The sequence below is a fragment of the Epinephelus moara genome, chromosome 7 (genome assembly GCF_006386435.1).
Source record: "Epinephelus moara isolate mb chromosome 7, YSFRI_EMoa_1.0, whole genome shotgun sequence".
NCBI classification, from domain to species: domain Eukaryota; kingdom Metazoa; phylum Chordata; class Actinopteri; order Perciformes; family Serranidae; genus Epinephelus; species Epinephelus moara.
Genome location: NC_065512.1, coordinates 8,255,759 through 8,399,937, shown reverse-complemented (window position 1 = coordinate 8,399,937; position 144,179 = coordinate 8,255,759). Strand labels below are relative to the sequence as shown.

Genomic DNA, 144,179 nt, shown 5'->3' with positions numbered 1-144,179 from the left:
CCTAAAGTCTACATTATATTTACTGTTGTCGATCATTTCTACTTTAATTGTTTATTTGGGTTGTTGTTTTTTTGTTTGTGTGTTTGGTTTTGAATTTGTTTGAGTTTCTTTTCCTTTTCTACATATTTTGTTTTGTAGATGCAATACTGGAAGATGGTTATGTAATGATGGTGTCTTGTAATTCCATGTGGGATAAATGAATAAATAAATGAATGTAGCCAGAATATAATCTTGAATACATTAAAAAATAGCTGGCATTCACTAGCAGATTCCAGTGATTGTTTGGCTTTAACAAAGCCTCAAAAGCTTCAACATACTTCAGTTGGGCTAAATATGTAGCCTAAACAACTAATGAGATAAAAAAAAGTTTCGGACACAGAGCTGCCTTTTAAGAGAAAAACAAAATTTGTTGGGTTACACATGAGCGAAGCAAGCTGAGGCCTTTATTCACTTGGCTGACTTCTGCCTTCAGAGCTGCTCTAAATGTTAGTAATAACTAAAACTAAAGTTTGGGCCGTAGCTCAAATGATGACATTTCATTTTTTCCCAAAAAGCGAATTGGACACATGATTTAAAGTCAAACTTCTCAACATGTGTAATTGGAAACAAAGAAAAAACTAGCAGAGTAACAGAGGAATATGAACATCATAATATAAGCAGTCGTGGTAACAGTGAAGGGATGAAAATGCTCACCAACCCTGACTGTCTCACACACAAAGCTGCAGAGGTATTGTTTGTGTAGCTACTGGTTCAAACCCATTAACACCTGCTGCAGAGGGCAGCACCACAAAACCTGACCCCCAACACAAGCAGCGATTGCACAGAAGACAAATAAAAGAATAAATAAATAAATACAGAAAGAAAGAAAGAAATGTTGAAATAAATATGAAGATAAATAGATAAATGAGAAAATAAAGAAATAGACAAATGCTGGTCATTAAAAAGGACATAAATAAATGAATATCTTAAATGNACAAATAAAAGAATAAATAAATAAATACAGAAAGAAAGAAAGAAAGAAATGTTGAAATAAATATGAAGATAAATAGATAAATGAGTAAATAAAGAAATAGACAAATGCTGGTCATTAAAAAGGACATAAATAAATGAATATCTTAAATGTATTTCTACATATGTATGACAACATTTATTTATTTATTTATGTATTTCTGTGCCTGTATGCTCATGAGTTAGGTGGTCCTAACCTCTCTTATTTTTATTGTATACTTTAATTTTGTATTTATTTTAGCATTCATTTATTTATTCATTTCAAAGTTAATTAAGTTATACATATATTTACATATCCATTTATTAACATTCTGGTTATTTTTTCATGATCTATGCCAAGCAATTATTACAAATAATATGGGGTCACCAATTACTACTAGTCCTGTGTGAATAGAGCTATAAGTGCAAAAAAATAAATAGGAATAGAAAATATTCCTCTATTTCACAACAAAATAATTAGAAATATATAACATTATAAAATATAATATATGCCTGTTGTCAACAAACGTCACAGAATTTGTGCGTACTGCTTTCTTTATCATTTATTATTTCATACTTTAACATTAAACCTTAAAATAAGTTGCGCAATATATTATATGCACATACATTATCATACAAACGTTTTTGAAGGAAAAGTTTTTCTTTTATTTCAAGCAAACTAAGCAAATGTGCTAATTAAGCTGAGCTCCAGTGAATGCATTACTATGTTTATATCTCTAAACATGATACTCCTCCTTACACTGTCTTTGGAGAGACAACCTCAGCTGTGTTAAAGGGATGCATGTACAGTGGCAGCCACTAGGGGGGAGGTGTGAGTCTTCTTCTGCACTCCTGCAGCAGAAGCAGGAGAGCCTGATGTATTTGACTCAGGATGAGGGAGGAAGTGTGTCCCGTTAAAGGTTTGGGGCCAGAATGAGAAACTACAAATTCTGTGTTGTTTCAGAGCAGAGTCTACACAGCTCCCAGTGTTCCCAGGCCTGGGTGCACTAGTAAGGGTTTCCACCTCTGCTGGTAATAGCAACCCCAGCTAATTAACCACAGGCATTTAATTTGAGCCAGAGGAGACCTGAGCCTCGCTCCTAAATGTCCCTGGAGGAAACAGGGATGAGGGGAAAGGCAGGAGGACCAATAAAAACCAGCAGGATTTCAGTTCGGGGGGCCGGGGCAGAGGTTTTGGGCTCGAGCACCTGTCACCCACAGCCTGGGAGCAATGAATGCTATTGATGAGCTGGGCAAGGTCAGGCCCGACCGCACCGGGGCCTCCACACGGCCTCTTCGGATCTCCGGTGCAAAGCCAGGGGGATTGTTGGACACCTGTCAATCAGACAGGGGAGGGAAACAATCTGGACTTGGCTACTGTGCCTCAGCTGTAAGACGGTTAAGCCGGCCCAAGGCGAGCTCAGGACATTCTCACGGAAACCCCTGTAACAAGATAATGATCTTACAATACTACAGCGACATTTTGCGCACTAGCACATTATGCAGGGTGAGATGAGTAACATACTCCCCAGCACTAAACAGACTTTTGATTGTTTGTGGGGCGTTTGTGAGAAACATGAGCCAGCCTGCCAACAGTGTGTGTGAGCGTGTGATGTGATCAATACAGATGATACGAGTATCATATCTATGGATCTTCAAACCACACTGAATAAAATGAATATCAATGGAGTGAGAATGAGAGCACTTATATCCAACGTGGTCCCTGGTGCTTCGTCCTTTTGGTTTGTGACAACTTGATAATGACTTATTCAGAAACTCTCACTTCTGTTGCTGCCTGCGTGTCCGCAGATGTCTGTATCAAAGAGCAGCATGAAAGTCAAGAGCGTCACTCTGCAGCAAAGTCTGGGGACCAAACATAACAGGTGTAACCACAACCAACCACAACAGCTGTAATCATTATTGTAATATTATTACTTTAATTAAAATTGTTTTAAGCTATCATCATTTCTGTCTGTCCTGCATCTCTCTCTCTGTCTCATTGTGTCATACGGATTACTGTTAATTTATTATGTTGATCTGTTCTGTACGACATCTATTGCACGTCTGTCCGTCCTGGAAGAGGGATCCCTCCTCAGTTGCTCTTCCTGAGGTTTCTACCATTTTTACCCAGTTAAAGGGGTTTTGTGGGGGAGTTTTTCCTTATCCACTGTGAGGGTTCAAAGGACAGAGGGATGTTGTATGCTGTAAAGCCCTCTGAGGCAAATTGTGATTTGTGATATTGGGCTTTATAAATAAAATTGATTGATTGACTGATTGATTGATTGATTGATTGATTGATTGAAATCTAAAGAAACAAAAAACGACTGTTCAACACTCTCTACGCCGGACGTGCAGCACTCAGTGCAGAATAGACATTCAGTGTTTCGTCACACTGCTGCTGTTTGTAGCAGAGTGTAAATACACTGCACTCTCACTGCAGAGAATAAACAGAATATCCTGGCCCTTTTCTTCTCAATGAGTCAAAGCTGAGCTGTCGCTGCAGCTGCACTTGTTACCTTTGTCCACCTCTTGTGATTGTTTCATGCTAGTAGGGATTCTTTTCCTTCCTTTGGCATTTAACAGAAAACTAGAACACTTGTAGGTGTATATGATGCCCTGTCAGGTCTGGAAGAATTACATCCCCATGATCTACGGTACTGGAGAAAAACAAGTCCTGTCATGTTTTTAGAATACTGGCATTGACCCGGTACCAAAGCAGCGATTCTTGTGACATCCCTAGCAGGTATAATCAAAGAGACAAAGTGGCCCGACACTGGTGTTTCCACTGACTGTGTCTGGTCAGACATTTCATGAGGACTGTGTGAAGACAGTGATTGATAGACATCTCTCCCACCCTCCTATCAGTTTTGTTGCACCTGTTAGTTTGGGAGAATTTACACTTAAATAGACATCTCACAACCACATGATGTTTGGTGACTTAATTTAATTCAGCATCAGCCAATTTCTACCTGAGCTGAAGTCTAATGAGTGTGGTTGTGCAGCGTCTTTAATGGTAACGTCTTGTTTTCTTTCTTGTTTCTCTGCCTTGTGAAAGAAAAGGTTAAATTCCTGCACACTGACACTGAGTTTGGAAGAGCCGTAATGTTTTGGTCACGGACCTTCACCTTCACAGCTTGACAGATGACTAACTGTGCTTTTAGACTCAAACAAGAAGACACAGATGTTCTGTCAACTGTTTTACTGTTCTAAAGTTTGGTGTGGTTGTCATCAGCTGACCAACTCATATTGTTTTTTTGTTGTTTTTTTAAAGAAAATCTGCAATTAATCACATTATTGCACCACAATCCAAGTGACACTCAATAAATACAAGACCTAACGATCCGGAGCCGTTAAGTCCTGAAAGTTGTCTTTCTTAGTGATGACTGATTATTGTTGCAGTTGTGGGAGAAATGTATGATGTATCTGATTTGAAGCAGAGCGGCTGACACCAACTGGAGTTGATATAAAGACAACAGGCCGATACTGCTGCTTTCATTTAAGATGCACAAACCTTCATCATAGATTTCTGGTTTATTTGGTTCAGTTTTTTAAGAATATAACTTATAACAGATCTACAATAAAGACAGAATGCTGATCTCTGTGTGTGAGTGTGTGTGCACAGGTGTTAGTATGTGTGTATGATGTGACCACATTCACACAGGGGAGGTCTCAGAGTTCTTCTCTAGCTGCTGGCTAAGCTCCCCGAAGGAAATGGCATTAGTTCAGGGAAAAGATGGGACGTCGTGTGAAACCAGGGTGATCCCATGTGGGACTGACCCCTGACCTCTCGTCTGAGAGGATGAGGGAGGCAGTGGGTTTGTGTTGAGAGGGGATAAGAGAGCGAGAAGGACACCGAGATGATTGAATTTTGTTTTTAGGTTCAAGGAGGGGGTTTGAGGATTTAGTGAGAAATCAAAAACCCCTCCTCTCCCTTCTCTTCTTCCCTCCGTCGTCCGCAGGACCTTGCAGCTGTCCCTTTTCCCTCTAATTTTTCTCTGTCAGATTTCAGCCTATAATTAGCAGAAAGACCTCAGTGACTCTCCGCACACATGTGAGTGTGTGCCTGGGCAGCCCAGAACTAATGGTCTAAATCCACCCCCATACACACACCCCTCCACCCCGCCAAGCCTCCAGATTGCAAGAGTGACAGGTTCACATGTAGCAACTTCAAGCTGAACTTCGTTCTCACTAGCCGTGCAGCCTTAAAGGGCAAACCCCGCAGAGGTCTCCACCACGGTGCCAAGGGGCATCTATAAGCCCCCGCAGAGTCCTTCCCCTTGCCCCGAATTCCTGTCGTGGCATGAAGCCCCCACCTGCTGCCCGCGTCGCGTTTAAAGACCCGTTTTATAGAAGCGGCTAAGATTCAGGGTCTGTGAAGTTACAGCGGGAAAGCAGAGGCCGCAGAGTGCGCCGTGCCTTCACTGGGAACAGGGTGGCAGGAAACACTGAGAACTTTTCCATGACATGAGCCCGTCCATGTCGACTCGTGGTTGTATAATCAAAGAGCAAGGTCGTGTTGTTACAGGTCAGCAGTTTGTCCATGTTGAGGTGCTCATCACGCTGGTGTGACTGACTGGGCAGTGCAGTCGGTCCCTGGGCCTTCCCAGAAATACACCCACGTCACTGTGATTTAACCACCTGTTGCTATTCTGCCTCCTCAAGCCAGAGACCACATCAAGACAAAAAAACAGTGGACATTACCTCTGCTGCAACTTACTCTAAATAACTGATTATGATTGTTAGTCACTGTGAGCTACCTTTGAGTTCTTCTTCACCAAATTCAACCTTTTTCTTTTTATAAAGATCTGCTTATCTAAGTCTTCAAAGTCATCTTAGCATTTACAGTGACGAACCTAGGACATTCAGCATGCTGGCCAAGCCTCCCCCCGCCCAGAAAGTATTATTAATATATTAATTACAATAAAGAACAAGAGTGTGCAAAGTTTGTCCTTTTTTTTTTGTACTCCCATCAATGCTCTAGCACGTTCTGACTGTGTTGTCAATGGGAAGATGCTCAGTATTAAAATTCTTACCTTATAATTTTAAGTGTAATTTTTGCAGAATGACCACTTCTAGTGTATTTATATTATGGAGCCCCCAAAGTCCCAAAAGCTTTAAAAAAAATAAATAAATAAATCTCAATTAAATGTAAATGTACTTTTTTTTATACTGCAGATCACTAAATACCACAAAGAAAAAAAACAAGAAAATCCGACATGAGGTTTTTTTTCTCTCTTACAAAGCACTTACATATCAAACTTTAAAAAATTATCTATTTTTGCGTACTGTAATGCTAAACATGTTCAGCTAACTATCTATGTATTGTTAGGTAGTTTGATATGTAACATTTAGAGCTGCACGATATGAAAAAAAAAATCACACGAATATTTTGACAAATATTGCGACTGTTATGAGTCACAATTTTAGTGGGAATGTTAATTTTTTCATTTAATTTTCACTGAAAAAATATAAAGATGATGATGATGTGATTTTTGCTGGGGTCCCTTACATCTGGAATATGATTTGTAGTTTAGTTTAATTTATTTGATTTATAAGAGGACAGTGTTTAATGACATTAATCATTCACAATAAATAAAAACATGGTTGCACCGGATTTAGCAAAACACTAATCTCCATCTGTAGTCCTACACATAACAAGTAGACGCAATAAATGAAAATAAAATTCAAGGTGCAGTGCAGACTACAGTAAATCCGTGTGCCTAACATAATAAAAAACAGTGAGTACACACGGCACGGTACAAAATACAATATGAAAGGCACAGGTGGAGGCATCTCTGTAGCACCACAATGCTTCATTTAAAATGGTATGTTGTGACACACTTTACCTCTGACTTGAATACTGCACTTGGCTACATAGCGATTTTGATAATATTTAGATTAATTGTGCAGCCCTTGTGACAAAACATGATATTCTAAAAGATTATTATATGTTGGTTTGTAAAAATAACCTTAATTAAGGTAACTACAATTGTTGGATTAATGTAGTTAAATAAAAAAGTTCAATTTTTGCTTATAAAATGTAGTGAAGGAGAAATGAATGCTGTCATTAAGTATAAATATACAATTTAAGTTCAAGTAATTGAAAGTAATACTGAAGTAGAGTGCTTTTTTGCCGCAAGATATGAATCAAAGTGTCTATGGCAATAATTTCTGAAATATCATCACGGTGAAAAATGCTTTGAGCTGGGACTGTCTCAAATAAAACCAGTGACTGCTCCTCAGAAATCCTCCCTTGCCAATAAACACATACAATGAGAGCGCAGTATATTTTTAATAGAGGTGGAAGAAGGCCAGTGCAATAGCGCAACAGCTTGAAATCCAAGCATAACTATTTCCAGTGTAATACCAAAGCGTAAGTCAGCGTGCAAAATGAGACAAATGCCGCCCCACATTTCGGACGTGGCAATATTTCCGAGGAAACACGACACTCATCCTAGAGTAAACCGTGTCGTTAAAGGTATTACAAAGTCATTCTTTTCCCCCTTTTTCTCACACTTCATTTGGGCATTACTCTAGTTTACAGAGGCTTTCTGTGGTTATGGTGGATTTGTGTGGTTTATCAAGTTTTCCTGGCTTTTCTCCCCTTAAACCCACAACACTAAATCACACATTTGTCTAAACAGATGTGGTTTTTACCCACCATGACGTACAACTTGTACAGAGCACCTTTTCAGTTTTTGTTACACGACTCAGCGCTGGGACACCATTTACCAGCACCCATGGGAAACACACAACTGTAATCTGTCCTCATATTTTAGACCAAAGCTATTATTCATTTAGAAACTCTAAATGCCGCCGGCCTTTGGTCTCCAGGACATTAAGTTCTTCCTCCTCGCTTTGACTCCCTCAGCTCTGACTCACAGCCATGTTTTAATGAGAGCAGAGGCATCTAAAGTTAGCAGAGGAAAGCTGTAAACAGATAAACACTGCTGACCCGATGAGGCGAACCACAATGTGGGAATGAACAAAAATTCAAATGAGGTTAGTAAGACAAGTGAGGGGGAAAAAACAAAACAATAAAAACATTAAGGCGCTGCAGCTTGATTGACAAGTTCATGTGGGGATGTCTTTACCATAGCAACATAACTTTGGTTGCTAGGAATAACATAAGCAGATGGATGGAGTGTCTGATTTTCCGCACTGACCAACACTAAGAGATGGCATCTGCTAGTGTGTGCTTACATTTGTGTGTACGCGGGTGTCTATCTATACGAGCGTGTGTATGTGTGGGGATCGTGATTCTCCGTGCCCGCGGTTTTGGCACGGGGAAAAAGTATTAGATTCACGGGGACAAATAATTAACTGACATCAGCTGGTGAGGTCCGGCAAAAGGTTGCTACTACAAATATAGACGCTTTTTTTCCCAATAAATCGTTGCCAGCGTAGGCAGAGGCCTCGGGATTGACAGAAAACACTGCCTGGCATTCACTGCAGCCCTGATTAATGTGACAAGAGAGGTCTTTCAAGTGTGTGCTGAAATAGAACATCAAACGGTTTGGACAACAGCAAAACAACGTTGTCTAAACCTGCCGGCCTGCCTGATACAACAGCAGAATACGTCTGCTAAAGGAGTGCACAACATTTGGTTTCTCATGCTGAAATTAAATGTTTTAAACAGTATTATCTTTTATTATATACCATACTAAAAAGAGATTCCTCCCTGATTCTGATCAGCTTAAAAACTGTGTGTAAAATAAAAGATTTTTTTCTTTCGGCATTTTAATTCATTGCTTAATAATATTTGGGGAACATAAATGTGTCATTTAATGATATTTATGTATCCCAGAATTACTGCGCAGCACTCGCAAGGACAGAATTTCATTAGCCTGATTTTAGTGTCCCCTGGTGCTGCAGTGCTGGTTTTAGATTCCTCCTTCACAACAACACGATACTGAATAATGGAAGAAGGAAGCACTGCTCAGCTCTGACGGCTGGTCTGACAGGTGCTCTTTGGTGAGCCAGGTAAAAGCACGAAAAAAAGAATTCAGGATTAAATTGCCTCTGCTCAAAAAATAAAAATATGAGATTATTTCACTTGAAGACCTAGTGCCTTTTTTCCCCATGGTTGTCTGCATTAATTTGAGACTTGCTGGATTTCATTTTGTACATTATGTTTCTTTATTTATTTATTTATTCATCTATTCATTTATTTATTTATTGGCTCTTTCATTATTTTTGGAATGAAAATAAATGTTAAATATGGGCTCAAAGAATGTCAAAATATCTGAAGTTTAAGGTCAAGATGAAATGAAAAATTACAAATCACATCCCCATATTGTGCACCCATTTAACAATATATGCCAGAAAAACTATATCAAAATCCAATCTTCTTTTTCTTACCGTTATAAAAAATGACGTGTGCTTACATAAGCTAGTACCAACTGATTTCAACCAATGACATCATGACATCCACCCATCAATCAATCAAATTTAAGCATGGCCCTCTGGCTAAAATTGATTCACTTTGAGGATACTGGTTATTGTGAAATCTTCAGATTGTGCTTCAGCTTCAGCTACTAATGTTACATGGAGCATACAATGGGCTACTGTATGTCTCTCTTTCGCTGTCAGATATTATCCCATCACAGAATATAGGCCTTCTTGCGTTACACCGTCAAAGTCTTACTGTTATGATACGCCCACTTTTCAAGTCAAATTCCTCCCAACATAATATCCCGCCTGCCTATCCTGTTTTGCTTGGAAGTACATCACAATACTGAAGCTAGATACTCTCAAAATGCCGTTTCATCCAAACCTTGTGTTAAAGAAGAGTCTGGTAATGTTCTGTTCTTACTACACAGCGTAAATTAGAATTTCTACACAAAATTCTTTGTTTTGTGAGGCCCTCAAAAACTTTAGCGCCAATGGCTTTGGTCATTTTCAATGTAGAGCTTGTCGAGTACTTTATAAATCAAGTAACATTTCTTTAACAGCAGTTGAGTGATTTGCAGTCATGTCATCACTTTTGATGTCATCACTGTAGGGATGAAAGCGTTACTGGTTTCACGATAAACCATGATAAAATTCCCCGCAATAGTATTACTGTTTCGAATTTTGATTATCATTAAAATTGTGTTTGATTACCCCAACACACGGTAAATACTGACCAGCGAAAATTTGCAATCAACTCCCAGATGTATGGCCATATGGTGCCATCCTTAATGTTAATGCATATTTGTGGTTTTCAATATAAAACTTGGAGAAATTGTTTTCAGTGTATGTATGAGAACTTTTTGGTAATTTTCAGCACATTTTAACAGTAAGGTAATAATAGCGATACCTGTAATCATTTTGGTCACTAAAATCGTGACATGAAATTATTCTTCAGCCTTCCTGGTATTACAGGAAACTAGAACAAGTTGGGTGTGTACACGTTGGAAGATTATCAGTAGTAAAACTAAGTGAGTGCTCATACTAAGAGTGCTGCTAGATTGGGCTGCTACAGCGGTGTGACCTACTGTAATACACGTGTGAAGACTGTCAGTAAACACCTCAGTGCATTAGGGTGTTGAGAGACAGTACTGAGGTGGGCAGTCAGTAACAGGGTGATATGTGGGAAGCTGCTGATACAGGCACCCACGCCAGCATCACTGACACCTGACTCACTACGAGCTGAGAAGAGACAAACACACGGTTTTCACATCAGGTGTGTTGGCGCTGAACTGTTGAGCATATCTGCAGGTTGGAGCGTTCCAGTGTTATAAAATTAGCACCTTTCTTGAAAGGCCGGCAATGATGATGACGGGGGATATTCTGACAGCTGCCAGGGCTGTGGTCATTGACAAAGCTGGTGATATTTCTGCTTTTATTGACCTGTCAGTTCTTATCAGAGACTTTCTGTGTAAACATGGCAGGGTCAAGTCCCTGGAAGGATGAGCAGGCCTGTGGTGATGACAGTGTCTAACAATAGGTGGGAAAAAAGCCATTTCACCTCTGGAAAGGAAAAAACAAACTGTTGCTGTAATACAATTTTCAATGCTATAACTATGAGTTAAAGTCTGGACCAAACTAAAAGATTTTTCATGTCTTAACCAATGTTGACATAATGACATTTTCTATAGTATGGAGAGCAATGATTGGCCAACAGATTCCATTCACAAACAATCAAATTCCTGACTCTTAAAAATGGAAATCTCGCACAATCAAATGTGACTTTATAACTAGAATTACTACACTCCCCTTCTGTTCCTGAGCTATGACGCTGAGTAAGGGCCAGAAAAGTGTTAATGTAGAGCATTATGATGTCAGAATGAAGTTGACTTTTGACCTTTTGAATATGAAATACCATCACTTCATCATTATGTCCTATGACACTTTTGAGTGAAATTTTGTAATAATTGGCATACAAATTCTTGAGTTTAGGCCACAAACACATTTGTGAGGTCACAGTGACCTTGACCTTTGACATTCAACCACCAAATTCTAATCAGTTCATTGGTGAGTCCAAGTGGACATTTGGGCCAAATTTGAAGAAATTCCCTTGAAGTGTTCTTAAGATATCGCTTTCACGAAAATGAGATGGATGCAAGGTCACACTGACCTTTGACCACCAAAATCAAATCAGCTCATCATTGAGGTCACATTAATGTTTGTGCCAAATTTGAAGAAATTCTCTCAAGGTGTTCTTGAGATATCACACTCTTAAGAATTAGACCGATGCAAAGTTACAGTGACCTTGACCTTTGACCATCAAAATCTAATCCGTTAAGTTTTGAGTCCAAGTTCATGTTTGTGCCAAATTTAAAAAAAACAAACAAAAAAAAAAACAATCCTCAGTATGTTCTTCAAATATCAGGTTCACAAGAATGAGACAGACAAAGACATAGTGACTTTGGCCTTTGACCACCAAGATCTAATCAGTTCGTCGTTGAGTCAAAGTGGACATACGTGCCATTCTTGAGATATAGTTGGGGAGATTTATTTATTTTTTTTTTTTTTTAACAGGAAATTAACGAGGAAATTATTTTTAAATATGGATGTAGTTCAGGCTGGCGGTGGTCTTGTGGGTTTCCCCACACAACAGGATATTGAATCGTCAATATATTAACATGTTTAATACATGCGATTTGAAATCTGTGCAGGCAGGATGGACTTTCAAGCAGATCAGGAGATTTAAAAAACACTCTTGGTGTTTCTCACACCACATTAAAATCTAACAATCGGGCTTTGCTGACCACCATTGTCAGCAGGGGAGGAATCAGGCCCACAATCAGCCTGATTCTCACATAGTGAGTGCCCAGCTTAAATCAGCCTGAATAAATTTGGATCACAGTTAGATGTTTCAGTCGACTATTGGCTACTTCTGCTGGCTAAATATACTCAACTACTGAATTACTCCTAGTAAGCATTCTGTAATCGTATCAACTTGAGGCCTTTTCTGTTCTGCTTCAGAAATACATCCATCATTCAGCCAGCGTCCTGCCAGACTCAGGCTTGTTTTTTCTTAAAACTGAAAAAACTCCTAATGTTCTCATAAAAAAAAATCTCCTTTACAATTTATAAAATACAATTTCTACTCGCACGTCTAAATGCTGACACACACAAGCCAGCTACACACACACAGATAAGTTCACAAACGGGTTATGCTCTGTAAACAAGGTACAAATCCTGACAACTTTGCACACAAAGTTGAGCTCAATTTTAGCCTCCAAAGTAAACTCTGATTCCTGGGCCAGCACTTGGCCTTCACAAAGGCCCACTGTAGTTATCACCTAAAGTGTGAACGGACTGCTCTCTCTGCTTTTTATAAACAATGTGCACGGCCAAGAAAAACATCATAATTCCATTTATTTACTTTGAAAAAGATGTAATCTCTGGCGCTGGATATCTCTGAGTGTATCTTTGGCCAAAACAGGGTGAACCTTGGTGCTGCACATTTATACACACCTCCTCCCACAACCCAGACCTCTCTGATTCCTCAGCACTTTTATTTGACTTTCACATTCCTCTGCTGTGGCTCGCTGAGACTAAAGAGTCAGGGCAGTGGTGGGAGCCTAAAGGTTAGAGAGGCAGGCTTGTGACCAGAGGGCCAACAGTTCAGATCCCAAGAGATGTTGATGGGTAACAGCAGGATGGGGAACATGAATGACCCTGCAGTGGCTTAGAGGCTAACAGAGGATGACTGTGGATCTCAGGTGTGCATGTGTTCAATTATGTCAATGTAATGTGTGAATTTAAATACCCCAAAATACCATATTAACAATCTTTTTTTAATCCTTAAACTCATATTTACCAAGCAAAGTTTGTGGCGTTCGATATCAATGGAAAGCAAAGAGAGACTACAGATCTACAGATCAGTCAGTCACTCCTAGGGCTGGGCGATATGACCAAAATCTCATATCCCGATAGAGGTCATTTCATATCCCGATAACGATACCTATCCCGATATAGCACATTTTAATCCAATGAATAAAAAGAAAAATGTAAGTATTGCTGTCAGCCGCACTTTGCTGCTGCTTGGTGTGTTTTCGGCGTAGAAGCCCGACACACCAAAACTAACATCAAAGAACTTGTGGCAATAAAGGTCATCAGCTGCATCACCTCATGTTGCCTGTGTCTCAGCCAAAAAGTTGCACTTGAACACACCACAAAACTATAGCCAACGGCCAACCCATAAGTATGTTCTGTGCCAATGGTGTGCCAACTAGTGCCAATGGCGCAGGACACACTGCAAAAACTTACCGACAACCGCTAGTCGGCCTGATGTGTCAGGGCCCTTAAAGAAATTTGCTCATTTGATTTTTTGGGAAATTATGTGCTGATTATGTTATAAACTCTAACAAACATGTACAAGTTTTTTTTCTACTCGCTTATCAACCAACTTGTCATCCATCTATGTCAACTGAAGCAGGATTTGTGGGCTGGACTGGACCTGAAGCAGGGTCACATGTTGGCTGGTACTAACGGATGCTAACGTCGATTCATGTCAGTTGAACACTGATTAAAACAGCATGCCAAAGGAGAAGAGTTTCGAATTGAGATAGCAACATGATAACTGTTAACAGACATGATGGTAGATTAAAATGGACTGAGAGAATGCTTGCAGTCAGTCGATTAAGACAGAAGCAGGAAAGAGAGAGCTGATGGGAAGTTCCTATTTCTTGCAGGACTAATTCATAATATAAACCGAGGGAACAGGTGTATTTGTATTGACAATATTTGTTTAGTGCAACTTTAAGATGACGGAAAAAGCACAGCACTGTAAGGTCTGTATCTGTAATCTGGAAGGTGTACATTTCACCTCAAAATCACTGTATCTGAAGTATCACATACTGCTCACAGAAATTCTTTTGAGCATGACTGTACTGTGTCCACTTGTTCCTCGATCAGACCCACACATCAGACACTGTTCCCCTCCTGCTGTTGTACACTGCACCATATGTGGGAGCACACACTGGCACTCTGTGTCACAGTGCGTTGTCCTGGTGAGAGATTGATGTGTGCGTTGAGGAATCTTCATGTGATGTGACGATATCTGGAACATGAAGCGGCTGCCCACCCGCATGCCGGGGCTCCCTGTCCTGCTTTTAGATTTCCACTGGCCTGTAATGTGAAAAGCCCACCCTGCTGTAATTTGCGCTCCGCTAAAACCGAGAAGTGACTCAATGACGGGAAAGGTTGCAGTGACCCTGTGAAAAGGCCCCGGCAGCGCTGTATTAAAATGCAACTGACTGCGAATGTAGTAACATAAACTTTATTGCGACCGCAAGCGCTCCCATCCAGGGATACGCCAAAGTCAGGACAGTTAATCTTTCATCAGACTGCATGTTACTTCCCTGGAAAGTGTTATAGAAATATACAAAGATTACAACATTAACATTGTTTTGTTATAGATATTAAATTTAAAGGAGGAAAATGGCTGAAATTCAATGGACTGCTCACATCTGAAAAAGACAGTTGATTTAAAAAAAATGTATTTGTATACTTGTGCATATGAATCACATCTTTACACTAAAATTTCCAGTGAGTAATAGCATCATAAAGCCAATACCTGATGATGGTGCAAAGTTTATTTATTGTATATAAATAAAAAAAAAATCATATAACTAAAGTTAATTTTCATTTCAACTGCAGGCTGTATTACTATGCAGGCTTTCTATTTATATGGTGTGTATTGTACATATGCCCTGTACCTTGTAGTCTATCTATATCTCCATCTGGCTGAACAGGTGCAACCTTAAACGCAGCCGAAGCGTTCTGGAAATGTATCCCCATAAATCAATTAAAGATATAATTACAGACAACACTATTCATCAGTCAGCAAGGGTTCATATCATGTCTTCTGAAATGATTAGCATAGCGAGCTATTTTCACTGATGGAGTGATCAAATCATGAACCACTTTGGTCTTCTTCTCTTTTATCTGCGTTCAAACATGCATCAACGCTCAGCCCACTTTTCATTCACATCTAGAATTATTATTAGCTTGATAACTATGTGTTAATACATATGGCCCATTGTTTACAGCAAAGTACTGACACACGTGTGTGATGTTGAGGCTAGCAGGATTACAAATAAGATCCACTAATGTTGAAATAAATGCTTTAATTTGCTGCCATATTAAAGATGAAGATAAAGCGAGTCCAACAAGTGGCTTATGATATCACATATGATGGTTAAAATAAAAGTAACCACAGATTTACTTTAACACAGCATCCTGTCTAAATAATGTGAAAAGAAAAAGTGCTAGATACTGCTAAAACGTTAGCTTCAACACACAGGTACTGGCAGGTACATAATAATTAATACACTTAATTATTATGTACATGATGATTTGTACACTTATTTAATACTTTCATAAACTCCAAATATAAAATAGCTTTGATATGTCACGGTTTAATTTATTTTTCCTATTAGTGAAATGGTGTGGAGCTGATTTAGAATCAGTCTGATGCTCTCTGCGTTTCCTGTAGCTTCCAAAATAAAGTCTGGCCCATAGCCGAAGCCCACTGCAGTCAATTTTTAAACCCGTGGATCTATTCTGAACTGCGGCAGAAACCTTAAACACAGATTTTTACAGGCTGCACGCCACAATCATGAAACCGAAAATACCACAGTTTGCCCTTGAGGTGTTTGTGTATTATTTGTTTTTAGGTTTTGGTTCTTCACATTAAATAGTTCACATTTATTAATGACACAAGCTTATAAAATAAACATATACTGACTGCTGATTCGGCCAGACATCAAGAGGATGTGTTAAAGCAAGACCTGATATAATGCAACATGCATAGCCTATTAAAAGTATTATTTTATGGCGGGAATTGAAATTAAAGATTTATTTATATATTGTGTTTTAAAATCAATGCTTAAAAAACATTTACCACGCCAGGAATATCAAGCACAAGAACTACACTAAACAACTGAACAATAGAGTTTGTTCTACAGTGACACACGAGACAGAAATGCAGTACTGCATATACAATGTATAGGTAAAAAAATACAAAAGTGTTAATCACAGCGTAATAGCAAAGGTTAACTACAGTAAAAAGATAGCCCAATCAAAGATGTTGCAGCAGCAGGAACAGAGAGAGTAGCACTGAAGTACAGCCAACCACATTAGGCTGCTGCCCAAATGAGCAAAGATTGATCACATGCTGTTTAGTTGACAATCATGAAACTGCTGGTCCAGCTCCACGGTGCTGATGGATTGAACTTGTGTGACATGTGGAATCAGGGAAAGTGCTGATTAATTAGAAGCCAGCTAATTGGTGGCCGTCTGAAATAAACATAACGACCTGGTGACACACAGTATGAGCGGTGTAAACGATCAGGCACATGGCACCCTGACAGAGGGGTGGGGGTGGGGAGAGGGGGTAAAGTGTATAATATTACATTATATGCACAGATGACTAGTTTAACAGCACCAACAGGCACAAGGTCCGCTATCGATGGGGGAGATATGTCCTGAAATGTGAGGGGGTGTTGCTGCAGTTTGAGTTTAAGCTGAGCACAACATGGCGCACAGGCTGAGCTAGCTGACATGCTAATAATGTCTGAGCTTCTTCCCATAAACTAGTTAAAGGTATTGAGCCTGTTCAGACCTGGTACTGACACTCTTCTTGAGTGATCCGACCACAGGTGGACAGCTGTCTGTCAGTTCACACCTGGCATCAGAATGCGTCTTCACATGCGTCTCGAGTAACCAATTGCGATCTGATCTCTCTGCCCTGCTCCATATGCAAATAAACACCTAGGACATTTCCGTTCACAAGAACCAAATATGTTGTTTTTAACTGGCGGAGATCTGACTGTGCTATACACACAGTCACAGCCATTATATTTAAAATGGGTAACATCTTATTTCATTGTTGAGCAGTGTGCAGTGCACTGATTCGCTCAGGCCCTTCTTCTCACCTGGGAGAGTTGGTGAGAATCCACCCACACACACACACAGTGATAAGGCTAACTGTTAGCATCACGTGGCTAATGTTAAGTTAGTGGTTATGAACAAGTCCAGCCATTTCAGTGCTGGTGGGACTTTGTTGCGACCGTTTAACAGCTGCTGCTGTGTTAATTTGCACTAACTGGGCAGGCGTTGAATTGAACGTTCACCGACAACGACATCAGTTGAGTAAGCAGTCCTTCAGTGTGGTCCAGGACACATCAGTGTAAAAACTGCTTGGGAAAAAAATGGCAATATGCAGCCTACACCACCTCCAAATGTGGTCTGAGCGACTGGCTCTCAAGACTCATTGAGGACACATCAGGTGCATTCACACCCATAATTAGAGCTGTCCACATGTGATCCGATTGCCAAAGACACACATTAATAACAGGTGTAAACAGGGCCATTGTCTCGGTCACCACATTCTTGATTTGATCATTTGCTCCAACACTTAAAGGGCCTATATTTGTGTTTCCTACATCTTGTGGATGTGTGAATCATGACTGTTCTCTGAAAGGAGCAAAGAAGTAGCCTGATGTTGTTTAAACACAACAAAATCTCTTTGGCTTGGGTCAGTGAAGCATGTGACATTGATACAGGAAATGGCAGTTTGCGTCACATCTTCAGCAAACTGTTAATGTTGGTTTCTTTTATCAGTGACCACAATCTTTCCCTGACCTTACCACAACTACAGTCTGAGTAAAGGGAGTTGAACCCACTGAACATTACCACCTAACTTTGCTACTGCTTTCAACTCTGTAGACTATTTTAGTATCTTTCAGCATATTGTTTTGGTCTTTACATCCTGAAACTCAAACTGTTCACTTGGATAAACCCACCGTACACCACCTGCCACTACAGACAAAGTTAGCGACTAGCTGGTGAACATAGTGGAGCATTTTGCAGCTACATATTTCCTTCAAAAGATGGAAGACACCAAAACAGAGCTAACAGAAGAGTGGATATTATATTTACATTTGTAAGGTGGTTACAAAATCACTCCAGAGGATGTTTCTATGTCTGTAGTAAGTGTAAAGGCAACTGTTTGCTGACACATATCAACATAAGAAGGTGATAAAATGTCTGTGTTGTGTTAACATCTTGTTCGGTTGCTTCAATGTGGCCAAAGAAATGAGAACAGCTAATATTAAGGTAACAAATGAGGTGGCAGAGAAGGAAACAGTGACATGAAGAATTCTGTGATGTTTTTTAAAGGCAGTGACGAGCAATGTTGTCCTGATGATGGGGGTGCCAATCAAACAGAAAGCTCACGAGTATTGACACCATGTTGTATAGTTTGGTGGCTTTGCTAAACAAATATTGTCTTAGTTTCAAAACCTCACCAGGAGCTAAATTTACCAGAAAGGACTGTTAAAATCTGAAGTAAGTCTCTAAAAAGTGCAGTCAGTGCCAACTGATCCTAACATGCTCTGACCCTGTGAAACCTTGCTTGGCCCAATGATGGAAAAGTAATTCTGGGGTCCGCTCTCCCTCTCTTTCTGTAACTCTATATCTGCAGCTCAGCCATCGCTGAGGTGATTAAAGCAGATCTGAGCCAACCGAGTGAAATGCAGTCTGCAGGAATGTTCCACTTGACCATCCAGGGCATACCAAGTGAGAACGAGAGGTGGTGTTTGGGAGGAGGTTTAGGTTTCACTAGACCTTCTTATGTTGTAGCAGTCAACCAAACATTTAAGCCAATAAAAAAGTTAGATGGGCGGTGCGTCGGCCAAGATCGTCAGTTGATGTGTGAAGTGTTGTTGCAATATTAATGGAACCCTGCTGGCATTAAAGCGTAAACATTCAATACCTTGAAATTAGCTTTATTTGTTTTTAATATCACACTAGATATATAATGAACGGGCTTCTGTGTTGATGCTAGTGGTCTAGATTAAGTAGACGAGGAATTATCAACATATTTTGATAAAATAGACACATTTGGTCATTTCTTCTACAAAAATTATTTTGTGCTTAAACGTATTTTTCCACATTGATCAACATTTTTTAACGTATCTCAAAAGAGTACCACTAAAAAGATAGATGCTTCTGATCTACTCAGAGTTTTCCATAAGCGCCCGTTGTCAGCTGGAGAGCTGGACATTAAAACATTTCCAGCTGTCTACTTTCTTATTGTTTCAAGTGACATCCATTTTTAGATCTTGGTTGTTATTAACAATATCTTTTAAACTGATGAAGGATTTTAGTCACTGGACATCTGGATATTAAGTTATCTGAAGAAAAGCTGAGTTAACATGAGCAGCAGCTCAGCTCGCATTCCCCCCGACACCCCCTCTACGCTCTGTTTCAGCTGACAAGCGTCAAAGAGACACTGATATTTCATGTGAAACTGCTTTGTTCAGTGTTTTTACCAGTTTGAATTACCTGGTCCATTTATTTTAGAGAGGAAGACCCTTTGGCTTCCTGTAAAGACCACATGAACACTGAAGGAAATCCTAACCTAAAAACAAGCCGAGCTAACGTTAGCAGCAGGTCAGCTAGCAGCACCTCCAGATATCTGCCTACCAAAGAACGTTGGAGAAACACTGAGTTTTAATGTGAAAAATACTTTATTCGTTGTTTTTACCTGTTTTAAGGAGGAAGAAACCTCCTCCAAACAGAGGATTACTGGAAATAAAACCAAAGAAAAGTGATCCATACTGGTCATTGGCTCCCGTGTTTATAAATGCAACACTTCAGCCAGATAGACCTAATCAGTCATTAACTACTTTACTACTCTTAGATTTATTAGCAGAGACCCTCTGTTTTATGCGACATATTCAGAGTAGTTTCTTCATCATCCAACTAAACAGCAGCTGGCTACTATTTTCAGCCAGCTAGATGTTGTATGTCCTTGTAAAAAACACTGTGCTACATCAGTTTACTGAACCCTGCATGGGGACACACCTATTGCTGCAAAGGTAAACCAAGGTCTAACAGAGCCGGATGATTATCAGCTTCATCCACGATCACTAATGTCAGGCTCAGCCAAATGAGTGAATCATAGCCTGACTAAGCTAAATGTGGTCTATGACACACGCCCCTGCTCCCCAGATTATTCAAAGCAAGCCAGAACTATAAAACACATAACGTCCTGTGCACAAGAAGGAACAACAATGCACCACGTTCATAAAACTCCTATGTATGTAAGTATGTAAGTATATATGACTTATGTTTAACAGCTGATCATCTAAGATGTCCTTTGATACTCCTTTCAATGACATTTAGCTGTGACATCCTTCTGCTAAAAACCTGTAGATTTAACAGTTGTTACAACTGTCACCAACTATATATTATTCTCATCACCGCAACCTGTGATGAGCTTCCAAACTGCAGACAGTAGTGATATCAGCGACGTAATGCAATGTCATCAGGCCTCTGACATTACTATTCTCACCTAATATGGTGAAGTCTCAACACTACATAAAGGAACTGCCTCTAAACAGATACGACTTAACTGTCTGTCATTATTGTTATCAATAACAGAGCACCTGCTCCTGTACACACATGAACTGACACACACACAAACACACTCACCTTCATCCCGGGGTCACTGTCACATACTTTAGACAGAGACAAATTGCTTGTCACACAGGTGTTCTTCCCTCCCCCTGCCTGCCCACACACACACACACACACACACACACACACACACACACGCCATAACATTGCATACATACGTAACTGTCCTCCTGCCCTCCTTGCATCTCTTCTGTCTGTTTGCTCAGTATGCTCCAAATAGGAATTATTTCACTAAGATACAGATAAAAACACAACGTCCATGTCATGCTATCACCCTCTGTAAAGCTCAAGGAAAACTGATTCTTAAAGGGCTAGTTTGAGATATTCAAAGTGGGGTCGTATGAGGTTCTTATGTATAGTCAGTGTATTACCTTCCGTAGATGACTGCTGGTGTGCCCCAGGTTTGGAGTAGCAGGCAGGAGTCTCACCAGGGAAGCTCAGCAATATATTGCTGTGGACTGAGTTTGATATCAAGACGTATTTCAGCCACCATCCGTCTAGGTGGACACTATATCGAGGATTTTTTAACCGCTTTACCACAATGTCCATCAGCCCTTTTCTTTGGCACTACATTTTCTCAACCGTAAAACTTCCATATTACTGCACCACCGCTGCCACACACTGTACTACTCTGCAGCTCAGCTGTTTGGGTCAGAAAGTGCTGTTGTGAGATCAGACATAAAATAAACTTTACTTTTGTAAATACCAGTACTTCAAACATGGTGTATGTTTGGCTTATTGGCAACAAAGAAAAGTCCCGCTCACCACATGCATTTCATCAATATTGATCTTCACAGCTAGTTGCACTCAATGTGGACATCAACTCACCTCTCTCCATTATTCCACCTTAGTTTGCCTCTACAAACAGCTAACACTGATACATTGATAAGTTAGACATAGTCGATGAAAATTTGGTCGTCATTATACAACAACATGTCCTGAGAGCCGCAAATTTACTTTGAGGACAACTTGTCATTAGGCCCTCCTGGTGTGGGATGATTTTTCCTATTTAAAAGGTCCACAATTCAGTAGGGCTGGGAACTCTGGACGGTTGGTGATGCAGACTGTACCTGAAGCGCTGGCCTCCTCTGACTCAGAAAGATCTCCAAGTTGTGTTGCAACCAAGTCCTACTCATGGCAGCCGTAGCTCTCTGGGTCCATCGGCATCATTTACAGTTCACACATCAGCACCACTAGGTAACTTGTGCTCTTTCTTGGCCTCCAGGTTCCACAGAGGTCGCTCCTCTTTCTGTTTGTCCCGTTCAATCTCCTTCTCCAACAGTTCTTCTTCTGTATACTCTGGTTCATAAAGGTATCCTTGTCGCCACAGTGAACAGAGTTTTGTCGTAGTCACTCATTTTGACTTTGACTCTGCAGAGAAATACAGTGCACAGCAGTGGAAGCACAGTAATACAAAAGTTTCATGGTTGATAAAATGTAGTGCCAAAGAAAGGTGCTGTCTGAAGGTGAGGTAAAGCAGTGAAAAAATCCTCCATATAGTGTCCACTTAGACTGATAGTGATTGTTTCAATTGGGCCTCTTTTAAGGTGGCTAAAATTGTTCTGATGTCAACCCCCGTCCACAGCAATATAATGCTGAGTTTCCCTGGTGGTACTTCTGCCTGCTATTCCAAACTGAGGGTGCGCTGGCCACGATCTAACGAAGATAATACACTGACTATATTCTAAGTACCTCATATGACCCCACTTCAAAAAATCCCAAACTAACCCTTTAGGTATTTAATAGTCAAATTAGTGATGTCAATGGTTAACGGTTAATCGTTTAACTGCCGCAAACATTTTTGACCGGTTACGCATGTCTATAGGTTAATAATGCTACTCTTCAGTTTAGCAGTAGTACTACTACAAGCACTACACCGTACCACAACAAAGCTAATGATATTTTCTTGCTACACTGGTAAGCCAGCCACCGCTGATTTGTATTGCACACCACCTGGGCCAGGTGTGAGGTGGCTAGCAACACTTATTTGGTGATTACCACTGTTAACGCCGTCCAGACCCATGGTGGCGCTGCTGTGGAAACAATGTGCCCACCCTGAGGTCTCTCAAGAAGCCAAACCCTTTTAGCATTTCAAACTATGTTATCCCATTTAAGCTTTGTTAGCACCATTAGTGGCATCAGCGTGGCTAGCGGTTCTAGCATACTTAATGATAAAGAGGTTTTGCGGTTTAAAATTAAGCTGCTTACTCACAACCTGGAAGACTGAAGGGCAGCCACCATGTTTCCGCAACAACATCGTCCCACCACTATGGGTCGGAATGGCAGTACCAGCAGTAAGCACCAATTGAGCAGCACCGCAACCTAGCTCCTGCCTGGCCAGTGTGCAGCGCTAGCTAACCAGTGGAGACCAGAAGGTGGGCAGAGGACACCATGTTTTTGTTTGTTAACCCAACTAGCCAGCTGTCTGTCAGCGAAACCAACAGAAAACAAAATGAAACCCAAGACATTTACGGCAAAAATAAATAAATAAATGTTACCACCTTTAAATGCATAATGCTTTGTAATGCAGCACTGATGCTCATTGAGTCAGTGAAGAGCCAGACCAACAAGAAAGCTCCCCTTGCATTTCATGTCATTTTGCATTTTTTTAATCTTAAAAATTAACCACTTAGTTATCAGTAAATGGTTGTTAAACAACTGAAAGCAAAATTAACTGTAAGTGACATCCCTAACTCAAATGGTTCACAGTGTATTATCACTCTAACTGTGCCTAGAGACAGTCTAATTTTTCTCAGCAATTAAATAATTTCTTTGGTATGCTTATTATAGTGTAAGTATTTTTATCAACTCTGATGCACTTAGCAGGTCTTAATGATAAGAAACAGATCATACATTGATACATCTGTCCTAACCATTCTAACAATCCTAAAACTTCCCCTCAGCCAAAGTCCTCTCTGCTCCTGCCCCACCCGCCAGAAGAGTTAATTAGCAAAGGAGACATCTCCAACCAAGACATCATGCTCCAGAGGCACCCCTTGGTGTGAAGAATCAAGGTGTTAAAACAGGGAACTGATTTATTAAGTTCTAATTGTTGGTGTGGATGTCTCTGCGTCAGACAGGGGCTGAGGTTACTGACAGACTCCGCTGAGTGCTAACTTTTGTCAGCTGGCAGATTCATAGCCAACTGGAAACCTCCTGCTGGGGAAAGAATATTTTTGAAAAGTCGCAAAGTTGTTGCCACCACTCGAAAATTGCCCCTTGTGTCCTAGAGGGGGTACTGTTTGTTTTTTTCACCTCCAGCAAGGGGATGATTAATGACGAGTGGACGGGGGGCAGAGGAGGGTGAGACGTAGCACAAACAGGGAGAAACAGGAGAAAGAGAGAGGAGGACAGACAGAGAGAGAGAGAAGGGGGTTGTGAGCCTAAAATATCCTGGCGTGGGGGGTGGGCTAGTGCAGCAACAGGGGTCGCCGTGCTCGCCCGCGTTGCCGTCCGCAGACCAGCACACGTAACGCATGACTTGCTGTAGATAGCAGGAGATTGCAGAGGCTCAAAAAAGTGAGGCTTGTCTGGCTGGGCTATTTGTGGAGCAGAAATTCAGCTATGGACACATACTGTCATCCGATGATGGATCAGTGGGAGAGGAGCAGATCAGAAGGGGGAGAGGAGGAGGGGAGGACAGGGCATCTTGTTGCAACACAGAGGTTTTGAGGAAAACAAACGTCAGCAGCCAAGCCATGTGCCCGGCCATCAAGCCTTAGACAATCCCAAACTTCTGCTGGTGTCTGATCACAGCTCCAGTTTGTTTTCTTTGGTCTGAATCATAGATAGAGGCTTACTCTGTATATTTGGTTCCACATGTAGCTTGTTATAGTTAACTGGCACACTGCCAGGTTACAGATTGGAAACAAATCTGACTTCAGACCTGTAACTTTATCTACTTGGGATGGCCTTGTCTGCACACTCTTCCATAGTTGACCATCTCTGGTGTTCATACAATATGTGCACTAAAAACTGCATTACGTCAGTTTCTACCTCAACAACCATCTGTTAAAGGAAAAACTTCATCCCCAAATGATCTTTGTACATCATTCACCCCACGTTACATTGAATTTGAGAAGAAAACTGTGTTTTTCTGGCATGCCTCCACAGTGAACGAAAAAGAATCAAAAAAGGTGAACATTCTTGCCCCTGACTAAGAATTTTTCCTAGTCGACCAATAGTCATCATTTAGGGCCATTAGTCGACTAGTAGCCTGCATGTTTACGATATTAATTTAATTATCAGTGCGGGTCGGTGCGGCTTCTGCAGTGATGCGGGCGTCGTGGTGAAGAGGGAGCAGAGCCAGAAAGCAAAGCTTTCAATTTACTGGTCCATCTACGTCCCAACCCTCACCTATGGTCATGAACTCTGGGTAGTGACCGAAAGAATGAGATTGCGGATACAAGCGGTGGAAATGAGTTTCCTCCATGGAGTGGCTGGGCTCAGCCTTAGAGATAGGTTGAGGAGCTCGGACATCCGGAGGGAGCTTGGAGTAGAGCCGCTGCTCCTTCGCGTCGAAAGGGGTCAGTTGAGGTGGCTTGGGCACGTCCCATTGGTAGGAGGCCCCGGGGCAGACCCAGAACACGCTGGAGGAATTACATATCTCGTCTAGCCTGGGAAAGCCTTGGGGTCCCCCAGGAGGAGCTGGAAAGTGTTGCCGGGGAGAGGGATGTCTGGGGTGCTTTGCTTGGCCTGTTGCCCCCACGACCCGGCCCCGGATAAGCGGATGAAAATGGACGGATGGATTTAATGATTAAATGATATATTTTGGTGGTTTGAGTTGAAGGTGTGAGAAAGAATAGTATCAGTAACATTGTTAACACTGTGCTACATTACAGAGAAATACAAAACCGTACTAATGAACCTTCATTAATATAGGCCTATATTTTATCTACAAGTGCACGTCACACACTGAGCGAGCCGCCTGTTAATGACGCTGTGGGCTAATGGGCATGTAGCTACTTCCATGTTTCAGATGATACGTCATGTTTGTAGTCGACCAATGAAGATGAGTTTACATATCACCTTGGGTTCGTCCTTCACCTTCTCAAAATGATCCCACACTTTGGATTTCCTGCCCGACATGTTTTCCATGTTTATCAACCTGAATATTTTCAGAAGACAGTAAAGATATCTGTTGGCTGTGATTGGTTTGTAACGTGACTCCTGTTTGGTCAACTATTAGAGGGCAGCCCTTATTCTTGATGAAATGAAGTCATAGGGGTCCACGTTTAACAACAGCAAATTACATCAAAACAACTGTTATTAAACTCTCACACAACTCATGCAGTATACATCAAGTCTCATTTCTTCAGTAGTATGCTCAGTACTTCCCAAACACATGCATTTTCACTAAACCGGTTAATATAATTAAATTAAATAATATTTAAAATACCTCCACATAAACAGCTTCACACACAGACAAGCTGTGCGCCTGCGATCTGACCCAAGAATCCTGAAATAAAATTAAGACAAATACCACACACAAATAAACTTTTTTGCAGGTACCCAACCAGATGACCGCCCCCTCTGTACAGTGACCTCCTCCTCTCCCCCACCCTCCATGTCTTCCCATCAGCAGTTGAAGAGCTCGACTGGGTTTGGAATAGCACCAGTGACCCTTGGGGCAAAAGTCTGCAGGTCATGCCCCCCCAGAGCTGTGCCCTCTGTGATTTATATATCTGCTCTGAATTTACAGCTTGTGAAATTCTCTGCGTTAACAGCAGGACGAGAGAGAATGGAGAACCAGGGTGGTGTGAGCTGGAGGGACAATAGGCCTGTCCACTGGGACACAGACTGGTGCACTGTCTGTGAATATTATTTATACATGCACAGAGAAGGTATATTTGAGGTTGTACATGTGTACAATTATGTGGATTCAATACTATATACGCAAAATGTGTGTGTGTGCGTGAGTGCCAGGGGGTCTTTGTGTAACATGTAGATATGTCAGAGGCTGTACATACATTTTTAAATGTGTGGATTCATGTGAATGACATATGTCTGCACTGTGAGTGTATATCTGCATGTGTGTGTGTGCATTCCCCAGTCAGCAGTGCACCTGGTGCGGAGGAGAGCTTATAAATTCCCATGATAAGGAGAGGGGAAGTGTCACATAGCTGGGTGTCATTTTTTTAAGATGTGAGGAAATGCCGCCCAGCTTGATCTCCTTTTGAAATACAGAAACGCTGAAGATAACGATCAGTTTCCCATGCTGCGTAAAGTTTTACTGGTGTAGCAGAAATGGTGGCATCAGCAAAATCAAATCCTGACTTCCTTGTTTCCCTACCAACCTGTTTCAAAAAATTAAAATAAATAAATAAAAGTTGATTCAACTTTGGGGCAGCGTACATTAGAGTACAGTATCATCACCCTTTTTGGTTGCAAGGAGTGTTTGCAAACAACTGCCAAATTTCATACCCAGAAGACGCAGAGCAACAGTGGCATTTATTTGGAGTTGTGTTTCTGTCTACCTGATGAGTGTAGCTCGCTATATTCACTGTAATAGTGTTTTCAAGATACCAAAATTTTGACTTTGACAACAATAACAAGTTTAGCAGTACAATACTGATTTAATACTCGATACCTAATAGATCAAATGCAGAATATCCACAAGTTTGATCTCATTTTGTTGCAAAACCATGAGATCCACACAGTGTACAAATTACATTTACATTTATTAAAATCTTAATCTGTCGTATATCAATGTAAGTTGCTGATATATGGTTATTGCAAAGATCAAACTGAAAATCAACCTTATGATTGAACATAACGCTAGACAAGGAGAAACTGTATAGTCTCTGAACCCAGCCTTGACTTTGTATCGTGAAACCAACAATTTCACAGTTATTTCTCAAATGCTGCTTCCTAAAATAACCCCCACCCTCCCCCCTGGTGATGTGTCTGGGTGCATCCTGTAAAACTGCCTCCCCACATAACTGCACTGTCACACAGCCCTCCTGGTATTGATGACACTCTCCTATTAAAAGAGATGTTCCACACATAATCTCCTCATTAATTTGTTGTCAGGCAAGATATTTTGTCATTTCATTCCCTGGTCAACTGACACATTGCTCTAAGTGTAATCTCTAAATCAGTCTGATCATCAAGAGGAGGTTTCTATGTAAATGATAGGTTTAGATAATCTCTGTTAATTGGGAAATCCGGGTGGGGGTTCAGTGGATGAGAGAGCTTTGGAGCCACTGAAAAAGGAAACTTTGCTCATCACAGGATAAGGGATCCCAGGGATATTGCTCATGTTGGATGATGCTGCACCTTAAGAGTTACTTCTAATGCTCTTATAAGGGCTGGGCGATGTGGCTTAAAAATAATATCGCAATATTTTTAGACTACATTGCGATACACTATACTACTATATATCATGCTGTGATGCTATTTGAAATCCAATTCTCCAAAGTGCTGTAAACTACTAAAATGCAAATTATTAAATGAACTACAGTTACGATAAAGTTACATAAAGTAGTTGCTGTCATAAAAAGCTAAATAAAGGACTGTTATGATTAAATAAATCGAAGCAAAACCACTGGTGCTTTTATTCTGAAGCAACCAGCTCGTCTCAGGCAGGAAGTCAACAGTCAGATATTAGCAGTTAGCACAAATTTAAACTGTTGCTGCGCCTTAAAACGAGAAGTTTTTTTTTCTGTGAGCTGGGAAAACACAAACAGCTCCCCAGTTCATACAGTAATAGTATTTGCAAGTTCCAATGGTGCTCCGTGGTCTCAAAATGTGACTAAATAGTCATAATCTGGAGCGCTACAGGTCAGGTACAAAGACACGCTTTCTCTGCTCACAATATCGTTATCTCATAAAGTTAAACTTGCCACACTTTTTTTTTTTACTGTAAGCTGGAAACCAACTAGCAGCTCTCCAGTCCATGCATTAATAACATTAGCAAGTCATAGTGGTGCTCCATGGTTGCAAAATGCAACTAAATAACAGCATTCTGGAGCCCTGCAAATGAGAAACACAACTCTCCTGCTACAGTTCAAGAGAGAGTGATCTGGATGATCGGAGTGTGTGTGTGACGTATCATATTTGTAAGTCTTTCTTCTCTCGCTCACACAAATGTGTCTGTCAGAGCGAGAGAACCGAAACCTCGAAGCAAGTCTCATGCCCTAGCCCTTATGTTGCATGACAATGAGATAAGAGCGTAGAGGTTGGGGTGGTGGTGTAGCATGTGTGCTTTTCATGCAGGACACAGGAGTTTGCATTTCAGTCACAGATCTGCAATTAATATCTGCCATATATGTAAACACAACCATTCTCCCATTCTAATTCTCTAAGTCTAACTGAGAGTTTTTGTTTCCTGACTAACAACAAACTTAATTTCTTATAAACACAAACTGTGTGCCTACATATTCTGTACATACTATTCGCAGGTATCAAAGAAACTGGGGCTGTACCTGTTCAGTCAGTGTCATTCAGCTGGGCCCAAACTGTAAAATATCAAAGCAACATCAACCCACAGATGCTATGTAGGCACCGTTAAGCTGTTGGTATGGAAACAGCTGGTGGTGATGTGAAGCAGAACCAGGCTTCATGCTGATTTTACTCTTACTTCAAATGTAGGTTTTTGTTTTTTCATTTCCTTATATAGCAACAAATTTATTTTCACTTAGTGCAGGCATGAAGCAGAGGTGCTATTCAAAAAGGTATTTCTTCTCCAGAGAATGCAGCAGGACAGACATTTGTATATAGTGTGTAGATACAAAGTCATATTGAGGTTAATCTAAATAGACCTTTAATTATTCAAAATAGATATATATATATATATATACATCTCAAATCTTTCTGAGTTCAGCCTGCTTTAAAAATCTAACCTGTCAGACCACAGGTCCACACCTGACCAAAGGCTGGATGGGATATGAGAGAGGTTTCTAGTGGTTGGACTGCGATGGTGAGGAAATTTTCCCAATGGTTAAAAAAACTTGTGACAACACTGTGTTACCAATTATGCCGGACATTTTACAAGAAAAGATATTCGTCAATGATGCTTGATCTCTGGAGAGCATTTACTTTGATCTTTAATGCTAGATTTTTAGATCTTCCCATCTTCCCTTTACTTTGAACAAAGTGGAACAGAAACACTTGGTGTGGCTGTGGCAGCGCATGCTTTTCTTTTTATTGAGCTTGCTTAATTTTTTCTTTTTTGGATAGGGGCTGCAGCTCAGGCTCACTGGCAGCTACCTCCTCCTCCTCATATCCTTCTTCTTTCATGGGGTGACCACTTTTGCCTCTATCTTCTTAGTCTCTTCAACATTCGGATTGTAGTCACCCCAGTAGCATGTCTATAAATGTTGCATTGCGCATGAGGTCCCCGCTTGCTTCTGTCTGAGCTCACCGCGGTCACCCATCAACCGCAGCCATAGCTCTGTGCTGAGACTCGCTGCTGCTGCGTAAAGCAGACACTTTTAGTTGATAAGTCTATCGTCTGTAATCCAATTAATATTGATAACCCACTTCGTATTTTACAAATGAGAGTTTTTTATTTGATGAACATGGGCACTGACATGGAAATTGGTCTAAATGGGTCTTATTTCTATTTAAAAAAAAACCTAACTGGACTGGTGTTTCTGCTGTTCTTCACCCAGCTCATGTCCATACACTTAACAGCCAAAGTATGATATCACTCTCACAAGCTATAAAACACCTGTTTAATATACCTATTGTTTCATAATCACAAGGAAGTCAGCAGCAGCTGCTCAGGGCAGACATGCTGGTTGCTGGGACAAACAACTTGAGGTGGTGAATCTAAAAATAAGTGTGAGTGGAGTCATTTCACTATGAGAGCAACAACAATCTAAACAAAGTTTACCAAAATGACTACACTAAAAATTATTTTATTTAAGTGTAATGAATCATTTTAGCATGCATTCCCAACAAAGCAACAGCACAGCTAGATGTGGCGTGGGTGTTGTAGCATGGTGCATGTATGCGTGGGTGGGAAAATCGATCCTTTGTGGTGAAAGTAAGAGGTAAACAAACAAACAGTTTTGCCGAATGTCATCGTCTCCCCGCTGGGCGTTTCTCGGTGGGGGTCAAAGGGGTAGGAGGGAAAACAGGAGTGGAAATGTCATAAATCAGAAGGATTTTAGAATCTGATGACAAACCTAATTCCTGTCTGAAAAGAGCCGAGCCGTCCCCCCCTGACTGTCATCGAAGCTGGCCTATAAACATCGCAGCTGTCACCCAAGCTCGCCCGGACCGCGAAGGACATGCCATCGTGCCTCTCACATGCTCTTTCCGTGGGCCAATTCTGGACTGGAGTGGCCGGCGAATTCCACTTTGCATTTTGTCACATTCGACCGCAGTGGGGGCTGGTCCAGGACCCCGACTGTAAACCACAACCATCACCGCCTCCACCCACCATTCCCTCTCATGTCTGACCATCTGTTGAAGGGCATTTACTCCTGCAAAATCACTTTATCCGTCTACCACTCCAAAAACAGGTTGTGAAGCCTTAAGAAAGGGAAACGTGGATAAGGGGGGAGATGGGTACGAAGCATAGGGTGGCGAGTGGGTGAGGGAGGGGTGTTTGGGGTCTGCACACTGTGCTAAATGTTGTCACTGCGAAAGGTGAGTAGAGGAGTTTAGAGGCCATTTTCCACTCAACAAACGCTCCGCCTGCCCCTCCCCACCCCACACACACTCACACACACACACACACACACACACACACACACAGGCAGTGGTAACTAGATAGCTCTCAGCGTGCTTGCTCTGTAACCTATACAACTAAAGCTGGCAACTCACTCACTAGAGATAAAAAAAAGAAATATAGAATTACACTGGGACATCCAGGCATCTGAGGAGCATGTCTCACTGTTCCAAAACTGTTGCATTAACTTTAACCTAAAGCAAGATGAGACCCTTCACTGCTTTATACCACAGGGACGTGCACAATGTATTGGCACCCATGAAGTCTTTGCTGAGTCCTGCTGACATAAATGTACAAATAAAAATGTAAAACCAATTGAATGAATTTCTCCTGATTTTGTGCCAGTGGTTTTAGCTAAGACCTAATGTACCACTCTAGGCACAGACAGACAAAGGCCGGACTTCATTGGGCATATTTATAATCCTCTAAAAGTATATAATCATTTAAGTATTAACGCCTAATTCAGGATTTCTATGCAGCATATCAGCAGCTGTTGGCTAATATTTTTACTACTGTAAGTACATATAAACTAGTTTGCAGCTGTTTCTGGAAAACAAATGCCTCAATGAGCCATATGTTGAGTAGAGTACCTGTCCAGAAGCACAAGCTGAGTGAGTATTGGACTTGATTGGCCATAAAGATGACTCCAAGGGGATGATAAAATGGCTCTGTGTCTGCTTCAGTATATAGACAACTGTTTACAACATGTTTGCTTTCTTTACATTGGAAATCTCCAGTTTGCCAGATGTCTGTAATTTATTACACCAACCAAATTAATCTAGTTGTCAGAAACTCCAGTCTGTAGTGTACTTGCATACAGTTCACTTCTCCTTCTGCCTGTAAGCACCATCCCTCTGTGGAGTCTGTGAGTCCCTCAGCAGGACCAATGGACTCCCTGTAGTTAGTATTCATAGGCCCAACGATAGACAGCAGGTTGTCATCCTAAAACATGCCTAGATACAGCCATCATCGAGGTGAAGCTCCTGGACCAACTGGTGGGACTCCCCGTGATCCACCCTCTTTTATAGGGTCTCATGTACCCACACAGATCTCTGCTTCCCTGTGCCCAACAAACTATTTGCTGACAGCCTCTCACCCTCAACCAGCGCTACAGACAGCACCCTCTGCCTCAACATCTGAGGGACTAGATACTAATTACTATGAAATAAATAAAAATAAGTAAATGGTAGATTGATCGCACAGGAAGGTTAGGGTAAGGAGGTGATGGGGCTTTTCTTTTGTTACTAGGGGCATTCAATTTAAAGAAAAAAAGAAGTGTGGTGCGTCTTGTGTTTTGCAACCTGTAAAATGCTTTCTGTGTGATCAGGGCCTTTACCTCCATTTTAAATCAGTGCACACACCCTACCGTGCTGTGATTGGCTAGTACTCATCGCGTCAGTGTGTCAAGGTCAGACACACCAATCATAGCACAATAAGGTGGAACTTGGCGAAACACAGGTAAAATGGTAGGTAACCATAGCAACAGCCATTGTTATAAATGCTACCTTACCAATGCTGTAAACTCTGACTAACAAAGTGAAAAGAAAAACCTTTACGAAGTTAGATGATGATCTAAACAAAGCCTCTTTAAAGGTAAAGGAACAGTAATGCACCCCAGGGTGTCCTAATCAGACAGTAAGTTATTTTCTTATGAGACGACACCTCTGCATTATTGCTTGCTCATGAATTTGTTAATTCTAAGTGCCTTTGTTTTTGTTTTGATAGTTAGCCTTTACAGTAATGAAGTGTTTTCCCGACACAAGTGGTTTGAATTCCTGACTAACTGCTGCCCTGGGTTTCCCCCTCTCGGTTGGTTTAGACGTAAACGGCCGCAACACATCGTAAATAAGGAGAAGAATGTCACAGGGCCTACTTCCTGTGTAATTAAATCAATGTGTAATACTGTATGCGATGCTAGAGAATGCCTGTGTGTGTGCTCACCATATGTATGATGACACACAAACACTCTGTCTTTGTCTGTCTACTGTACTTCACACACGCACGTACTTGAATGTGTCACATGAGCGACCATAAAACAGTTTCCGTATCTCTTAATAAAGACCGCTGGAGGTCCACGCTCAGCTGCTGGATTTATTGACCCCCATTAGTAATTCTGGGAAGAGCATCTGCGGCTGGTTTTTAGATTACAAAAAAACAAAACACATTATTCAACAGTGACAAAGTCGAATGCAATAGCTGAATATTGTTACTTTTAAAACAGTAGTGGAGTTTTTACATACACATATACTGGTTTGGCTTGGCTCAGTTTGACTCAGAGTGTCTGCCCAGTGCAGCAAGGACTTGGGTCTCCAAACACAAGGACTACCTGCTTGAAGGTGTGTCTTTAACTGATCACGCACGCACTTATGCTTGTGAACCAAAGGTCAATAACTTTCTTGTACTGTTGTCTGAGTTTTTTAAATTTTCTCTTAGCACTGCATGAACGTACACTGGATGCCCATCTCCTCCAGCTAGCTTGCAATGTCTCAGAAGCACAGGTGTAGTGCTGGCGGAGCGCACCGGAACAATGCTCCGCCAATTTTTCCTCCAAGGGAGGAAATAGAGCAGTCGCAGTTCGCATTTTGTGGTTGAAATTCATATACATATTTAAGCAACTGATCCATTGATCACTGCAACATACTGTATGTCATAAAGGTCCAGGTGGGGAAAAAAACAACTCAATCATTTAGGATTTTGCTAAACAAAGGAAATCACCTGTTGATTTATTGTTGTTTATTGTTGATTTTTTTTTTTTTTTTTTTCCTCCCGTTAAAGGGTTTTTTGGGGGGAGTTTTTCCTTATCCGCTGTGAGGGTTCAAAGGACAGAGGGATGTCGTATGCTGTAAAGCCCTGTGAGGCAAATTGTGATTTGTGATATTGGGCTTTATAAATAAAACTGAATTGAATTGAATAGATCACAGGGGACAGTTTTTGTATTTAGGTGCTGTTTAAATGTGTAATTTGTGGTAGATTTTATTTAGTTGAACTATTAATATTGTAACAGAATCTGAATCTCACTCTGAGTTACTGTTGTTGTTCACAAACTAAAGAAATGAGAGATCATTTTAGTTTTTACTGAATATCTGAAGGAAAACTGAAAAACTGTCCCTTATTTTGTTGCAATTCTGTGTCCTTAAACTAATTAATAAATATTTTGTTTTACAAATTTTGTCTTATCAATATTGTTATCAAATACCCTGAAATATACACCCTATTAAACAAAACAATAAATTAAAAAGATCTTAAATATTTTACATCTTCAAACTGTTTTCATCCAAACACAAGTAATGCAAAAGAAAAAGGTCTTACAATTACTGTGGCTCAGCAGGTAAAGTGGTATCATTGCTTTCCTCACAACAGTTAAGCTGCAGCCTTCTGCTCTGTTAATAAATGTGTGAATGAGAGGCAAACTGTAAAACACTCTGGATAAAAAAGCTAAGTAAATACAGTCCATTACCATTGTGGTCCATTATAATCTTTTATATTCGGGCTAATACATCCATGTCTCTTGTGATACGTCCATCCCATGTTCAGAACATTTAATCTTCATGGTGCCTATCCTGTAGCTCACTAAAATGTTTATGGCTGCATAGTATAGCACGTGAGATATGATGAAACTAAAATTTAGACAAATAGCGAGAGTCCCACTGATATCTACCTTAACAGAAAATGGCAGTCTATGCTTTGTTTCATTAAGCAGTGCTTCAGTCAGGAGGATGTTACCCTGTGACAGCAGCTTAACACAAACCCAACACTTTCTGACTCTTGTTTAAATTTAATTAAAGCGTCAAAGTGTGGCAGGCATTCATCTATCTAACCATCTGCCCTTTGACCTCAAAGCAGCCCCACAAAACTCTTTCTAAATCTCATTTAACCAAAGTAGGAACTCATCCGTCCACACCTTTTGCCTCTCTGTAGCCACAACAGTGATTTTATCAATCAGCGCTGCTGCAACTAATTGAGATAACAGCAGCGTGGGAGGGAAAGAATGAAGCACAGAGCTCCTACAGAGAGGCAGAGCTTGGGGAGTGTCCTGCTCTCTGGCTCCCTCCACCACAGCCTCCATTGTCATTGTCGGGAAGGTGATCACAGTAATGGTGTTGTAATTGGCTTTAAGTGGATTAAGTGCCAGGCAGGGCAGAGCAGCTCTGGCAACCTGTTGCCCATGCTGTGGTTGAGCGTGAGGTCTCAATCTGGACAACAGACATGGCTGCTCACAGCAGACCACAAAACTGTTCATTTACTCGTAAGAGCACTGGTGTGTCACATAGCAACCACTTTGTTTAGTTCATGTCTAGTAACCCATGGATAAACAGAGAGATAACAAGGATTTTTTTTTAAATCTTGAACATTCACAGTGTTACCAGTAAATAATAATATATAAATCAACAGATGATCTTCTTTTAACAAAATCCTAAATGATTGAGTTGGTTTTTTTCCCACCTGGACCTTTATGCTCTGCCATTTCTCCTCTAATCATCACGCTGTAGCCTGTGACAAGCTGTTATTATACCACAACTATCACACATTCACATATATGGAGTTTTTGTTGTGTATTTTGTGATTTATACTGACTCTTAATGTTAGAGGTTACATCAGTAATGACTAAGACATTAAAGCTGGCCTCAGTAGCAAACAACAAAATCAAATGTTGAGTACTTGCTCTATTATAATACAGCAAGTGTGTCCCTATTTTGCCTGTTATGTTATCCCAACAGTTTTTCCCTTTTGCAGAAGTTGCAAAACACTGCACACTTTCTTTGGCAGAGTTTAACTGAAATACTAACTCCAATAAACATCAATGTGGGTGGCAGCCGAAATCTCTGAGACTTACATCTCAAACCTCGGTGTGTAAAACCAAAACTATCGGTATGGCTGCAGATCAATAAGGCTCACATAAGTCTTCTTGACGTTTGGGTGAACTAATCCTTTAAATTATCATAAAGTAGTCTGCTGGCTTCTCAGTTAAGTAATAAATATTAGCAAACAGTGTGTACAATACAAATGCAAGTATAGTATAGAAGATTTGTTTGACCTTCTTGTTGAATTTCTGTAATAGAATATAAAAGAGAAGTGAAAAGGTTAGAGCTGCAGGACATTTATTTATTCTCAGACTTCATAATGATTTACAGCTCTTTTCGATCTAGCTCCTGAGACTAAGACCTGATTTAAAAGTAACTGCAATAAACTTAACATACAATTGTGTTATATGCCACACAGAGCCATCCTCAATTAAAATCTCCTTTCCACTGGGTCTTTACTTGCGGTAGTAAATTTAACTTGGCATTCCTTTATGGAGCAGGTGTGAGGGATTAGACTGTGGGGGGGGTGAGGGGGGGGGGGGGTTCATAAACTGTACATGTGCCATCTGAACTTGAACTCTTTCACATACAGATTGATTCACACACTCGTGTGTGTGTGAGAGCGGCAGAAGAGGCTATACATACATTACATTACACACTGTAAATGCAGACATTCAAAGACTTTAAAGAAATTGACAACTGGGCAGCACAATGACGACACCTGCCATCATGACTGAGAGGACAAGTGCTGCTGGTGAAGAGCTTCTGCCTGATGAAACCTTTACAGTTTCCTTTAAAAGTCACCATAAAGGGAAAGCTGCAGGTGGATGCTGGGTGTCCACCTGTCTGACCATGTGTGTGTCTTTGTAATGCCAGCTTTAACTTCTCGTGCTTTCGTAGTTATGACATTAGTTTGTTTGTCGCTTTAGCACTATCCATCGCATGTTTACGATATTAATTTAATGATTAAATGATATATTTTGGTGGTTTGAGTTGAAGGTGTGAGAAAGAATAGTATCAGTAACATTGTTAACACTGTGCTACATTACAGAGAAATACAAAACCGTACTAATGAACCTTCATTAATATAGGCCTATATTTTATCTACAAGTGCACGTCACACACTGAGCGAGCCGCCTGTTAATGACGCTGTGGGCTAATGGGCATGTAGCTACTTCCATGTTTCAGATGATACGTCATGTTTGTAGTCGACCAATGAAGATGAGTTTACATATCACCTTGGGTTCGTCCTTCACCTTCTCAAAATGATCCCACACTTTGGATTTCCTGCCCGACATGTTATTAACTAGCCTGTGGAATAACCGCAGGTACCAGCCCTGGAAATTAACCTGACTCCTGTCTGACTGCTGAGCGTGGACACTTCCTGTGTCTGTCCCTTCAAATTAAATTCCCACATGGTCCAGTCATATAGGTTTGGATTTATTTTGACAAGGTGCAGCTCCTAATAGAGTTTCACTTTTGTTTTTTTTTGTTTTTTTTGTTGTTGTTGTTTTCTGTGACTAAGCAACCAATGAACTCTTGCCGACTAATGACCTTTCTGATCAAGTAACGTTTGGTCAACTATTAAGGGGGCAGCCCTTGACTCTAGTAAGTCAAAGTGGCGTGGGAATCCATGGGAGAGCCAGCATATTTTAGAAAAATATCAATATTTGACGCCAGTGCACTGATAACGTATCACAAGAGAAAGTACTACAGTATATTCCCATATCAATACTCCTAGTCTTAATACCTTTTGTTTTAAAATAATTATGTAGGAGCATAATGCTTGATTACCTATCCAATCTATGAAACGTAGATGAAGCCAACTAGCAAACAAATGGATTTCAAATATAGTTAGGCAAAATTAGTTCAGGCAAATAAAGTGTAAATAATGCTGACCCTCATGAAACACACACAAGCTATGCATTTTAATAAAGTAAGTTAAGAGACCGTCCTTGATTTATACAATGACACACAAATACAACTCCTTTTGTTACCAAACACTGAAAATATTCACACAAAGCACACACATCTACAGCTATGTCCTCCAGCTGTGCATTTCAGGGACTTAAAAGAGGGTTTGGCAGAGTTCAAGCATTTAGTCAGTGTGTGTTTTTGACACACGGGTTTCAGGAGCTCACTGATCATCTGCAGTCACTCCTAATTCCACCAGGGGAAAGAGAGGATCCCGGCTTCCTGTTTTCCCCTCTCAGCACACGTCGCAATGCGATCCCAGCCAAGCTGCTGGGCAGCACAATGAGCACGGGTGTGATTCAGCTTTCAACAGGCCTGTTACCGGGGATTACCCAAGCGTTGTTTAATACTGTTATCCGGACCACAATAGAATGTTGTTTTATCAGAGTAATAAGTCACACACTTTGCTCACTGACGGCTTCAGAAATGTCACCGTGAAATTTCTGCGAATCTGTCCCTGGCGTCTGCCCAGCCAGTGCAGGTGAGGTCCATGAGAGAGTGCAGCTGCCACTCTCAAACTTGCATTCAGACACGCACCAGTGGGCATGTATGGCCCCCATAGATAGATTGATGGTGGCGGGGGGAAAGCGAGGGCTGCATGGCTGTCCTGAAATCAGGCCAGTTTTAACACAGTGGACACGCTCTCAAGCCCACAGTCGTAGTAACATTTTATGTGACAAGCATTATAAAGGTGATTTATAGAACGCATGTGTGTTGGGCTGAATATTTTCCAGAATATTTAGCCGGGGGTATTAGGTCTGCATTTTCAAATCTGCCTGGTTGTTCGCATCGTCCCTACTTTGACCGTTAAACAAACTTCCTGTGAAAATAATGAGCGTGGCGAATGGAAAACTCTGAATGCCCTCTCTGAAGGCCTGACAAGGACAAGGGAGGTACGCTGCTGCAAGCACACACTTATAAGCATTGTTGTTTTTATGGGATGGCCTTATATGTATGGCGCTGACCTCTGGCTTGTTCTGCTTTGTACTCTTTCATTCAGGGCAGACCTGGGCCACAGTGCCTATAATGCCTGCAAATGGTTTAGCTTTGATGTGAAATGTTGGCAGAGGCAGAGGGAGCTCAGAGGGAACAGGTTGGACAGCTTGGGTTGTCAGTCACACAAGTAGAAATTACTTGTGTCAGCCTGTGAATAAACTACACTTCCCTGGGAGTAGCTCCAAGTCCATCACATCAGTTTTCCATCGTTAAAGTTCAGCTTTTTAGTTTCTTTTTAAGGACACCTGATTGGATTGTGTGACCCACCATTTTTTGGGTTAAAGGCTGCAGAGCATCCCAGTCAAAAACTCTTAAGAACATACTAATTATAAGACTGTTTAAAATCAGTAGCTTATTATAAAGGTGAGAACCTGCACTATTGAGAGAGCATCTTTTTTTTTTTTACAACCTTTCATACCCATGTTTTATGGCAGAGCGGTACCAAAACTGTTGCTTCTCAATTTCGTTGCACATTTAAGATGTGATATAAAGCCCTTTTCCAGTGGACAAACATTAAAAATGCTAACACCCACAAATATCCGGTTTTTGTTTTAATGGAAAAGGTTACAATCTGCATTCATTCCCAGGACCAACGACTGCAGTAGTCACAGGTATTTATCAGCTCCAGCTCCAATCAGCTTTCATCAGCAGAAATAAAAACATGACACAAGGTGAACCCACTAACTTTTGCCCCTTTTCCGGTGTGAAACAATGTCACTCTACTACAAATTCAGTCCTTCTCTGTCCAAGCAGTGCACAAACATTGTTCCAAATTAGCCGGCACAAAGTTTGAAAGACAGATAAATAAATGACAGTTTATCCAAACAATTGATGAATCAAAACAAATAAAAATGAAACAGCATATCATATATGTCGTGTTGAAAAAGTGGGAAATCAAGAACTCTCATATTTTATTGGCACAAGTCAACAGAGTCAGATAATGTGAGAGGGGAGAAAACGAGCCGCCTGTTCCAAATTTTCATTTCTCCTGCTTGAGTCCTGGGGACACCTGTTTCACTGTATCTGGACCCACAACTCCCTACAACCTCCCCTCTTCATCTCACCACAGCCAATCACTCACCCAACCAGCATCTGTGTGCCGTTCCACAACACCTAACACTCCATTCACTGCCACCACACACCCCTCCTCTTTATGTTAGACTGAGTCCCAACATCAGGCCTCTTGACACTCATATGCAGGCTCCCTCAAAGTCAGACACACTTACAAACTGAATGGTAGTCGAAGTAAATGTGTACATTGCAATGAATGTATTTGCTATGGTATAACATAACACAACACAGTATAGTTTCAGTAACTGTTGTGTTGTCGGGGAGCAAAGGGGGAGCTTAACTAGTCTTAGCACGTGCTACACATTTTGTCCTGAAAAACAAATGACTTAATGTGTACGTGTGTTTTTACTATATTACACTTTTTAGTGCTATAAAATGAGGGTCTGGTGTTTTTCTTTTGAGGTCCAAATCAAACCAGCATGACGTGTTTCAGCGAGCTTAAGACAGTATTTTTGCCTCTCTGTTATGAGACTGTACAAACATTACTGCAACACCAACAGCAGATCCAACAACACTCCACAGCCCAACACGATTATGGATATCACTTTTTTATGCAGTCAGAAGCCACACAAAACATTTTCAATGCATTTTGAAACACAAAAATGATACGGCTCACAACATTAACACCATCATCAATTCTTTGTGCTATAAAAATGAACTCAGGCATCATAGTGGGGGGAAAGTGGGGCTGATTAATCAAAGCCTAAGTAATTGATGCCATTACAAGTTACAAGTTAACGCTCCACCTCAAAAGTTGCCAGCAGTCAGCCCTGTCAGCTGCTGTGAAAAGCAGCAAAACATCCTTTCATTAAACCATTATAGTTTACTAATATATGTAAGACTTACAATGGTATGAACAGTGGTTACATGAGCCTCAAAACCAGCCACAACTCAGCCCTGAGCAGAGTGACCATCTTCTACTGACCAATCAACCGACTGCAGTCTTCACAGCTCCACCTTTTAGTACCAGGTCTGTGTGTTAGGTACCCCAACAGAGGGGGGACCAAACATGGGGACAGTTAGGAACTCTTGCAATGGTACCATCCACAACTTTTCAGTGTTAACAGAAAAAACGCGTACTGAAATGCACTGAACTGAACCATGGACTTTGTAGTGAAAAAGAGACATGGATCAAAAGAGGAAGAGTGGAAGGCCCACAGACTGCTTATACATAGGCCCCATAATTTGGAGCTGCACCCCTGAATGCACTAGTACCACTTTCACAATACAACCATCACTACCAACAGAATCACTGTCACCACTGACTATAAGGCACATATAACTGCGACACTGCGTCACACTGAACCAACCGACCACTTTAAACTATCAACAATCAGACAACATAGAGGATGAGCCCTGACACACACATTAACAATGACGCAATACACAATACTATAGTTCTTAACTGGCAGCTAAAAGTCGGTTTAAAGAAATATGTACTCACCGGTAACACAAAAGAGACTGGATCACTTAATTGGCCTAAAAGGTTCTGCACTGAGCTGGTTTAAATCTTATTTATCTNTACTATAGTTCTTAACTGGCAGCTAAAAGTCGGTTTAAAGAAATATGTACTCACCGGTAACACAAAACAAACGGTCAGTCACAGCCTCAGCGTCCACTTCTTTATCTCTCATGGCGCTAAAGGTCAGCAGAGCCAGGTAGCTCCATATAGCCGCTCCTCCTCAAGTGTGTCTCTTGCCAACATAAAAAACAAAAAGCTCCATTCACAGACAACCGAGTAAATGTCAAAAAGACACACACAACTTGAATAAGTCCGGGAAAACGTCCTCATATTGTCGAAATACCTCCAGTGACAGTAACGGTAATCCCGTTCCTACTTTCCTGTCAATATTATATGGCGCGTTGCTAGCATAGACTGTATATTAGGTTGCTAGGCGAAGCTCAGCTCACAGTTTATCGTCACTTACTCGGCAATGTTGCGATATTTTTCTGTTTCACAGTCAACTTCCGGCCTCTCGCATTTTAACGGCACAACAAATGTTCCAATAACCGCTCAAAAAAGTTTTTTTTTTCGTGTTTGTTTGTTTACTCTTTGCTAACGTGTAAGTTAGCTAGCTAACTAGTCAAGCTTCCTTCCGAATGTCACAACCAAACTCTCTGTCACGTGACATGTGAGCAGCCAATCAAAAGACCAGGACACCGAGGATCGAGATATATATATTTTTTTATTATTATTATTTATTTATTATTTACATGAAACAACTAAACTTATTTATGGATTGATATGAACAACATACACACGTTTGGTTTAAACAAAAATAAATTTAAAAAAGAAGAACATTTTCAGGAAGTGATGGGGCGTTTTTGAGCGGGAGCTCGAGCGCCCCCTGCCGCTGCCTCTGTGTGTAGACAGCCAGGTTGATTGTAGTTGCAACTGACGATTTTTTTCATTACCCAGTAATCTATCCATCATTTTGTGTCTGATTTTGGTTGTATTTGTCAATGTTTGTGACTATTTTGTGTCTTTAAGATAAATGTCTGTGTTTCGAGGGTTTTGTGGGTCTTTTTGGTCATTTTAATGTCTTTGTCATCATTTTTTTTGTCTCTTTTTTTGTTGTTTTCCTCCTTTTTGTAGTTATTTTGTGTCTTTTTTAAGTCAATTTTTCTTTTTCTTTGTCATTTTGTGTCCCTTTGTTGCTGTTTTGCCCCCTTGTAGTTATTTTGTGTTTCTTTGCAGTTCCTTTGCATCTCTCTGTGGTCTTTTTGTGTCTCTTCCTGGTGTTAATTTGAGTGGTATTTTGCAGGTGGAGGCCAGGGGACCCCTAACTCTTTGGGGCCCCTGGGCCTGTGCCCAATAGACCCACTCAGTAATCCATCCATGAATGTGTCCATTACTTTTTTTTTCCCAGTAAGATTTTATAACAATGCATACAGTAGATGATTACGGGGCATCAAGGTTTAAACTAAGATAATTTTAGCTAAAGGCTGAACGCCTTTTAGGGGTCAAAGTCACATGATAACAAGGAATGCAATGACTATATTTCTTTGTGTATTTAGGACCTGCGTCATATGAAAATATAGTGACTTAAAACGTTCAGACAACTGTTATATTTAACCCTGACACCTAAAAAAGCATTCACTTTTAAACTAAATTTAGTCCTCTGACCTGCTAATCACTAGTTAATGCTTCCTGGGGTGTTCGTCACAGTTTCCCACATCCCAAAGTGTGGTTTTCAAATTGCTTTGTGTTTCCCATTCAACAAAATCTGTTTTCAATTATGTAAAACAAAGAAAAGCAGTCAGCAGTCACACTTACAGAGCCAGGAATAAGGACAACTTGGTATTTTTGCTTCCTAAATAACTGGATTTTTGAGTGATTGATCGACATTGTTGCTGTTTCATTTTCTGCTAGTCGACTAATAGATTAATCAGATATGTTTCAACTCCACTTATCTTACCTTCACTACTACTGTGCACAGCCATCTCACACTCCACCACTCCAGTTCTCACACTCTAACATCAACCCTCCACAGGGGTTTCAGTATCCGGGTCACCTGCCCGGTCAGTCACACTATCCGCTGGATCTCCAAGGACCTGACTGCAAACCTCCACACAGCACCGGACCTCTCTCATTTAGACACGGGGACTTCCCAGTGGGGCGTCTTTGTACTCAGCAGGCGTGGCACCATGGGACAGCCTGGGCCGGGGGTTTTATCAGAACCACCTGCCCGTGCAGGTCGAGCATATCTCAGACATCTCTTTTCCCTCCTGAGGAAGAAGAAAAATCATTTAGGCTGTTTCCTGTTGACCTGCATGCCATTGCTGAGGCCTTTTTTTCTGAGAGTGTGAGAATATGTGTATTTCTCCCTAACGTGTGTGTGTGTGTCTGACTGAGCATCTAAAGTGATGGAAAGTGCAGCCATTCCTCTGTTCTTGAATCTGTTTTGGTTTGGTCTTGATTCAACTATGGATTAAGGTTAGTTTATAGTTTGAGTATAGGATCAAGATTAGATTAGGGGTTGTCTTTAAAAGAGGATACAGATTGAGGTTTGGCATGTATGTGGGTAGAATTATGGTTAAATGTAAGGTCACGCTTATAACTTGAAAATCCCTCTTTATTAGCTTCTGCCAAACACACTGGTGGTTCCATCATTACAAAGACGTTACGAGGACTATTTTGAATTTTAGTCAACATATTAAAGTTTCTAAATCAATAAATCAGTGTTTTCTTCTCAACTGGGGAAAATGTGCAAAACATGAAATCCAGAGTATTTACATTTAAGGTCATGTTGCAGTCATGGGAAACCACGAGAAACACTTTGTATTTTAGGTTTGAATAATTTTCAGTATTTTTCAGCCTGGACCCCATTTTCCCATGTTTTTGTGTCCAATAGGAACTTTTAAACTTGGTCCAGTATTGAGCGACAGGGTTGCAGCCTGTAGTGGCGAAACAGGCTGCAAAGAACTCACCCGGGGCAACTATGCACAGTCAATTTACCTCCATTAAAAGTGCTTGTTTTTGCCACTGACAGGCTCAGATTGTTATTCTAAGTGTCTGACAGATCAGAGATAGACCTTTCTGTTAAAGAGTAAGATCCAACTCTGGCTGGTTTGGACACCTGCCCTGTTTGGTTCGGTTTTATCAAACTCCAGTTCATTTGCCGCCTCAGTGTGGTTCGTTTGGGCAGGTGTGAACACAGCAATCACACTCAGGTGTGCACCAAAACAACCAGACCAAGACCTTCTTGAAGAGGTGGTCTCAGTCCGGTTACAAACAAACTCTGGAGTGGTTGGTTTGTGGTGAGAACGTGTTCCGACCTGGATGTGAAGCAACTGCAGTCACATGACACATTGTTTGGGTTAAACATGAGCATGTTACAGTCCTGGAGGATTATTAATGTGCACCTCCTCCTGTACTGCCTTAATATGCACATTCAGCACATCCAATGCATCAAAACATTGTTTTCTAGTTGGAGCCGCGCCTCGTTTTCAAACTGTATGGTTTGACTAAAATGAACAATGACAGCAATATAGTCCACGATGAGCAGCGCTAAAATCAACCTGCGTAGTTGTCCCTCCATTGTGACATTAGAAAGTGTCACATTTATCTTGCAAGTGTACTCTTCTTCAACGTTTGCTTTACTTCCTGGATTTTTCCCACATGGAAATTCTGACCAATCAAGAGCAGCTTTCTCACACAAGGCATTTGATCTGGTCCGCTTGTAAATGCTGCTGTGAGAACATGAACCAACTCTAGGCAATTATACAACTTTGGAACAAAATTAGTCCCTGATTCAGACCAAAGGAGACGACTCTAGGTCTGAAAGCAGCCTTACTTTTTAACAAAAAGATCTGTCTCTGTAGGGATCCTTTCCATAATGGTGTCAGACTGAATCTGAGCCTGTAAGTGGCAAAAACAACAACTTTTAATGGATGTAAATTGACCAGCCATAAGTACCCACACATCATTAATTATTGCCACAAAAGAAAATATATTTATATAAGTATTTTCTCTCTTTTGACCTAAGAATTCTGTATCTATGTCTGTCTTGCAGGAAGCTGTAAATCTTTCCCCAAATCTCATTTTCTAATCTTGAACTCGTCTCTCTATTTCAAATCTGTTATAAATTTACTTTTCCTCAACTGTCCATCTTTCTTTGAGAGTAGAAAAGAACAAAAGTTTTACAGTTGGCCAAACATTTTGTCTACAATGAAATTTTCTTTTTTTGTCAGTCCACATGTGAATCAAGTCTGCTTTGTGGTTCAGTCCAAAGTGAAAACAATCAGCAGTGACGAGATGAGCCAAGAGGAAACCAGAACAAGTGTTGTTTTATGATGTCTTTACACATTAATTTGTCTGTGATCTTGACCCTAAACACTTTTCTGGTGCTCATGCAGAAATGATTATAATTACCTTGTGATTTCATCGTCACTCAAACTGTCGTCCTGTGGTCCTTTAATATAAACATGTATCTGACACTCAGAAGAAGATATACTTTGCTAATCCCCGAAGAGAAATTTGATTTTTCACTCTGTTGTCATGTGCACACAGGTCCACAGCGAGGGGGCTGCCGATGGAAAGGTGCATCAGGCAGTTGGGGGTCCGGTGCCTTGCTCAAGGGTACTACAGCAGTACTCAGGAGATGAATTGGCACCTCTCCATCTACCAGTCCACACTATATTTGGTCCAGACGGGGACTTGAGCCAGCGACCCAGGTCCCTATGGGCTGAGCTTGAATACAGCAGAATGTGAGACAGTTGACCCCTGGGCACAGATATGCAAAGGGCCCCACCACCTCTCTGTGATGGTTTTACAAATCTTTGTCTTCTTTATGCATCTTTTTGTAGTTTTGTGTCTCTTCCCTAGTGGCAACAGTAGTCAGTAAGACGTCAGAATGATGTTGGACTCTTACATTAGACAGATGTTAAATTTTGGTAGGAATAAAAATGTTGCAGGTGTGGTTAGAACCCAGATGTAGCACCACAGACAAGAAGGACAGTTTTTAACGGCCCCCGAGGGCTCTCCGCCAAGAGGGAGAGCCGAGCCTCGGGGGTATGTGCGGGGCCGTGAGGGAGGGATGGAGAGGGCTGCTGCGTGGTGAGGGAGAGCCGAGGCTCCCAGAGAGGGAGAAATAGAACCAAGTAGGATAAAATACTTGCGTGCTCGTCTGGTAGGAGGGGCTCAGGGCGGAGACGAATGAAACCTAACTCAGATGAGACTCAAAAATCAACCGTTTTCAGGCTTTCTACCTGCTGGAGCTTTAACAACACAACATAAAACCAACAAACATCAACGTCATCTATCATCAGCTTTCTACATCAGAATAACGTTGCCATTAGCCACTGTCTTGGCACTGAATTTTGGTCTTGTGACATCACAGTCTAAATTCAACCAAATCAATGTCTAACAACGTTGGTGGTCAGCTGGGTTTGTGGTCATTTTGTCAAGTAAAGTCAACTTTATCTATAAAGCACATTTCATACGACAAGGGTAAACTCAGTGTGCTTAAGATACATCATACATGACAAACATAAAATATCATATAAGATAATAAAGTATTACATATATAAAAACAAGCAGGACGTGATAAAAACAAACAAAATAAGAGGGTAGTAAAACATTTAAAAACAATAAGAAGTATTTTAAACTCAATTCTTTGATTTATTAGGAGCCAGTGAAGAGAAGATAGATACCTTTTAATTTTTGTTAAAACTCTGGCTGCTGCATGTGTCTCCCTTGTGTCTATTTGGAGTTGCTTTGGTCTCTATGAGGCAACTTTGTATCTTAATGAGGTAATTTTCTGTCTCTGTTTTGATTGTTTTGTCTCCTAGTAGTCATTTTGTGCCTCATTGTGATTATTTTACCTGTTTTTTTAATTATTATTTTGTGACTCTTTACAATTCTGTTACATCTTTGTGTTCATTTTGAGTCTCTTCCTGGTCGGTTTGTGTTCATTTAAGTGACATTTTGAAGGTAAAGGCCAGGGTGGCCCCTGACACTTTGGGCCTGTTCCAGTTTAGTAATCTATCCATGCTAACACTGTAATTCTGTTTATTCCCTCTCATTGTTTGAACTGTCTTATGTAAAGATCACAAGCTGAGGGTTATGCTGAGGTTGACTATTCTCAAACCAGATTTCATTTTATTAACAACATTAAAGTCATAATTAAGAGTAACAATATGCACGGATGTGTGGCACATGCAGCACATCAGATAGGGTCATTAAAACCCTCACAGTCCATGTCCTGTCTTACTCTCTGAGTCGCCACGCTTCAGAAACTACACAACTCACCGTCAGAGATCTGTACTCCTGTGACTGTAAAAACATTGGCCACATCACCAGAGTCTGTATGTTTCCTTTTTTTTTCAGCTTGACATCTGTATCATGACTTTATCAATCCTAAAATAGTTTCAAGATGTTCCCTGAAGGAGAGAGAAAAAACAGCGTAAGGCGGCTGAAGGTATGTGAGAGCCCTTTGTGAAAGAAGAGTGATTTAGTGCTTCAATACACATGTCAAGCGCACTGTAACACCTCAGAAAAGTAGGTCTGCGTCTCCTGTCAGCAATAATTTACTGTGAAGATGAGTCAAGTCCTGAATCTCGAGCATGAGAGAGGAATAAACACAAGAGGGCAATAGTTTACCAGGAATTTCTGATTGCAGTGATATAAACTCACACTGTGCCGTATCAAAACCAGACTCTCACATCCAAATATCAAACCAAGTTTTTTTCCGCACATGGTCGCTGACCCCCCTCAGCTGGACTTGCATCCAGTAGAGTTCCCCAGAGAGTGATTCTGAGTCTGTTAAAATGTCTGAAATGTGTTCGGAGGAAAAGATCAATGGCTGAGACAGGGAGGGGGATTATGGGATACCCTCCAGTCAGCGTGCTGTCACTCAAAATGGGCTCAAAGCCGCAGATTAGGCACCAGATCTCTCTCATCTCTGTCAGAGCATCTCGTTAAAATACCCGGTCCTGCATCTCCAATTGTTCCAGTTTCATGTTTTTACGGCGAGGCTGGCTGCACTCTGCCATTAATCAATCAGTGCGATCGTTTGCATATTTTGTTTCTAATGAAAGACGCCACGATGAAAGGCAGAGAGTGGCTGTTACTCAAGCTCAGCCATTCTTTTCCACTTAAGGACCTGATGGATAGTTTACGGTATAAAAACAGACCTGCTGTGCATTATGTCATACGGCTGCTCCATGGACCCATGTGCACTGCTCCTCTTTACAAATACATCTCCTAATTTAACAGGGCCTGAGGTAAATCTGCGGTGAAGAGGGGTGGGGAGGGTGAGGAGGGGGGCATGCTGCTGGAACAAGAGCGGGGGTGTATATCAGACAAATAATGTGAATAATTATTGGAAATAATGTCCAGATAGATGGAGTGGAGCCAAATTATGAAATCATGCGCTTCTCTCCGGTACATCACCCTGCTCATTATTTGAAGTCATGCTTGGAAAAACAGGTGTTTCCAATACTGGGTTGCTGTCTCCACGGTCCTGCACCCCCTTTATTTTCTGATGATGGTTCAGATATGATATTTCATGGTTGGAGCTGTACGCATGATAGGAAGTGATTGGGGAGAGCCGTTCTGAAGACATCCGTGTAATGGACGCTGATTGGCCCTGGGTAAATCCCCGGAGTCTGTGCCTGTGTAACAAGAGGGGGAAACACAAAGCTGGAGTAGGAACGATCCTAAATGCTGCATGTTTTCCCTCTTTCAGTGGTTCAAATGATTACAAGGGGATTTCTCTGTCTCTTTAAACAGGTGCCATATTTATGTGCGTCAGGCACAACAGCAGTGCAGCTGAGTGCAGTTGGCACGAGAGATTTATTCTTCATTCTCGTAATAAACAGAACCAGCAGGGAGAAAATTTGTCTTTTTTGGGTCTTTTTCTCCCAGTTTGGTTTATGATCGATGCACTGCATCAGCGTTTGAAGCCTGCGCCTGTGATGTGGTGCACAGCAGATGTGTGTGTTTCATAAGTGCAGAACACTCTTGTGTGTGATTAATAATCATGTCATTCGTTGTTATTGTAGCCGCGAGGCCGTGACTGACTGGCGAGTTAACTCCCACAGTTACAAACAGTTTTTAAGATAATCATTTATCACTGAATTGTTGTTAACCGTACGACATTCAGTGTGTAAAAGTATCATTCTCTTGTTGATTACTTACAATAAACACTGTAATTTGTTTTGCTTTTGTGCTCCAAATTGTTTTTGTTTTTTTATATGAGCAACTCATGTTCCAGAGTTTTGGGAGAACACAGTATGTTCCTAATTTTTGCAGAGTAATTTTCTTAACGGAGCAGTGTGTAAGATTTAGGGGGATTTAGTGGTGTCTAGTGGTGAGGATTATACATTGCAGCCAGCTGAAACGTTTGCCGGTTAGAATTCTTTCAGTATTGAATGTGCGGGAGGTTTTAACGGGAGTTGAGTTATCCGCAGAGGACTCTTCCTCTCCAAAAATAAAAAAAAACAACACTAAATGAAGTAGTTTCAGACTTAGACTTAGACTTTATTGTCCCCTTGAGGAAAATCTTTTCCACAGCATCATCTCCATTCCCAATGTCCACCACAGTTTCATGTTACAAATGAGCCTGGTCTCACTAAGAAGTCGTCGAAATCCAGCACTTGGGCAGTGAGTTACAGCATTAGAAACCAACGAAAAAAGGTTTAACATTCTTTAACAACGGCATGATAAGTGGTCAGTTACTGTTATAGTTTAATGATGCCCGGCAACATCTGGGGAAAACATGGCAGGACATGGACAAAAAAGTTAAGGCGGAAAAAATCTGAGTGGGGTGGATGGGTCCAACAAGCCACGACTTTAACCCGAGAGAGCGGTGTTCACGTCCCCTAAGATTCTATAGCCAAGCCCTGTTCTTTTTCCCTAAACCCCACTATGTGTGTTTGTTGTTGAAGGAAAAAAAACATCAATTCGCGGTGTCGTACAGTGAAAACCGTGGAAACGGACGTGTGTTATGAAAGAAGACAATGGATGTAACAGGCAGAAGTTGACACGGCGTCCCAGAATGTCAACAAACAAAGCACCCAGGGTACCTAATATGTCGTATGTGGACGCGGTAAGTCCATGACCAAACGTCAATATGTGACGAGGTCGGAGTGAGAATGTGTTGACAGTTCCCTACCATCTGCTATTTTGCATAAACCCTTTTCCTCTGATAACTTCATGTGCGCTCACCTTTGTTTCTGATCCAGAAATTCAGGAGGTTTTCACTGGGAACCGAATTGACCTATGGCTAAGTCCCGCCCTCAAACGCGATGAGCCAATCACAGTGCGTATAGCCATTCCCATGCACTCGGACATTCTCTGCCAGGACGTTCATTGAAATGCATTACAGAAAGTCAGTTTTGTTCGGTTTTACGAGGTTTTTCGGAGATTTTAAGTTTAAAAATGGTCAAACGGTGTGCATGGGGTACATGCAACTCTGACACAAGGTATCCTGAGAGGCTCGGCGACGAGGTGTATTATTTACACTTTAAACCACATCTCAACCGAGAAAAGTGTCTCCTTTGGATAAAGTTGTGTGGTAACGTTAGACCACAACATCAACTCAACGTGAATAAGATTAACAATGATGTCTACATCTGTTCTAAGGTAAGTCAACATTGTGTTTGAGGCAACATATTGTCACTTTGCTGGAAAGAAATATAAAGTTATCTTTAACATCTCTAGCTAACGTTAGCTAAAGTTAGCCTAACGTTAGCTCCTAGCTGCGTTGTTCATCATGTCACCTTGTTTGCTGGGAGTTCATTAGCCTATTTTGTTCTAGTTTTGTACTTTGGTGATCGTACATCATTGTTAGCTGTTGTCCAAAGGGCTCTAGTTAAGCTAACGTTAACTTCTGGAGCTTAGCTTCATTAACTTATCTGTAATGGCAGAGATAACAAAGGTTGGCAAACGTTATGCTGAATGATTCAGTGTAAATACTGTAGCACCAAACTAACGGAGAGACACTCTTGGTAAAGATGGTAAAAAGGCCGTTATCCTTTTCTCATATTCTGAGCCAAAAACCTTAACTTCAGTGGCACTTTAACTTGTTGTCTTTGATGGTGACGGCAACCAGATGCGGTTCACAAGCGTACACTGTGACCTGTAAATTTTGGCTTGTAATTTAAGCTTTTCATCGACCTTCTCAACAATAAAATGATGAATATATCCCTCCAATGCGTAGTTTAGGCCCTTTTGGTTACTTCTCAATGACATCTGATCGTTATGTCCCCAAAAATCATCAATTGCCTCCTGCGAAATGCCGTGTACTGTGACACCTGCCATAGCGCTGGTCACTGAATGTTGATAGTTTGGGGTTGTTTGGGGGCGTGGCTTAGCCATAGGTCAATTATACGCAGAGGTCGCTTCCTCTCCAAAACAAATGGAACCAGTGATTTAAACTAGTGAAAACCCTGAATAAAGCAGTGTTACTGTTACAGTTCAGTGTTTTTCCTACACTGCTTGTTGTGGAGGGGCTTCTAACTATGGTGGCTGACGTGAAAATGTAAATTGCCTTATCCAAAACCAATGTTTGGTTTGTCTGTTCTGGGCTACTGTAGAAACATGGTGAACATGCCAATCTCCATAAACAAGGACCCGCTCCCTATGTAGTTATAAATGGCTCATTCTAAGGTAAAGAAAATGCAACACATTCTTATTTTCAGGTGATATATATCCCCCTAAATCATACACACTGGACCTTTAAATATCAAGTTTACCTTGATAACTTGTCACTAAGGAGAAGAAACAATCCAAACCAAGTACATGAATTAAAACGTTTATTGAGCTTTTTACGTGCTTGGCACCTGTATTTACATTTTTTCAAAATGCCTCAGAAAAGAATTACTTCCCATTTTTCACACATTTTTTTTTAACAGATTGTCCTGTAAAATTGTTATACTGCTCAGCACTTAAATACACATCTCTACAACACACCAAAACATACTTTAATTACTCTGTCTTGCTATTGCTTCTTTTATAACTTTTCACACAACAACTTTTAAGCTTATGTTATTGATTGCATTCGCCATCTTATATATATGCTAAAAAACATAATCCACTCAAAAATAGTGAAGCCATTCCAGTCTGTGAGGACGACGGGTTGATGCGTGGTGGAGTCCTGAACTCTCACATAAGCGCCTGCTGCTGGGAGTTTTCAGGATGAAGACAGAGTTCCTCAGTTCACCCGACCCGCAGTTCTTTGAATTACTGCATCCACGTGTTGCGCTCACCCCGCGGCGTCCAAATACTTAATCTCCTGCGTGTCTGGAGCAGCGAGTCGTTCAGTGATCTTGTCCAGTTGTCCCTTTCATTCCAGCCAACACTTCAGACTGTGATGGCGAACCACTGACCCCCCGACATTTCTGAAAACGAATCGGCACAAGTGCTGCGTGAAGTCAAAACTTCTGGATCACAGTGAAGATTCTTTGGTTGCATGATGTCATGACTGCATAGCCTTTGAGTCCCAATAAAAATCAAGAGTGAGTCACTTGAAAAGAGTGTTGCTACTATTGCACCATAACAGATTCACAACTGATAATCCCCTCTGAACCAGAGCATGTGGGCTCCTTCCTCCCCTTCTCGTTACAATCTGTTGTTCTTACTGTGTCAGAAACAGGAAGAGAGTCAGGCTGCTGTCCCAATTTTCACTTCATTAATACAAAGATAATTAAATAATAGTTTTGACTCCCTCTATAATGCTTCGTATGTGGCGGAGTGTCTTTAAAAACAAATGATGTCCTTTTCTGAAAGGTTTGTTTTGTACCTCGGTACGTTAACGCTTCGTGTGAAAACACCGGTTCAACATCAACACCAAACCGGGTTCATGGATGAGAGATTTGCTTTTCAGCTGAAAGACTTTAGAAACACGGAGGACTGCGAGTCCCAGTTTCTACACCATGTGCATAGACATCTGAGAGGAGGAGCCATATTGACGTCCATCGCAGGAGCTGCTGCCCTGCTGGCCACCACTGGTGTTGCTAATCATGTGCATAGTGTCCATACTTCCGTTGGACAGGTACTGGCGCTCAGCGAAGGCCCCGGCAGGAGACGAGGAGCAGAGCAAACCTCCCTGCGGCTTCTCGGGGCTGGCGGCCAGGCGAGGAGAGGTGGGGAAGTTGTATCCGTACAGGTTGTAAGGGTTGTGCAGGGAGAAAGCGTTGTAGGAGCCCTGCTGCACGTGGTGGTGGCTCCCGCTGAACATGTGGGCTGAGGAAGAGGAGGATCCGGATGAGGAGGAGGAGGCAGAGCTGGAGCTACCTCCGGCCTGCATCACATACTGAAGCTGCGAGGCCGGGAAGGAGCCGAGCTGACCGCCATAGGCGTCCATCTTGCCTCCAGTGCCGCTGCCACTACCACCGCCACTCAGGGAGGCGTGAGCGCTGCCCTGCATGCCAGCAGCAATCAAGGATGAAGTCCTCTGTGGCAGGAAGGATTCAGAGGGCTGACCAGAGGCCACAGCACCCCCTGCAGCCTGGAGGCGTCCGTAGGAACTATCAGCCAAGCCGCCGTAGCCCTGCAGGGCCGCCATGTTGCTGCGAGCGCAGGCCGGGTACTCGGACAGGCCCAAGTTGCAGAGCTGACTTTCCCTGCAGCCCACATTAAAGGTGTTGGGGGCGAGGTGGAAGGTCGGAGGGGAGCAGGAGGGAGACAGGAGATGAGCCGCACCAGAGGGGGAGGGGGTCCCTGTGCTGGAGGTGGTGGGAGAAGTTCCTGTGCTTCCACCTGGAAAACACACAGATACAGAAACAGTGAAATAAAGTGCTGTCAGGTGATTTTATCTCAGCAGCACTTTAATATAAAAATAAAAACAGTTCCAAGACAATTTGAGTTTGAATCAGTGCAGAAATACTCAACAAGTTTCACTAAGATTAAGAATCATGGATGAGGCATAAACGAGCGCAGCTGCTTTATTTGAGCTGGATGTAGTTTCTTCCTTGTGTGATTGATAATTGTATTTCCTGTCTGTTGTGATTTATTTCTACTTAAACTGTAACTGGTGTACTGTGTTGGCCAGCTGTCCTTTGGATAAGAGATTTCCATCTCAAGGGACTTCCTGCTTGAATAAAGGTTAAATCAAAGGGGGGAAAAAAAAGCCTCACACCTGTTATTGTGTTGTGGGGCTCTGTTCATTTTAGATCCAATTTTTAGGTGAGTAAATCAAAAGTTCCATCATGATATGATTTTTTATGGATTCTTGCAACACAATATTCGCTGATATCCAAAAATATATCACAATACGATTTCAATTTGTTTCAATTCAGGGGCCTGTAATCGACATGAGATGATATAATAATAATCATAATAATAAACTATTTATATAGTACCTTTCAACACACAGTTACAAAGTGCTTTACAAAACCAAATAAAAGACAAAGCAAATAAAACAAGATAAAAGAAAAGAAAAGATGCATCCGAGGATCTCAGGGTGCGAGAAGGAACATAGGGCAATGAAAGATCTGTTATGGAACTTGGAGCGAGGCCTCTCAGGGCTTTGTAAGTAGTTAATAAAATCCTAAAATTCTGAAAGCAACAGGTAACCAGTGTAGTGAAGCCAGGATTGGTGTGATGTGGTCATGTTTTCTAGTCTGAGTCAAGATTCTGGCAGCAGAGTTTTGGATGAGCTGGAGGCACAAGAGGAAATTTTTACTGATGCCAGAGAGCAAGCACCGACTGGTTATGAATGCATGAGACAATAACAGCAAATAATGGTTGTCTTTTCCTTGGCTGTTTACAATTATCTGCCTCTAGCACTGTTTGAATGTTTAGGAAGGGGTGTGCTTGGATGAAGTGGTGACACAGACCAATTGAATTTCAAAATAAAGGCGTATCTTCAAGCTGATATGTATCAGTGTTTTCACTTTGCATCTATGATACTGGATCATTGATTATTGAATTAATCGACATATCAATCCACATCCAGATATTGTTACACCCCTATAAATGATGCATAAAATTAGACATCAGCATTTATCATTTTTATGTTAGGGGCGGCAGTAGCTCAGTCCACAGGGACTTGGCTTTGGAACCGATTCAATTGATGTTCAGCTGTTCCAAATCCCAGTCATATTGTATTCAATTCAGTTGGGAACCGATTCAATTGACTTTGCAAAAACAACACAAACCAAAAATCGCAAGGAAAAAGCTTTTCTCACATTAAAAACAATTACAAAAAGCGGCCTCCAGCTGCTAAAATTCTTTCTGTATGATTGGGGCTGAAATTTTGTAACATTACTTTTGTTAAATGTTGCTGTTGTCCCTGGTTTTATATGAGTACAGAAAAAAACGTCTGCTAGCTGCTAGGCTAATTTATATAATGTAAAATGCCATAGACTTGTGCTAAAAACATTAGCATGTTGTATTTGTGGGGAAAATGTGTCCAGATAAAGACAAGTGTTTGTCTGTGAATGCTGTGAGTTATAGTGAAGCTGATTTGTCTACTTGTGTTTGAAACTGTCTCTATTAAGTCATGTTTAATGTGTGTTTAATGTGTGTTTTGAATCAACTAAACTTTACAGCACTTCACAGAAACCCCGCCGCTGACCAGTGTTCTGGAGGTGTAACTGCAGAGTGACACAGACACACCACCACACAAGTATAAATGCTCACAATGGCGTAAACCACATGTGTAGGCCATGGCGTAGGGTCTGACGCACAAGTATATGCCGCCATTAACAGTTGGTGCAGAGCAGGCACAAGAGCAGTGCCAGGCTCCCAATCTGGCATTTCCCAGGCAGTTAAAGGCGCAGCATGTGTCCCCGCCCTTAGTCTCTTACTGCCAGACCTCCACATCCTCTCTACCCTGTGGCAGTGCAGGAGAAATGTCTTCCACAGCAGGTTGGAATGTATTGTTGTAAAACACTAAATGGTAGTAATGTCCCTTTAAGACTGACTCTTGCCTAACTATATTCTCATATGAGCACAGAATGAACTGAGGAGTCCTCTTGAGGCACAATCAAAGTTTTTGTGATGATTCCTCATCATGTATCTTCTAGGTTTGAGCAGACAGCAGTGGCCAGTGGGAGCATGTCCCAGTGGTGCACATGAGTCAGACTAAGCTGCTTTATGAATTCACCTGTCGCCACTTTAATACACAACCTTGCTGATCCGCACGGACGTTTTAAATCTCCCCTCCTCAGACTAATTACAGGGCCTTACTCTTTGAAACGGCTGGATACGAGATCATGAAGCGAATCATAAAATTTATCGCTGGTATGTGGAGATAAATATGGATTCAGTTTTGACCATGTCTGGTCAACAGAGCCGCCCCACATCCCGAGTCCTTTCCTCAATAAAAAGCCACAGACTCTCAGAGTTTAGACATGTACTGTAGTGATTCAGCTGAAGGGGGGCTGGCACAAATTGTATCCACTAAGTCGAGCCTTTCAGAGTGAAATGATAGCTGTGGGATATCAATCGCATATTTCTCTATTAATGAGAATTTGGCCGGGGTTCATCTTGCTGTTGGAGAAATTCAGTTTGAACCCGGAATGAGGAGGAGGCATAACTAAATAATCCAGGACTTGCTTGGCTGGGGTTCTGATTTTGCACCATATGCCTTCGATAATATCACTGCAGCTCTGCTCTGCTCGAAGAGACGAGGGGGGAGGGAGGGAAATAAAGTAAAGGGGGGAAAGAGAGGGAGAGAATGCAAGGTATATGAGGAAAAAGAGAGAGAGAGGGACGATAGTTTGGTGATGTCATGTTTTCCTCTGGTTAGAGGGGCTCGAGGTGCTTCAGTGCCGAGGGGGAATAGTTGATTAGCTGAAGGGAAAAGGGTGTCTGGTGCCATAAGGGCAAAGGTGCACACACACACACACACACACAGTCATTGCACACGTACACCAGCGTCCTGTCAGGGTGACACAGGGTTCACTGGCGGTGCAACGACTTTGATTAAATCCTAATCACTTCGGAGGAGTTTAATGATAACAAACACATGTCCGCCTGCTCAGACAAAATACGGAGCGTCACGTCATGCTGACCTCCAGAGGTAACCGAGATAGGGCCTGCGAGGAAACAGAGTTGCTTTTAAAAGCGGCGTGGCCTCTGATACGAGCCACGATGACTAAGACCTTGTGCCTGAGCTGGAGCCGGGACAAAGGGAGGTGGCCCCGCTGACGCTGACTCGTGTCGCGGAGCCGTCCAAAAGCCACAGGGTTCGTTTAACGATTTTATTTTCAAGGGCTGCGCGCGATGTGAAAAGTTCAGCAGACGCCTGCCGAACCTGCCAGGGGAGCAGCGTATGGCCAAGCTCAAATGAAGGACAACCATAGCTGATGTAGTGTGTGGTGATATATGCAGGGAAAATATGCAGAAGGAGAGTTCAGGTTGGGACAGCACGTGCACCAAGGTCATGCTAATTACCACTGTGCACTACTTTCAGTTTTAGAGACAGGCACATAGGCAGCAATTGATTACTTTACATTGTTTTAAACTAAAAATAAAACACTGTATGTTGCGTAATTAGCACAAAATTTATGGTGATTTGTAAATTGTGATAATGAATCACGAGAAAAAATCTGCTGGGAGGATCCAAGGACAGAGGGTGCATATGTTGAATTTGAATTGGATATAATATTGTTGCCATTTTAACCCTTTGGCAATATGCTGAGTATTTCAATAACATATATTGCAATTTTCTCAACTGCAAATCATGTCCCCAGAGGAAAACTTTGTCAATGTCTGTTGTATCTAATGGACTGAGAAAGCAACTGTTTCTGACCCCAAACCCCTCCTTAAACCCTAATCCTAACTTTACTTAAGGGTATCAAAAGTTAAATTTGTATTTTCAATATCAATAATTCATATAATGAAATAATCAATACCCTATCTGTGTATAGTGATAATATGCTGTATCAGTTTTCCCCCACCTTTAACGATGGGTATGACGAGATACCACAGGAGTTCTCAAAGTGGTCGCCAAGGATTCAGATCACACGTTAAATGAGACATACTTTAGTTTGCCTCTTATCCCATACACTGGATGGGAGTCGTGGCTTTCAGAGATTAATTTCATAATATGTCAAGAGCAGATGGTGCTGATCTAACGGGGTTAGTGAGTTGATACGTGTCTGTTTGAGGAGAAAAAGGTCAGAGAGGTCATGTTCTATCAGGTGGTCAGGTGTTCGACCGTACGCAAAATCTACCATGCATTTACCTTGCATATCTTGGATCGTTTCTTTTGGGTGTCGTTCGGTGGAGGCCAAATCAACCACTTTGGATGTCAGTCCTTCAAAATAAAACAAGGGATTCTTTCTCGAGCCGCCAATTTGTGCGTATCTTTGACAGTAACACCAGCTTCATCCATCAAATCCATCAAAGTGGAGACACCGAGACCAGTCTGTATCTTAGGGTTTGTGACCGAGATTTTACGCATGAAAAAATATGTTTTGTCTTTTACTATTCTGCACTAAATATCTCTGTAAAAATCTCAAAGGAGGAAATTGAATTAGAAGTCGTCTAGTGAGGCTGAAGGGGGATTTTCAAGAAGAATATACGTCGTGGAGTTTGACATGTGGCTTTTCTCCCTCACAGAGAGAGAATATGGGTTCACACACCTTGCTGTTTCTGCATATTGGTGAAGTCTTCAAATGTAAGGGTCCTCACAGGAGGTCTCCAAAAAGCATAAGTCTCCATGATCGCCTCCAGGCCAGTTCTGACAAAGAGACACACAGAGACAGAGATTTCAGAACATGAGAAACAGCAGGATTGAAAAAGAAAGAGGAGAATGGGGCAATAAAGGCCTGTGTGTGTGTGTGTGTGTGTGTGTGTGTGTGTGTGTGTGTGTGTGTTGACCAGATGACACGAACACACAGAGACAAAAGGTTTGCTGCACAGTGAGATTGAGAGAGCAGATTTTAAGATTTTATTGCTTATTTTTTGAGCCTCACATGGTCAGGCTCTGGCTTATATCTGTGATCTGTAAATTCCCCACAAGCCTGATCACTTTCAGACAGAACCAGTCATTCCAAAATCTCTCCTTGTCACTACGACTGACCAGGACCTGTGGTGTCCAGGACCCTCAGCTGTGGAGATCAGAATCAAAATCAAAATCAGAAATACTCTATTGATCCTCGAGGGGAAATTATGAATTATGATCCTTAGTGGGGTTCATTGTATTTGTTTTATCATCTCATTTTTAAAATCTTTGTGCAATCTGGATCTTAGACATTAAAAGTCAGGAGCCAGACAAAACACCTTCAGTTTTCTCCTTAAGTATAACACATAATTTAGTTAAGACATAATTTTCCTTCGCTGAGGGACTTACTTAAGGGTGTTGCCCAGAATCCCTAAGAAGGTTTCCTTAGTAAAGAAAAAATGTTAAAGTATTTACTGCACTGAAGAGATTTTACAGTAGTAAAATACTACAGTTTTCTTGACAACCTTGTGCTTAAAGCTTGTGATACCTAAAGTCGTTTTTAGTGGTTTAACTAACTTTAAAGGATTTCTTGAGTATGAGACCAAGATATTGGAGAAAACTTTAAATACTTAGGTGAAAAGTTTATGAAAACCTGAAGGAAACAATGTGTTTTGTGCAACTGATTTTATAAGAAAGCCTTCACCTGGCACAGTAAATTGCCGTAGAAGTTCAGGCTAACCATGATTCACGTGAATTTGTAGGCAGCACAGATAACTGCAGGGAAATGAGGATTCAGAGGGATTATACCAAGAACCATCTGTGAAAAGCTCCACCCAAAACCTCCTCTGAGAAGTTCTACAGTGAACCCTTTTATTTTAATTTGTAATGGTTACACCCAGAACCCTCTCTGGGGGTTTTGTCCAGACCCTTTTCACCTTCTAATGGTGCTAACAAGAGCCCACCTAAGGGTTTTTACCCATCTATAATCCAAGGGTTTCATCTAGAACCCACCCAGGGGGTGGTACAGTGGTAATTTTCTACATTACTCATTGATTTCTCTCCCATTAATCATGGTTTTAATTGAACAGGTTAGCCTGGGGCCAAGGGAACCATGTCCAGAACATTTGGACTTCATGAGATTGAGACTGAGGCTGATGTAGTCCAGCACAACCCACAACACTGATGGTTACCAATCAGGTTTTAGGAGGTGGAGATTTTGTTGAATCATTGCTACTACAGCCTTTACTTTTCTAATGGTGCAGTAGGGTTGGGAACCAAAACTTCAAACCAAACTTGGGAACTTGTATTTGGTTCCAAATCAACACAAATATAAAAGCAAAGTACCTTTCGGCAGATCATGTGGTGTTGTATGACATTAAATGATGGTAAATATTTTAGCTATGGCAAAAAAGCTAAAATGAAATGAGTAGAGGGATTTCAGATGCATCTACATTTAAAAATACCATTTAAAACATGAGAGAACATTTGAATATTTGCTGTTGATCTTTCAACAGCTGTGCTTTCAACAATCCTTGAAGAACTCTTTCTTCCAAAAAGAGTTACAGAGAACCCTTGAAGAACGCTGTCTTTAAAATGAAGGGTTCTTTAGAAGCAGTTGGATCTGGGTAGAGCTTAGTCCTTCAGGAAGAGTCCTTTCAGAGTGGGATTTCTAACAAACGCAATACATTTTTTTTGCGCAGTTTGAACACTATAATATTTTGTGTTGACTTGTGTCATACACGTGTCAAATTGCTAAATTGATTAATTAACTTCTGCTGTTACATCCTCTGCTTCATACATGCCCGGAGAATCTCAATGCTGATTGGCTATCGTGGCGTGAATTGGTTGCTGAAGTTCAGATTTTTCAGCGTTCGTGGATAACAATGTGATGCGAAATCATGCTACTTGCTTCATTTGCACCACTTTGATTTTACATGTAATCTACCCACGCCAATTGTTTTATTTACGCCTAACATGAACACAACATAAGAGTGTTGAGCCAGGAATGTTTCTGCCAAAGCTTTATTGACATGAAAACTGCATCATTATATAATACCTGAAAACCCTGTGAAAAAACATTTCTTGTAATCATTTATGCAGTCCTGTAGATGGTGTCATTTGTATTCTGATGTCATTGTTTTGAGTCTCAAGATATGAGTCAGTTTTTTCCCTGTTATCCTCATTTAACCGTCATATACTTTCACATTTGTTTTTGAAAAACTGCCACGTGAATAAAAGCAGGAGAGATGGATATGAGTGAATAAAGAATAAGAGCAGATATATTGAAAGGATCAGTTGAGCTGAGAGGGGAAGTGATATTGGTTAATGTGTGTGTGAATGAGAGAAGGAGAGGTCGGCGGTAAATGAGCCAGACTGAATGAGAAGGAGTGAGAGGGAGGGAGAAACTGGAGTCCTGCTCGGAGGAAACTGGAGCCATTAAAAAGGAGCAGGTTTTTACTGTGCACATAAATCTGGGTGACGTTTCATCTTGAATCTGTACACAGTTCTCCTTCCTGCTTGATTTACTTCCCTGCACGCCGCTCGGCCCCCGTCCCAGGGAAGCCAGCACCCCGTCACTGCTCACCGTGTTATTTTAGGGCCACTAACTCCCTGGCCGTGGCAGCTCGTTAGTGCGCCATGCTAATCGGCCGGGCCCTCGCCATCACTGCGCTCATTCATCCAGTCACACTGCTGCGGGACCAAAACCCAACAAATGAGCTGTATCCCTCCGCTATAGGCCATAAAGCCCAGGCACCAGACACAACTGACGACACCACCATAACTTAGAGCTTCTATATTAAGATGCTATTAAGAGAGTCAGAAAAAGGAAAACAAGCTGGTGCTTAATTTGAGAATTAGCAGTGCAGGTTTACCCTTTATATTAATTCTGAATTTCCCCTCAGTGTGGAATGAGTTGGTAACGTTCCACAGAAAACAGGCTGCGTTCACACTGCAGCCACTTTACTGCTAAAAGAAAAGCATGTTAGCTTTTGTGATGACTGTTAATGTCGCTCATATCCGATACTAATATAAACCGAGTAACATTTAACAGACACGTGTGGCAGAGCAACAAAAACAAAAGATGTCACGCCTGTTTTTATGATTGTTTCCAACACTTTTAGTTGCAGCTGCTGCCTTCACCTTTGGCATTTTGAGTGAACGGTCTGCAAAAAGGGCAACTCAAGAAAGTCAAACTATTTTATTACAGGATGATACTTTTAAAGATTTCTTAACCATGATGCATTGCTTAATGGTAACTGAACAGGATTTTTTTTTTAATGTGCAAATGTAGTTTTCCCTTTCTTTATTTTTTGAATGAATTAAAGGTTCTGTATGCAACTTTCAGCAGCTAACTAGTATTTGTTATATAAAGATACGGTGGAGTGATGGCATCCTGAGCAGAGAGTGAAGTCGTGCTACCTTCGCGCTTCTCTTTTTGTTGGTACGGAAGACAATCAGGCTGCATGGGCATGTTGGTGCATGTGTCTATCCCACTGGCTGGCTTACGGCCATTGCATAGCGCCCATCCTCCAATTTTGCGTCGCTAACACCATTTGCTCTGTTAACACTGTTACCACTGTTAGCTACTACCTACCGGTTTAGCTACCTCCATGTTGAGAGCCGTGTGCAAAAAACCTGAATCGGACTCTGAATCATAGATACGCTCTTAATGTCTTATAGAAGTCCTTCAAAGAGACACTGTTCACTGCAGAGACTTAATCTACTGGATAATCTTATATTTATATGATATGATATCTAACGGCTTAGCGCCCCATGAATGGTGTCATCTTGTTATGTACTTAATGCAAAGTTACATACTTAGCGCAAAGCTCCGTAAGTTATCTTACAAAAGTAAAGTTATGTAGGTTAGGTTTAGTGAAGTAAAATTTTGTTGGTTAGGTTAAATAAAGTAAAGCTGCATAGGTTAGGTTTAGTAAAGTTACGTAAACAAGGTTTAGCAAAGTAAAGCTACGTAGATATGGTTAGCTAAAAAGTGGGTTTAGCAATGTAAGTTATATAGGTAAGGTTTAGTAAAGTTACGTAGGTTGGTCTTAGAAGAGTAAAGTTACGTAAATAAGTTTTAGCAAACTAAAGTTACATAGGTTGAGCTTAAAAGTAAAGCTTTGTAGATAAGGTTTAGTGAAGTACAGTTACGTAGGTTAGGTTAAGTAAAGTTACATAGGTTAGGTTTAGGAGAAGAATTTTACTTCCTGACGATGTACCTGATAATATCTCAAAGTTAACGTGGTTTCACAGGGGACATAAACACAGGGCTCCTGGGAGAAAGTCCTGTGTTTCCTACCTGCCTCCAAACATGGACTTTTGCTCTGCTAACTACGTCTGATCAAGTGATCGCAGTCTTCCAAATTATGAGTAACATACAAATTCTGATACATTACTTTTTGTAGGTATGCGTGTGTGCATGATAACAGGTTGGGCATCAAAATATTCATAATTGGTAACTAACGAGATTATTTGTTGCCATGGCAACAAGACAATTGTATTATATTGGAATTTCAATCTGTTAATCTGAGCTCACACTTTGTTACATAGTATGTATCTATTTCTGTAGTTCTAATTTTGACCTTTGACCTTTTTGATATCTGTCAGCATGTCCTTCACGATGACTGAGATGTGCGTAACGTGCACTGTTTTAACCACCAAACTGCACTTTAAATTTAAGTCAAGATACAAGGAAAGTCCAAACGTGACAGATATGTTGGAACGTTACAGGGAAAAGTGAATACAATGATCCGATCTGATCGACTGCTGAAGCCAAAAAAAGTCTTGGCTTTAAATGTTTCAGATACAGAATGAATGTGATGCCGTTAGACAGGGTGGAAAATGTCACTTTTTTACTGAAGGAAAATGAATAAAAACTGTATTTAATACCTCAATGTGTATCTACAGAAAGTGGCAGGAGCAAGTAAACTACTTGAAAGCCAGTTATGAAGTGAGAGTTCTTTCTTTTCCTTAATTTTTCTTTTTTTTTTTCAGCTGCAGCTCTTAGCTCCTGTCTGATCACATATCTTAACACAATAATTAGTGGACTACTTGTAATATTTACTAGTGTACACATGACATAAGAACTGAAGCTGATTCTATGGGATCCAGCAGCAGCAGTCAGAAAAATAACAAAGCAGGAAAGAAGCAGTAAAGTGACAGATAAGGGCAAAGACATGTCTCCTATTAAAACACCCTGATAAGGATTAGCAGGAAATCTGATTAAGCTTTCATGTGTCTTGATCTGTAAAATGTGCAAACAGAAGCAGTCCTATTTAAAATTGGCTGGAAAGTCTCAAACGTGACTTGTCCTCTTCCTCAATCAAATGAAAAAGCAAACGTTGGAGTGACTGCACACAGGAGCCAGTCACAAGTCAGACATTATTAACCCAACTAGCTGCACCTGACACTGATGCCAACATCCAGCCATCACCTCCACCACAAAGGCTCCACCCACATCAGAGATGAGGTTAGTCAGGCCTTGTCAGAACGTACACAGGTATATTTGAAAATGTAGATTTTCAGTGTGTTGTGGTCTTTTGTACACATGCAAACTTCTTTGAGGTCACTCAGAACTGACTTTTTGTAAAACTTCGTCCAGGGTGAAGATTTGTTATTGATGAGGAAGACTTCTTAATACTACAACAGATTTTTGGCTGATAGGTGAGTATACTGTGAAAAAGAGGTGCATGTACCCTCCACTACACTAATGGTGCAGTTATCTCCTTTGTGAGGCGTCACAAATGAAGCAACTTTTCATGCAATGGCGGACATGGCAAAAATAATTCTTGCTCTAACTTTGCTAACAGGACTTTTTACATGTTAACACATAAATGTACAGTTACTCTTTCACTATATTGAGGAACAGAGGTGTCAGAATATAATGCGGAGGTCAGTGCAGCCAGATAGCCTTCCAGTAACTAGGCTTCTGGTCGGCCATTTTCTTCTTCTTCTTTTTGCTACTGCATGGCTCTGGGGTTACGGCTATATTGACACCTGTTGATCTGGCATGCTGTTGTCAATTGGACTGAGATTGGATTTGACTGTGAAATCCTGTTTTCAAAAATACCCATGTCCATGTGGAGGAGTTGCTTTTTTTCTTGTTGATTTTAATTGTTTTAAATGTCCCTTTTTATTCAGCTTTTTTTCCTGATTTATTTTTAATACTACTCATTTTCTTTTCATCTACTGTGAAGCATGTAATATCACCTTTTTTGTGTATGTGCCATATAAATAAAAGTTTATTATTATCATTATTATTGTTATCTTTTTGTATATGTGCTATATAAATAAAAAATAAATAAAAATATATTAAATATATATATATATATATTGTTATTGTTGTTTTTTAAGCATTTATTTTTCTATGCCTTTCTCTCTCTTTTCTTCTTCTTTTCTCTATCATTTATGGATAGTGTACGATGTATTTGTTTGACTGTTTGTATGTTGATCAGGATATTGTACTGTGCTAATTGTCTAAAATGAAATAAATAATAAATGTAAAAAATGTAAATGAAATAATAATAATGATAGAACCTAAATATGAGGCTCTTCCCAGTAATTCAAGAGAGAGTTTGTGCCAAAATGTTACTGTCATCAGCAACGCTAAAAATCAGATCTGATCCACATGGACAGAATAAAAAAACTTCCAGCTGTGGTGTGAAATCTAATATTACAGTGTGCTGAGCTGAAACATACAGAATCTACAGTTACACAATATGTTGAGCAGACAGCCTCGTCCAGAGTTACTGACAGTATGTGACCAATTAAAATCCTAAATCACCATAATTAGCCAAAGCAGCAATATGAAGGTCAGAGGTCAGAGCTGCAGCTCGCTAACAATATTCATGAATGATCAAAGATGAAACGCAGCTCCGGTGACAGAAGCTGAGTTCTCACTCTGAAGTCTCTGAGGCTGCGACTTGAATCTGAACAAAACAAATCCCAAAAGGGCTGCATGCGGGGAAGGACTCACGAGCCGTACGTGAGGATAAATTCATTGTCTCTCCCTCCAGACAAATATCTCACTCTCCGTTATCTTTTCATCTGTAGCTTTTCTGCAATGAAATTCTAATGCCAGTTCATAAATCAAACAGTCTATTGTTTGAAAAACGAAAAAAGATGTCTCAAATATCTTTGTGCCAATAATGCGGACCAGATGGAGGGGGGGGGGCTGCTTTCATGTGCGGAGGGGTCTGGTGGTTTAGTGCACCCCCATTCCTTCCTCCTCTCCTCCACAAATGTTATATATGATAATTCAGAGACTGACAGACGGAGAAACGAATTAAGAGAAGAGAGACGGACAGAGAGAGAAAGGAAAGACAGAGAGGAAGAGAATGAGGAAGAGACAGCGAGGGCTTGTCTTTACCAACAAAATCAAACATGTAGTAATATCATAAGCTCACTAAAAAGGTGTGTGATGATCAGCAGCATTATTTATGATGCCATATTGTCAACAGCCAATAGGAACGCTCTCTCTGGGTGACATCAGCACACAGGTAGTGACAACACAGCTGGTGCAAACAGCGATGAGAGGGTCTGAACAGTCGGGTTGTGTTCATCACAGGAAACAGTGTAACACTCTGTCTGTCTTTGTCTTCATGGTGTGCGTGTATATGTGTGTGTGTGTGTTGCTTCCAGTGTTTCCATCCTGCTTCCATCCTGTTTGAGTTGTATAATGATTAATGCTGTATGACTTCCTGGTTTCATGGATTTGGTAATGTTATTGAAAACTTATTGAAAATGCATGTTTTTGAACAGTTACACACTTAATTTAGAGTTATTTGGACACCAGTAACACTTGTATTTTTGTGTTTTGTTCAATACGTTCTCACTCTGACCTCGTCACATATAGATGTTTGGTCATGGACTTTCCACGTCCACATACGACGTGCAAGGTACCCTAAGTGCGTTGGCTGTTGACGTTCTGGGATGCCATGTCAAGTTCTGCCTGTTACATGTATTGTCGTAAAAGTACACTTCCATTTTCGCAGGAAATTTACCGTTTGCATGCAGTCTCTTTCAAAATAAAAGCACTAGCTTTTTTATCCTCCAACAACTAACGCACAGAGTTGGGTTTAGGCAACAAAAGCATGTGATTAGGTTTAGGAAAAAAGAACAGGGTTTGGCTTTATAATCTTACAGGACGTGAGCACGGCTCTCCCGGGTGAAAGTCTGTGTTGGACCCATCCACCACCACTCCTGCCCGCCCTACTTGGACTTTCACCACCTCAACTTTCGCTCTTGTCCCGCTGCATTTCCCCCTGATGCCACTGAGCGCTCTTAAACTGGCCGCGTATCATGCCGATGTTAAAGGACGTTTTTATGTCAGTGTCTAACGCAGCAAGTCACTGCACTGCACAGGTGCTGGACTTTAACGACTTTGGAGCGAGACCAAGTTGTTTTGTTTCATTAAGAGTAAAAAAGTTGTAGAATACTATCATGTAAATATAAGGTATGATTGCGAAATTGGGGGACGGAGTGGTCTCGCCTTTAAGCTGCCATGGGAGGTAGTAACATGAAAAATGTCTATATAAACAGGACAGCCTGTAAGATGGGATCATGGGTGGCATGGGTGTGACATTTTGATGACATGTTATGGGTTTTACCCACCGTGGAAGATTTAAGAAGTAGCTCGTAGCAGTTAGCGGCTAACTCAAAGAAGAAAAACAGCGGTCATAATTATCTGAAACTTGAGAAAACAATGAGATTCAGTAGTTCCATACCCTCTGAGCAGAGGACCAGATCAGCTGCCACATAACAGAGACGGTAAATGATTGTTTTTGACACGTCAGTGCCACTGTTGTTGTTTATGAAGTTCCTCAGCAATTATGTTTTATGTCACACCAGAGGCCATCACGCCTCTTTCGTTTCCCCAACGCCGTGATGCAGTGTATAATCACACACTAGAGAAGAATGATGTTGCCGTCAACGGTTCTGTGTAGAAATGCAAAGGAGGCATGAAGAAGGGACTTTGTAGTGGTCCTATAGTGTGATCTGTGTAAAAAGGGGACACAGTGCAGAAAAAATATATAGCGAGGCGGGGAATTTGGGGTCGGCTTTTAATGGCGAGCATGTTAACAAACAGTAACCATGTCATCAGGGGGTGAAGGGGATGGTGGATGGTGCATCACCTAGGCGAGACGCCTGCCAAACTGCAGACCACTGTTTAAGATGAAAACAACTAAAATGGATGTTTTGTAGAAGGTCATCATAACTACGTTTCCAGCTGCTTTTTAGCCACCAAACGTGGGTGTTTTTTAGGGACCCATTGTTGTGTTTCCAGCTGGGGTAGCACCACCAACACCAGGTATTTTAAGCCAAAACATCATCTTTTCCTGACCATTACCAAGTGTTTTGTGCCTAAATCAACCAATACATTAATCGTGCACAACCAGTGTTTTTTTCCTTGCATTTTGAGCCTTCATGCACATTTTTGAGATAAATGATAGAAACAAAGAGAGAGGTACAGTGGTGATGAAGTGCCTCTCTGTCCGTCTGTGCTGCAGATTCAAAGTGTTTCTCTTGGCAACAGACAAAGCAGCTGTTTTATGGGGCAGCATATGGTGCTAAGTGCTATCTTCAGACCATTATTTTCATATTGAAGATCACACACAATAGAAATAATACAATAATAAATTTGAAACACTGTAACAGGCAGTGTTGTGTGTCTGTGATGCTATAACGTACCTGTTTCTGCCAGAGTCCCGGAATCCTTTGGCAAACGGGTTGCGGTCGATCTTTAGTCTGGTGATCTGCAGACGAGAAGGAGATTTTTTTGATTATCACAGCTTAAACTGAATCTGCAAAGCCTTTTCTACAACACTTAAATACGCCAACATGTCTGTGCTATTTTGCAATAAATTGTCCTAATAATAAAAGCTTATTAAAAGTCATCCTTTCACTCTGTTTTTTTTTTTGGCATGGTTACCACCATGCCATGTAGTATTGCCACTTAACTCAACCACTTTTTTGCAGGACAAGATGACACGAATTTTGCAGAGATTATTTGAATTTGTGTTCATTCTTGAAACTGCAAGATCTTCAAATTTGTGGGGCAACTGAGCAGTGGCATCTAGCGAGGAGGTTGCAGATGGCAACCAACATAAACTTCTCCTGTGTGCCATGCGAGTTGGAGACCTACGGCGTCCAAAACGGTAATGTGAATGGCACTATCTAGAGCTAGCTAGAAACAACATGGCAGGCTCCATAGAAGAGGACCTGCTCCACATTTTTTAGGTGATTATAAAATTGATCATAGCGTTAGTTAGCGTTAGGACACGATGCCAAGCTCAGCTCACATCCCAGCTCCATCAGCTGATCTCAAACAGCCCAATCAACTGATGGAGCAGCTGATTGATGGAAGGGAGTCAGCTGATACATCCCATGATTCCTTTCTATGCAATCAATTGGTGAATCTCATTCAGGGCGCCCTATTTAAACTGCTCTGGCCTGCCTACTGTTGCTGCTTCCTCTGCAAGCTGCTTTACAACCAGCCTCCACCCCAGCTCCTCCTTTTCATGCTGTGTCTGACGAATCAATGTCATTTCTGTTTGTCATTGTTGCTGCTCTGTTCTGTTCCTGGAGGTCTTTGCTGCTGCTCTCCCTGCCTTAGGCTTTCCATGTAGACGCATGGAAGGGCAGAGAGTATGCTCTCTCCGTGTTATGGCTTTCCATGTAGACGGGTGGAAGAGGGTCTTTGACTGATTTAATGACAACATACTTATGCATACTGCATAAAATTCCTGCCATTATATCGATCTAAATCCTGCACACTGGACCTTTAAGGTGTTTTTTTTCCTGTAAGGAAATAATAATGATAATAATAGTAACACCTGTTGGTTCTGGTAGGCAGTGACGGTGGTGAAGACGGTCTCAGGAAAGCTGAAGGTCTTGACTCCCTCCCCGCTGGGCACCGGCTTGTTTTGAGACAGTTCGCTGCTGAAGTCCTTCCTGATGACATGAACACGAGGCTGATACTTGTGCATGGAGTGCAGGATGATCTGAAAAATAGGAAAGGGAAAAGGGTGAATGTTGTTGTACAAATATCTTTGAAAAGACATTTGGAAAATAAGCACAAATGATGACGGACATCTTCCAATTTGAGTTTGAAGTTTTAGTGACCGCAGGCGAAATCCCATTTAAATTTGCATTAATCTGTTTTTGCTTGATGTCCAGAGAAAACACAGAATGTACAGACTCTAATGTGTCTTTAGTGGAACAGTGACAAGTTACATACACAGAGGGATGTCAAACTTCTGACAGTGGTTTTGGGTTTCAGTGAGGATTGGGCCTGTAGTTGTGAAGGATTATGGGTTAGGAAGTGGATTTGGTGAATGAGGGCCCTCATGAGTTTAGTGATGTCTCACAAATCTGTGTGTGCTTGTGGGATTTGTGCCTCTAAACTTTCCAAAACACAAAACTTGAAGCCTCTGCCTTCAATTTCCCTCTCAGCAAACACATAATACATGCAAGTCCTTTGTAGCATCAATTAGCGCGACTGCTCCTCCTTAGGGCCACGTGACACGAAGCGGAAACTGAGTTCACACTGCGATGACGCTCGCCGCAGGGCCAAGGATTATTTCACAGCAGAAGGGAGGCGTCAGGCGGTGTCGGCCCCAGCCTCGCCTCGGGGCCTCGGTCTGCTCTTGATTAATCTGAGAGTGAGAAAACCTACACAGAGCCAAACACCCCAGACCAACAGAGGGGGTCATTTCAAACCAGGCCTGTGGGGGGAACAGCTACATTTAACGTTCCAGACCTCAAATCGCACGCATGCCGCACAGAGACGATGACTGGGCTGATGGAGATACACACAGATGGATGCTGTAATCTGTGATCCATGTTTTTAAACATTTTGTCTCCATCTGTGCTGCTCAGGGTTCGTTTCTGTGGTGTTTGGCGCTCTGTGCTCAGAGATCCGCTGTCGGTGGTGGTGGACTGTGACTAAATACCTTTAGTTCAGTAAAAATCTGAGATACTAATAATTTATTTACTACTTTATACTTCAACTTCACCACATCTCAGAGGGATATGTTGCATTTTCTTACTCCACTACATTCATTTGACATGAATAGTCACTAGTTAAAAACATACGATATGATGTAGTACCTTATTACTAATCTACCCAGTGGTAGGGGTGACCAGGGCTGGTTGGCACACAGTTATTCTTTGGTCTTCTGAGGGTTACAACCTGGTCTCACACCAAAGTCGTCGAAATCTTGGCACTTGGGCAGTGACTTGTGGTTTCAGACAAAGCTGTCCTTTAACATTGGCAGGACACACAGCTGGTCACTGTAATAGTTTAATGGTGCTCTGTGATGGCAGGGGGAAATATGGTGGGACAAGAACAAAAGTTAAGGCGGCGAAAGTCCAAATGAGGCAGACAGGAGGGGTGGTGGATGGGTCCAACAAACACAGACTTTCACCAGTGCCAGAGGTGTTGGCGTCCTTTAAGATTATAAACCCAAGCCCCGTTCTTTTTTTTCCTAAACCTAACCACGTGCGTTAGTTGATAAAGTAAAAAAAAAAAAGTCAACTCGCCGTGTCTTACCGACGTAGTGTATTTATTTTGAAAGAGACTGTATGCAAAGCAGAAGTGCATCTTGATAGAAGACAATGCATGTAACAGGCAGAACTTCACACGGTGTCCCAGAACATTTAACAACCAACACACCCAGGGTACCTTGCACGCTGTATGTGGACGTGGAAAGTCGATGACCAACCATCAATATGTGACGAGGTCGGAGTGAGAATGTGTTGAAGGTTAAGATTTTATAAAACTGTTTTAGATAGAGACATTAGAAATGTACCACTTTTAGTTAATGGACAAAGAAATTAGCTACATTTTGAAATCAAATTTGAAAATCTGTGATGAGTGATGGCAGCTGGCAAACATAATTACAACCCTGTGATGGGGCTGGTTGGCACAAATGCACCGCATGCCTCTAATCACAAATCACCTAATTCTAGAAAACATTTCGTACATCAAAACATATTTATTTATAGCTGAGACCTTATTCTTTTATTTACTGCTGGCTATCGTATTCTGACATAAATTATGGCAGAGAAATACGGCACAGAGTGAAAAACGTTCCAACCAACCCTGGTCTCTACAAAGTACCTAAAACATTAACCAATTTCAGGGTCATTTTCTGCACAGCAGTGAATTTTTATGCAACAATTTAGGGTGGACAGTAATTTAGAAAAATACAAGATTAAGGCTACAGGTGACGATTCAAAATATAATGAAATACAATGCGGTAAGGCTCTCAGACATTATGTCATTTTTAAATATCTATTTTTCTGTGCAAGGGTGCAGCTTTTGTGTAATCGTTGGGGGAACACATATCAGAAATCAGAAATCAGATACACTTAACTGATCCCCGAGGGGAAATTTTGATTTGTTACAGTCACTCCAACGAAAAGAATAGAGAATTAAAAGAAGTAAGAACAAGAGTATGAACTATAAAGCAATAAAATAAAATGAAAATGTATAATAAAATTAAAAAAAACAGAATGTGCATTATGCTACAGTGTTTAACAATAGTACTTAAGATATAAAACTATTAAAAATAAAATATATATCGTCACTGTGCTGAAGCTCTAAGTGTAGAAAAGAATCAACAAGAATAGAATAAAAGTAAACGTAAATATGTGCAGTTATGTGCATGATAAAGTCGTATACTGAAAAATATTACAGCAGTTAAAATTATTGCACCCAATTGTTACTTATAATTTATAAATTCAGACGGTGACTACAGTCCAGATGCCAGTCGTCTGACTCAGAGCACTGACACTCTGAGGGAGGAGTTGTGCAGGTTTATGGCCACAGGCAGGAACGACTTCCTGTGGCGCTCTGTGGTGCATCTTGGGGGAAATGAGTCTGTCACTGAATGTGAAACACTCTGTACACTGGTAATTTTTTATGCACCAGTTTGTGCCTTTTCTGTGATGTAAATGTCTTTTTTAAAAAGTCCTCTGCTACTTTCATGTTTTTTATTGGGGGGGACAAATGCACATGTTCTACATATTGAGGGCGATGGGTCCCCTGTGTCGGGACACTGCAGCCGCAGCCGTACGCCTGTGGCTGTGGTGTCTCATTTCTCTGGTGCTCAGGAGATGTTGCGCAAAATCATGTTTCCTCAAAGAAATAAATGTCTCCAGGCTGCATGTGTCAGCATCAGTTTTACAAGAGAGGCAAGAGATGCGTTAAAATTTTGTGGGATTTTTTTCCTGCCACTGTTTTTTTTTTTTCTTGGTAAAACAGCGTTTTTAAAAATGGAACGCATAAAGTCCTTTTCAAAGTAAAAGTTTTGATCAGTGTAATGACTGCAGATCAGTCTCTTCGTGTTCTTTCCATTGCTGTGAAAGGACACCTCACTTCCTGTGTGTCAGATTATTTTTGCCAGAAAAACCTGCCAGACAACAAGTGGTTAAACAGTGAATAGAGGAGCTTTCATGAAGTGGATACAGGTTGGAACACAGTCATGTTTCAGCGATAGAGATTTCAAAACACACACACACACACTCACACTCACACACACTCTCACACAGCTGCCTTACAGCCCAGAGGATTCATGCTTCTAGTCCCCAGTCGGCCTGAGGTGATGCAAAGCCACGCTGAACCCAGAACAAACGGCTCAGAGGCCAGCCAGAGGACATCAGCTGACAGTTGTTCACGCTCAAATACAATTAGGCTAAATAAGTGATGTTTTCATTTTCATGGTAAGTAATGACGTCCTTTTAACCCCCTTTTTAAAAAATCATCTGGACATTCACACCCGAGAGACACCAGCACGTCCCGCGTGTAACAGATGTATCTCCATGAAGTCAAATCAAATCACATTTTGTTTATAAACCACATTTTACACAGCGGTGTGGCCTAAATTGATTTTCAAACATGGTTAAAAAGTCTTGAATGAAAAACTCAACGATCAAAGCAATAATTATTTCATCTGTGAAATTATATCTTGTTACAGCCAAGAACGATGGGACTCTCACTGGAGGTCAGCAGCAGAGACCGTATTAGCTGTGTGTGAGCAGGACTACGTGCATTAAGTCCAGTAATGTGCTAAAGTTCAAACTCAAGGTACTTTTACTTTACTTGAGTGTTTTTATACTTGACTGTAATACTACATTTAAACTTTTCCAAAGCCAGTGGAAACCATGTATCTCCAGATGTGTTGATGTGTGTGTTTGTGATAAACTGAAGAACTGTGTTTCTTTATGTGTTGAGAAATTTCTTTTACTTCTTCAGCTGAATAAACTCCCTCCTGGATCAGCATCGTCACAAAGCTGAAAACAGAGCTGTTTTTCTGACACCATGAAAAGTCGACTTTTCAGAGATACAGATATAGTATGTGGTTCTCACAGGACAGAAAAACTACCACCATACACTCATAGAAATAAGGCTTCTAAAGAGCTCCTCTCTACCCGTTTACCCAGGGTACCTTGCATGAAGTGAAACGTACCCTGGGTGTGTTGGTAGTTGATGTTCTGGGACGCCGTGTCAAGTTCTGCCTGTTACATGCATTGTCTTCTTTCAAAATACACTTCTGTTTTCACAAGAAATTTACCGATTACATACAGTCTCTTTCAAAATAAAAGCACTACGTCTGTACAACACAGAGAGGCGACTTTTTTTTCCTTCAACAACAAATGCACATGGTTGGGTTGAGGAAAAAAATAACAGGGTTTGGCTTTAGAAACTTACGGGAAGCAAACAACAGCCTCCCGGGTGAAAGTGGGTGTTTGTTGGACCCATCCACCACACCTCCCATCCGCCCTACTCAGACCTCCACCATCTTAAATTTTGCTCTTGTCTTGTCGTGTTTCCCTGATGCCACCGGGCGCTGTTAAACAGTAACAGCAACCAGTGTGTCTGACGCCAGAAGTCACTGTCCAAGTGCCAGTTTTTGATGACTTTGGAGTGAGACAAGGTTACTACAGAGGGTTCTGGTTGGAAGAGGTCCCTGTAAAACCTCTCATACCCCTTTCCAACCAACATGGAATGGTTCCCACACCAAATTTTGAACAGCTCGGAGCATTTCAACTAAACCCAAAAAGTTGGTTCCCTGCTAAATCAAACAGTAGTGGGTTTTAATTGACCTGAAGTGCAAACCAAGATAACACCGGTGGGCGTATCATATTGTACGAGTTGGAAAGTGAGGTTGGAGAAAGCAATGATAGAGACGTTAAGTAAGGAATTATCACAACAAAAAGAGTGTGCAGTGGTCTCATTGATCGCTGGTCTGTGTTTGTTTTTGGATAGAAACAATTTCTGGACAAAAGTTTGCAGGTAAGCAGTGCGATCCACCATCTTGCTACTACTGTTTACTTGCAGTGTGTGTTGTGCAATAATCTTAATTGATGACATATCCTTGATTAGTATGGTTCAGATCAAAATTGCTGGAAACAAGGGCTTGTTTTTTAGATAGATCCAAGAGTCCTGAATGGTACCAATTTAAGAACCAGAGCTAATTTGGTGGTAAAGCCATATAATAGGGTGTTCTGGGTAGAACCTTTCACAGATGGTTGTAGGTATGTCCCTCTTTGTTGGGTTCTAGTTATCACCTTTATTCTTAGGAGTGTGAGGTGGTCCTATAGAATATGATGCACTGCTGTAGATTAAACCACCCAACAGTATATAAAGGAGTTAAATCGAGCACAACCTTTAATATCTACAGCAGGAAAATGCAACATACACATTAATGCAGCAGTAATATGAATCCAAAAACATCAGATACAATAGTATGATTACTTAAACTTTTCATACTGTCAGTAATATGCAGATATACTAATGTGCTTTTTACTTCTGTAAAGTTTTGAATGCAGGACTTTAACAAAGGCGTCTTATTGTACTTTTACTCAAGTAAAGGATCTGAGGACTTCCTCCACCACAGAGCTTGGCTACAAGGAGTCACATGACACATCTCTGAAAGGTCAGATTCACTCAGCTGAACAAAAACAGACAAATGTTCAGAGCAGACACACGCAGAAAATCCTTCAGCTGCGTTCTGAGCGATCTCACACAACAGCACTGACACATTATGATGCAACGCATCATTAACAACAAACAGAGCAACTATGAAACACAAGAGAAGAAACAGAAGAAATGTTTTGGCCAGTTCAGCGTGCTTCAGTGTTTTATTAGGTTTTCCCATAGACTGGCGAGGACAGACAGGAAATATACGACAGGCGAGAGTGACAGTGTGAGGCGGATATGAACCCACGAGAATGAAGCCGGAGGCAAACGAGTCCGACCACACGACGACGCGTCCAAAGACAAAGCCTTTAAAAGTGCTGCTGGCTCATAGTGCTCAAGCTACTTGATTGTTTTTCAGTTGATGTGTGACAGAGAACACAAAGTCAGGGTGCAAATGTCGACTACAGCAGCTGGGTTTTTACTTTTCCTTTTAAATTCAGCACCACATTGACAAAAGGAAGTATTCAGATCCAACAGTGCAAAAATAATCCATTACAATAAATATCCTGAGTTTTATTAAAGTTTTATTTCAGTGATTTCTTACTCGCCTGGATTATTGTAATGCACTTCATGCTGGTATCAGCCAGAGCTCCTTTCACTGACTCCAACTGGTGCAGAACGCTGCTTCCTGACTTCTTAACACATTACTCCTATGCTAGCCAATTTACACTGGCTGCACATTATGTTCTGTATTGATTTTAATATGTTAATGATCACTTTTAAAGCATTAAAGGTCTACAGGTAGGATTAGCAGAAATGGAATATAATAAGTATGTTTTCTTTAGCGTAAAATCACCAGGTAATAAGAATTATTGTGTTTTCTTTACCTTAGAATGAGTCGTTTATATCTATATAGGGAGAATGGCCTCGTCCACGGTGATCACCATGTTTCTACAGGGGCCCAGAACGGACAAACCAAACACTGGCTCTAGATAGGGCCATTCGTATTTTCTCACTGTGACAAGAGCTTTGGTATAATATGAATTTTTTAGAAGTGAAACTGCTTCATTCAGTGTTTTACAAATTTAAATCACCTCCTCTGTTTGTTTTGGAGAGGAAAAGACCTCTGTAGATAATTCAGCTCCTGGTTAAAACCTCCTGAACGTCCAGATCTTAAGTTATCAGAGGAAAAAGGTGAGCTCACATTAGCAGGTGCTGGGCAAGCAGCCCTTCTGTGACGTGCCAAACAACGTGGGAGAAACACTGATTTGTAATGTTACACTGCTTTATCCAGTGTTTTTACTGGTTTTACTCACCAGGGGTGTCATTTATAAAAGAGTGCGTAGGATCCATACTAAATTTGTACATACAGACAAAAGCCAAAAATGGTGTGCGCCAAAAATTATTTGACAATTTCTAGGCCTCCCCTTCATCATCATCTGTTTTGCCAGTTTCCCATCTCTAAAATGTTGGTTTTTCCTATTAAGCCTGTTTTAATAGATCACAACTTTTGCGTGGGAAATGTCATACGCCTCCTGAATCTTACACACTGCTCCATTAAATGACCTTCATCCAAATTATATTAAGATTTATTGACCCTCTACGTGCCTTGGTGTTCTCTTAGATTATTGGATGCAGCTCTGCTGGTTGTTCCTCAATCTCGGCACAATTTTCATCACATATGAAACGGGGTTTGGGGGGGTCCTTTGCCAGAAATTTTGAGAACCAACATTTACTTTCCTGCATTGTGGTGATTTTTTTGCACCAATTTGTGACGTAAATGTCTTGCTTTTTTTCCAAATAAAAGTCCTCTGCTACTGTCATGTGTTATTGGGGGAAACAAATGCACATGTTGGAAATATTGAGGGGACGTGTCCCTTGCGTCCCCCCTAAAATCTACACTTATACAATCAATCAGTTATCAACAGGTATGTGTCATAATTTATAAACTGATCATTTACTTTGTATGAAAATTTTAATCTGCACAGGACCTAGTATATTTCCTTCTGGAGTGGGGTAGAAGTATAAAGTAGACAGTTTACAAGTATTTACAGCCCGTAAAAAGTTTATGTTTCTTTCTTTTTAAAAATATTTTTACTATGAATGCTGTGGTTGTACAAATATCCTGAAAAGTTAGAACAGTTTTAGTTCATGCAGTTGAGAGTTTTTTTTGTTTGTTTGTTTGTTTGTTTTTTAGCTGCCATCATGCACTGATCAAGACTTTATCATACTTGAGGGTTTTTTTCTGATTTTATTTTGTCTTGTTGCTTATTTAGCCATGAATATTTAGTGTTAATGTAATGTTGAAAAATTCTGTCTGCCTGTGATCGTAATAATTAAAAATAAATAAATAAAACACCTGTAAAGTAACAGTGTTTCTCAGTTGAACTTTTAGTGCCATCACTATATTGAAAGTGTTTAATAATAATACTTTAGGAAAAATATGTAAAATAACAGCGTTTCTCTGCAAAACCTTAGAAGTTTGGTAAATAATTTTTTTTTGCACTTTATTTCAAGTAGAATATTTTACTTTAATTTTACAATTTGAGAGCTTTGACCATTTCTTTTTACTTTTTTAATTAATTAATTGATTTTATTTTACAGTGCATGCTTTAAGTACAGTACCACTTTCTCTGCTTGTTTTTTTAAAACACCAAAGGAGGGAGCAACTCCTAAATGTTTTAATTAGAAGACTGTTTTTAACAAGTAAAATTGTCACTTTAATGACACGCGGGTTTCATTAAACTGCAGTCAACAGTTAAACCTGCAAACCTCATCACAAAATGACACACCAGTGGAGGCCCTGTTTATCAGTCTGGATGACAATGAGCCGTCTCAGACATAATAAATATGTTTTTCTCTCACAGATTCTGCTTCTGTTGTACGCCGTGACGTCTGATGATTCATTACATGTCCATGGTGTCTGTTTCTGATGAGGCAGACATTTCACGACACCACAAGTCAGGAGGATGAGCGAGAAGCGGTAAGGTTTTCCCACACAGGAAGCTCCAAAATTAATTTCCTTTGGCCTCTGAAACCCTCCAGGGAAACAAAAGCCCTTAACTGAGCAGCAGGAGAGGAAAGACAGCCTCCCCTCACCCTGAATCCTCGCCCACGAACAATCCATATGTTATTACATTTGTCACCGCTGAGCTGATGTGATCATCTGCAGAGCTGTGACAGAGCGGGAACCTGCCAGCCGCGCAGGACGCCGCCATTTTGTCAGAGCGCTGGAAACATCACCACACCGCTGCTCTAATCTTCTGGCAGCTCCGGCGAGCTCTGAGAGGAAATTGATTTGTAGCAGCTCCTCATGCTCTTTTCAACAATATCTGTAGCAATCAAAGGCTCTAAAATAGCTTGACAGTCATGACACTGCGCCATCTTCCACTGTTTCAATACTCAAAGGAGAGCTGGGACACTCAAAGACTTCGCTATTAATTCAATATGCTTTAATTTCCCCAGAAGACAGAATAAAACTGAAATTGATGTTCTGAGTAGCTTTACTTTGCAGAAAACATCATATAAGTGCAGCTTTGATTTATGAGATTTAATTTCCCTGAGAGTCGCCTTTTTCAGATTTTAATGGTCTTTAAATTCTATACTTTGCACAAGTTTAGTTTAATATCTGTAACCGACATTTGAGATGAAATATTCAGTGACACTTCAGTGCTTCTCGGTGTTCTCATTATCCACACACCATTACCTCATCCAGTTTAAGTGGAGTCGGTAATAAATATACTTGGACTGTGAGCTTAAATGAGCTCTGCTTTCGTCCTTATAGCTGCGTTAATCAATTTCTGGGGGGCGTAAAAACATCAAAACAAGCAGACAGCAACCTTATCTTTGGGCTTTTGAAGACGTTTTAGCTAACGTATTAGTAAGCAATTGCCTACTGACACATTCATCAGACATCCCAGCACAGTCGCCAGAAGAAAATGTTGGCATTATACGTTTATATTTATGTACAGTACATGTGTTTTTTAGTGACCTGTTGATATGTTTTCACCGGGGATCGTGCCACAAGAGGTGGTTGTTTTTTACTGAGACAACACTGCATTTCCTGCCATGATGGTGCCATGAAACGCAGTTGTTCTTTAGAGTCATCGCTGCATTTCAAGCCGATATTTAGTCACCAAACATGGGTATGTTTTAGCATCTGTCACTGTGTTTTCCACTGGGGATAGTTCCATGAAACACAGTCGTATTTAGACATCACTGCTTTTCCAGCTGGGATGGTGCAACGAAAAGCAGCTGTTGTTTTAGAGAGTCATCACCGCATTTCCAGCGGCTATTTAGTCGCCAAACATGGGTATATTTTGGCAACCTGTCACTGTGTTTCCCGTTGGGATTGTGCCATGAAAAGCAGCTGTTTTTTAGGGAGTCATTGCTGCATTTCCAGTGGATTTTTAGTCATCAAACATGGGTATATTTTAGCGACCCATCACCGTGTTTCCACCAGGAATAGGCCATGAAAAGCAGTTGCTTTTAACAAGATATCATTGTATTTCCAGCAGGGATAGTGCAACAAAAAGCGATGTTTTTAGTGAGTCATTGCTGCGTTTCCCGTGGATTTTTAACCACCAAGCGTGGGTTTTGTTTAGTGATCTGTCGCTGTGTTTCCACCGGGGAAGTGCCTTAAAAAGAAGAGGGTTGTTGCTGTGTTTCCTGCCAGTATAGTGCCACAGAAAGCGATTGTTCTTTAATGAGACATCAGTGTGATTTAAGCCAGGATTGTGCCACCAAAAGTGGGTATTTCAAGCCCAAACATGACCTTTTCCTGACCATAATCAAGTAGGTTTTGTGCCTGAATCTAACCACACATTAACCACAATGCAATGTTTCAATGTATCTGCAACATAATAATGAACAAATGTTACGTATCTGTGGTTTGCAGAAACATACAATGCCAACATTTATTCCAGCAACTGGGTGGAACATCAAGCAACTTTAGTGACCACTTGAAGTTAATGCTCTGATGTGGTCTCACCAACTCCTGACATAAAATAACAACATCTTTAAGTTGCTAATGTCAGGTTGCCGTTCATGTTTACCAGCTACACATTAACTGTACAGATGGTTTATCAGAGCTCTTGAGCTGGAAACGGTTTACCACAGGGGTTGCAGCAGACAATTAAACTTTCTATAAGTTCTACAAATATTATATTAATTTTAACACTTGGCTGAATGTGTTTTTGCTTTCATTCTAGGTTTAAACATAAGGAGCCAATCAAAGCTAATAATCAAAAGCTAATACAGATTTCTTCCACCTAATATTGCCTCTTTCCCATGAAACCCATTTCTAACTATAGAGAAGCATAAAGTGCAAATAAGGGACTCACTTCAGCTTGCTGCCCACTTGCTGATTATACATAAGGAAGGCAGTAAATCTAACAAATTGTGGTCTAACTTGTTGCATTGCAGTTAAGTATTTCACCTATGAAACCGACATTACACTTTAAGAGTGGCCAAGAACCAATAAGAGACTTACTTTAGTTCACCACCTCTGTTACCGACTGGCTGCAGGCGAGGCCGTAAATCACCCAGACTGTGGTCAGACTTAAATTTTAGCTCAGTGGTGTGGCTGCTGGAGCGTACTACAAATCAAATTCAATCATTAAGTGCCTTTAACGAAACCGTTTCATTACAAAATGCTCTACAGGGCCATGAAGGAAATGAATATTATATATTAAAACAAGGGCATGGGTTCAAATCCCAGACCTCTAATATCTCTCCACGCTAATCCTCAAACCTAATAATATTCAGTCAGGGTGGACCATCTTCAAACAGAAATGAGTGTGGGAGGGCAGAATGTGGCAGAGCACACTGTCATGTACTGCAGAAAAGCAGTCTCGCGGCTCTGTGACTCATGAAAGCATGAAGTCCGTGAAGTACCGCGTCAACTTTCCTTTCAAGCAAAAGCATCAAAAACATTTCAGCCCAGAAAAAAGACCTCACAGCTCCAACCGTGCGTTCATCTCTACAGCACCATGAAGTGACATGAAGTATGAAGCACAAAAATTAAATAAATGAATCACAGCTTGAAGCCAAAGTGTTTCAGCTGAAATATCTGTCGTCTTTCTTACAGGATCCCATGCAGGGTGAGCAATTTATATTTAAAGTCTTGACATCTGATTGGTCTGGAGGTCTACAGGGTTTTAACATGATGCAACAGCTGTGTTAAAAATGTGTTCAATTTAAATGGTTTAATCAATTAACCTCAATGTTGGTGAAGTATCTGCATGAACAAGTAACATATGAAGAGGGAAAAAGTAAGCACTAAAGCTGTCCATCCATCCATTTTCATCCACTCATCCAGGCCTGGGTCGCAGGGCCAGCAGGCCAACCAAAGCACCCCAGGTGTCCCTCTCTCCAGCAACGCTTTCCAGCTCCTCCTGGGGGACCCCAAGGCGTTCCCAGGCCAGATGAGATATGTAATCCCTCCAGTATGTTCAGGGTCTGCCCTGGGGCCTCCTACCAGTGGGACGTGCCCAGAACACCTCTAACAGGAGGTGCCCAGGAGGATCCTGATCAGATGCCTGAACTACCTCAACTGACCCCTTTTGAGGCGAAGGAGCAGCGACTCTACTCCGAGCTCCCTCCCGCTGTCCAGGAATGATATAAACCTTCAACCCAAAATCAAGAACACACATTTTTCCTCTTACCTGTAGTGCTATTTCAAAACATTTTCATTCCCAGCTCGTTAAATATGGCAGCTTGGTCAGTGGCCCTGCACTTTAAACTACGACAGTCCAGGTACCCCTCTGGTGGCAGTTTTGAACACATGAAGAAATGGACATTTATTCAGCCTGTGTTTGCTGGTTTGAATAAATACCATGGTTGTCCTGCAGTTAAAACCTGCAGTTTATTGTCTGAACTCAACACACCCAAGGAAGCATCAACTGTGGAAAGTGCATCATCTAGGTCAGGCCGGGTGAAACATCTCTGTAGTTGCAAGTAATAGGCTTAGCTCCTACAATGAGTATGTTACTTTACAACTGTGTCACATGACGTACGCCATTAACTACGTTATGTGGCTGGAAAAACTTAAGTTGACTTTGGTTTTACATGGAACATGAACACCGGTCTCCTGGGTGAAAGTCCAGTATGTGTTTGAAAATCCACCACCTCTCCCTCCTTCTGTACTTGGACTTTTTTTCTCTTGTAAGCATTATTGCCATGGAAGGGATTATGCAGGAGTCATATGAAAGGTTGGTGTGTCTCATACAGATACTATAAGGTGCCCTGTGTGTTGGTAAAAGAAGCCAAGGGCCATTGACCAAGCTGCTGTATTTAAGGCCCTGGGAATGAGAGCGAGTTGGCTGTTCACCAAAACAATATAGAATCTTGAGAAACACTCCTACACGTAAGAGGAAAAATGTGTATGTTTGATTTTGGGGTGAACTTTCTTTAAAAGAATCATTCTCATTTTATTATTTACCGTTTGCTGTTCATGTTACAAGAGTAACATTATGTATATGTATATATTACATACATATACATTACATATGTATATGTAATATGGTCTTGAGTCATATAAAGATACAAAGATGCCGTAACAAAATGTTCACATTTGCAGAATTCAGTTGTGAAGATAAGAGAAGAGGTCCCTTACATGTCCCTGGTCGTCCAGCTCGTTGTTGGTGAGTTTGAGCTTGTCGAAGCTGACCACCTGCCTCATCCAGGTGTCTCCTGAGGCCAGAGAGTCCGGGTGGATGTAGGCCCGCGGAGGCACCGGGGAGTCTGCATTACCCGCCACCATCCACTTGGAGCTGTGGTACACGTACCTGGAAGACAAGACAGAGAGACTAGATTACACACCAGTTTAATGCAGTGACTGAAAAGAAACCTTATACATTTAACAAGTAGATGTTTCTGTGAAACTTTACAGACTATTTCTAAAGTGAGGTTTATAACATGACAAGAGCTCTTAACGATTCATTACGTGGTGGTGGGCACAAAATGTTAAACTGCATACTGGCAATAAGATAACATTTCAAATGCAAGGTTTATACGGGACATAAGTGATGTAAACTAATGTATTTTGCACAGTTACACAAAGTCCACGAAGTTATGTAACTACACTGACGCTTGGGACACAAACAGTGATCTTCTGGTTGAAAGTCCATGTTTGTTTGACCCATCAACCTCCCCTCCTTCCTGCTGTATTCATATATGCAGATTATGATCCAACGGGTCCTGGGCCTGGACACGTAGAAGGTCCCCCTCTCCCCACCCCCCACCCCCAGGCAGGTACAACATGCTGTTGTTTCTCCCCAGTCCTACAGTTGAAGTTGTATAGATAAACTGATGGGATTAGGGGTTAATTTAGCTCCAACGTTAGGTACGGAGACAAAAACAGACAGAGCTTTTTGTCTGTACTTTGTGTTTATTTGTCTGTATTTGTCACGTTTTCTGAAAGCTTACGAATACGGACAAAATGGAGTAGTACCACAGGAGATCGTGGAGGCACTGTAGCAAATTTCAAGCTAGGTACAACCATGGATGACAAAGACATTTAAATATCTAGGGCTGCCCTCAAATAGTCAACCAAACGTTAGCCGTTTATTCCAGTAATTCCAGGTTAAAAAACTGAATGCTTGAGTGTAGTATATAGTGTTGCAAATATCTTACGAATACTTGAAGATCCTTGTTGAAGAATTTGCAGGAAGATCAGCTGAATCACCAGAATGTTAGTTATTTAATTGTAAAGCACAATGCCATCATACAACATTCATTTTTCTCCTCTGCATAGATCACTCAGATTTTTTACGCTAACCAAGTTTTTATTCCACAGGAGGTTTGAACAATCCGCAGGACTAACATTCCCTCATCACTTCCCTGTTTTGAAAACCCATTTGAATCTCTGAGGTCGCTTCAGGGTTGAACGGGTTATAATAAAGGCCGTTTGGATTTCAACAGGGCCGGATTGCCTCTGATTTTTTCACTCTGCTCGCTCTGGAAAACAAACTCCAAACACTCGGCCACGTTGCCACAACACCGGCTTTAGGGAACTCATCTGTTGTTTCTTCATTGTGCTTGAAATTTTCTAAGAAGAGCAACATAAAATATCCCATATGCAGTCACACACTCGGCTGCATAGTTTCAATTAAACACAGCCATAATATTTGATGATGTTGTGTGAGTTTGGAGCGTCGGGGCGTCCCACTCATTAAACAGCAGGGAGAGAGAAGAAAGAAACTGACTTTTACCCCCAAGTCCACAAACTGCCGGTCAACACAGTATGCACTGTTTAAAAAATAAAATTAAAGACAAAAGGCAGAGAAAGGAAAGAATGAAAGAGAAAAAGAAGAAATAAAAATGCAAGAAAGGAAGAAACAATACAGAAATGCATGGACAGAGAGAGTACAGAAAGTCAGACAAAGTCATGAAGACAGATAGAGAAAGTGAGTGAGATGAAAAGTGGATGGATAGAGAGATATAAAGAAACGAGAGAGAGAAACACAGAATGGGAGGTCGGGGTTGAGAGTAAGTGGAGGAGTGCGAGTGTAAAGCACAGCTGTTTGCCTTTAGTTCTGGCCCTGCGCTCAGTTGAAAGTGTTTTATCTGCAGCGTCTCTGCCAAAGTCATCACTCACTCCTGAAACATGGACAGAACTCTCATTTGGTCCTTTTGTTATTGCCTCCAAGGGCTGCACCACCCCTTTACACACACATACACGCACTCTATATATATATGTGTATATGAGTGCATTTAAACTCAAGCAAAACATACATGCTCAACCTCTCCACCACAAAACACACAGCTCACACATACACATATTTAAAAAGCATCGGGGCATTTCTAGAGATGTTGGCAAACACACCCTCAGGCCACCATATTGGAGGTAAAGTTAGCTCTATGTGACTGTGAGCTGCTTTTCTGACATTACATTCGTAAACTGCTCAAAACAGAGCCGCCAGATTAGCTCTTTATTGGTCAGTACACACAAATTTTTTTCAGATGCGCCGCAATCTCTCATGGCTTCCTGTAGAGAGATTATACTACAGTCCAATAAACTTTTAAAGGAATATCTTACATAATTAGCCTGGTGAGACCATCCTGATGACTTCAGCTCAACATTCTGTTTCGCTGTATCAGTCTGGACTCTGTGCCCCCTTTGTAGTCATTTTGTGTCTCCTTGTGGTCATTTTGTGTCTCTTTGTAGTAATTGTAGTCATTCTATGTCTCCTTGTGGCCATTTTGTGTCTCTTTGTAGTAATTGTGGTCATTTTGTGTCACTTTGTAGTAATTGTAGTCATTTTGTGTCTCCTTGTGGTCATTTTGTGTCTCTTTGTAGTCATTTGGTGTCTCCTTGTGGTCATTTTGTGTCTCTTTGTAGTCATTTTGTGTCTCCTTGTGGTCATTTTGTGTCTCTTTGTAGTAATTGTAGTCATTCTATGTCTCCTTGTGGCCATTTTGTGTCTCTTTGTAGTCATTTTGTGTCTCCTTGCTGTCATTTTGTGTCTCCTTGCTGTCATTTTGTGTCTCTAGTCATTTTGTGTCTCTTTGAAGTAATTTTGTGTCTCCTTGTAGTCATTCTATGTCTTCTTGTGGCCATTTTGTGTCTCTTTGTAGTCATTTTGTGTCTCCTTGCTGTCATTTTGTGTCTCCTTGCTGTCATTTTGTGTCTCTTTGTAGTCATTTTGTGTCTCCTTGTGGTCATTTTGTGTGTCTTTGAAGTAATTTTGTGTCTCCTTGTGGTCATTTTGTGTCTCTTTGTAGTCATTTTGTGTCTCCTTATGGCCATTTTGTGTCTCTTTAGTCATTTTGTGTGTCCTTGTGGTCATTTTGTGTCTCTTTGAAGTCATTTTGTGTCTCCTTGTGGCCATTTTGTGTCTCTTTGAAGTAATTTTGTGTCTCCTTGTAGTCATTCTATGTCTCCTTGTGGCCATTTTGTGTCTCCTTGTGGCCATTTTGTGTCTCTTTGTAGTCATTTTGTGTCTCCTTGTGGCCATTTTGTGTCTCTTTAGTCATTTTGTGTGTCCTTGTGGTCCTTTTGTGTCTCTTTGAAGTCATTTTGTGTCTCCTTGTGGCCATTTTGTGTCTCTTTGTACTCATTTTGTGTCTCCTTGCTTGTCATTTTGTGTCTCTTTGTAGTCATTTTGTGTCTCCTTGCTGTCATTTTGTGTCTCTTTGTAGTCATTTTGTGTCTCCTTGTGGTCATTTTGTGTCTCCTTGATGTCATTTTGTGTCTCTTTGTAGTCATTTTGTGTCTCCTTGTGGTCATTTTGTGTCTCTTTAGTCATTTTGTGTCTCCTTGATGTCATTTTGTGTGCCTTTGTAGTCTCGTTGTGGTCATTTTGTGTCTCTGTCTCTGTAGGCAGCAGGAGTTCTTTCAACCTCTGCAAATTATAAATCAAAATGAAGCTTTGAACCTGTTGTTTTTAACTGTGCGTGCTCACTTCCTCCATTTAAAAACAATCTGTCAAAATATTGAGAAAAAAAAGTTGTACCTTTATTTTAGTCAATATTCATCTGTTACAGTTGTAATATGCTGTATAAGTTTCATGGAATTTGAACCCCACTACCACCCTATATATTTACATTTATTTACATATTCATTTTCAGGATTTATTTTATAGCCATATCTATTTATTTAAAAGAACAAAACTGATGAAGACTACAGTATGAGGCAGCAAAAAATATTTTATATCTAATTAGAATTATATTTTTTGCATGTGTAAAAATACAACACATTGTATTTTGGGACTTATTGCATCATCAAGGACTCACCGTCGTTGCTGAACTCTTTATTTATATGTTTTTATGTACTTTGTTGCCAGAGAAACATCAAACAACACTTATGGAGGAATATTAAACTCTTAAAGAGGTTTTTCATATTGGACTTGGATTCATTTAATCAAAAGTTTTCTTAAGTGGTTTGGACTTTGGAGACCAGAAACAATTTGTAGGCTACATCTGCAAATGGTCTTTGCTAACAGCCTAATGTCTGATGCACTTAACAAAACCACAACCAAAAGCTTTACTAGTGTTTCTCCTTTTTTTCTGTCCTGCTTGTTGCACAACACAAAATGTTGTCATCACACATCCATTTTTCACCAGAACTCCATGGTCGCACAAGATTTGTTAATAAGCCCAAGAAACTTTTTTTTAAAATGTTAATTTATTACTGTTTTTTGTTCTGTTATAAATAAAGATTAAAACGAAACTTTGCGACACAACCAACAGCCCTTATTGGCAGAAGTGTAGACTGTGGGGGGGGCAACGCAGGGGACATGTTCTGTTCAATATTTAGAGCATGTGCATTTGTCAAACTCTCAATAAAAACATGAAAGTAGAGGAGGACTTTTAAAAGACACTTCCACCATAAATTGATGCAGAAAAGGTACAAATTGGGGCATAAAAGCCCTGTTTCCACCGAGCAATACGGTTCAGTTCTGTGCCGTCCCCATGTTTGGTCCCCCTCTGTTGGGGTACCTAGCACACAGATCTGGTACTAAAAGGCGGAGCTGTGAACACTGCAGTCTGATTGGTCAGTAGAGGAAGGTCACTCTGCTCAGGGCTGAGTTGTGGCTGGTTGGCTAGTGGAGGAACCCCAAATCCACTGTTTTATACATGTCCCCCCCAATGTGGAAACGAAACCTACACCTTGGCTTATACCTCTGATATATATCTCGACTGTCAATGGTGCTGTGTTTCTGCATTTCCCATAAGTCACAGTGTGGCCTCTCCTGACAGATTATTCCTTAAATTCCATCTTTGTGTTCCTCTGTGTGCTCTTTTATTTCGCTGGTAAGACATGCAAGTTGTCGCTGCTCATGCTGAGTTTATTTCAAACAACCTGGAAATGAGAAACACACACTTCCTGTGTGTCAGGACAGAGCGACCACACAGCAAGTGTTGCATTGTGAAATGGCAACCCAGTGTAGGTCGAGTCAGTTTTATCAATACAGCAAAAAATATGCCAAACTATAAATATGCCTAAAGTTGCTTCACAGTCTGTCCTTAAACCTTTGATAAGGAAAAACTGCCCCACAAAGTTCTGTTACTAAGGTGGTGTATAACTTAAAATATAGAGATGTATGAAAATGTCTTTGCTTCCTGTTAAATGAACTACAAAAAAAAACACTTAGCTAGCTACTCCACATTTTTACTATCTCTAATACCAAGCACACACCTCCACACAGAGCTCTGACTTTTGACCTTAACGCACACACACACTCACACGAACATCCACAAATGGTGCCAGGCGTTTCTGTAATTTCCTGTTTGGAGTGCTGTTTAGGGTTACGCTCAGCATAGCAGGGAAAGTGTTAAAGAAGGAGGAAACTTTAGCCCCAAACAGGACTGGAAATCTGATTAGTCCCCCTGCTTTCATCTTTCATAAATCTGCCATCTGGCACCGGCACGATCAATAAAGACTGGACTTTATGTGACACTCTTACAGGACAGATGGGGGTGTGTGTGTGTGTGTGTGTGTGTGTGACGGGACGAGGAGGAGGAGGAGGAGCTGGGAGGGGAGGGGGTGCTTTCCCTTCTCAGCCAACACCAAACCACACAGCTGACACAACCAAACTGCAATGCTCACTCTACGTCTCTCTTTCTTTCTCTCACATACACACAACTGCACTCACTGGGACAAACGTGTTTGACTCACACCTAGAAACACGTACACTAATCGTCAATGTGTGTGTGCGTTCTCAGCTCATCAATCACACGCATACTCTACTACAGATAGGCATGCACATAAAAACACACATATACACACATTTACACACTTGCCAGACCCAGGCTGTATCTTGGGTTACTGAACTGACAGAGTATTACTATTGAATTCAGGGTTGATTTGTGTGTGTGTTCTGAGTTTGTGAGAGAAGACCAACAGCTTTGTGTGACCATGTTTATTGGAGTCTTAAACTTATGAGGACCAAATGTCCTCACACAAAGACAGATTAATTCTACATCGAGCCAGTTTCAGACGAGGATTAGTGTTTACAGGATTCATATTCTAAAAAGATTAGGATGAAGCTGGTTTAGTTTTGGGGTTGAGATCAGTGCTGTATCTCAATTCGGATGCTTCCATGTAGTACACATTGTACGCTATGTACTTATTTGAGTAGTGCATGAATTTCGATAGGTTGGCGTTGTCTCAAATCAAACACGGCTTTTGTGCACCTATTGGAAAAGACAACTGCAATATTTGGCTCCTTCGTTTTCTTCAAAATTTTTCTTAGCTTTTAAATTTGTTTTATTATTGTTTTTATTATGGCAAATTTATTTTTATAGTTCTATTTTCATGCACTTTGTAACCTTGTTTAGATAAGGGCTTTATGAATAAATTTTTAATTTAATTTTTCTTTTTATTTTATATTTTTCATTTTATTCTATATTTTTCCATTTTATTTTATTTTATTTTATTTTATGGCTAATTGCAAACGGATGGAACATTACAACCATTTGACCATAAAAAAAATCAGGTTTAGGGTTTGTTAGCTACTGAACATTGGTGTTTTTTAGTGACCTGTTGCTATGTTTTCAAGAAGTGGTTGTTTTTTTTATTGTGACATCACTGCAATTCCAGCCGGGATGGTGCCATGAAAGGCAGTTGTTTTTTAGACAGTCATTGCTGCATTTAGTCACCAAACATGGATATATTTTTGCAACCTGTCACAGTGTTTCAAACGGGGATAGTGGCGTGAAAAGCAGTTGTTTTTTAATGACACATCGCTGCGTTTTAAGCCAGGATTGTGCAACCAAAAGTGGGTATATTAAGCCCAAACGTGATCTTTTCCTAACCACAACCAATTGATTTTTGTGCCTAAACCTAACCACATCTTAACCACAGCATAGTTCAAATGTTAAGTTACACTGCTACATAATATTGTACAAATGTAATGTATTTGTGGTTAGCAGAAACATACAGTGCCAACATGTTTTCTGGAAATGTCACGGCAAAGCATACCGCTCATCCTCCACTTCCCCACTGGTTAACACCATTAGCTCTGTCAGCACTGTCGTTATGGTAAGCAGTGTTTACACAGTTAGCACCATTAGCTGCCAGCTCAGCCACCTCCACGTGGAGAGCTATGTGCAGACAACCTGACTCAAACTCAGAATTATAGACATGCTCTAAGTGTCATATAGAGCTCCTTTAGGATCAGATTTAGGCTAGGTTAAGGTGTGGGTTAGGGTGACGGCGAGGTTTGAATCAGGGGTTCCGGGAGTGACCGTGTTGTCCTCACATGTATAGAAACTTAAATGCTCACTCTTGAGAATGTGCTTCCGATTTTGTTTGAGTGTTCTTCTACTGTATATCTGGACTTATGAGGACCAAATGTCCTCACAGAGATAGATAAAGAAGAAACGTCTCTTAATCTGACGTAATTTTTCCAGTCCTTAACTTTACATAGGTCCAGTTCAATCTTAGAACTAGAGTTCATTGAATTAATGTTTTAAGTACATCACCTAAATGACAGTGTAAATGCTTGTAGATGTGTTTGTGTGTGTTTTATCCCTTATGAATATGTGTGTGTGTGTGTGTGTGTGTGTGTGTGTGTTGAAGCAGAACTGCAACATGCTCTGACACACAGTTAAAGGAATGAGGTATGTTTGAAGAGCCAGACAGCCCCCACGCTCAGCGGCTTGAGCTGGGAGCAAACCGAACGACTGTCCACATAAAAGCAGTGTAATATATGGAGATTTAATGAGCGTGGTACCAATGAGACGTTCCTAAAGAGGGGCAGGGAGCCCAAGTAAAGCAAGTCGATTCCAATAAAGACCGTATTTCCAGACCCCAAGCTCCCTGGGCCCGTGAGACACACCAGTGACAGCTCCCAGCTCAGTTTGCAAGGACTGTGGTAAATTCCCAAGCCAGGAAGAAAATCCTATTTAATTTTACAAGATCTTTTGGCCTCTAAAAATCCTCCATGATGTCTTGGTTCGCTGGTGGGAGAGCAGGAGAGGCGGCAGGGCAGAACGCCTGCTATGCTCCGGTGGAAAACTTTATATTAATAAACAACAGTATGAAATGAAGGAAGCTCAGCTCACTCGCTTTATTTATGTTGTTTGTTTTTATGCAGACAAACCTGCTTTGTGTCAGAAATAAATCTGCCTTGACATGACGAGGGGGGGAAGAGCCTTTTTTCTGTTTCCTTCTGAGATGACAGGGTTGTGTTTTGCCCAGAGAGAGGGGATGTATCTGTGGCGTGCTGAGCCTTTAATCAGATATTCACTCTCACATAACAATGCATGAAAACAAAACTTAGCCTCCCTGTAAACATGTTTTATGTCATTCAAATTTCTGCTTTAAAATGTGCTCACCAGCTGCAAAGAGAGGCCTTTAAGACACTGCTGGTACACTTGATACACTACTGAACACACACACACACACACACACACAGACACACACACACACACACACACACACGACTTAACTGACCCTGTTAGACAACTGTGTTAAAAGATGAGTCTCTATGTGACGTCTCCTGAAGTCAATTTTGAAGGATATATGTGTTTTCCACAGATAGTTCGATATGTCAGCTGTTACTGAGCTTCACTGCAGTTTTTTTTGTGATCAGTTGTTTTTTGTTTATCTTAGTTTTCATTATTTTTTTTTTATCATTTCTCCTCATTTCCCTTGTTGCCTTCCCCCTGATCCCCTCCACCCTGCGACCCCCTAAATCCTGACAAGGACAGACCATAGTACCGGAGCTGCAAACGCTAGTAGCTTAGTTAAGTAAGGCAGATATTGCCTAACAATTATAATTGCCATCATAATTATTAGCACCATTGTTACTATTAATTGCAACCCCGAAAGACATGGACTTAGAACAAGCACAAACCAAAAACCATGCAGAAAAAGAGAGAAAATAATTAAATAAATAAAATTTAATTAAAATAAAATAAAATAAAATGAAATAAATACAATTTAATTAAAATAAAATAAAATAAATAAAATACAATTTAATTAAAATAAAATAAAATAAAAAAAACAAAAATTTAATTAAAATAAATAAATATTAATAATAAATAAAATATAGTAATAATAAAGACACATCCCTTCTCTTATTTCATTCATTCCAGCCCCATCCCTTTGCCAGCCAGGAATCCAATGACCATTAAAAACCAGGAATTAAATTCATATGCCAATGTCCACATCATCCATGATGATATCCGCAGAAATAGCCGTGAGGATACATAAAATATATGTATACATATAGTTTACATAAGATATATTTATAACATTCCAAGCAGGTAAGACAGGAGCAAACACAGCTGATAAATAAGAATAACTGCAGATACTATATCAAAGGAGATATCTTTTCCTAAGTCTTTGACCAACAAATGATATCATGTGTCTCAGCATAATGTAGACGTGCTGTAAAAAGCTCTAGCTGTGCAGAGGAGAGCTAATCACTCACCGACAGCGCACGTACCATCCTTTCAGCAGCTGTTAAAGCAGCTTTATCGCAGGATTCAATTCTGTACTCTCAATTTTGATTGTGAGAGGAAACTTGTCTGCATTTGCATGAAATATGAGTGTCATTACATTTGAACTAGATAAGTCTGGTGACATTTTATATTTTTCTTATTGTCAGAAAATCCCATATTTTATTTCTCTGTGAGACGTCGTTATCCAACGATCAGACGCTCTTCAGTGAGCCGCTGAGTGACACGTTCCTTCATTGACACACTGTAGTTTATTTTGGAACATTCACTGTCCTGGTGTCTTAAACACTCAATAGAGCAGCAAATATGTATCATTCCGCAGCTTAAAATAGTCCCCAATAATTTATGTCTGTTTGAGTAAAGTTTGCTAAAAGTTACAGTGTCCAGCTGTTTTAGGAAAGTGCTGAGCTTTGTTAAAAAGTGAAAATAAACATTTGTGAGCTGTTTTTAAAATTTGCTGTTTCAGTATAATAACTTGAGGCTGAATGCAACGCGCCCCAGTGCACACTATCATCTCATCACAGACGTGACATATCACCCAACAATCATCACTGCATATCTGCATGTGACAAAAACTACCAAAGAAAATAAGAAATTATTAATTTAACAGTTCTAATAGTTTATTTATTTTATTTGGAATAAGCATATCATTTCTTTTTATAGATGCTACTGACTATCTTACCAAAAAAAAAAGAAAAAATATATTCTTACATATTCTATATAAAATGTCACTGTTTTTAATTTAATAAGAGTTCCTCTTTGAACGCAAACATATTTCCAAATTGGCAATCACTCATAAGGGCCCATTCTCCACCCAACACATCACGGGCCCCAGCTCAACCGCACTGACTGCACTGTCTATATTTGCGCCCCTGGGAACATATATGAACTTGATCATGATCCAGTGCAGCCGCAGACAGCTGCAGGTTTGTATGTGGATGAGCTCCTGTACATGCTGCAATCAGAGGTTCTGTGTACGCATGATAGTGACCTCCTGACAGCAAGAAGAAGAAGAGCTCCTTTGTTTTTTGAATTTGACTGAACAACATAAAAAGAAAAAATCAATATGCGTGAGTGCTTAAAGGGGATTTTCACTATTTTCTGTCATATGTATAATATAACGGTGAAATACTGAAAAATTACACAGTAAAAAAAAAAGACTGAAGTAAAAGTAGAAAAGTTCTCAGTTAATAAATTACTCACATTACCACTTACTTTCCACTTTATAATTTAGGTTTCTACTCTCTACTTGAGTAAAGATAGAGAGATAAGAGATTGCAGTGGAAGGACAGGGCTCCAGCTTAACATGACCGTTGGGTCAGAGAGGTGACGGCACACCTAAGGCCAGAGGATCTGAGACAATACTACCTTCCTGGACTACTTTAACAATCTTCCCACTAAGCTGACTGAATAAGGACTTTAACCCCATCCCACTCCCAGACTGTTCTGAAAACTCTGTTTCCAAAGCTTTTTCTAAGCTCACATCAGCTCATGACAGATTTCGTTATATACTCATCTGCTTCACGATCACACACACTGCTGCTACATGTAGCTACATGCTAACATCTGGGAAACATGCAGGCTCGGCTGCTGATGTTTATTTCTCCCTGATTTCAGATCAGACTCCTGCTGGAATGTCCTGTTGTGCTTAGAAGGTGATTTTTCACCTTAAACAGTGCTGCTATTCTCCATTACAGTCATTTCTTGGCTGCAATGATGGTGCAGAAATGCAGAGATACAGAAGACCTGGAACTGTGAATTGGCCTTGACTCTTTTTTGTGGAATCAAAGAAAATAATACATTTGCCAGCTTCGTCCTTTCAGGTGAATACTTCCCACCTTTTGCTTAATGAGATTCATCTGTCTGCTTCAGTGTTCTGTACTTGTCAAACCTCCTGAGACCCGAGCTTTAGATTGGTATGCATTTTTAATTCCTCCAAACTATCTGGGATTAGTAGGACCTCATAAGATTAAAAAAACTAAGCGTTGTTTTTGAACAGGAAGTAATTAAAAAAAAAATCTCATATGGGGAGGTTTATTTTTTATTTGTCACAAGTGTGTTATAAAGTATAAAACTGTTTGTTTCAATGCCTGAACATTGTTGTGCAAAATCAAAAGTACAAATGATGCAACATTTGTTCAAACATTTGTTATTCTAAGGGTTAGAGGTCACTGTTAAAGTCTAAAACTGTTCAAAAGTGTTCATTTCAATGCCTGAATGTGGCTGTGCAAAAATAAAACTGCAAACAAAAGCCTTGTGATTTGTTTGTTTTTCTCCTTGCCCCATACTCCAAGCTGGGAACGTCCCTTTTGTCCGTAGGAACAGTCTGTCACACCAAATTAGCCCGTGTGAAATGCTGCAATAATTCAATGATAAAGGCCCAATGTCCTTAAACGAGTACTTCCTGATTAACGGCATTTTAGCTTGTTACTAATGCTATAATTAGTCAGATTTGAATGCAATGTGAAACTACACGTTGAACATTATTAATCACAAATAAACAGGTTTCTGTCATAAAATCTGATCAGGTTTTCGTCCACTTTTGTGTCAGGATCGACTGCAGACTTTGGCAGAGATGGCTGCCATCTTTTTTTCACATGTAGTAGTGTATTGTGCTTTTGCTACCACCAGATGGCACATATAAGTGTCCACATGCGAGGACAGCAGGTCTGAGTTCAGGTAGTATAAGGTGCAGCAAACCCAAAATGCAATCTCATATGAGGACGCAGAGTCTCAGGAGGGTAAGTGCTGTTTCTGAGGCTTTTGTTAAATGTTGAATCAAACAAACTATTTCTCCCCATCAGCTCCAAATATGAGCGCAAACACTGGGCCTATCTTCTGGCAGCTTTAGTGCAAAACCAGCAGTGTCAGCTTCTAGAAGGCCCTCACTGGTTTAATGTAATGAGGCAGCTCTGGGTTATTTGCCACATTATCACTTCATCACACACAGTAACAGCCAGCGTCCACATCAGCTTCTACAAACCCAGACACAACCACTGAATATGCAGGTAAACTTCACACGATTCTCTCCATCGTCTCACTTCCTCGTTTCTGTCACGATACCTGAAAATATTACCTGATAAGCTGTAAAAGTAACTCTATAAAACTTCCATGGTCGACTACGACAGCAGCAGCAGGTACGCACGCAGCAAGTTTTCTTTCCGTCTCAAGCTCATTTTTTCCCGTTTCCGTCATTAGACCTGAATGTTGAGAGTTATCCTATTTGCAGCCTCTGGCTCTGCTGCTCGGCCAGTGGGATGATGAATACATTTCAATCTCCTCTGTCTGGCTCCGACTTCAGGGACCAGTACCGAGGGCCAGGATATCAGTCTTATTACATATCCAGAGAGATCCATCATACAGCGAGGCTTCCTCCAGCACATGCACACTTTAATCACTCTTGCTTCACTTCAATGATGCAAATGATGGGGAGTAACTACTCTGTCTGCGCTGCCAAGAAGAAGGAGAAGAAGACAGGAACACATCTCGCAGCAAGTTATGAGAAATCTGAAAAATGAGGCTGGAATATCTTTTATTCACTCCAAACCCTGTTACGACTCCAACATGAGAAATGGCATGGAGATGAGAAAAATCCAACTGGGTCAGAATGTTTATGCTCGGTCCGACACTTGAGAATCATCCAGGAAAATACAGTGTTGTGCTCCAGCTGTAGCAGAGGTGGGGGCTCGCTCATGCATTTACACATGCAGATATGACTGTGCATACTATGTACAGCTGTGCACTTAACAAAGGGTCTCTGCAGTCGGCTCTCTGCAGGCTGAAGTGGCCGAGAGCTGCTCTTTTGTGCAGCATTTGTACATTTCTGTCATGCCTATGGGAAAATACAATTACTCAGCGTTTTCTCAGCAGTTTAATTCCCGTCATGGCTGAGATGCATTCTGAAACAGCATTCAGACCATCATGGGACATTAAACTCCCCACTGAAACCCAAAAGAATGAAATCATTTTGGTTTAGCAGCAGTTTGAAACTCTGAGATACATTTCTGCATTTGGACGGGGAGGGAAACAGCAGGGAGACAATTAAATGTAACGTCTCTCCGCTGTGGACGGCACTGAACAGCTGGCAGGCGCTCACTTTCATTCATGTGTCTGCGTGTGAGGAGGGTACCTGTATCTCTTGTTGTCCACAGGCACGATGTCCATGGCGATGTAATACTGCTGATGGGGGTCCAGACCGGCGATCTTCACCCGCATGGCAGGAAACATCCTCCTGACGGGGAGAAAGCAACATGTGGTGATAAATCTGACGGAGTGATACTCGTTTCTCTCTTTTCCTCCTGTTTTACAGATCAAGAAAAAAAATCAACATTTTTTAAAAATACCTCTGAAAATAACCAGTGTGCTAAAAAAAAAAACAGTGAAACCAGACTGATGAACTCAGCAGCTGTTATACAGCAGCCGGACCCACAACACAGTCTGAGGTAGAGAAATACCTATTTAATTAATTTCTGAGGATTAAAGACACAAATTAAATTCAGATTTCATGCCGTTTTTTTTGCAGCTGTGACAAAGGAGGAACCTGAGATAGAGAAATTTAAATTGTTATATTCAAGCAAGTGTTTCTCTTCTTGTCACAAGCAGAGTTTGCATGATATCAAACACACCACACATGACATGTACAGTATGAAGCAGGAAATTTTGAGCATCAAACACTTCATTTCCTCCATTCTGGTGAATTTTTACGCACCAATTTATGTTGGAAACTACTTAATGTGAAGGAAAACACAAAATTCAAGCAGCAGGTGACAATTCAAAATACAGAAATGTAATGGTAAATTGCTTTCAAATGTTTATTTTCTCATACAAGTGCGTAGGCTTCATTTCAACATGGAGGGACACGTATGAAATTGGGGTGTTTTTGAGCATCAAACACTTGATTTCGTGCATTCTGGTATTTTTTTCTGCTCCAGTTTTTGCCTTTCCTGCATCAATTCATGGTGTAAACGTCTTCAAATTTATTAAAAGTCCTCTGCTGCTTTCATGTTTTTATATTTCTACATCAGTGGATGCAGCTCTGCTGGTTGTTCCTCTATCACGGCACAGTTTTCACCACATATGTAACAGAGAGTTTGGGGGTCCTTCGCAAGAACGTTCCTGCATTGTGGTGAATTTTTATGAAGCAATATGAGCCTTTTCATCATCAGTTTGTGGTGTAAACATCTTTGAGTTTATTAAAAGTCCCCTGCTACTTTCATGTTTTTACTGGGGGGGACAAACGCTCATGTTCTGAATATTTGACGTCAAAATCTGCACCAAACAGTTCAGAGAGGCGACTTTAATTATTTCTCAAGGGAACAAATCAGCCTGCACCTCCCACATGTAGAGAAACTAATTCAACACTGCAGAGGCTTAATTGAAAATACTTCTATATACTGTAGGTCACCTTATTAAAATGCTCTAAATACGTAACCATAATGACTGCACACATTATATTTATTACTGTGTTATTTATTAATGGGTACATAGATTCAGCATTATTGAGCTACTGGCAAATTATTATGTCATCGTCATTTGTTTCATTTGTATTTTCACGTGCAGTGTTTAAGTGGAGTCACTGTTCCCTTCATTATGAGCTAATTGGTTCCTACCTGCCCGAGAGACAGTGAGCGCCCTGTGCCTAACAGTGAAGAGAAGTTGCTGTACCCCTAAGCTGGGATGTGTTAGTACTGTCTTGCCGTAATGTCGCCTGATTATGAGCCACAGCCCGGAAGAACTGGGGAACATCAACAATCAAGTAAAGAGGGTCACACTGACAGAGAACATGAACGCAGGAGCATCTTTAATATGAAAAGCTGCAGATCCGTCACTCTGAGTGATGCTGACTTTTATTAATACTGTTGATTATCTTAAATGTTTGTGCAGTCGAGCATTTGATTTGAAGCAACTGCTGGATTAACTCCAGGGCGTAGGTTTTGTTTCAACACTGGTGGGGACACATATGAACGGGAAAGTCCTTCGCTAGAATATTTTAACCATCAAACACTTTATTTCCTGCATTCTGATGAAATCTCATTCACCTACACGAGTCTTTTCTGCACCAATTTGTGGTGTAAATGTCTTCAAATTAAAATAAAGTCTTCCGCTACGCTCATGTTTTTATTGGGATGGAGAAATGCACATGTTGTGAATATTGAGGGGAGCGTGTCCCCTGAGTCCCCCTAAATCTACACCCATGGATTAACTGGTAATGGACACAACTGTGGCTGTTTCTTCATCGCTGAATACACCGAGGATTACAGGATATACACTATTAAGTGACTGGAAATCTAACTGGTGAAACTTTGCATACATTTTAAAAGGTTTATTTTATGTGCTTGAGCAGACGTCTCTCTTCGCTGTGTCAGTCAACAGCCTCCCAACTGATGTAAACACATCACACAGCAAGCAAACACATTTTAAACTGTTTATTTAAGATGTCCTGATTAAAAATATATATTGTAGAAATATCTAAAACAGTTAGGCAATTTGATTCTGTGTCTGTGGTTGTTTTTTTTTGTCATATTTTCAATTTGTTTCGCAGTAACTGGTCCTTTAACTGAAGACTTGCTGAAATCCACCCAGTCTCATGAAGTGGAAAATCTCCTCTGCAGCTTTTCTGTATTTTAAGGACGTATAGTCTTAAGATTTATTTAATAAAATCACATAAATCACATTTATTTCAAAAGCTTCCTGAGCATCATTATGCTGAATTACTTTGAGTCCTTGGAGTTTAAACAAATATGTTATTTTGCTCTTTTCTTAAAGTAAAAAAAAAAATGTTTCCAGTCTTTCCACTAAACTCGTTTTTTATCCCTTGAAAGTTTCCGTAGTTTTCATTATTTTGTTCCACATGAACACACAGTGACCTCTGACCTCTGCACTCCAGAGATTCTGGGGTTATTCTGTGGCTGCGGATTTTATCATAACATTTTAAAACTGTCAGACTTGAAATGTTATTTATGTTTGAGTGAATTTATTTTTATCCTCAGATTGTTTTTAGCCTCCAGCTCCTCCCGTTTTAAAGCTGGAGACAAAACCCCATGAAAATTACAGTCTAAAAAAAGAAAAGAAAAAAGCCTTTACCTTTATTAACAGTCTGAATGTGGAGAGGGAGACATTTCGGCTTAATTCCTCGTTTTGCACTTCAAACGCTGCATTTTTCCCCATTTCATTTAGAGGTCGTAAATCCGGGGCCTGCCTAATGAGAACAGAGGGCTGTGCTCTCGCTTCCCTTCTCTTCCCGGGATTTATGAGCTTATTATGAGCAGGCCGTGAAATACACACGGCGACGGTCGTGTCCGCCTTCACTCCGCTTCAGCGCAAAAAATGATTGTTGCTCTATTTATGAGCTGATTGCCAATTTAAAGCCAATTCATAAAAACAGCCGAGTGGAGTCTGTGACGCGCGGAGGAGGAGGAGGAAGAGGAGGAGGAAGAGGAAGGCGACATCAGGGTTGATTTCGATTTAAATTTCGAAGCAGAGGGGGAAAACTGGAAAACAACCCTGGTTTTATTTTGCAGAAAAATGAATAAAAATGGTTTTAAAATAACAGGTTAACATAATTTTATAGTAGCAAATATTACAGATTTTTTTTCATTTTCTAAAAGTGTTCTGCGATGTTTAATTTAGCTTCACATCCAGTGCGTAAACTGAGTTTTCCGCTGCCTCTTGGATAAATAAACCCGCCTGATAACACTTGCTGATACACCAGATCACATATTATTTTTTAGCCATTTTGAAAATTTAAATAACCCACATATAAGACGCGCTATTAGCGTGCGCAAAGTGCACCTGGCGCATTTTTAGGGGGAAAGTGAATTTTAAAAAATAATTTTTTTGAAGCGCCTAAACTGAGTTTCCTTGCTATTAAATACAAAATAAATACAGGTGAAAAAAATATTTCAGTGTTACTTCACTTTTAAAGTCCCAACACTCCGCTGCACTCATGAATTATTTGCTCCATTAAATATTTTTTGGACAAAATCTAATTTTTAGTTGGACATATAAAGCGTTATCTCACCTCACTGATCATCAGAGAACCAAACGCTTTACAGACTCAACACGATAATAAAGAGCTTGTTAAACGGGGATTTGCGTGAAGAGTTGAAACAGTATTAGAGCTAATGTCAGTCATGTCGATTGATGTGAACAGAGGGGGAAATGTTAGTGGAAATGTGCGACGCTCCGGGCGCGGGAGGGGAGGGGAGGGGGGGTGGAGGCGCAGCAGACTGCGGAGAAAGGTCCTTCCTGCAGGATCCGCAGGTCAACTTGTGCGCTTGCTCTGGGTTTGTACTGTTGGCCCGAGAGAGCGAGAAAAACACGGAGCATGTTACAGAGAGATTAATTAGAACCAGCTCTCCTTATTCTCCGACATCAGGAGGAACCTGCCGCGTCACGAAGAGAAGGCCTGAACACAACAGAGAGAGCGGCCTGCATGTGCAACACATTAACACCCTCCAAACAGAGCTCTGTGTGTGTGTGTGTGTGTGTGTGTGTGTGTGTGTGTGTGTGTGTAACTGAAGTGTATGTTTCTTTTTAAATGACGCATTTTTGAGTGTTTGTGGTCGGTGCGTCTCCAGATTTTGCGTCTACACACTTGATAAAACTTGTGTGTCTCTGTGTGACGAGTCTTAGTTGTCATTGCCTTACAAGAATTTTATTTAAATAGCACCTAATTTAATCAATAAAGATCTATATTGGCGGTTTGACCTCAAGAAATAATGAAAAAAAGCTTTTTGTGCGTAAAAGTTCGCAAATCCCATTTTACGCGCCTTTGGCGCACGGTATCTCTGCGCCATAAGGCCGCCGCAGAGCTGCACGTATACCTTCAGGGCTACTTCCAGCAGCTGTGTGTGTGTGTGTTAGGCCTACCTGCCCGCTTTGGTGATGATCATCTCCGTGCCGATGTCATGGAAGCGCTTCCACAGGTCTGCGCACTGCAGCTCCACCTGGATCTCCTCCATGGAGGCCGGGGGCGACGGTTCACAGGGCACCGGGGCCAGCTCGGCAGGTGAGCCGAAGGAGCACGACGTCCTCTCGGCCAGACCCTCTCCGTCCGAGCCGGGACTCGCCTCCGAGTCTGAAGGGAAAATGAGGAAGATGATGAGAAGGCAGCTCTGAAACAGTGGAATTAATATGCTTAGGCTTTTACGCAGGAAACTTGGCGCGGTGTTAAAGTGCAGCGGTTCTCTCCGCTGACTCCAAATCACCTGCCGTCTGCAGCTTGGAGAGGAGCGGCCGAGTTTGGCTCGCCGGCTCAACTCGTCATGGAGTTCTGGGCTGATGTCAAGAGCAGAATAAATGTTGCGTAAAGCCTTTGAAATGCGATGTAGAAAATATAAAATTTTAAATTGGGCCACACAATGAAGGATTCCGATGGGAAGCGTTCTGCAAATGAAGTTTCCCTTCAAGCGCTCCTCCTGGAGCGAGTTTAACAGACTGACCATTCAGAGTCATCAACACCGTCACAATGTGAGAGCAGATAAAAAAGTTCCAGACCTACAGGAGAGCTTTCCATCCGTCTGAGCCTCAAACTCCCAGACACCAACCAGGATGACCTCAGCCTGCTGTACGTTTCACTAATTCATCTTAGTTTAAACCAACAGCCCAGGGTGGACAAAATAACAGGAACACCTGACAATCATCCAAACCTCTGCATGACCGTTATAAAGTTCAGTTCACGCTCATCTTCACCACATTATTTAATCTCAATTTCTTTAAAGTGAAACAGGAAATTATAAAACCCGCTTTTCTGGCAATTAATAACAACACTTTAAACATCAAAATCCACTTCAAGAAAAACAGAATTTGCCATAAAAAGGAGGGATTTCTTTCACTTGCCTCCGACCTTTAAATGTCGCTTATGTGCGCTGTTATTTAAAATATACTGGAAACCTTTCGGGGTTAAATATCAAAACGCATCATAGTTTTTCCAGCTGGGATGTCAGACACCTCAAAGCTCCACTGTACCCAGATAAAACTCTCCCTCAGATCACCACATAATATCTCTTATTTCACTTTTCTCCGAAATAGTTTACAGCTGAATATCCAACACCGCCACCACCACCCAGAAAAACATTTTAAAAAAGAATCCAATAATGTATTATTTATTGGGAGCCCTGACACGAGGAGGTTGACTTGGCAGACTAAGGGCACACAAATATGGTTATGCAAATGCAGAGCTGCTGAGAGACTGGACAGAGTCCCGGGCGCAAAAACCGCCGCAGCGCAGGCCGAGCCAACCCCGCTGGAAACAAGAGCAACGGAGAGGAGTGATGGAGATAGGAAGAGGAGAAGGAGGAGAGGATGAGGGGAGGAGGAGGAGGAGGAGGAGGAGGGGGAGTTATAGGGCTGTAATGACCACAGAGACACAGAAAGAGAGAGACTTTCCATCATCTTCTTGGGAGATCCTTCCAGTGTCGCTGCAGCCAGAGAGGACTGTCACACATGATTACTTCCCCCCTTCTTCTGCTTTTAACTTCTCTCTCTCTCACACACACACACACACACACACACACACACACACACATGCACACACAGATACACAATCAGTCAGTCAGCTGCCCCCTCGCTCTCTATAAAAACACTTACTACACATGCTGATAGTGTTACAGGAAGAGGACAGGATGGACGGCTCAAATCCCAACAAAAAAAACTACGAGGCCGCGCTGTTGTAACGTAATCTTCACTTGGGGCCAATAAGATTAGATCTCACAAACAGGCATTTAATTTGAGAGGGAGACCGGGGACATCTGATTATTCTGGGGATTCATTTATACACTGCATACAGACTCTATATACCGTGTGTGTGTTTACAGTGTGTGTTAAACAGAGTTGGACTAAACCTGCTCTGCGCGTCTGTTTTGGCGATTTGTTTCTATATTCCTGAGTTTTACAGAACATTTGGTGGTTATCTAAATTGTTGTATTGCGTTTTCTGTGAGCTGCATCACCGCCTCCTGCACTGATGGGGCTCCTCTTCAAGATGCTTTGCACAAACTGACTCCAAACAAGATCTTAGTGCTGCAAACTGGATTTAGATATTGTAAGATGAGATGCAATTTCATGAGGACGCATCCAGATTGTCTCGTTTTCCTCTGTGCATTATTTTGCATCTGCATAATTTAATGTTAACTACATTCATATATTGTTTACAAGTTTTATCTTGCTCTTTTGCTTTATTACAGTTACGACTAAGTTTGGCGGAGTGATATATACAAGATGTAAGATGCCACCTTTGTTGTCCTACGTCCTTTTTCGGACATTAAAGTGGATCATGTTAACAAGAGGAGAGAAACCTGCCTTGGAATAATTTGTCAATTTCAGGCTTTAATAATCATCCAGCCTAATCTCCAGAAAAAATGTTGGCACTGTAGGTTTCCGCAAACCATGGATACGTTACATTTGTACGTTATTATGCCGCAAATATACCTAAAAACATTTATTTACTTAAAGTGTGGTCTCATCTTTTCAATATCTTAGGCAATATTTTTTACAACATCATGTACAATACTGCTTCTCATTGTTATATCAAATTCAATATAACTGATTATCAGGAGGAGTTTGATTTTTTCCACCATTTTAGTTCATTTTTAGAAACTCTTGTACTTATCCCACTCCTATTGTTCCTCTATTAGACACTGGTTTTTGCTTATGCTCCTTGAAAACACTTATTTCTTGTATATTTCTAGATATTTAATACTCTATTGTTCTAAAACTGGGCCCAGTGAGTGACCCTGACCCGGTGAACCCACTGGTTGTGAATAGTTAAAATTGTGGTTACTGTAATTTGAAGCATTCTCTGGCACAAAAAATGTCTTCAGGATGAATAAAGTTCTATTGAATCAAACATAAGCACAGAACCACTTGGTTATAGTTGGGAAAATGTCAGGGTTTGGCTTCAAATACTATTTCGGCAAAGCACCCACGTTTGGTGCGTAAAATCCGCTGGAAACGCAGCAATGAATCTTTAAATCACAACTAGTTTTGTTGTTTGCTGGTCTCCAGTAGTGGCCTGCAGCTTGGCAGTGACTTGCCAACATCCCATCCAGCTCATATAGTAACTTACTTTTGTGATAAAATGTACAAATGTAACGTATTCGTGGTTTGGATACGCACAAGGCCAACATTTTCCTCTGGTGACTGGACTGGAATATCAGCAGTAAATTGAGGAAAAATCTGAGTGAATAAATAATCATTTAAAGGCCTAAAATTAGCCTCCTCCACCAGATAAGGCCATAAATCTAAGATCTGGGGTCTTATAATAATCTAAATGCTTCCCCGCTGTGACAGAAATGCGACATCACGTAAGAGATCTCTGGAATCAAAGCTCAAATCTGCAACACAGCCTGAAAAGCCGCACTCAGCGACCTCACATCTACTATGAGCATCTGAAACTGCATGTTTGGAGGCAACAGACGCATTCCGGAGAGCAAAAGCAGCCCGATTAATTAAGATAATTTGGCAGAAACGCCTCCGAGATGCGGAGGAGGGAAACGGCGGCCAAGCAGGAGCCTGTCGACTCCACCCGGGCTCCCTGTCATCAGGCTGAAGGACCTGTCCTCCGCCACTCAGCAGATACACACACACGGGTCTGAACCCCGAACCAGGAGCTGGATATTGCATGTGTTCATGTGTAGGGACAAACATAATGCCTGAAGACGCACTCTCAGTCACACAGCATCGAATTTATAGGGTTTGGTTTCAGTTTCTAAGCTCTTGTTTTTGTTTTTAAAGCTGGATGAATAAAAAGTGACATTTATTGATGAAGAAAAATCTGCGCACTCAGCCGAACACACTGCCCCCTGACATCTGCTGTGGTTACACACACACACACACACACACACACACACACACACACACACACACACACACACACTATCTTGCGGTTACCGGCTCCCAATCAGCTCATGCCAGGCCTCATTAAAACGAGGCTAACATCCATAATCGGCCACTAATTGGTCTGAATTCAATCAAGTCGCTGCTGCACATCAAACTGTCCTCTGTGTCACAGTTCACATGCTCTCACACTAACATCAGCTCCACACAGCTGCACGAGGAGGAGGAGGAGGAGGCCTGACGCTCACAATGCACGTATTAAATTATACATTACACAGACAGGAAGTGCTTTTACGAAAGTCATAAAGAGGCTTTTAATCAGAGGGTGAATAAAAATGTTTATTTCTGTGGTGGTGCTCCTCTGACGCAGAGCTTTTATGAATTAAATTAGTAGTGATTAAGTTGTAGCTATTTTTAATTTAGACATTTGATGCTTCTTGTTGGTTTTAATGATGCGGAAGAATGTGTGATATGTGAATCATCTTCATCACCAGTCTGACACGCAGCTGTAATTGTTTTTAATTAGGAAGCAGGTAGAAAGTCCACACCTGATTTTCTTTTTAAAGACGTCTCTACTTTATTTTATTTTAATGCAAAACGTTTCCAAAGATACCAAATATATCAGGCCGAAATTTGTGAAACTTGCATAAAATCTATCTCGTGTAATCCGCCATGTATCCATCTGATGTTTTGTTGCAGCAATAAAAAAGTATCCCGAACATGCACTCAGGGCATTACAAGCACATACAGAATGCGCACTATGCTGCATGTGATACTGTGAAATAACGCCAAAACTATTTAGCTTTCATACATAATTAATTCTCAAGGGAAACTTATAAAGATCAAGAGGTGAACACATTACAGAAAGAAGATGTCCTCTCATGCTTTAGGTGCTGAACGTGCACGCTGTGGCCGTGTAATAAGTGAAATTATCTTTTACAAAGGAAGTTGGTGTATCTAATGAAGTTGCAGCAGATTTCTGAAGTGGACAGTAGCAATCTGCAACCATGAAATCACCGAGCAACCCAATCCACGCACTGAGAGCACCTGTTTCTCCGCTGATGGAGACCCGGCAGTAAAAACTTCATGTACACATCTCTTTCATCTTAAAGTGGACTGAGAAATGTGTCTTTAGAGAAACACTGAACCGAAGGAGCAGTGTTGTATTAGAAGTATTGGTGTATTATTGTGCGGCAATGTTGATGTATTTTGAGGCTTCAGGTGTTTGTAGGGAGTTATTCCTGTGCGTAATCTGTGCGTAAAAGCGAAAAGCGTCACCTTGTAAAACACAGTTTGGGTCAGGCCTTTCATAAGTGGCATTAAATATCAAGTTATATTAGATGTAGTTCAACTTGTTAATTAAAGTCTTAAATGGTGAGTATTATGGAGATGTGGTTGTAGTAGTTTTGTGAGGTCTAACAAAACTACTTTCTCCGCGCTGACTGAGCTGCTGAGCTCCAACAGGCAGACCGTTAAATGCGAGCCTGGTTCAGAGCCTGCGCCTTTCTCAGTCCTGCCCTTGTCTTTGAGGCTAATAAACGTGTTATACGACCAGCCGGCTTCCAGCCTCGCCTGGAGTTGAGTAAAAATAAAATCACTCCGTTAAGGATTCCTCTAAACCACATAATCTGACCACAGAGACTCGCTGTTCTCGGTCACCGCCGCCCGACGCGCCAAAGCGGAGGCTTTAGGACCCGAGCAGGGACCCGCTGAACCTGCCAGGAACCCGTCTGCTAATGAGTGGGGCCGGGGGGGGCGAGGAGCCGGGGACTGGGTAATTCATTGAGCCACAAATCCTAAAACTCCCCTGCACAAAAAACTAGGAGATGATGAACAGAAAGAGTTTTGCAGGGTTGTTTAATGATGTCAAAGATTTAATTTTGGTGGATTAAAGTTGCCCTTTTAAAACGCACATAAACAAGCTGTTTGTTATTAGCAGCGCTGTAATCAACATTTAGTCTCACCTCCCTCATTCAACACACTGCAGACAGCTCAGCACTTGAACAACAATCTTTCCATGAGACATCAGAGCACCGAGTCCCTCTGCTTAAATCTTTCTCCCAGTGATTTACTTGTTTTTAAAGTTTTGTTTTTCAATTCCAAACAGCTTTGGAGCAGAGAGGAGCCGTGCGTAAAGGCGCTGCGCCCCGGAGGTCAGACTGCAGCAGGCACTGAGACTCAGCATCGGCCTGAGACTGTCTGAGCAGCACGCAGAGGTCAGCTGCATTTCTGCCTGTCTCTACATTCCTACAGAGATTTACATACAACATAATATGAATTTTATATTTAAAGACAAATTAAATATTAAATTATTATCATGGCCGGGCCGTATTTGGATACAGAATCCTCACGAAGATCATTTTCACCAAATTTAACATTTCTCAAGCGCAAACTTGAACACTGTCCAGTCAAACTAAATGATTTTCCTTTTTAGATTTGGCACAAGCAGGACGCGCAGCTCTGTGTGTGTCAGTTTAAAAGTGAAGCTCATGTGTGTCGACGCCTCAACTCGAAGGTTAAAAGTCACATCAGGCTCAGCAGGTTTATCTCTGCGTGATCAGGTCATCTTTAAAATCTAAAAGTAGAGGACAGAGCAGCATTACACCTGTGGTTAATTAATTCTGTTAGTTTATGCCAAAGAATATTTGAAGCATTTAACTTGATGCAAATAAGCCGTGAATTTAAAAAATAAATTGCTCATATAAAACTTGACTCGTTGTGAGTATATTAAACATAAAACTGCTGAAACAACAAAATATTACCACTTTTTAATCATCTAATGATTTGTTTTTATTATACTGTAATTTAAAAATCGTCTTCATTGTTGTTCGTCTTGTCAATTGTATTCTATCATTTTTCATTTTGCATGATGTTGGTACAAATGCCGTGCATTTCTGCTGCTGCAGTGTATCACTTCTTCACATTTTACGCACACGTTTTTGATTTCTTATAAAACATTTTCAAGCTGATTACACATTTTTCTATGAGTGATTAGGATTTAAATTTTACCTTCAAGTTTTCTGTGCGCTCTGATACCAGGAAAATGTTGGCTCTTCTGCGTGTGGCGCAAGGCGGACGCTTTTACAACCAGATTAATTCTTATCCTGCGCAGGTAATTGATTTCTTAGCAGCGGATAATATAATTCAAAATGTCTTCAATTTGTTTATATTGAAGAAGAAAACGCACCGGGGTCAGCTCACATTATTTAATCTCATTTACTTCATGCCAGTGCACCTCCGTGCATGAAGCCGAGGCCTCCATTCAGGCCTGCAGCCAAACTCTGGCAACAAACAGCGTCCAAACATCAGCACAACTCTGACTCATTTTGGACTCATATTTTTTATGTCACTAAGATCTGATTGTGGGAGTCACCAGTCCGGAGTCAAAACCTGGACAAGCCAACCCGCCAGGACAAAAACACACATCTAATCATTCTGCCTCGTGCTGAGTACTCAGATCTATTTTTAAGTTGTTTGATGTTTCACTTGATGCAAATTGGCTCCTTCAGATAATCTCCCTGACGCATATTCTCTGTTATTTTCCTGACAGCAGGACATGACTGACTCTCTCTCTACAGGCCTGAACGCGTCAGGCTGCAACAGTTAAACTTTCCTCTTTGTGTTACAGCGCTGCAGCAGAGCGGAACCACTGAGCACAAGAGAAACGTCTCCACACTCTCACAGAGACCGTGGAGGCTCTAGCTACATGCCCTGTCGTGGGTTGGGTCATTGAAAGTGGAGCCATGTTTTGACTCGGGACTCGTCGCTGTGCGCTGCGCTGCAGTGATATAACGGAGATCCGCACATTTGAGCGGTGTGGTGCATGTCTGCGCACTGACCCGGGTCCATATCCAGACAGTGCGCCGGGTCCTCTCCGTCCGTGGCGAGGCTCTCCATGGACAACTCCAGCTCCTTCTCCTCCCAGCCCCGGAGCTTCCTCTTCTTGTTGGAGCCGATCAGGGCTTCCACGGAAAAAGCGTGGGCTCTAGAGCTCAGAGCTGCGGCAGATCGCCTCCTCTCACTCATTTCTCTCAAATCCACCCGAAGGGGGGGACGCGGCGAAAAACCCACTCCGTCCGTCCAACGCAGTGAAGCAAAACAGTGAAAAATGCACACGTCAGTGTTTACAGCGGGGGCGCAAACTCACCAAGTGTCCAAAGTAATCCCAACTGTGACTAGAAACGCCGCGTCAAACTTTTGGGGGCAGACTGTGCCATCCTGGCTGCGCGTGAGATCAAGTCCGGGAGGATTGATAGTTTTGATGCGGTCTGCCGCTTTGCGCGTCTCTCCGTCCTTCCACTCCGCGTCTTTCTTTTTCTCTTTCTGTCCCCCTAACTTCTCGCTGATTGATACTCACTTCTGGAGGAGTTTTTTTTCAGGCGCAGAGGGGGCGGCCCCTCCCGCGCACTGTCAAACCCGCGCGTCCAATGAGAAGTGAGGAAAGACAGCGAGACAAAGTGTTTGGTCCAATGGCGGCGGAGGGAGACGCGCGTCCTGGAAGAGGAACCGTGAGCCGGACTGCTGCAGCCTAATGAACTAACTCCATAATGCAGCATGTGGAAAAATACATCAGCTGATTATCTTTTCTCTTATTTAACCTAAACATGCTTCACACGCAGATTTAAATAGAAAAAGAGAAATAAAATATTTTTATATAATATTTTTCAGTTTGAGCTGAATGATGTATTAACTCACCAAACACTCTGATGTCTCCCTGCTTTGACTCTCAGATCCTGCAGCTTCTCCTCTCCTCTCCCCAGATGCTTGACCATGGAGGCCTGAGGCTGAGAGCCGAGGCCCTCACCTCACTGCGATCATCCCAGAGTCATTTTAATATCCGTCTTTTCACCCGGTGCGTCCGAGCCGCTGATGCATCATGACCAGGGGCTGTAACAGTCACATCACAGCGTCACTGTGGAGGCAGAGCAGAGCTGCGGCGGGACACAAACAAGGACTGAGAGGATTAGCAAGTAAAAATGTTGTGACTCTGCTCGACTTATTGAGTTTATTATTTCGGGTCGGTCACAGATAAAAACATTAACATTATTAACCATAAACTGGTGGGTTTGCGGAGTTCAGATGAAGGTGACTCAAGAGCGGATGGAGATCTTAGATTTAAAATTCAGGCTTCAGTCAGCGGCCTGTCAGCTCTTTAGTCACCTATTAAATTCACCCCAATTTATTTACAATACTTTTATTTAAGACAAAAACTCAAAGGCAAATCCGCTCTTCTACTATTTTCGATGAAAACAATAATTGAGCTAATTTACTTTAATAAAACATGAAATTTCACTTTGAATCCGAGGACAATTTTTTGATCAATGAATAACCAATTTGTTTATTTTAAAAATCAGAAAAGAAATGACTGCGGCTAATATCGTCTTGAGAAAGTGAAAACAAGATATTCTAAATTTGGTCTAATGTTAAGAAAAAAATGTTTAATACGACTGTAACAGATATAAAGGCCAGCATAACATTAAACACTGCTATTAAAGTATAATTATGTTAATAATCATTAAATAAATATTAAGTCAAGTAAACTGTATTTTTGTGGCCCAAATTTTCCAAAAAGGAAATTAAGATAATAATAATAATAATAATAATAATAATAATAGCACTTGTATTACTATTAAAAAATACTATAAATATTAGTGATAATAAATAATAATACAGGCAGGTTTTACTGGTGCAGCAGCTTTTGGTTAAACTCTATAATCGATCAAACATTTCTCCTAAATCCAGCCGCTGTGCTGAGTCTCTGTCTCCGGGCTGTGTGACCGTCTGCAGGCCTGATGCTCAGGAAGAGGCGCACAGCCCGGAGACAAGCGGCGGATCGGTTTCTACCGCGGGGAAGAAAATATTTCACACATTTCCTGTCAGCGGCCCAAAACGAAAAGATGAGGACAGAAAAGAAGAAGAAGAAGAAGAAGAAGAAGAAGAAGCTGCAGAGGAGAGTCTGCAGGCCTGAAGGCAACCTGCGGGCGGCTCCTGGAAATAAAAGGTCACCGCTGCGCATTTGTCAGACGCCTTAAAGCGCGCATGTGGATTATAACGCTGCAAAATCTGCAGGAAATGCGCAATAAAGTTAAAGAATATCACAACAAATTAAAAGGCAGGTACCAACACTATGATTAGGTGCAAAAAATAAACTCTTTCAGAATATTTTAGTGACCACAGCCTTTAAAATAAACAACAAACTACATAAATAAATGAATCAATAGTTTCGCTCTGACACCTCATTACAGGCCTGCGTATGCACTTTTCATCAGTGAATCTACAGTTTTTAACGTAAACTGGCGTTATTTTGCGCAAAGATCTGCGCAACATGTGCGCATTTCTGCCGCTTTAATGGGAATTATACGCACGCTATGACTATTACATTTGAGTTTAAAACCAATCACTGCGCAACAAATCAGAGGATCAGGCAGGAACGAGCAGTTTGAATGTATATGGATATAATTTTAACCGCTATTTACGCAGCTACAAGACATGGATACATTTTTGTGTTGGTTTTGGTTGTGTGTAAAGTAAACAAGTAAATATTCTCTGTGAGTGTGTGTGTGTGTGTGTGCGCGCGCGTGTGTTAGAAGGGTGGGTTGAAATCCATGTGGGAGGAAACTCGTTAAACACAAGCAGTTAAAAGTAAAACCAACTGTTTGCTGTTTGGATCCCAATTATAGCCCCAATGGCATCTCATTCACCCAAAACTGAGGCACGAGGGGCGCGTCTGACCCTCTACTCTTTTAAATCAGATAAATATCTGCAGAGGGTTATATGGAGCTTATGTTTTATAACAGTGAGTCCATCCAAATATTTTTTCTCGCGGTGTACTTATATACTTTTACAATAAAGGCCTAAAATAAGCAGCTCTCGCCAGTTTTGTTTGGTTTCCGTTCGTGTTCTGACCTCATCACCACACAGACACGTGGACGGTGGGCGGAAACGGTCAAACGTGGCGTTAATATTCAATTAGTCCCAAAAAGCGCTTGACCCCGGCTGACCCCGGCGGTAAAGTATGCAGTAAAGCACCCAAAGTGACAGCAGCTCTCGGGCCGTTTCAGCACCTTCCGCCCCGGGCAAAGGACTGTGATTCCCCCACGCAGGACTCTATATATAGCGCGGAGAGCAACTGCAGGAGCCTCTGGAGGAGCTGGAGATGAGAGGACTGAGACTGGTCAGTGCTGGGCCTGTGCGCAGAGATCCTTACGTACACCTGACGCTTGTTTTTACGCGTAAAATGCGTAATCAGCAGCATCCGGCTGCTCTGAGATGAAGGTTAAATTATGTGTTTAATGAGAAAGAGTGTAATTGTGATGATGCCAAACAAGACGTCAGAATTCAACCTTTAATGCGTCACATGTGACTAATCAGACGAGACGATTGTTTTACCGAGAAATTTTCTGCAAGAGAAGAAAACACAAACATCAAAACTGTAAGTGAAAACTCTGATAATGTTCGCAGTGACAACAAGAAATCAGCCCGCGGTTCTGTCTTGGTGACTGCAGTTTGAGTTTTCTTGGAACATTTTTATGAAAACACATGTCAAGGTTATAATTCAATAGACACTCTAATAAAATGAACTGTCTCACAATATATAATAATATTTAAAAAGACAAGGTTAGCGCCATGTTTTTTTAAAGTAATGAGAAGAAGCCCAGAATAATTAAAAAAAAAGGAAAAATCTCGAAAAATACAATAAATCTCAAACGGATATTACGCAGATGTATTTATGTAATGTCACGCAGCCAGAAAGCCGACTATATAAATAAATAAATGAATCGATATTGTGTGAAACTCGGATCTTGGATGTGCGTTTTTCTTTTCTTCTTCTTCAAGTTATGCGATTATAAATGTGATTTAGACACTAAACATCTGCGCCACTCAGCTGCAGAGCCGCGATTATTAAAAACAAATAAACTACAGTAAAATAAATGACAGATTTATCAGCTGAAGTCCCCTTACAGATGATCATACAGACATTACAGCTACAAACAGAAGAAAGCCACGAGTCACTTGATGTGTCTTCATGTTTTGTTGTTGTTTTATGAGTATTTGCTGTGTTTTTATTTTCTTAACGGAGATGTTTTGTCTGTTTCCTGCCCAGAACTACAGATATAAATGAGCTTATAACTAACTCTGGTGCCGCTAAGAGTCTGTGCAGAAGCCCTCTCAAATAAGGGACTGTTCGTTACTTATGAGGGGGAAGGGGTGGTAAAAAAAAAAAAGCGGAAATTTAAATGGTTGTTTTTAATATTTATTTTACAGCAGAAGAAAACATGTCTTCCAGACCTGCCCGCAAAATTCCATCATTTGTAAAAACTGAAATTATTATTGGAGTGGATTTTCCGACAGTGCTTGAACACATCAGGTGTAATGCTTCAAATGCCTCAGTCAGGAAGAATAAATATTCAAGAATTACCAAATAAGGGACTGTTTGTTATTTATGAAGGGTGAAGGGGTGGTACAAAAAAGGGGGAGGCATGTCAAATAATTTTTAAAGCACTGGGCTGGGAAGCTTCTGTCAGAAAAAATAATTAAATAAACACAACCAAATCAGAGCTTAAAATAATGACATTTCATCGAAATCACTTTATTCTGTCTCATAAAAATATCAAATAATAAAACTGTTTGCAGGATGCTTTTCTTTGGCAAGGGTCAAAATAAAAACAAATAAACAAAAGTCACATCTAAGCCATCCCCAGCCACTAATAAGTAAAGAACAGTCCCTAAACAAATAAAATAAAAATAAATAAATAAATACAAAAGGTAACACACTGACCCAAACATCATAAATCTCTCAATGAACCTATCTATCATGCACACTTTTTTATTTTTATGAAACACTTCATATCTATTGACAAAGTGCGCACGTGATAAAAATAATGCGTAAATTGGGTAAAAAGCGTCAGATGTCATTGAATGTGTAAAAAGGCTCCAGTGTCTGCAGGTTAAGAGGCTTTAGCTTTACAGGCTTCCTCTCCTGCTCAAGTTCAACCCGAGTAAAAAGTCTCGTCTTTACATGTATTTGTCCTCTCCTGTAGCTGTTTCCATTTACCACCATTTCTCTAAAAAGTAACATTTATTAGGGCTCCATTAAAGTTTTTACCTCTGCGCATAAAACGCTTCAGTTACGGTGTCGCTTTCACATTAAACCTGCTCATTACAGCGCACAGATATCACACATGTATTTGTCATAATGCTGCGGTCCTCACAGCTCGCACTGATTTACAGCCTGCTGCTGTGTGTGTATATGTAGTCTATATATTTTTATTTATACTCTGTCAGCTGCTGCAGCCAACAGGAGGAGGAAAAGAGACGGAGCAGAGGGAAATAAGCGGAGCGAGGACAGCGCTCTGTTCCCAGGTAAACACCGGGATGGAAAAACCACAGCACGGGCCAGCTCCCCATAGTGTGTGTGTGTGTGTGTGTGTGTGTGTGTGTGTGTGTGTGTGTGTGTCTGCAGGAGTATTAAAGGACTATAGAGGTGCATTTTCAATTAGAGAAAGTGTGATGGCGGAGAGCACAGAGTTACAAGCAGAAACAGCAGGAGAAGGATGGACTGTGAGTGGGAGTGGGGACTATAAAGGAGGGAATGAAGGGATGAGGAGGAGGAGGAGGAGGAGAGAGTCAAAAGGAGGGAGGTGAAGAAGCTAAAGACTCAAAGAAAAGGAGAAATTATAAACAAAGAATGAAGGGAGTAAGGCAGAATTTATACTTCTGTGTCAAATCGACGCGGTACCCCACCCCATACCCTGACCTGCACCTCCCCAGAAATTAACTACAAGTCACAGTGCAGACCTCCTGTCTGTTTCTGTAAGCTGAAACCATTTCCCTCAGTGGAAACAAAGCTTTATTTACTTTAATTTCACAGATAAGAAACAATAAATTGTGAAGACTATAAAGCCTCCACAAAAATAGCATTTTAAGTCTTGTGTGTGATTTATCCTGGCTTCATATGAGTAGAGGAAAAGTCTGCTAGCTGCTAGGCTAATTTATATAATGTAAAATGCCATAGGCTTGTGCTAAAAACATTAGCATGTTGTATTTGTTTGGAAAACGTGTTTAGTATAAGACAGTTGTTTTGTCAGTGAACCTTGTGAGTTGTAATGGAGCTGAATTTTGTAACGTTAACTTTGTTAAATGTTGCTATTGTCCCTGGCTTCATATGAGTAGGGGAAAAGATCGCTAGCTGCTTGGCTAATTTATACAATGTAAAATGCCATAGGCTTGTGCTAATAACGTTAGCATGTTGTATTTGTGGGGAAAATGTGTCCAGATAAAGACAAGTGTTTGTCTGTGAATGCTGCGAGTTATAGTGAAGCTGATTTGTGTACTTGTGTTTGAAACTGTCTCTATTAAGCCATGTTTAATGTGTGTTTAATGTGTGTTTTGAATCAACTAAACTTTACAGCACTTCACAAACCTCCGCCGCCAACCAGTGTTCTGGAGGTGTAACTGCAGAGTGACAGACACACCACCACAAGTACGTATAAATGCTCACAGTGGCGTAAGCTATGTGCATATCTGTCACACAAGTCTAAATCTCATTTAAGGGGGAAGACAGGAGGGACAAAAGACATACAAAATACTGAAGTCACTGCTCCTGCTGAAGCGCTGCAGTTAGACATCATTACTGCAGGTAAGTGCTATAGTCAACTGAACTTGCTCATTCCATGACGAACACAGTTCTGTGTTGCCAGTAAGGGTTTTAGCACTCACTTCCACTCCTCAGTGGTTGGTTTGACACTCAGTGTGGTGGACCCTCTTCGTGAACATGGAAACAAAGTTAAAGTGGGTAGGGAGAGAGTGTACGGGCGGTTTGGGAAAGGCCCTTCCTCTCCAGAACAAACTGACCTGGTGAATTAAACCAGTAAAAACACACAATAAAGCAGTTTCACTTTACAAATGATTGTTTCTCCTACACTGTTTATCATGCAGGGGCTGCTAACTACCAACACGAGAACTAAAATGGCCGTATCTAGAGCCAGTGTGTGGTTTGCCAGTTCTGGGCTACTGTAGAAACATGGTGGTGTCACATGGTGATCTCCGTAGACGAGGATTGCTCCTTATGTAGATAAACAGCTCATTCTGAGGTAACAAAAACCTGACGATTCTTATTTTCATTGATTATACACTAAAGAAAACATACTTAATATATTATATTCCATCTCTGTCAATACATCCTTTCAACAAGGGAATTGAACAAGTGTGTGTGGAATTTAATCAGTCAGTGTTACTACAATGGCTGTTAATGTGTGTTCAATGGTGGAAGAAGTACTCTGATATTTTACTTCAGTAAGAGCAGTAATATCACAGCATATAATCACTCTGTCACAAATCTAGTAAACACATTAATGTGTTCATAACTTTAATGTTGCAGCTGGTAAACGGGGAGCTAATTTTAATCACTATATACACTGCTGGTAGCTTTACCTTCTGGGATCAATGTTTTATCTTAATCTGTAATATTACATAATAATTTATTTGTTAATTATATTCTATGACTTTGCACCATTGGAAGTGTTGCACTGAAAATGTGGTGTGTGTGTGTTGATTAATTAAGTGTGCGCATAGCAATTTACTCAGAATATTCATCTGTGTCTCAAGATATCAACAAAATCAAATCAAAGACAAATAAAAAAAACTGCTGTGCTGCAAATATAAAAAAAGGAAATCATACATTCTCATTTATTTTTTGTTCCACAAGACAAAACAGTGAAATAACCAAACACACACTAACACATAAACTCCCACGTGACTTTCCCACTCACACACACACACACCTTATCATCACCTTCACATCAGTGCTCAGATTCAAGTCTTTACCTCTGAATTCAAGTCTTCTACATATTGACCGCTCATGAGGTGATGATGATGACGACGATGCGTCCTGAAGCAGCCGAGCTGAGACTGTTTCCCTGCAGCAGCTGAAGATCACCAGATGAGACAGTTATTCAGTGGCTTAACTGAGACAATACGCATCACTGGTTTTATTTCACAATTGTGTTGTGAAATGAGGAAATCTGGACACGTTACAGTCCCTCTTAGATTAGATCCATTAACGACTGTAAGCCACTGACTCATCACTGTATCCTGTCTGCTCGGGTTAGCTGGCTCTCTTTACAATTTCTAAGACTTTTTCATTGGCATTCTTTTGTTTACAGAGACATCATTGGAATACTACCAGTACATTTATGTGTGTACATTAGCAAAACTTTGAAAATGGCTACTCTCCATCCACAGAACATGTTCTTATTGTCTGTACTGAGGGCACGTACAGAGTTTGGCAAGCAAGCATTTATGTCTGCAGCTCCTCATCTCTCGTTGCTTCCTCTCGGCTGTTTAAAAGGATTTTTGGACACAAGCTAGTCTTTGTAATCATGTTTAGTCGCCTGTTTTTGCATTTCTACGGATCATTTCTAGTATATATTATCATACTTTTGGGCTTTTCTATGTAGTTAATCTTATTCTGTGTTTCATATTGCTTGTTTTAGAGCTGTACATTTTTTACATTTAGTATTTTTGTTCTGTGTGGTCTGGAACTTTATGTTGCTGCCCGTCTCGGCCAGGACACTCTTGGGACACTCTTGAAAAAGAGTGGTTAAATAAAGACTAAACAAATAAATAACAGCATTAAGATTTATAAGAAAACACAAAATAAGAAGTATAAATAAGCAGGAGCGACTGCAACAGGCTGCGTGCATGGTCGTCACATGCGCACTGCAAGATGTACACTGATTTTAGAACAGTAAAAAACATCACACTGGACTGTTTAGAATGAGCAAGCGATCAAGAATCAGCCGACACTAGTCATTGTCGTTTTGGAGACGATGATCTTTTGCACAAAAACAAACAGGAGTAAACTTCAGTTTTTTTGTACTGAAGGTCAGATTTTCAACGCCACGACATGAACAGTGTTGGAATGTAATGAGGAGAGATGATGCTGATGGGTAGGTTTATTCATTTATCTGGGCTTGGTTGAGATGGGTTTGTATATTTAATATCTAAGACTGTTGTTTACTCATTTGTATCAATGGTTGTAAATAAGTTTCGGATAGTTGCTGACAATTTCTTTTTTAAATGAGACATGACTACTGAGAGTGAGCTGGGATTATATAAGAGTACACTTCTTCCTGCTGCTTTTCGAGCACGTCTGTTGATGTTTTTTATTTTTTTACTTTGCGCAAAATAAAGTCAATCATTCATACTCAAATAACGTTCTCGAGTACGTCCATTTTATGATACTTTACACTTCGATTCCACTGCATTTCTGCAGCTTAATTCGGTTTGCAAATTTACATTGTTAATAAAAAAATCTACTAATAAATTACGATATATTATTATAATTTAAGTTACACAGCAGCATATGAAGTAATTAAAATGAGCTCCAACTTTACCAGCAGTAACATCAACATGATAAACACTAAAACATCAGTATTATTCTGGAAGGGGCCATGCTGCAAAATGAGTACTTTAACTTTTGGTGCACTGAGTATATTTTGATCTTTTGTACTTGAGTATGATTTTTCAGGCAGGAATGACTTGTAAGAGATATTTTTACACCCCAGTGTTGCTATTTTTACCAAAGTAAAAGATCTGACTGCTTCTTCCATCACTGGACTTGAGTTAATGCACCCAATAATTATTTTCAGTGATCTCCACAGAACCTTTTAAGTCATCTCTTACATTTTAATTGCTCACACACTGTCTGCAGTGCAGGCAGTAACAACATCAAAAGTGTCCTGTGGGCTGTTGTTTCTTTATATGTATTTTTACTCTCTAGCTTCAAACTGTGCCTGACCACTGACCATGTTGCATTCTGCATATCTGCAGGAGCTGAGGTGCATTTTCTTGAATCTGTTCTTTTATTTCTCTCCTTTCTTTCATTTCTGTCCGAACAGATGTCAAAACCAACGATGAATCTGGCTTGAATCTTATTTGCATAAATCTGTTTTAAGTTTTGGTGTCTCTTTGTCTTTGTCAGTCCAGACTTCATAAATCCAATCTGATTCCAATCGAGATTAAACAAGCGTCTGATTGAGCTGCCAGTGTGAACAGAAACACGCACATGTGCTACAACGTCACATCTCAACACCAGTGACCTGAAGTCAAGTTCAATTTGGACACTGAAATCAACAAGTAAATGAGATTTGTTTGAATAAGAGGAGTGTTCTGATTATTTTGGGGGCAGTTTGGCTGATAGCTGTTAACACTGGGGACGAGAAGACAAAATATTTTAAAGAGCATGAAAAACAGAGCTTGTGTGGTATTTGGGGAAATACATACAGCCACAGGATGAGCAGACAAACAAGCTGTGTCGTCTTCAGAACAAGTGTGTATTATATGTACAGAAACAAAAGTGAAATCTTCTTGTTTGGCAACGTTCAGACCAACGTTACAGCTGCATCACAAGACACAGCCTCCTCATTTATTTCAACAGCCCCTTTTACACTTGCCTGTCGAAGGCAGGAATGTCACACCGTTATTTTGCCTCGCCGCTCTGTATAAAAGCTACGATCACAGAATGGGGGGACAGAGTGTTCTCTTCGTGGCAGCAAATTTATTAACAGCACCAAATTGATATCTGTGTAAAAGGAAGAGCTGGCAGGACGGGATGGGTGTGAAGTTTTGATGACGTGTTATATTTCCCCCGTTAAAGTTATTTTTTGGCGAGTTTTTCCTTGTCAGCTGTGAGCGTTCAAGGACGTCTAATTGGGCTTTATAGATAAAATTAAAACTGATACTGAATGATGTTTTGACGACGTGTTATGCTATGCGACCCACTGCCTGAGTTTTAAAAAGTGAAATGTAGCAGTTAGCAGCTAACTCAAAGAAGAAGAACAGAGTCCGAAAATGTCTGCAAATTGGGAAAACAATGAGATTCGGGAGCTTGTTTCCCTCCGAGCAGAGGAAGAGATGAGCCGAAATGTAACAGAGACAGTAAATGATTGTTGTTGCCATGTTATGCCGTTGTTATTGTTTAGAGAGCACTGCCATGTCACACCAGAGGCCGACACTGTTGTATTACACGTCAGGCCGCCATACCGCTTTTGCCTCAGGAACGCCTACATGCTATTTAAATTCACACACTGGGGCGACATGATGCTGCATGGTTTGGTTTCCTTATAAAAAAAGCAAAGGCGATGTGATGAAGGGTGTCGTTGCGGCTCCATCACTGGATCTCTGTGTAAAAAGACTAATGAGACAACAGCAGAGGACAAAAAGAAAAGGCCAACTGTCAGTTGGTCTGCAGTCTGTTCCTCTGCAGCTGCGTCTGTTCCACGTCTTTCAACACATTTTGTTTTAATGCGTTACATCCTTTAATATCTCAGAGCTGTAAACAGTCATCGGAATAAAATCTGATATCAGCAGCAGTTAAATACTGAGAGAGGCCTGCGGTGTAAATGTGGCCCCACGAGGCCTCCAGCTGCCTCTCAGCAGAATCCCACTCTCTGTCGGACCTCTCTGAGGACCGGCGCAGCCAGTTCCCGGGCCCTGCATGTCCCCTGAGCCAGCACTCCCTCCAGGTGAGCAGGGTCAGACCTCAGCCTCTCGATCTCCTCCCTGATGGGCGTCAGCCTCTGGATCACAGCCTCAGTGACGAGCTTCTTATAGACACCAGTGTCCATCCCTTTGGCCTGCGACACCGCCTCGTCCACACTGATCATCGCCATGGCAGAATGGATCGTCACCAGGTTGGACACGCCTGGCCGTGTCTCTGGGTCAAAGGTGACCTCAGAGGTGAAGTCAGTGACTGCACGGCGGATCTTGAGGGCGATGTCATCAGGAGAGTCTGTGATGGTGATCGTCGCCATTGCTTGGGGGTCGGATTTGGACATTTTGATAGAAGGGTCACGGAGGGATTTGACCTTTCGTGTGGAGCCTGAGGGAGGAAATCAGATTAAGAAACTTACAAGTATGATGACAAAAAAAAAAAGAAAAACAATATATTAACTTCCAAGTATGAAACTAATATTACTGCCTGGTGTTTGTGTGCCTCCAATAACCAGTCAAGTTGCAGTTTACATCCATGTCTGTCCAGACTCATATGATATATATCGGGAAACACAGAAGCTCTATACAATGACCACAGTATTAACAGGGTTCCTGCACATTTTGCATTTCAAAATTCCAACTTTCCAGAGTTCTTTGTTGAATTTTTTTAAACCATATTTGACATCGGAGGACAAAAAGCCGCTCCTGGAAAACTTTTTATCCATTGTGGCCCTTCAGTAAACACTCCTACGCAGAAAGTTGGACGACATTCCACATCTCTGCCCAAAGACGAAGCAAACTAACTGGTGCTCTCTATACTTGTACTATTTTCCCTGTCATACTGAATAAATAATATCGCACTGTTATTACCCCTGTATGTCTTTTTTATACTGTATTTCATTTATAAAGCCGTACCAGGTAAATTCCCTTCGTTCATTTGTACTTTAACTGAACAGAGATCAGACAGAAGCTACAGTCTGAGATCTCAAGACTTAGTTTTGTCGTCTGTTCCTGGTGCACAAACTGAGCTGAGAAAGAAAGCTTTAATGTGCTCTGCTCTCCTCACGTGGAATAGCCTTTACAAGATTTGAAACTACGTGAACTGGCCTGATTTTAAAGCTATCATAAGTACGATGAATGAGTCAGTTGATTCTTGCCATCGGGCGTAGGTGTTACTGTTTATTTTTTATGTTGTTTATTGTGTGGTTGTTTGGCTGTAACTTCTTCTTATGCTGCTGTCTCGGCCAGGTCTCCATTGTAAAAGAGACTGTTGATCTCAACGGGACTTACCTGGTTAAAAATGGGTTAACTAAAATCAATCAATAAATAAATACAATAAAATAAAATCAGTTAAAAGTTAACAATTTAATTTTTTTTTTTTTTTTAATTGCTTCTAAGCTCAAATTAGTTTTAGAAATTTGAAAATTCAAAAAAATAAAATAGAGACAATAGTCTGGAAACAAAAATATTTTTCCACACTCTTTTCTTTTCTCCACACTTATCCAGACCTGGAAATTACTAAAATCAATTCTATACTTTTCCACACTTCACAAGAACCCTGTTTCACAGTGGGCACCCAAGATTAGTGTCCCCAATTCAGTATCTGACCAAATGTCTCCCCTTCTGCTCCTGAGATATGACGCTGATTAACGGCTAGAGAAGTGTTTTATGCAGAACATTACGATGTCACAGTGACGTTGCCCTTTGACCTTTTGATATAAAATGTCATCACTTCATCATTTTATCCTGTCAGACATTTGTGTGAATTTTTGTCATAATTCATGCATGAATACTTGAGTTATGGCCAAAAACTTGTTACGTAAGGTTATAGTGAGATTCAACTATTGACAACCAAATTTCAATCAGTTCATGGCTGAGTTGAGGTGGACGTTTGTGCCAAATTTAAAGAAATTCCCTCGAGGTGTTCTTGAGATATCATGCTTACAAGAAAGGGACGGATGGACAGATGGACAACCTGAAAACATAAAGCCACCAGGCACAGCTGTTTTTGGTGTGGAGGCATAAAAATATGGCAATAAATAATATATATAAATACAATTATACATGTTGTTGTATTTGTATCTTTACAAAAGAGGAGCCCTTTCCTTTAGAGCTCTATCTTTGTGTTCAATTCTGGCATCTTTGTCCGGGAATATTAATTGTAGATCAAAATCAAATGTACATGCAAAGCCCTGAACATTTTTTTTATGTCTTCCTCTCAGTCTGCGTGTGACTCCAACAACCTCCACCAGTCAGGGGGCAGGGCAGCCTGTATTTAGTCAACGAAGCATTTCCTGCTTAATGCTGGGACGGTACCAAAATAACTGAAGGAAACCTAAATAAATGTGTGAGTATTTTGATCGACTAAGCTTCTTTATTCTTTGTTTGTCGACTGAACACCAAGAGAATGCCTAAGAGAGACTTAAGGGAGTTAATCAAACTGAAAATGTTCAAACACATGAGAAGAATTTAAAACTATTCACTTTTTCTTTGATTTGTCCATTAATTTCCTGTAAATCAACTTACTGTTGTAAAATCATTCCAGTACTAGTTTTTTAATTTGTAGAGATACTACTGTGGAAAATAGTTACATCTTTGAGGATATTTTTAAATATCTACTGATGGATTTCGGCTGGTGAATTTCTGTTTATTAGAAGTGAGATGTGAACGACGTGCCTGTGTAACAAATTAAGATACACCGCTCACTGTTTGAATCTGGTCGATGTCAGCTGGTGCGAAATGATGAAACAAGTCTTTGTGCAGGAGTGTTTTAATCGAAGAGTTATAGTTTCATTACTGTTGCCTGTTGTGTGTGTGTGTGTGTGTGTGTGTGTGTGTGAAAGACCGTCCCAGTGTGAAGCAGACGTATCTCGGTGCGAAGGGATGAGCAGACCTTGGGAGCCGAGATTTCCTCTCCTGTCTTATTTATCAACCCCCGTCCTTCCGCCATCTTGCAAGATCCGACTCTCTTTCTATCCCAAACTAGAAGTCCACGTCCCTCCCACACGCCACATCCTATTTATCGGTCCGTCAGACGACCTTATTTCAGGCAAATTAAAAAGCCTTCGGTTCGGTTTCAAAGGGAAGGTGGTGACTGGCAGCTCTGCTTTGCCAGAGACTAGAAACGAAGATGGGATCGACCGGTCTGAGCCAGATACTGCACACACACACACAAAACCCTCCCTGAAGTCATCTCTAGGACATCCTCCCCAAATCTATTATCACTCTATTATTCTGATACAAGAGGAAGAAAATACTTCTTTAATCAAAGCTGCGCTGCACACATGAGTGACCCCATCTTGTGCTTTATGATACCGATAATCAAGGAGGATGAAACAGGGAGAACATGTCAGCCATGTGTGTGTAAAACTGGAAAACACAGAGCAATAATTTCAAAATAAATCTGTGAAAACATCATATTGTATGTTCATACTTTGTTAAATTTTTCCTTCCAAGTGTAACCTGTGATTGGCCATAAATATTTTTTCTTTAATTTGACCTTTATGTAACTAGAAAACTTCTGAAAAGACTTATTTTGCAAGGGAGATGTGGCCAAAATGGCAGCATACAAAATTAAAAATATAAAGGCAAGAGAGAGCGGATTACAAAAAGAATTGTTTATCATACAAATACAAAAACTCTTGAAATTGAGATAGTTCCCTCTGTTTAATTTTATTCAACAGACTGCACTGTGACCGAAGCAGAAAACAGGAAATTTTCTTATTCATCACTACCCAAGAATTAAACAGCAAACAAACCTACAGTCATGTGAGGTAATGACTGTAAAATAAACTCTGTGATATAAGTTCCTTTGCTGTAGCTTCAGAGGTTAAGATACCAGCCATACACAGCCACGTCACTGGTTCAAATCCAACTGGGGACTTTTGTTGCATGTCATTCCCAACTTCTCTCCCTTGTTTCCTGTCATCTCTCTACGACTACTCTTATCTATTAATATAAACTGCTGAGAAAAAAAGGAAAAGAGAGAGAAATACATTTGCAAATACAAAACAGAAGTATACTAGAGTTGCAGCTCTGATAAAACACACAGCTGCTGACATTTGCTGCTTTGCTTTTCTGATGTATTTTTCCTGTTCCAGTTGTCTGATGGACAAACGTTAATGACGTTACAGCATCATCCACATGTTTCCAGCGACTAAAACTGATGCTTGATGGTAGAAATCACTGGTGTCACTCCCATCAAGCCTGTCACAATAATAACAACTCCTTTTTGACCTATTATCAGTCGAATACAGCACAAAGACTGATAAACTTTATTGTTTTCTGTAAAAATACACTCAATCTGAACTTGATTTACGCAACACGTTGCAAAACAGTTGGAACAGAGGCATGTTTACCACTGTGTAACATCACCTCGTCTTATAACAACACTATGTTAAGTGTTTGGGAACTGAGGACACTAATTGTTAAAGTTATGAAGGTGAAACTCTTCAAGAATTAAAAGACCGTCTGTGTGAGTGAACAGGCCAAAATCCCATCTGATCACTGTGAGTGATTAGTATCTTCATACAGGAAGTGTCTTGCAGCTGGCATTGTAAACAAAGGCTTCTCCACTTATTAAATGTGTTTCAGTTAACGTCCCCCACTGTGTGTCGAAAAGGATTTGCAAATCATTGTATTCTGTTCATGATTTCCGTTTTAAAAACAGCGTCCCAACTTTTTTGGAATCGGGGCAGCCTTACAAAGAGCAACGAACTTTGAATTCTTCAGAATACTCAGACACTGGAACTGAAAAATATTAAAGTATCCGAAATAAATAAAACAAACTGCATTTAATTTAATATTAAACATTTGGAACAGAGGTATATCTTATCTTATTTCTTAATATAATGCCGATCCAATTTCTCAGCATTTACGACCTTTGTTAACCAAAAATGCAGCTACATATTAGCTGTACGTTAGCGACGAGTGACAACAACATGTAGAACAAAGTAAAATGTTTCACATTAGCCTTTACGTTAGTTGTATTGCCAGTTTTCGTTGCCACTGTTTTTAAACAAAGTTAGCATACTGGGTTGTTCATGTTAACGTGCTCTCCTCTCTCAGTCGGCTTAAACCCAAAACGTGCACACCACGAGTCGTGGAGTTTGGCTTTGAAACAGAGTAAATTTGGCCGTATTCTTCCAAACCTTTCTGGCTAATCAGTAGTCGTTGGGAAAAACATCTATTAGCTCCAACGTTATCGTCACTTCACCTGGTTCACTGTGGCTGTGTGTATGTTTTTGTGTTTGTGTGTGTATTAGCTGAGCCCTGCCCACGATGAAACTCCAACACAGAGAGCAGACGGAAGGATAAAATCAGCGCGACCAGAAATGACATCAAAACGTGTCTCAGCATAGCTTTACTCTGTTCTTTTCAGTTAGGCGCTGTGAAAACAACACATAAAGCCTAATGGTTGGGATACCCTTTTGTTTACTCTGGCATCATGTTGGATTAAAAGTTGGTGGCATTCTTTAGTAAACAACCACACATGTAAACAAAACAGCAATATTGTACGATATATGGAAATGACCTCAAAAATGTTTTGCTGACCTCAATAAGTCGATATCGTAATTATCATGACGCCTACAGAGAGGGGCTTCTGCCGTTTTGTTTAAGAAATCCAAAGAGGGAAAGACAGCTGTTTCTTACAACAAGTGCAGTAAAGTAAATGTAACCTTTTTTCCAACTCAAATCAAATTGCAATTGTCTAAAATGTTGCAGGGTTGCCACTCTGCTGAAATGATACACTTCAAGGACTTTTCAAGCACATTCAAGGAGAAATTATGTCAAACGTAAGGGCCAGTAATTCACATAGATGCTCATATATGCCGGCCTCAATCCATCTAACAATCACACACTACAGTAAACTAAAGTAAGATTTATTTCCGTGTTATTTCGACGCGAATAGATGTGATCACTATAAGCAGTTTCCACTGTATATAAAATCATCAAGTAGCAATTTCTTTAAGTAGTGAAAACAACATTTTGGTGATTTATAACCATTTTTAACATAACATTAATATCCAAACACAATATTGATTTTTTCTGAGAGTCAAACAATCGTCAGAGACTCACACTCAGAGATCCCAGTAGGATAAAACCAAACACTTTTAAGGTCCTATTTTAAATCCGAGCACTTTAGAGTACTTGACGTTTTCTTTTTTTTAATTCAAGCACTTAAAAATACTCGCACACGTACTCAAGTTTGTCAAGACCCGTGGCAACTGTGAAAATCTAGGCTGTTTGGTCTTAATTCTGGCAAAGCAAAGTGCTCGGTTCTTTCTAAATACAGACATTCATTTCTGGAAAATTAATAAAACAAGCTGATCTTTGTTAAAACCGGATGAAATATTCGGACTGCTCTGGCAGATTTTTTTTCACTTGTTTTAAATAAATAAAGTTTTAACGCTCGGTTATGGACAAAAAAGATAAAAAGGTTGGAGATTTAATTAAGAAATGTCACACAACTCACAGCTACAACCCTGATTCCAAAAAAGCCAGGACAATGTGCAACATGAATATAAAACAAGAACGCTATGGTTTGCAAATGCCTGTCAACATACAGTGAGGGAAATAAGTCTCAACACATCTTTAGTTTTAAAATTAAACATACTTCCAATGCAGCTATTCAAATTAAAATTAGACCAGACGTTGGTATTAACTTAATAAAATTACACTGATAAAGAAATCAGAATGTTTCAATCCATAAAATCGAGGTGCAGTTAAGTGGAATGACACAAGAAAAAAGTGTAAAACACACTAACTCAAATTTATTTAATAATCGGAGAAGTCTTTGTTTACAATGCCAGCTGCAAGACACTTCCTGTATGAAGAAATTAATCACTCACAGTGTTCAGATGGGATTTTGGTCCAGTCTTCCACACAGATTTCGGGAGGTATGTTTGTGAATCTTGGGAATGAAATTTCACTTTTATAACTTCAACAATTACTGTCCCCAAATGCTTACTGAGTGTTGTCAAAGAAAAGGTGATGTAACACACTGGTAAACATGCCGCTGTCCCAAATTATCTCGAACATGTTGCAGGCACCAAATTATCAACTTTTTTTGGAATCAAGGTTATAAAAAAAAAATCTTTTGTCACTGTAAAAGTAGAAATTTTATCTCCAGTCTAACAGCATCTGTGGGGTGATTTCTCATTTGAACGGCTGCTAATACTGACTGAATTTATTTAGTGTGTATTTCAAATTGTCCCATGACGATTAATCGTAACCCTTTTTTATTTTAATTTTTTTATTTTTTTTATACATAAAAATAGAAAGGAAAAGCTACTAAATTCCTGCCCCGATCACCAGCTACCAGAGATCTATTTTAATTGGCAGTACACAGTCTTCAAACGCACATATCTGATTAAAACCTAGTGTGTGTACGAGTGCCTTCATGCCTGCAAATGTGTGTATGAGTGTGTGTTCTTACTGAGCAGGGCGCTGGGTTCAGGGAACAGGTCTCCGTAGTGGTTGTTGAAGATGCGAACGAGATCCTGAGCCAGCTCCAAATGCTGGACCTGATCCTCTCCGACGGGGACGTGAGTGGACCTGAGAGACGAAGCCACAGAAACAACGTGAGCTTCTTCAGCTACTGACGGTACAGGAGGTGAAATACACAGCAAGATGTGAGCACAAACTGGAGGCACTTTGGAGTGACTGCTGGAGCTTTTCAGGGTTGGTTTTGCAACTGTCACCCGGGAGGAAGCGATCCATTAATATTGTCTTTGATAAGATCCAGAGTGCAATAAAGATGAGTTTCTCTCTGGTATGTTGCCCTTTTTTCTCAGGAAATTAGTCTCTGGCTATTTGATGGTTCAAACAGAAACAGCTGAAGAGAAAGCTTTTAAATCAGTAGAAATATGCAGCTTAAGTTTTTAATTTTCATTGCAGAAACGTGAAATAAAAACCACCAACTGATGTGATCGCTAACTCAACTTCAATCAAAATCTGCTGACGCAGCAGCAGCACACTAGGTTGCATCAGACAATATCTCCACACTAAAATATGACACAAGAAAATATATAAAGCAAGTAAACACCCTGTTTTACTGCATTTTAAACACATTTAGGAGTATTAAGGAGCTAAATCACACATACTTATAAAATCTATTTTTTTGGAGGAGATAGTTTTGGTTTTATTTGTGCAGGTTTTGAGATTTCAGCCTCCACCCACACACAGTGAGGTGAATGGAACTGAAACATGTCTTTCCAAAAGCAAAGTTACTGCCTCTCCTGCTCTCCTGATAAACCACAGAACACTCTGTTAACAGTTTTCACTGGAACGACTTTATACTGAAGAAAATAGTCCCTGTGAGAACAGTTGGCATGTGTTGTGGATTAACGAGAGGAACACAAACTTAATTTCTGGAAGATGTTGCTGTGGAATTTTTAAACATGGTTTTTCAGCATTTTGAATGTCTTGTGTTGGGATGAAGGCTGAAATCTCAAAACCTGGATAAAAAACAAACCATTTGCTTCTTCAGAAATGACAAGAGTAAGTAGAAGTAAGTAAATGCATTTTTATTCGTTCTTTTGTGATACAAGTGCAGTGCTCGTTTAAAACATCCCTGTTAAACGTGCCGACTGTTTGGCCTGTGGTATTGCTGCTTACAGCTTTCTCAAGAACTGCTCATACAAACAACTTAACACTTGACACTGTGCTTTTTTGTGTACTTAGCAGTGCACGTCAACCCCAATTCACACATTCTATTACCGAAAAGACTGACTTGATCAACAGTCTGTTGATGTGTCCTCATTCTCATTGCCTTGCAATTTAACACATACTTTACTTTGCTCAAAATAAAAAATATTCTTCAACACCTTTGTCCTTTTATATTCCATATGAGATTTCCACGACAGTTTATCACCCAAAAAATCTGAACTAAGACACTCTTTCAATGTAAACTCCATCTATTGACAGTGAAACTAATTTAATCCTTTTTTCGATTTGCAAAAACCATAAACTTAGTTTTAGTCGCATTTAGGGATAACTTGTTGTCATCAAACCATCTTTTCAGTTTGACCATTTCATTTGTAATAATTCCTGCTAACACTTTTAAATTATCTCTAGAAATAAAAAAAAATGTGTCATCCACAAACAACACAAATTACAATATATTTATGTCACTCATACACAAAATAAAAAGTTTATGCCCCCAAAATAGAGCCTTGTGGGACTCCACATCCAATCTTCAATAACTCAGATGAACCACCAGCAAACTGTACATATTGTCTGTTATCTAAATAACTTCTTAACCAGTATATGATGTTTAGATGTGAAAATTATTGAAATATGTTGCTATTCTGACTCATTGTGCCCCAAAATAACGAACAGAAGCCCCCTAAGGCACTTTAAAAAATGCAACTCAAAAATTTACTTCTTCCTGTGTACTTCTACTTCAGAGGAAAACATTTTATGATTACATTTACCTGACAGAGACATTTTATTGGGTATGTTGCAGATGAATGTTTACTCATGGATATATATCAGATAAAATATGACACATTATTGGTCATTAAACTATCCAGAATTATACTAGAATTGAAAGTTCTACCTTTAATAACACCTGTTTCACTTTAAGTAAAAAATTGGAATGCAGGACTTTTACTGTGTGGTTTGATAGAATTAATATTAATAATAGTTTTACTTCAGAAACAAAAATAGTTTTGAATATCTCCTCTACCACTGCAAATACCACTATTCCCATCTAGAGAAAGGGTGAAAAGTAAAGCAAGAAAGTGTTTGCTTGGGGCTGTCACATTACTAAATCCGCCCCTGAACAACACACTCAAGTCGCAGCTACTCCGTCAGCAACCTTATTGGTAAAATAAAATTAACAGATGTATTAATGTCCAAATAGGTGTAACAGTTGCTTGCTTTGACATAACCACTGCATGTATAAAGTAGGGCATATATTTAACTGGTTGAGGTATTTTGCAGGTGGTAACGTTATAGTGTAATCAGTTCGCATGGCAAAGAAAAACTCAACCAAGACCGCGGCTCCTCGGGTTCAGTAAAACAGCGAGACATGCTTGACTCTGCAGAGCCATGAAGCCTTGCCTCTTGCTGCTGCACACAGCCACAAGCCCTTTTTTCACTGCCTGTTCAAGGTGGGAATATCACGCAGTTATGCTGCCTCACCCTTCTGTGTAAAAGGTATAATTGGGGAATGGGGAGACAGAGTTGTCTTGCCTCTAAGCCAGGAACTGAGGTAGTAACGCATGGGTGTGACGTTATGACAATGTGCTATATGTGCGACTCACCGCCTGAGATTTGAAAAGTCAAAGAGGAAGAACAGTGGCCAAAATGTCCACGAAGTGGGAAAACAATGAGGTCCAGGAGCTCTTTACCTATTCCTTTAGAGGCTTAAGACTTTGTCTATGACGCTTAAGAACAACACACAACAACACACACACAACATCCTACTCGTATGGAGATCTCACTTGTAGAGGAGGATATCGGCGGCCTGGAGGACAGGATAAGTGTAGAGACCAACGCTGCCTTCATTCTTCTGTTTGCTCTTCATCTGTGATAGAGGAAAGAAAAATGAGCAAGTTGAGGTGGAAGAAAGAGAAAAACTAAACACAAGCAGGGATAAAAGCTGACAGGAGGGAAAGACTGACTCAAGTTGACTTTCTCTTTTCCCCTGAAAGAGCCATTCTCGCCTCTACGACTCATCGATTCTCAGACAAACGGGCTACGGATGAGTTCACGTGACATTTTTCCACCATGTTTGAGATCAACTCAAGTGTTGGGTAAACAAAAGGTGTTTTCTATGAAGCAACAGAGACCGAGAACAGGGAGCCGCTGGCTCTCTCGCTCGGCCTCAACATGTATTAAAGCTGCACGGGGCCCAGAGGAGAATCACTGTAATTATAAGAGTTTTTGGGGTAGAAAAACAAAACGATAAAACAGACAATAGGAATGTTGGAGAAATGCCGGAAAGTTGGAGGGAGCAGAAAAAAGGGAATGATCTTAATTTACTGAAGTTAAGTGCAGACGTGGCGATGATTAAATCAGCATGATTGTCAAGCACTGAGTGAGTGAGACGAGGATCAACCTTTGATAGACATATCACATCAATAATAATCTCTAGATACTATCATAGGAGCCATCTTCTCCTTCATCAGATTGCAGTTTGTTTGATAAAAGATTTGAGAAGTCTAGGCTGGATTTTAAAGATAGTGTCTGATTAAATGTGTTTAGATATGAAATAAATACTTTTAACCTCAGCTGATGAGACAGTTAGTAGGAAACAGATCTGACCACAGTGAGTAACAGGATATCAGCGTTGGGCTCAATTTGATTTCACATCAGTCAATTCAAAACATTATTTGCCATTGTATCTCCAAAATGACCGTCTATACAGTTGGAAAGAAGAATATATTTTGTCACACAAGTTTTTTATTTGTATTTCCTTTATTTTCAGTAAGTGATTCATAACTAGCTCAGACATCTTTTAAGCAGCTTCAGTGAAGAGCAGCAAGCAACGTTACTGCAGTCCCTGTTTTGCAACGCTGTCTCCTAGAAATTACATCTGCATGTTACTACGATGCTTTCTTAATTACGTTGTTGTGGTGATGTAATCGCTGCCTGGATAATGTTCAGAGACGTTTCTCTCAGGTAACAAAACACTTCATTCATATACTGCGTAGCTTTCAGAGGGAGGTGATTGTGGAGCATGGTGCAAAGTGCAGGACCTTTACAACAGAGCCCCGGGATTATGCCTCTCTCTTGTGTTAATGTTAGACAACAAAAGCACTTTGGTTAAGGTTAGGAAAAGATTGTGATTTAAGTTAAATGTTGATTTAAAAACGATTATAAATGATTCTGTACTCACTACGAGAGGATACTGTTCGCCTGGTTTGATGGAAAACAACTGAAACACGCGGACAATAAACATTTTGCAGATTTGTTCAGTATCAACATTTTTGTGATTTGCCAGGTATGTTAATTAGCAACATTTTCTCATTATGTTAATAGATAACATAACTTCTCAGCATTACATTTCCCTCAAAAACATATTTGCTGTTTCAGTTTAGTTGTATATAAATGTAATTTCTGGGAGACAGAGTTGTGTATTTGTCTCTGTACAGGGTGTCTTCAGGTATCAGACACCTTCATTTAATGCTTTTTTAAGAACTTTGAGATCATTTTTAACCAAATTTAAGACGGAATTTGGACAAATCATCTTTTTCTTATTGCAGCATTAAAGGTAATATACAGGTAAGTATGTGTGGTCAGGTGCAGAGGTAGGTTTTACGTAGGTATATGGTTGTTAGAGTGAGTTTGGTTAATTTACACTTTGCCAGTAAAAATAAAAAACAGCATTAGGTTCAGTGGTGTGTATAAAGATTTGTAACTTGAAATGTGGACTTTAACACAGAGGAGCTCGACTCATTTTGACAAGATAAATGAAATCAGACAAAATGTTTGTGACAATTAAGACCTCAAAATTCTAATATAACACTATTTAATGACTTCTGAACCCTAATATCTATTAAATTAACACCCTGCCAACACCCTATTCTAAAGTCATTTGGTGATTATAATAAAAACACCACAGTGAGTGTAAGTTGATCTACAAATAATACAAATACTATATAAATGTAGTAACACACTTAATAAAAAAGTACTGAAGGCTCCCAGAATTGTTTAATAAATATCAACTTTTACAAGATGTTTTTAGTGTGTTTTGTAAAGCAGCAATGCATTAATGTTAGTCCATATTTAAATGGTTAATAGGTGCTTATTAGAAGATCATTTGATACTTAATAACAGAGTAATTTTTATAACCATGTTTAAATACAATCACAAACTAAGTCAGGGTGAGTTTGCAACGCTGCACTATCGCACCACCATAACACAAACACAGATGATTACAATGTACCATAAAATAAACTCTGAGGTGTCACACATGATTATAAATGACAGATATTTCTCTATCTCCCCGATCATTTATATGTGCATGTGTGAGTGTCAGCTGCAGGAAATATTCAGAGTCTAACCTTCCACTGCGGCAGGTGTCGGAGGCGAGGCATGCTGGTCAGACAGCCGAGGATCCAGGAGAGCTCAGCGTGCTCGGATACCTGCAGGGTGGAGGGAGGGGTGAGGGAGAGGGGCAACACATCCAGTGCCACTGTCAGTGAAAAACAATCTGTTATAATCGTCTTTAAAAAACAAAACAAAACAAAACACAGACACACAGACAGCATTTTTTTGTCCTAAATGCAATTTGAATTTCACTGGGTCACACACTGAAGTCTGGTCCTGTTTTAGGATTCACCCCAGGAGAAATTATTAGAAAATTACCAGCTAAACTGATCGTTTTAAAGCATTTTAAAACAAAATCTTAAGATTAGGGGTTCTGACAGTAATAATACTTCAGTAATAGTATGGCAGTTTGGGTGGGTCTGGATTAAGTAAGTTATATATGTGCTTACACAGTGGACATATGATAGATGCATATCCACACACATACACATGTATTCTGCACATGTCTGTGTGTTGTACTTTATTTAGTTATACAAAACAGTCTTTACCACAGAAAAGCATTTGAGACATAAATAGAAGAAATCAATTAAGCAGCAGATTAAACAAACAGATGAATGGGTGAGAGCTCTGCTATGGGACAGGAGGAGGGCGCCTCCTTAGCGCCTCTAAGTGGCAGAGACGAGTACTGCTCCTCCCTATCTGTCCTGACTCCTCACAGACAGGTGCACCTGGTCACACCTGTGTTCACTGTGAGGACAAGTTTAAACTAAAAATGAGAGATTAATATGCAAAGTAAAAAGAGAGACAATATAATTCTTCTTTTATGTAACCTTCACTGGCTCCCAGTATCTATTAGAATTGATTTTAAAATCCTTCTATTGGTTTTTAAGGCTCTTAATGGCATCTGCCCCTCCTGAAAGAGTCCCTATCACCTTATGTCCCTCCATGAACCCTGGGATTCTCCGCAACTGCCCTTTTAACTGCTCCTGATGTCACTACAAAAATGTTTGGAGATGCTTCTTTTAGCTGATACGCCCCAAAAATAAGGAACACCCTGACTTTAAATATTAGACATGCATGCTCAGTGGACAGTTTTAAACGACAACTCAAAACATATCTTTTTAATAAAGCCCATAACTAGCAGCTTTCTGTTTTAGTATTCGTAATATGTATTTTTATTACTTGATTAATTATTACTGATTAATCTACTTGTTCTTCTCATTTCTGGACACAAATTTCAGACGCAAACTGAGTAAGTCTACCTGTGACTGACTAACTCCCTTGCAGAATGGACTGCAGACCAGTTTCGGTTGTCGAGGACAGGGGGACAATTGTGTCCAAAGTCCAGCAGCTTTACTGCGACACATCTGCCAAAGTTTATTTCAACTGAAAAGTCTTTAAACACTTTCACAGCAAAAACTGCTGTATGAGATTAATTTAGATTCATTAATCACAGAGCATGTCATTAATTAGATTTTTTTTTTTCATCACTTGGCAGCCCTAGTTAATTTACATTAAATCACAAGTTATAAAGTAAAGACAGTATTAGGTTCAGCAGGAGGCTTTTAGAAGAAGACAAAAAGAAATTAAAAGATGGATAAATAAGACCTCACAAATACACTTTTTAGACAATTTCATGACTTTTAAGGCCTAATATTTATAAAATTGTATTTAAAATATCTTAAAACTTTTTAAGGACCTGCAGACAACCTATGTTAATATGGCGTAGCATGTGCATCTGGCAGTGGTAAATCAACTGCATATACATATCCGCTTTCATGGAGGCTGTTCTGACTGTGAAAAAAAATCTTGTGTGTATGTGGGGATGCAGGAAATATCCTGCAAATTAAACTTTATGGATGCTGGCTATATTGCCATCCCCTCTTTCTCAGTGTGACGTCAAAAGCAGACAGCAGGGACATAAAGCAGGATTTGGGGCAAACATGTGGGGGGCCGGTATTCATTACACACTGCAGACAGACAAGAGATGGGACAGATGTCGATGACAGCGCAGAATGGGATGGATATGGTTTTGAAGTGTAATAAAACTCTGATATTTAAAAGCTTGGGAAGAACAAGGCCTCCATTCATGCTGCATGGCAAGAATGCACTGCAACAAGAGATATGCTGATGTTACGGATGGTGTGAGTATTACACTGATAGTGGGTTAACAGTTGGCCCCGCACTATAAATCCACTTCTGTCCTCGATACTTCTATAAACCCCAGAGGACTCGCAGATTTGCTGATTCATTCACTTCCTTTTTGATACCACTGACTTCAGCTCGTCACCAGATCTGCTCTTTTTTTTTTTTTTTTTTCTTCAATGGAGTGGAGTATTTTCTTTGGGCAGTCGTTGTATTTTTACATGTGGAGCAGGCGTGTTCAACAGGAGGGTCGCCTCGCTGCCAAGTTATGTGGCATGAAGCTAAACGGGAATAAAAATAGGACTGTGACTGTGTGTGTGTGTGTGTGTGTGTGTGTGTGTGTGTGTAGGGGGGCAGAGAAACACAGATGGACTGAACTCTCACACTCTTTCTCACACACACACTTCTGCTCCTTAACTTGTGAATAAGAACAGAAAACACACACACACACACACGTAAGGGAGAACCAAACAGCTGTTCTGATTCTGTACATTTTACCCTGAAATCTTGGATCCGCCGCAAACGTTAAGACCGTCACTATCCGTCTCGCTGACTCTAATGCTGGTTTATAAATGCATGAGTTTTTATAGTCCCTGTGAATTTCGCAGAGTGTACAGTGGAGATAAAAATCAGGAGCAATCAAATAAGCAATTTGGGGGCCGGCTGGCATGTTGGCAGATAAACATGAGTCGGCAGCTTTAATATAAACAGTCAAAGATGGCTGTCTGCAAGGCAAACTTAAAAAGAGATTAAAACTAGAAGCTACCTTTTAAAAAGAGAAACATACATTTATAAGCGCTGACATACTTCCACAAAAGTCCACTGCAGCAACGATTATGTTAATGTTTTGTTAAATAACCACCTTAAACGTGAGATACAAATGTGCAGACATGAACTAAAGAACACAAACATATATCAGACGAGAGTTATTCATACTATATGTGATCACTTATGAATATAACAATAGAGTAGTATTATTCATTCATCTGACCTCGCTGCATATCGACATTTGGTCATGGACTTTCCACGTCCAGGTATGACGTGAAAGGTACCCTGGGTGCGTTGGTTGTTGATGTTCTGGGACGCAGTGTCAAGTTCTGCCTGTGACGTGCATTGTCTTCGTTCAAAATACACTTCTGTTTTCACAGGAAATTTACCGTTTACATACAGTCTCTTTCACAATAAATGTACTACGTAAGTACAACAACATGTTTCTTTTTCCTCCAACAACTTAAGCACTACGCCAGGGTTTAGGCAACAAAAGCAAGTGGTTAGGTTTAGGAAAAAAGACCAGGGTTTGGCTTTATAATCTTACAGGATGCAAACTCTGCTCTCCCAGGTGAAAGTTGGTCTCGCCCACCCTACTTGGACTTTTGCTGCCTTAACTTTCATTCTTGTCCCGCAGCGTTTCCCCCTGACACCGCAGAGCGCTATTAAACTACAACGTCGACCAGCCACATGTCATGCCGATGTTAAAGGACGGCTTTTTCCTTAGTGTCTGACGGCACAAGGCAACATGACAGTGCCGAAAACTGCAGTTCCTCTTATGGCCACTTGAGGCTGGCTCCAAGAGTGAGTCAATCCTCATAGACCCTCATGTTAAAATGCCTGACTTTACAGCAGAAATTAACACGTTAACAGCCTGGTACAAAAAAAAGTTTAAGTCTCTAAAGCTAATCTCCCTGTTCATGACATCTGTACAAGAAATGAACCTTTATTTAGCTCACCAGTTTACATTTTATGAAGGTTTAGAGTCACACATAATTATTGGGGGGCCACTTTGAGTGATAGGCTGATAGTGTCCTCAGCTTCTCAGTCAGATCCACCCCTCACTCCTCCACAGTGCCAGACTCTCATCCAAATAGGGTCAATTCTGGCTTCAAAATACCAATGGGTGACATCACAGTGGCTACATCCATTATCTTATATAGTCTATGAGCTTAAACACTAATTAAACACTAATAATGCACTGCAAGGGCATGCCAAGAAAGAGATAAAATTCAAAGTTCCCAAACATGTCTCTTATTCCCAACTCGTCAAACACTGACGCTTGGTCAGTGGTTCTACATGTCAGTCTATGACGCTTCAGGAAAGATAACTGTTACACAAAGAACACAATAAATCATGTTTTCAAAACTGACCCTGAATTCCAGCGTGCAGTGAAACACAGCTGACATCTATCATCCATCCATCCTCACTCTCCTGCCCACCTGAGACTGCTGGAAGAGTATCGCCCTCTCCGGGTCGATGCCACAGGCCAGCAGGCTGGCTGCCATGTCCAGGATGTTGCTCCTGAGTCGTGCCGGGTCCTGAGGCTGTGTGATGGAGTGCAGGTCCACAATGCTGTAGAGCACAGAAGGATACTGGTCCTGCAGGGACACCCAGTTCTCCAGGGCACCCAGATAGTTGCCCAGGTGGGGCACCCCCGTTGGCTGGATCCCTGAGAATACACGCCCACCTCCTGGAGGCTCCTGGAAAGAAAGCTTCATTTACACTTTGTAAGTTAATGACTCTTTGCAAAGATTTAAGTATGTTCCTTAAAAAAAATCCTCTTCAATTAATCACGCATTGTCTTATGTTTTTCTATTTTTGCAGTGGTCGGGATGTTCCTGGGTACAGTGCGCCGGTGAGGTCGGACTTTACGAAAAGGTAGTGTCCAGGTGCCAGACTGTAAGCCGCAGGCATCCAAGAGGAAGCTACAAAAATCGCGGAAAAAGTGCCCAAAAAAAGCAAATATTGTGAAGCAAAATGCCGAGTAAACAAAGCTGGTGTTGGCTTCCAGGAGCTCACAATTTGTGCATTGTATATTTAAAGTTGAACAAGATTATTCAAGATGTTAAGCTGTATCTCACACCTTTATTGGTGCTGGTTTTTCTTAAAATAAAGACTGTACACACATAAATTATGTCAGAAATACTTAATTGATTCCCAGGGGGAAATTGTGATGTTACAGTTGGTCTGATGTGAAGCGTAGAGAATTATAGCCGTAGAAATTATTAAAGTATGAAATATCTAAATGAATAGTTTCCATGTCAGTGGCTCAAAATCAATCCAGTAATAATTTATTGATTTTAAACTCAACACTACAACAAGAGGAAAAAAAAGTGATAATGGGCAGAAGAAAAACCGCTAAAAGCAGAGAAGAGGAGAGAAACTAGTGTTTAGAGAGAGGGTGAAGGTGAAAAGGTGAGAAAGCCTGCAGAGACTGAAGTGTCAGTGTTAAACTATTGGCAGGTTGGAGGCCAGCAGCAGTCACGCTTGTATTACCGAGATGCTAACTTCATGGCTAGCACCTCTGTTCTCTCCCAAACACATCCTGCACAAAGAATGCATCACCTCACCGGCCAACAATAATAATTAACATCCGTCCAGCCAACTTCAAGGCCTCTGTTACCACGGTGGGGGAGGGACAGTGGAAGAGGAGGGGGAGGCAGAACCACGGAAATACCATACAATATGCAGCTCACCATATCACCAACTTATTCTACAGAGCTGGAGCTAGAATAGCAGCGAGCTCTTCACCCCCTCTGGAAGAAAGAGGGAGATCACTCATTGTGTTTGTATCGTTGGGCAAACATTGTGTTTCTCTTTCTGCAGAGCCGGGCCGGGCCAGACCGCCTCATTTCTTCTGGCATGGGCCCGCACCACTGAACCTTGGCTTTCAATTGCCCCTGCTGGAACAGAGTCCTAACCACGGCTTGTGGCACCGAGCACCACATGATACAATTAGAGGGCAAGCAGAGCGGCACCTGTCATGAGACGTGAAACCGCAATGGCTTCAAAAATCCAGGGCTTCTTCACCAAAGCCGTTACACAGTAGATTTGTGCTTTGACGGAGCAGAAACACACAAAGACGCAGACCGGACTGGGTATTTTTGTTGGGCTGTTAGGAAGACAAAGTGTTTGGTGACTGGGTGACGCATGTTTGCCTGCCCACCATGGAGGCCGGGGTTCAGTTCCCGGCAGAGGTGCGGTGCTGTGGCTTGGCCCAGTGCTCCAGCTCACAGGTGAGAAGGTGGGATGGGGAGGTGGAATATGTGGTAGAGATAACATGAACCCCCACGTGCACAAGGGTTAGAATTACACAAGAGGTTTGAAGAAACAGACGGGCCAGCTGTGCCGGGGCTTTTGTACGTATTAAGAATGTGCTCAGACTAAAAATAGCACTGCATTTAAAAAGTACAAGAGACTTTGTTGTTGTAGCTGTTTCCCTACAACTACTGGTGACAATATGTCCTCTAGTTTAAGGCTTATCAGATGCTTAATTCTATTTTGGTGATGTTAATTTTACATATCTGGAAAATGATCACAGCCACACTTATTTAATTGTCCATCTTGACAACTGTGAGGTAAACACTACTGCTGTCTCAACACCCATGTTACAGAAGACCTATTATGCTCATTTTCAAATTCCCATTTTATTTAAGGTTTCTACTAGAACATGTTTAGATGCTGTATTGATTAAAAAAAATAAATAAATTTCTCATACTGTCTGTGCTGGAACACCTGTTTTCACCCTCTGTCTAAGACACTCCATTTTGAAGCCTGTCTCTTTAAGCCCACCTCCCGAAAAAGCCCAGTCTACTCTGATTAGTCAGTGTTTTCAGGTCTTCTGCATCTCGGTGTCTCAGTGTTGCCAACTTGGCAACATTCTCGCCTGATTTAGCCATCACTATTATTAAAGGACGAGCAACCAATTTAGTGACTTCTTCAGCCTGTCCAGGAAAAAGTGAGAGAAATATATTGTAATTGATTCCCATGCATGCTTAGTTATCTGCTGAGTTATGGCAGTACACAGCTTTCCCATCACCAGGGCTGCAATTGAGCTGTGCGGTAGGTGTGAGACAGGCAGGAGGAGACACAGCTCGTCGTGTAAGTGGAGGTTCAGTTGTAGTGAGTTTCTATGGTTATGTTGACACTGGATTGGAAGCACGAGAAAATGGTAAGTGGTGTAGCTCTCAAGCCATTCGAAATTTCTATTACTTCAATATATATGCAAATGAATGCGGGATGATGTCACCAATATGCACATGCATGTATGATGTCATCTGGTGACTTTTAGCAACTTTGGAGTTAATGCTGCTATTTGCAAGAAATTGGCAAAACTGCTGCACCAGAAATGCAGCTGGAAAACTGCAACAGAGAATAGCGGCACTTTCTGCCATGAAAAGTCAAACCAAACATGTTCTAGCAGGAATATGATCCAAAATCAGGGGGAAATAAACAACATCAGCATCCCAAGATTACATGCTTCCCTGCCGTTAGCATGTAGCTACATGTTGCAGTGTACTTGCAGCAGTGTACTACACAGCTATGACTGTGTATAGCGGGACTTTCTCCAGTTAAAAAATCATCAATGAAAGCTTCTAAACACAACTGGACAAGTTCCAGCAGGAATATGATCTGAAATCAGGGAGAAATTAACAACACCTGTAACCAAGATTACATGTTTCCCTGGTGTTAGCATGTAGCTACATGTAGCAGTGTAGGCTAAGTAGGGTAAACACTTGCAGTAATGTGGAGCAAGGTGTCCGCCAGGATCTGACATCTTGTAGCCAAAATAGAAAAAACATTGGAAATGGAGTATTCAGAACAGTCTGAAGCCCAAGGTTTTTGCTCACAGGGATTACTTTTACATGTGTTTGCCTACTTATTTGAAATTTTGGCCACATTTAATGTGAACATCTGACATTCTGATATTATATAGCGCAGACAATAAGGAAAAGCATTTTAGGTCCCCTTTAACGAGTCTACAGCCATGCTAGCGGTTCTGTGACACTGTCTTAGGCACAGCTGTGCTTTGAGCTCAAAGCTACACTGGCATGCTAACATGCTTCAATGACTATAGAGACATGCTAATTCTTAGCAAGAATAACGTCTACCATGTTCACTTCGTCTTAATTTTGTGAGTTACATTTGCTAATTAGTACAAAATGTGAAGAACAGCTGAAGCTGATGGGAATGTCTTTAGTTTTGCAGGTATTTGATTGTAAACCAAAATAACAGACATAAAGATTTGACCTGATGATGGTGCTACATCAGAAAGGTGATAACCAAAATTAATACAACTCATCGGGAGAAGATCATGGATATCTGCATGGCTATTCATCCAGTAACTGTTGAGATTACATCTTGAGGTTGATATTTATTGTTTGATCACTTCCAAAGAAAATGACCCACAACTCTGACGAGGTTAAGTTTGTTTCAGATGTGTTGACTGGTTGTAAACAGCAACAGCTGGACAGAGGAGGCCGTTTCAAAACGCTCCCCCACAAAACCCATGGGATCCGGGTGTTATCACCTCAAATCTGACTGGCAATCATATGTTCCCCGGCTGCACTCTTCAAGGTTATCATAACTAATCATTAAAACCTGAAGCTTTCAGAGGATATCCTCTTCAGCCGCTGCGGAGAAATCGGTTATCTTGACAGCTAGCTGAGCTACATCACATCCAATCTGACTGAGGGACAGGCTCAGCACAGCCTCTGAGATCAGATAACAGCTGCTCTCTTACCAGCGTGTCCCACAGCTTTTCCATCTCTCAGCCCTGAGGGATCGAATAACAACTGTTCTGGGGCCAGC

The 144,179-nt window shown here is 40.7% G+C and overlaps 2 protein-coding genes across 4 annotated transcripts in view; both read right to left on the bottom strand.

The window, feature by feature from the left end:
• Positions 1-52,678: 52,678 nt before the first annotated feature.
• tbx15 (T-box transcription factor 15) lies at positions 52,679-111,297 on the bottom strand. 2 transcript variants are annotated; one of them, XM_050049203.1, is made up of 8 exons: positions 110,795-111,297; positions 102,991-103,198; positions 98,249-98,350; positions 84,323-84,494; positions 70,616-70,783; positions 69,471-69,535; positions 59,476-59,573; positions 52,679-54,640 (listed from the first exon to the last, which is right to left on the bottom strand). In XM_050049203.1, exons 1-8 carry the CDS (start codon positions 110,979-110,981, stop codon positions 53,808-53,810), a joined length of 1,833 nt encoding a protein of 610 aa, XP_049905160.1. In that variant the 5' UTR covers positions 110,982-111,297; the 3' UTR covers positions 52,679-53,807. The 2 variants fall into 2 exon arrangements, with proteins under 2 accessions (XP_049905160.1, XP_049905161.1); XM_050049204.1 differs by having other exon boundaries at positions 111,103-111,297.
• Positions 111,298-122,389: 11,092 nt separating this feature from the next.
• Positions 122,390-144,179, bottom strand: part of wars2 (tryptophanyl tRNA synthetase 2, mitochondrial) — a 105,382-nt gene continuing 83,592 nt past the window's right edge. The window contains exons 6-10 of one of the 2 annotated variants that reach the window (XM_050049222.1): positions 139,808-140,068; positions 135,467-135,547; positions 132,902-132,984; positions 129,889-130,007; positions 122,390-122,838 (exon numbers count right to left, since the gene is read on the bottom strand). In XM_050049222.1, coding sequence (XP_049905179.1) covers positions 122,390-122,838; positions 129,889-130,007; positions 132,902-132,984; positions 135,467-135,547; positions 139,808-140,068 — 993 coding nt within the window. Of the gene's footprint in view, positions 122,839-129,888; positions 130,008-132,901; positions 132,985-135,466; positions 135,548-139,807; positions 140,081-144,179 lie in introns of both variants that reach the window. The other variant, XM_050049221.1, reaches the window with a different exon arrangement.

Bases quoted from the DNA above. Each gene is read 5' to 3' on its own strand.
- tbx15 (XM_050049203.1), bottom strand. From the start codon at position 110,981: ATGAGTGAGAGGAGGCGATCTGCCGCAGCTCTGAGCTCTAGAGCCCAC. The intron at 98,351-102,990 runs GTAGGCCTAACA...TCTCCCCGTCAG, and splicing joins ATCATCACCAAAGCGGGCAG to GAGGATGTTTCCTGCCATGC. The intron at 70,784-84,322 runs GTAAGGGACCTC...CCTATTTTTCAG, and splicing joins AGCTGGACGACCAGGGACAT to ATCATCCTGCACTCCATGCA.